We start from the raw sequence: 138,337 nt of genomic DNA on the forward strand, positions 1-138,337 counted from the left end.
ATTTAAAAAAAAATCTGGAGCTTCCTAGCGGGTTAAAGATCCAGCGTAGTCACTGCTGTGGCCCGGGTTCGACCCCTGGCCCGGGAACTTCCACCTGCCCCGGGTGAGGCCAAAAGAAAAAAAAAAAAAAAAATCTGTCCTTTGTTTTTTTTATGTATTCCTTATCCTTGAAAACATTGAAGGCGGGGGGGGGGTGTTTTAGACTGTGATTTGTAGGATAATCACGCGCTTGGCCCAGGATTCCATGCCTCCAAATTAACTTTTAAAAATTATCTCTTGCCGCGGGAGCGGCCCAAGAAATAGCAACAACAACAACAACAAAAGACAAAAAAAAATTATCTCTCATATCGGATTATTCCTTCAACTCTCTGAAGATTATGGACACTACCGGGTGCATTTTGGACTCTAGAGGGCGCTGGTATTTTTCCCAGGAGAAAAGGACGAAGGAAAGACTACACCGCCTCGCGCTTATTGATTTTTGAGTTGGATTAACTGAGAGTAGCAGTCACCTCTATTTATTTCCGTAGAATTGATGATAGAGATATATGGTCTTGTATTTTCATCTCAAACCTGAGACCCGCAAATCACCTGAGCTTACAAATTTACTCCATATTCTATCAGGTTCACGTTGTTTATTACCGCCTGGCGACTACTAAAATTATTTCTATTCATTCTTGTTCCAGAAAGGATTTAGGGTAGCCTTCAAGATACATAGCACGACCAAAGACATCGAATATAACTGAGGAGAATGAGGAACAGGGAGAATAAATTCAGGCAATTATACAGAACCAAAGTTAGTTTAATCACAAAATGTATTCCATTAAATAGTAGACACTGCCAAAAAGGGGCTACAAATCTGGCAGTATGGGAGGAAAGGTAACACGTAAGGGGCTCTCAGCATCTAAAACAGTGTTCCCTGAGCCAGTATTATACAAAATAGTTTTCTTTTTCTTCTTTTTTTTTTTTTTGGCTATGTCTGCGGCATGTAAAAATTCCCAGACAACAGATTAAACCCCCGCCACAGCAGTGACCTGAGCCTCTGTAGTGACAACCCCAGATCCTTAACTCACTGCACCCCAAGGGAACTCCTTTAAAAAAATTTTTGTAGATCCCATGAATTGCCTTATAGTAATATATAGAGATATATGTTCCCTGTGCTGATAGCTCTTAAACAACCATAAAATAACTAATTTGTAGACAAAATGACTTAGAGGCAAAACTATAAAAAATATATCACCATTAAGAACATTAATTAAATGTAACAAATGAGTTTGGCTGAAATTAAATTACTGCTTGCAAGGCAAATATGAAACTAACTGCTTCCATTCTGATACTTTTGAATTTAGCTTGGTTCTTTTACTGGATGTCATGTAATGATTCATTTAGAACATGGGTTTTCTCTCTTTGGTTAATATGGTGTGCCTTGACGTCATTTGTCTTTCATTTGGCCAACAAAAAAATCTGAATATTTTGATATTATCAGATCCCAAATATTGCTGTAAACACAAATAGAAACGTGGGCCATGAAATGTCTGTCAATATTTGGTTATGAGACACTCATCCAGATAACAGGAGACTCCTATGAATACTCTAAGGTATTTGTACTTTCATTTGGATGATCTAAAAAAAAATGAAGTAGAATGAACAGTTCTTTCTACTTCATGGAAATTCAATTCATTGAAATTCATTGGCAAAGAAGATGATGGGAGAGAGAATAACGAAGTGATTTCTGGGATTGGGATCTGGGGGTGCCCATCAACAAAGAAAGCGTTTAGATAGAGTCACGGATCTGGTGGCTGAGATAATGAGTTAATTTTATGGTTTGTGAAGTTTGGGATGTCTGTGCAAGATAGAAAAGTCCAGGAGTTCCTGTCGTGGCGCAGTGGTTAAAGAATCCGACTAGGAACCATGAGGTTGCGGGTTCGGTCCCTGCCCTTGCTCAGTGGGTTAATGATCCGGTGTTGCAGATGCGGGTGGGATCCTGCGTTGCTGTGTCTCTGGCGTAGGCTGGTGGCTATGGCTCTGATTAGACCCCTAGCCTGGGAACCTCCATATGCCGCAGGAGCGGCCCAAAGAAACAGCAAAAAAAAAAAAAAAAAAGATAGAAAAGTCCAGGAGGCAGTTCACCACATCTGTCTAAAGTTCAGGATGGGTGTCTGGGCTGGAGAGAGAAGTCAGAATCTTCAGCGTTGTTATAGTTATTGTGCCCCCTCCCCCAAATTCACCCGTTGAAACTCAAATCCTTGATACCTCAGAATATCACCATATTTGAAGATAGGGCCTTGAAAGAGGTAAGCAAGGTTAAATGAGGTCATATAGACAGACCTTAATCAAAACTGATCAGTATCCTTATAAAAAGAGGAAATTTGTACATTCAAGGACAAACATTGGAAGAGGCAACGAGAGGGTACCCACCTGCAAGGCAAGGGGAGAGGCCCAAGAAAAAATGAACCCTAACTTACTGGCATCTCACTCACAGACTTCTAGCCTCCAGAACTGTGAGAAAATAAATTTCTGTTTTTTTTCTTTGTTTGTTTGTTTTGGGCTGTGCCCACAGTATCTGGAAGTTTCCAGGCCAGGGATTGAACCTACGCCACAGCAGCAACCACTGAGCTGAGCCACTGCAGTAACAACGCCAGTGCCTTAACCTGCTTTGCCACAAGGGAACCCCTACATTTCTGTTGTTTAAGCCAGGCTGTGGCATTTTATGGCAAACTAAATAAAAGCATGTATTGATAGTAGTGGAAGCTATAGCATGTCTGAGATCATCTAGGATTACAGAATGAGAAGAAAAGTCTACCTCCGTAAGAACTCTGGGGAACACTTCACATCTCTAAGAGCTAGGTGGGAGAAAAGGAGTCCCCAAAAGAGAATGAGAAGGACTCTCTGTGGCGTAGGAGAAGAGTCAGCAGAGCCTGATGGGAGCCAAAGGAAGACAAAGTTTCCAAAAGAGAGGAAGTACTGCAAGTGGTTCAGAAAGACGAAGCCTGAAAATAATTTTGGCAAGTAGGGGGACCTCATAAATGCACTTTAAGAAGAATAATTCTATCAGAATGATTCTGATAGAAGCCATACCGTAGATTTTAGTGTGACTGGAGTTGGGGAAAGAGAGCCAAAGAAAACTTTTTCAAGAAGTTCGATTTGAAGAAGCATGCTTTATAAAGTCTCAGAGTAATTTCTGATGACTGCATAATTGTCTGTCATTTGATTGTATTACTTTCATGTTGTCTGTGTTGGTTAGAAATTTATCTCCTTATGTATTTTTTTAATCTATTTATTACTGTTTCAAATAACTGTGACAAAGATATTTAGATATACTTTATTTTATACGCAAATCAGTTCCTTAGGCTAGATTGCTAGATTTAAAATTGTTGAAAAGAGGAGTATAAATATTTTTAAAGTGTTAGTTAGATCCATCAAATTATTATTTAGCAGGAATATACGAATTTTTGTCTTTCATGCAGTGTAAGAGGTGACCAATTTCATTATATCCTAGCTAGAAGTGAATTTTGTGATTTTTGAGAACTTTTTTTTTTTGTTTTTTGGTCTTTTTTTGGTCTTTTTAGGGCTGCTCCTGTGGCATATGGAGGCTCCCAGGCTAAGGGTCTAATCTGAGTTACAGCTGCTGGCCTACATCAGAGTCACAGCAACTCCAGACCCAAGCCATGTCTGCAACCTACACCACAGCTCACAGCAACGCCATATCCTTAACCCATTGAGCAAGGCCAGGGATCGAACCCGCAACCTCATGGTTCCTGGTTGGATTCGTTTCTGCTGTGCCACGATGGAAGCTCCCTGAAAACATTTTTGTTCCCTACAAGAGGGAACCTTGGCTCCTCAGACAACTGGCAGGTTCAAGTTTTGGGAAAAGGAAAGTTCAAGAGGAGCCTGGTATATCTGAGTCAGGAAGTAAGGAAATGTTCAAGAATTGTTGGAGGCGGAGTTCCCGTCGTGGCGCAGTGGTTAACGAATCCGACTGGGAACCATGAGGTTGCTTGAGGGTTCGATCCCTGGCCTTGCTCAGTGGGTTAAGGATCCGGCATTGCCGTGAGCTGTGGTGTAGGTTGCAGACGCGGCTCGGATCCCCCTTTGCTGTGGCTCTGGCGTAGGCTGGCAGCTACAGCTCAGATTGGACCCCAGCCTGGGAACCTCCATATGCCGTGGGTGTGGCCCAAGAAATTAAAAAAAAAAAAGAAAAAAAAATTGTTGGAGTCATATTAAATGGATTCAGGAGCCAGCTGGAAGGGGCTTTCATTGGACAAATTGGGTTCAACTGAGCATGAAAATGAGTGATGAGGAATTCTTGTTGTGACACAGTGGGTTAAGGATCCGGCACTGCTGCAGCTGTGGCAAGGTCACAGCTACAGCTCAGATGTGATCTCTGGGAACTTTCATATGCTGCAGATGCTGCCACAGAGAAAAAAAAAAAAAGAGTGGTGGCAATAAATGACACCACATTGGCCCCCCACCCCACAAGTTCATACTGATACTATTAGAAGATGAACTTAGGGGTATTAAAATTCTTGAGTTTATTTGAGCAAGAATTGCTCATCACCAAATGGGAAATGGTTAGAAGCAGTCCATCGAAAAGGGCCAGGGGAAAAGTCTTTTATAGAGAAGAGGCTGAGGTAAAATAAGGAAATTATTTGATTGGCTATAGCTTGAGCTAATGGCTTATTTGGCTGTTTATGATTGGTTATCTGCTGGCTTCAAATTTCTAAATTTGATGCATGACAAGCTTGGGTTTTGGCTTATTTGCATAGGCTACGAAAGCATCGGAGCCCCCTCTGTCTAATGGCTACCTTATTCAATTAATTTGATAATACTAATCAATATTAAAAAAAGAAAGAGTAAGAAAAGCTATTTACTTTCCTTTTTTTGTGGCTTAAAGAACAGGAATTTATTGTCTCATATTCTGGAGGCTAGAGATCTGAAATCAAGGTATCATCTGATTTCCTTCTGAGGGTGGTGAGGCAAAATTTGTTCCCGCTTCTCTCCTGGCTTCTGGAGGTTGGACCATAATCTCTGGTGTTCCTTGATTGTGGCAACATAATTCCAGTCTTGGCCTGGTGATCTTCCTGTGTCTGTCTCTGGGTCCAGATTTCCCCCCTTTTTAAGGTCCACCAGTCACAATTGATTAGAGGCTCATCCTACTGACCTCATCCTACCTTGATCATCTTCAATAACCCTATTTTCAAATATGTCCACATTCACAGGTACTTCAACATCTTTTTTCTTTTCTTTTCTGGCCCTGATATGTAGCAGCTTGATGTGAGATCTCAGTTTCCATACCGGGTATTGCACTCAGGCTACAGTGCTGAAAGTGTTGAGTCCTAGCCACTCGACCACCAGGGAGCTCCCTAGAACTTCAACATCTTTGAGGAGGACACAATTCAACCCACAGCCATAGTAGAACTGAGATTTGAACATAAAGTGTGGGTTGGAATTGTAAGATTCAAGAGGTTATGGCTGTACCCTGGAATGCGTGGAAGGCTTGAAAAACTACTGCTGCCTGGGACCACTTGCTCCAGAGTAGGACCCAAGCATGATGGATAGTTTTTCAAAAGCTCCCTCAGTTGATTCTAATGTACAACTAGGGTTGAGAACTATTGAAATTATAAAATGCCATCCCTGTTCTGCAGAGGAGTAAGTCAAAGTGACCACTAGCTCGAGATTACAAAACAATTTCAAAGGGGTTCAATTCAGTTTAGTAACTATTTATGGGCCTCTTGACAAGGCTTTGTAATGGGCTCCGACAACACAGATAGAGACATAGGGTGGAAGAAGGTGGCAGTGATTGGAAGGGGGCACGAAGTGGGCACAAAAAGGGCTTCTAGAGTGCTGATAAAGTTCTGTTTCCTTACTGGGTGGTGCTTACAGAGGTTATACAGTTATTGTTTTGTGATAAGTCAGTGAGTGCTCATGATCTGTGCACTTTTCATGAGATAGGCTCTCCTTTCACAAAAAGTTATATTCACGTGAAATAGAGTGATATGATTGTGACCGAAGGTGCCAACATCAAACTGAATTCTATGTGTGTCACATTCTTCCGGCACAGGTCCAGCCACTTGGGAGATGCCAGAAAAGTCATCAGAGAAAGCGAAGGGCCCTGTGTCACCTGGGAGCAGATGAAAGGAGAACATCAGCTGGTCTCAGGACTTACTGAAGTTCAAGTTCTTTGTGTCTCAGTGCAGAAGGAATTCAGCAAGATGCAAAGTGATGGGTAAAAATAGATTTATTGAGAGAGGTAGACAGAATGTGGCGAAAAGCTATTTATTTTCTATACAAATACAATTAATACATATAGCATAGTACTCTCATCACAATAATCAGATCAGCAAGAATCATGTGTACTCTGACAAAAGTTTTTTTTTTTTTTTTTTTCTTTTCCTTTAGGGCTGTACCTGTGGAAGTTCCCAGGCTAGGGGTTGAATCAGAGCTGCAGCTGCCAGCTATAGCCACAGCTACAGCCACAGCAATAGCAGATCCAAGCCTAGTCTGTGACCTAAACTGCAGCTCATGGCAATGCTGGATCCTTAACCCATTGATCGAGGCCAGGATCGAACTTGCATCCTCATGGATACTAGTCAGGTTCTTAACTTGCTGAGCCACAGTGGGAAATCCTGACAAAAGTTTTTGAGGCAGATATTTACATAAAGTATCCTTCTATATTTAAAAAATTCACCTTGAGTTAATTTTGATATCTGGAATGAGGTGAGAATCTAAACTGCTTTTTTTGGAATTGCTGTCTTGGCTCAGCTGTTAGTGAACCCGACTAGCATCCGCGAGGACGTAGGTTTGATCCCTGGCCTTGCTCAGTGGGTTAAGGATCCCCTGTTGCCATGAGCTGTGGCCTAGGTCGCAGCTGTGGCATAGGCTGGGGGCTACAGCTCCAATTGGCCCCCTAGCCTGGGAACCTGCATATGCTGCAGGAACGGCCCAAGAAATGGCAAAAAGACAAAAAAAAAAAAAAGTGTCTGTCAAATGGCCATTTTATCATTGTTATCTTAAATCTGGAGGCCCCTTAGACTGAGGAGGCTCCAATGTTTTAGTAACCTATGTAAGCAAACCAAAACCCAAGCCTGTAATGCCTCAAGGTTAGAAATATGAAACCAAAGATAACCAATCACAAACAGCCACCTAGACTTTCCCAAATAAGCCATCAGCTCAAGCTATAACCAATCAAATAATTTTCTTGAGTTGCTTCAGCCTCTTTGTAAGTCTTTCCCCTAGCTTCTGTCCATGGAGTGCTTCTAACCTCTTTGCATTTGGGGATGCCCGATTTCTTGCTCAGATAAACTCTTAGACATTTTAATATGTTACCTTTTAACACCGTATATGGAGTTTCTTTTTTTAAAAATGATTTTTATTTTTTCCATTATAGCTGGTTTATAGTGTTCTGTCAATTTCTGCTGTACAGCAAAGTGACCCAGTCACACAGATATATACATTCTTTTTCTTGCATTATCCTCCATCGTGCCTCATCAAAAGTGACTAGATATTGTTCCCTGTGCTATACAGCAGGATCTCATTGCTTATCCATTCCAAATGCCATAGTTCACATGAGGTTTCTATATACATTAGTGTATTGACTGGGGTATCCTGTTCATTTGGTCTCTTGATTTAATTTACACTTCATGGTAGGTGTATGAAACATTCATGTCACCAGGCTAATTACAAGGGGTGGGTTTGCTTTTCTTTCTGTTTTTGGAAGGCATAGACTTGAGCATGTTTACAGGCTGAGGAGGAAGAGTTATTGAAAAAAGAGAGGTTGAAGATATGGTGGAAACTCCCACGGGAGATCTGAGAGGGTGGATTGAGAGCTGCGAAGATTGATCGGGGAAAGAAGAGGCTTCTTTCTCCCAGAGATGAGGACAGGAGTCAGGTCAGGGTAGATGTGGATGCAGGTAAATGTCATGGGGGTGGTTAGTTAGGAATCAGACCCAACACTTGGGTTATTTCATTTGTAGATGAAATTCTCTTGTTGAGTATGATAGTGAAGGTCACCAGTGGTGGCGTGGGGTAGCAGTAGTGAGGAATGGAAGAATTTGACTACCAACTCCCCGGCTGATTGCTGAGGGGCCCATCTGAAGATGGTGACCAGGATTTATACTGCTATCAGCCTTCAGGTTTGGATACTACTCTGAGAAGACACAACTCAAGGAAAACTGGGTGCTGATTTGCCAAAATTCTTGTGGGGAAAGGGCCTGCAGAATTAAATTAAAATAGCAAAATGATGGATAAGGCTGGTGAGGACGATAAAGCGAGACAGGGATTGGTGACTTTATTTGCGCCAGTCCTTGCAACAAAAAATTTCAGTGAAAAAATTAGCTGTAGAGCTAACATCACTTATTCTGGATTAGACACTATGCCAAATTCTTTTTTTTTTTTTTTTTTTTTTTGGTCTTTTTGCCTTTTCTAGGGCCGCTCCCGCGGCATATGGAGGTTCCCAGGCTAGAGGTCCAATCGGAGCTGTAGCCACCGGCCTACACCAGAGCCACAGCAACGTGGAATCCGAGACGCGTCTGCAACCTACACCACAGCTCACGGCAACGCCGGATCCTGAACCCACTGAGTGAGGCCAGGGACCGAACCCACAACCTCATGGTTCCTAGTCGGATTCGTTAACCACTGCACCACGACGGGAACTCCTATGCCAAATTCTTTACGTACAATGTTTTATTTAATCTTCAAAAAATTATCTGTGAAATGGGTACTGTCATTAACCCCATTTTACAGATAAGAGGTTTGGAACTTAAAGCAATAAGTAATTTGTTTCAGGTTACAGGGCTCATTGGCAGAATCACTCTAGTCTGACAACAGTTTTTGCTCTAGGTGCTCTATATTACTCAAAGGAACGTCAGTCCATAAGAATGCCGAGCCTGGTAATATATGTGTTCGATGATGTTGGTGCCCACATCATCGAACACATACGGTAACTGCAATCTAGTCAGCACCCATCCGCTGACCCGGCACGCGTGATGCTCACGCGCGCAGTCGCGGTGGCTTCCTCCAGAAAGGCTGAGGCGGCTTTATCTCGGTCAAGGTGTCGAGCACGACTCTATCTGGGCTGGACTCTTTCTGTCTGAGCGTCTGATCCGAACGTCCTGCAGGCGGGGCGGGGAGGGCGGAGCCGGGCCCTGGGAGAGTGGCGGATTGGAGGGGAGGAGGAACAGAGGGCGGAGCCTTGGGGGGGAAGCGAGAAGCCGCAGCAACCATGTAAGCAGCTTTGCTTCCTGCCGCAACCGCCGGCGGCCTGAGTAGCCGGCGCTGTCCTTTCTAGTCGCCTTCCTGCTCCAGAACTGGGTGAAGCCGAGGCTGGGGTGGAGGGAGGCCAGCGGGGCTGGGGCAGGAGGCGCAGGTAAGGGAGGGGGCCTGGCGCGCGGCCGGCTGGGCCTGAGGGTGGGGAGGAAGGCGGGTTTAAGAAGCTCTGGGGCGGAGCGGAGGGGAAATCCGAAGTGAAGGCGAGAGCTGGGGCTTCACTACCGCGGCTGGAGGCCGGGCTGTGGCCGAGGCAGGGCAAAGAAGAGCAGGAGAACCTGTCCCCTCAGTCAGCCGGCTCCTTAATTCCCCAGCTGCCCCTTGCCTGGCGAGTGGGGAAGGGAGCCGGGTGGGGCTGCGCTTTAAGAGGTTTCCTTGGAAACCTCTGAAGTTCCCTTGCTCCTCCTCTTGTCCCGTGCACTTGAGCTGGTTTCTGAGATGCATAGTCCAGTTCCTCCTCCCTCTGATGGATAAGCTCTGAGCCTTTCTTTCAGAGATGTATTCACAGACTGGGCAAGAAAGTTCCTAATTTGCAGAAACGACACTAACAATGGGGTTTCAAATATGTATATACTCCCTGCTTCTGCTATTTGAGGCTTTACCATGTGTACCTATGTTTCAAAGTCTCTTGAGGAGAGGATTTCCCAGTTCGTATTTTCCCCTTGTTTAGAACGTTCCCAACAAAAGGTCGAGAATGGAATATAAAAATGAGGCATCTCCTGTTCAGTACGTAAGTTATTATTAAGACATTCAGGAAATATGAGAAATACTGGAATTCAGTATTAAGTTATTTTTATTTACCTGATGAATATATATATGAAATTATCCTGTACTGATTCAGCGCCTCCTTTTGTAAAATTATTCCTGTACTGACCGCAGAGGTAGTTTCTTGGTATATTGTGCTGTCTTATTTTTGATTTATTTGAATCATATTTCTGAAATATTTGAGTCTTGTTTTCCGGCACTCCCAAACTCCCACTATAAAAATTCCAGCAAAAAATATTCTTAGTTTCTTTGGGTTGGATTCGAGTTTGTGACGAAGATGGGCGGGTGAAGTTTCTTCTGCAGAGAGAGTCTACTCTCCTGTGTCCTCCCTTTTTCTTCTTTCTGGGAAGTCATATGGATCATGTGGTTTTCCTTTAGAAAACCTTGATCTGTTGGTACATCGATCAAAAGTTGAACCAAAAAATCTTTGTAGGTGGAAAATAATGCTTCTAGTATTCAGCTGTCCTGCATTGTTAGGTATGTATTGAGTACTTAAAAAAAGTATTCGGTACTTAGAAATGACTGAGCTGATACTTGGATTTTTCTGTCTGTTAAAATTTTGTTTTGGCTCATGGAGCAGGCTTATTTTCAACATCTGATTAGCTTTTTGATAGTGGGTCTGCATACACTAGTAGGATTCCTCACTAGTGCTGCTGATACACGAGTGGTTTTTGAATGAGTAAGTTAATACTTATAATTACTTCTCGGATAGGAAAGCGTCCTAGTTTATATCGAAGTTTTAAGCTACCAGGTAATAAGGGTGGTAAGGCAGTTTTTTCAGGATCCTGATATCACTATGTAGTTATTGAGATGAACTCTGTGATTATATTTGTTTCAGAAATTACACTTGGTGAGTGTGCTCACGGTAATTTTTATCTTTTATCTTCAAAGCCTAATATGTGGGTGACCCTTAGGCGTGATGCTAAGACTCTGGGGAGGTTGCTGCCTCTGCTTCTCATGTTACTTGTGTCAAAAGTAGGATGTAGGGTGTTCTCCAAGGCCTTCAGGTTGTTTTTGAGGTCACATTATCCTTTCTCCCAAGTGAAGTCTCTGCCCCCCCTTCCCCTTTTTGAGTTTACACTTCATTAATCGCCACCTAATTTCCCAACCCTTTATGCTGGAGTATGGATTGTCCTGACACTTTAGAAGGACATGTCCTTTCCCTCTTTCCTTCCTCCTTTTCTCCCCCTTCCTCTTCTCCTTCCTCTTTTTCCTCCCCCTTCCCTCCGTTCCAATAAATAGTTTTGTTGCCAACATTCTATTCATCAGTGGTTTCATTTTTGCTTTGTTTAATTAATAATGAATTAAATTATTAATCAGGCAACATCTTGAGTAGTTAGAATTCAGATAGACCAGATTTGGAAGCCTGTGAAGAGCTACAAAATTAATTTTGCTCTGAAAAACGTAAACATGGGATCTAGTTATAGCCCTACCACGGAGTAACTTTGTGACGCTCAAGGAAGTTGTTTTAGGTTCAGTGTACCTTGGTTGTCTTAAAGGTAAAATGTAGTAATAAGGCTAGCTCTGTGAGTCTTCCAAGACTTTTGTAAAAATGAAAGGAGATGGGAGATAGGATTTTGAAAGTGAAAAGCATTTTATAAGAGTGTAATGTCCTCTTGGTAAAGTATAAATTAGATTCCAAGCTATAGCTTTTTTTTTTTTTTTTTTTTTTTTTTTTTTGGCTTTTAGGGCTGCACCTGCGGCATGTGGAGGTTCCCAGGCTAGGGGTCAAATCGGAGCTCCAGCCTATGCCACAGCCACAGCAATGCCAGATCTGAGCCATGTCTGCAACCTAGACCAGAGCTCATGGCAATGTCAGATCCTTAACCCACCGAGTGAGGTCAGGGATTGAACCCGCATCCTCATGGATGCTAGTCAGGTTCATTAACCGCTGAGCCATGATGGGAACTCCGAAAGCATTTTAATGTTGAGTTATGCGTTGTTCATGTTTCTCTTTTATTTGAAGTGTTAATCAATGTGGCAGAAAATAGACATCAGTGCTTTTCTGTAACTTCCATCTGGTGATGTGGTTAGCGTCATTGCTTTGGTTGATTAGTGATTTTTGGTGATAGGATACCTAAATGAGTTTAGGCTTCAAAGGAGGGAAACCTGATGCCTATGCCTGGAGGACAGATGAGGGGGATGTGTTCTCATAGGTGATGAGACATAGCTTGGGTAACTTTTGAGGTTTTATAACCTCACCTATGAGAAATATACTTAAGGGGGCACTTACTTCCTTTTCTTGGAAATATTTATTTTTTATATTTTTTTAAAAGAAAACATTGAAATAAGTAAAATAAAACTTTGAGGAATTTGTATGCTTGGGCAAAATCAGCCCCCCCCATAACTTTAAAAAGCTGGGTATCTCTTTTTCCAAAGAAAAAAAATCTTAAAAAATATGTTAGTTATGTGGAAATCTTTTTTTTTTCCTTTTTGCATGCTCACATTTAAGCCTTACCTCCAATTTTTAATAATTTTGGTATATTCTGTATTTGAATAGTAATACCGAAAATGAGGTTGACTGTGTAATCCTAGTTTTAGGTGACTGAGACTCTTGTGATCTAGATTGCAGTGTTTTCAGTCTTAATTTGGACTATATACTTAACTAGATTTATTTACTCTTTGGTTTTCATAGGTCTGACTTTCTGAAGTCAGATTTCTAGACATTTGGTTGCTGTTTGGAATCAACCTTTGGGTTTCCCGAAGAACTTATATGTTTGCTTATTTCTTTTGTTTATTAGACTCATGAAATGGCCACAGATGATAAGACTTCCCCAACATTGGACTCTGCTAATGATTTGCCTCGATCTCCTACTAGTCCTTCGCATCTCACACACTTTAAACCTTTGACTCCTGATCAGGACGAACCTCCTTTTAAATCAGCATATAGTTCTTTTGTAAATCTCTTTCGATTTAACAAAGGTAAGACTCACTCTTAAACATCGGAGACCCTACCATCTTGATACTCTGAAATTCTCCTGTCTGACTTTCATGCAGGGTCTTTGCAAGAAAGTGAAATATTAACAAGGAGGTAGCTTTAATCATAGGTCAGTGGGGTTAACTGCATAAGAGACATGCGAGAATTTTCCCTTTAATCTTTTTAATTATTGGCAACTGAAGATCTGAATTGAAAATTAAATGTTGAAATTGGCACAGCATTGTAAATCAACATACTTTAATAAAAAATAAAGAAAGAAAAGAGCTTTAAAAGGAGGTCCCTTTTTAAAGAGAAGTTAGCATTCTTTTTTTTTCCCTTAATATATTTCAATTTTCTTAAGTTCATAGAGTGGACTTTGCTCTTTTAGGGGTTAATAGCCAAAAGATTTTAACTATAGCAGTGAAACCAAAGGATCAGCACATAGGAGGAAAGCTTTATATTTTTCAAAAATTGAAAGTTTTCATGAAGGCCTATTATTGACTTAAACTTGTTAGGATAAGGTGTACATTTAATGACACCAGGTGAAAAGATATTTTGAAAATGAGCTCTTTTTAAGTAATATATTTTTTATTCATTTGAAGAATTGAAAAAACATGGCCTACATATTTTGCTTTATATTTGGCTGTATTATTTGAAATGTGTTAGAAAGCAATCCCTCCAGTTGTAAGGGATTTGGGGGTTAACAATTTAATTACCTCAGTAGAAATTTTAGTAGTATTAACTTTTATTAGCAGTCATGTTTAAAGCTCTGTAATACCTACTGTTAGTCCATTTTGAAGCAGTGATCTTTAAAAATAAACAGAACTCAACAATCTTATTTTTTAGAATAGTTTGAGTTATGAAAAAAATTGAGCAGAAAATACAGAGAGTTCTCATAAAGCCTTACACCCAGTTCCCCCTGTTATTTTATTTATTTTTTTCTTTTTTCTTTTTTTTCTTTTTAGGGCCACACCAGTGGCATATGGAGGTTCGCAGGCTACGGATCAAATTGGAGCTGTAGCTGCTGGCCTACGCCACAGCCACAGCAACTCGAGATCTGAGCCACATCTTCAACCTATACCTTAGGTCACGGCAACACCAGATCCTTAACCCACTAAATGAGGCCAGGGATGGAACCTACAAACTCATGGTTCCTAGTTGAATTTGTTTCCCCTGCAGCACAATGGGAACTCCCTCCCCCTGTTATTAACACCTTACATTGGTATAGTACATTTATTACAATTAATGAACCATTATTAACACATTTTTTTTTAATTAAAAAAAATTTTTTTTTCTGTTTTTTTTTTTTTTTTTTTAGGACCGCATTTGCGGCATATGGAAGTTCCTAGGCTAGGGGTTGAATCGGAGCTACACAGCAACGTGGGATCTGAGCTGGGTCTTCGACCTACACCACAGCTCACCTCACGGCAATGCTGGATCCCCAACCACTGAGTGAGGCTAGGGATTGAACCAGTATCCTCATGGATCCTAGTTGGGTTCGTCAACTGCTGAGCCAGGAAGGGAGCTCCTGTTAACACATTGTTATTAACTGAAGTATGTATTTTATTTATATCTCTTCAGTTTCTATGTAATGCCTTTATTTTTTGTTCCCTGATTCCATGTTATATCACATTACATTTAGCTATTTTAGGAGAATATTATTTAGCACATATTTATTGAGCACCTAGTATCCACTGGACACCGTTTTAATAGTCCAAGGGAGCCACCCCATAAAACAACAACAAAAATGTGAAGCTTGTATTTTGTTTGCTTTAATATGCCCAAGAAGTTTCTTTTTTTTTTTTTGTCTTTTTGTCTTTTAGGGCCACACCCGCAGCATATGGAGGTTCCCAGGCTAGGGGTCCATTCTGAGCTGTAGCCGCCAGCCTACACCACAGCCACAGCCAACATGGGATCTAAGTCGAGTCTGCGACCTACACCACAGTTCACGGCAATGCCAGATCCTTAACCCATTGAGCGAGGCCAGGGATCGAACCCGTGTCCTCATGGATGCTAGTTGGGTTTGTTAACTGCTAATCCACGACAGGAACTCCAAGAAGTTTCTAATGAAAGTAAAACAAACTGAAGATCACAAATACAAGGATGTAATTATTGGCCTGTAATTTTGTCACCTTTGAATCTCTTTTCATTAAAAAAAAAAAAAAAAAAAAAAGGCCTGGAGTTCCCGTCGTGGCTAATGAATCCGACTAGGAACCATGAGGTCGCGGGTTCCATCCCTGGCCTTGCTCAGTGGGTTAAGGATCTGGCATTGCCATGAGTTGTGGTGTAGGCTGCAGATGCGGCTTGGATCCAGCATTGCTGTGGCTCTGGTGCAGGCTGGCAGCTACAGCTCCGATTCAACCCCTAGCCTGGGAACCTCCAAATGCCGCAGTAGCGGCCCAAGAAAAAAAATGGCAAAAAGACAAAAAAAAAAAAAAAAAAAAAAGCCTAAGTTTTACTTAGTCATGTAATAAAAAGTATACATTCTTTCCTAAAACAACAACAAAAAAAAATGCATCTATTTCCTTTCCTTTGCTGAACTCTGAGTTTTAGTTTTTCTAATAATTCCAAGCTTTCCTTTGCTTCAGAGCGAGCAGAAGGGGGCCAGGGAGAACAGCAGTCTCTGACTGGAAGTTGGACCAGCCCTCAGCTTCCTTCAAGGACACAGTCTGTGAGGTCACCTACACCATATAAAAAGCAGCTCAATGAGGAGCTCCAGCGGCGATCTTCAGTGTTAGGTAAGACTGTTCTTGATTCATCCCTCTCAATGTAGTAGGTTTTCCCAGTCATTGTGTTTCCCAGGTTGTTCACTGACTTAACTTTTTTGCCCTTTGAAATAGTCAGGTACCCTTCAGAATCAATGAATCTGTTAACCTAGAGAGTGAAAGAATTTGTTGATAAAAAGAGTTCTTAGATATTTCATTAAACTTTAATGTAGGCAAGGCAGAGATCTCTTGACTGTGTTTTGATTAATTACTTGCTTGGGTTTCAGCAGAGAACAGTTTGCCACACCCCCAGGAGAACACAGGTTAGTTTCAGCTTTGTGAATGAATGCTGCACAGAGTCTGGGGGCGGCCAGCGTAATGGGATGTGCATGCCTCTGGCTGCAGAAGTCTCTCCACTCCATTAGTGGGCTGCCACTTGCTCTTGGCCTTCTGTCCTTGTCGGGTTGCACACTGTCAGTGTGGCTGGGTAAGCTGAGCTCCTCTCGCCTGTCTATTCTCCATCCTGGTCTACGACGCGGTCACCTCCTTCATTTTCATGCTCTTCTCTTTAGTACAGGCTGGGATCAGTGCGTGAATCGAGAGACTAGAGAAAGTGAGTTCTGTTTTCTTTCTGTTAGATTTTTACCTTGGTGCAGTGGTTTGCCCAACTCAAGGTGACAGGAGAAGGGCAGTGAACGGTGGCATAATGGAGGGGAGGGTTGAGCGTAGGTGTCCAGGAATGTCAGGGCCTGTCTTGCCTGGCCTTCGAGTGAAAATAGGCGGCCCAGGTAACAGTGGTTGGCAGGATATTTTATTGCTAGTTGAGCCTTGCTTCAGGACTTTCTTCTGGTGGGTTGGAGGAGGAGGAGGAACAAGCAGAGGAAGAGTTTCTTCTGAAGGACTGGAGCAGATTGGGTTGCATCACCTTTGCAGGTTTTCCAGGGCAGAGGGCCTCAGCCTGGGGTATGTCAGCCTTTTGGAAGAAAGAATCAGAGGGTAGGAGGGAGAGAGGGAGAAATGAGCTCCTCACTCCAAATGGATGGAAGGAAGCGCCCATCCCCACTTTAACCTTTAACCTTAATGGACTCTTCTTAGCTCTTTAACCTGATATGTGATAGCATTCCTATTTTTGCTAAGGAAGCTCTTATGACTAAATTTTATGCTGAATTAAACGTAGGATTTCTTTGTTTATAAAGTTGAGGAGTTGGACTAGAATCCAATCTTTTAGGGGTTACAGACTGACAGCCCACCAAACCTTGCTCTGGTGTTTTGCTAAACTTTAATTTAAATATCACTGAGTAGACTATAATGTCGAGTTTGCTGCAGTCCCCACCATTCCTTACTGTCTTTTATCAAGTCCACTTGATTCTTTCATTTTTACTTTAGCCGTTGGAGGCATTTGAGCTTCCCAAGTTGGGACTGTTCAACCAATTAATAGCTCCTTTTCCTACTAAAAGGCTATGGTTCCACTATTTATTAACTCTGTGACCTTGAAAAGTCATTTCTTTTTCTAATACTCATTTTATTAGAGAAGCCACTAAGATGATTTGCTTGAGAGCAGAGTGTGCTAGACCAGATTTTCTCTCAGGTCTCTTTCATCTTCATCCACGATCTGTGATTCTTTTGCTTCTAGAAACAGCCTTGCTCTTCCTTATTCAATTATTGCACACTGCTGATGATGCTATTTGTATGCTCTTATACTCCTTAGTGGCTAAATGCAAGTGGCTTCACAGTTAATTGTTGCCTGTGCATGGGAGCACAGCCTTACTCTTTTAACAGCTTCATCTGTCTCCTTTTACAATTCATAAATCATGGTTTAAAATGGAGACTTGAGAACAATTTGGTCATTCTAATACATATACATTTTTATTCTAAGGTATCTCCTGAAATTATTGTTTATAGAAAGAAAATGTTTTCAAAGTTTTCTAGGAATTCCCATTGTGGCTCAGTGGAAACAAATCTGACTAGTATCCATGAGGACACAGGCTTGATCCCTGGCCTCACTCAGTGGTTAAGGATCTGGTGTTTCCGTGAGCTGTGGTGTAGGTCACAGACATGGTTTGGATCTGATGTGGCTGTGGCTGTGGTGTAGGCCAGCGGCTACAGCTCCAGTCTGACCTCCTAGCCTCAGAACCTCCATATGCTGTGGTTGCGGCCCTAAAAAGATAAAAAAAGAAGTTTTCTAACATTGGTGCAGTTTAGATATCATTTCCATAATTATTATCTTGGAAACTTCTTAGCCAATTTAGATTTAGATACCAGCCTTTCATTCCTCTCTAATCCTTTCCTTCCCGTCCAACCAAAACAACACCAAAGGCAAATCTAGCAAATACATGGATTTGGTAAGCGTTTAGAGTGGGCTGTTTTCCATCTTGCTTGGCAGAGATTATTAGGTTAATGAGTTTAAGCTAATAGAGATGCTTATCCTTTTCATCAAGCCACATCTACTTCCTCCTTAGGTTTAATAACTGCTGGAGCCAAGAATAGGTAGACACTTGTGAAGTCATCTTGCTCTAAAAGGGAAATAATAGATGACAGCTTTAGTGGGCACACCCCACTCTGGAATGTAGGTTTGTTTTGTTATTAACAGGATTGGTTTCAGGATTGCTATTTCGAGAGCAAGGGATCCCTTCTAGTTTAGAGCTGCAGGGTGGAGGAGTGGCACTTCTTGGGTGAAGGGAAGTCTGTGGATAAATGGCCATCCTGGATGTTCTGCAGGCTGTCAGACTCTGTGGGGTTGGTTATTAAATTACTCCCTTGCAATTTACCTGGCGAGCCTTTGGGTTTGTGGTTTGCAGACTGAACTGAGCTGTTCAACCCTGTTGCAGACCTGTTTGACTGTAGAGACTGGGCTAGGATAACTCACTGGGATTGCTTTTCCTTCTGCTAAATTTCTAGTAGGTATTTATTATGGCTTAGAACCAAAGCACCCAAGAAAGCATTAGTAAATTAAGTGATGCTCCTGTCCAGGCCTCAGAATCATCAGCAATCTCAGACAGTGCTTGTCTCAGATAGCCCTTATTTGCTTGCGAAGCTGTGTTGTATACGGTAATAAACACTTTGAACAGCCTCTTACTCTTATAAAGACTAGTTTTAACTCTCAATTTGTATCACTGGCCGGGAGAACATAAGCATATGCTGAAAATAAGAGGCACTTTGCATTGTTTGCATTGATACTAGAGACTATTAAGGTTTTCGTTTGTTTATTTTTTTGGTGCAACTGACTTAGACACCAGAAGGAAAGCAGAACCTACCTTTGGAGGTCATGACCCTCGTACAGCTGTTCAGCTTCGAAGCCTCAGCACAGTATTAAAACGCCTCAAGGAGATCATGGAGGGGAAGAGCCAGGTACTCTAGAAGGTTTAGAAGATTACTTATTAAGCACTTATACAGGGATCATGCATTCTTCGCTGAAAATGATACAATGCCACTTGAAAGAAAGTTCAGTTAATGCTAACTCCAACTGTGACTCACCATATTTTTTCACATAAATTCTTCATTTTAATTTATCTTTTTTTTTCTTTTATGGGTTGTGCTTTTGGTGAAGTGTTTTTCTAGCCCAGGGGCAAAATAAATATTCTCCTGTGGTTTCTTTGAGAAGCTTTATTATTTGTATAGGGGTCAAGTCTCATTTTTTTTCCTGCATGGAAGACCAGTTAGACTCGGCACCAATTTTTTTTTTTTAAGACGACCCTTCATTGATTACATTAAGTATCTTGTTATTAATCCATATATATATGTGTGGGGACGTGCCAACACTTCTCTCGTCCACAGCGCCTTTTTTTTCTATCTTTGCACGAGTGCCCTAAAAATATTCTAGCTTTAGAATAAGTCTTAACAACTGACACTGAGTTATTATAAGTTGTAATATGTCCTTCAGCTTATTCTTCTTCAAGATTGTCTTGGTCATTTTGGCCTTTTGTATTCTCGTGCGAATTTTAGAAATAGCTTCATTTGTGCAAAAGAAACCTTCTAGGATTTGATTAGCATTGCCTTTACCATTGCATCCTAATACTCAGTATTTTTAAGAAGGCTTCACACATTTTTATTGTTACAGGACAGTGACCTGAAGCAATACTGGATGCCAGATAGCCAGTGTAAAGAGTGCTATGACTGTAATGAGAAATTTACCACTTTTAGGCGCAGACACCATTGCCGATTGTGTGGGCAAATTTTCTGCAGTCGTTGCTGCAATCAAGAAATCCCTGGAAAATTTATGGGTTATACAGGTAAATGCATATTACTGACCATTTTTTCACTTTTACAGGTCATGACTATAAAATAGTTATAATACAAGACCCAGGTTAAGTCATTTTTTATTTGGACTTTATGTGTGAGCTGGGGCAGGCGGCAGGGGGGAAGGGCACAAACATGCAAGAGACATGGCTTCGCTTTGAAGGACCTTGCTGTTGGATAATAAAATAGATGAAGATGTTCATAAATAATGAGCAAAAGGCCATGTATCATAGATCTAGCAAAAAACCATGGGCATGTTAACATTGATTACACAAGATGGTTAGGGTATTTTACTATGAGAATTTTTATTTTATGAAATAAAGATATCCCTTGAGTTATATGACACTGGACACTGTGCTTTAGCAAATTGCATTTACTCATATTCTTCCCTAAATTTTTTTTTCCTTTTCCTTTTTTTTCTCTTTTTAGGGCCACACCTGTAGCATATGGAAGATCCCAGATGGGGTTCTAAGTGAAGCCACAGCCACATGAGATCCGAGATGCATCTGTGACCTATACCCACACCTTGTGACAATTCTGGATCCTTAATCCACTGAGCGATACCAGAGATCAAACCCATATCCTCATGGATACTTGTAAGGTTCTTAACCTGCTGAGCCACAACGGGAACTCCCTTCCCTAAATTTTAGTAATCCAGACATTTAAAATCATTTGTTGAAGCAGGAGAAACTTAACAATGTGTGTGGGTTGATACAGTGACTAGGAAGTGGAAGGTGGGCAGAAGTTACCAAAAAGGGATGCTCTTAGCATCTCTTTCGTGTTATTTTTATTATCATGCAGAACTCCTTTTTGGCCTTATTCACTTAAAAAAAATTTTTTTTTCATCTTTTTAGGGCTATACCCTCAGGATATAGAAGTTCCCAGGCTAGGGGTCAAATTGGAACTGTAGCCACCAGCCTACACCACAGCCAAGCAATGCAGAATCTGAGCTGTGTCTTTGTTGTACACCACAGCTCCTGGCAACACCGGATCCTTAACCTACTGAGCAAGGCCAGGGATTGAGTCAGGTTCGTTACTGCTGAGCCATGATGGGAACTCCAAAAAGACATTTTTTTTTTTTTTAACTTAAGAATTCAGACCCCAGTTTCATCCAGATTATGGCTATAGCCTTCAAAAGATTTGTTTACTTTTAGTTTTTCCATACCTCTGATTCATTTTTCATACTTGTTAATATCTTGTTAAATGCTAATCTCATCATTTCGAGGTATTGCCTGGCGCAAAACCCTTTCAGAACTCCCATTACCTTTAGGATAAAGTTCTGTCTTGTTCATATGGTTGTTGTATTGGTTCCCTAGGGTTTTCGTAGCAAAATACCACAAACTGGCTTAGAACAGACAGAGATTTTTATTGTCTCTCAGTTCTGGAGGCCAGAACTACAGTAATAACCCCCACTCCACAGGTTAGGGAACAAATGTAGGGCTTCTGTCATTTGCTGAGTACGTCTATTCCAGTTATATATTCTCATACTGGAGGATAACACATGGGTTTGGCAACCCACTGAACCCCTTGTAAGACGGACCTGATCTGAAACTCCACTGATCGCCTGACCTCTGTAAGCCCCTGCTTTGACCTGAAACCACAGTAATGTCTTGGGCCTCTTGGAATTGGTATTAGTGCAGAGCCCAAGTCCAGTAATCCCCCTGAAGTTTGACTGTTAAACCTTTTTCTCAGTGCACAGACTCCCCCGTAAAAGGCTGTCCATCCCTTGGGGAAGCAGTGTACATTTTGGGGCAGTGTATTGGGGGTTCTTCCTCAAGGTGACCCGGCTTTCTGTCATTCAGAGACTTCTGAGTCTGTAAATGGCTCAAGTCTGCGAATTGGTTGAAGGAGCATGACTCTTTTCGATTCCAGTTAGACCTCTATTCGGTGATTTAGAGCTCCTTTTCATATGCAACTCCAGTAAGCATTTAGTGGACTGCCCATTTACTTTTTTAGGACCACCAGGATCAGAGCCATAGATCTCTATATAGATCACTCTCTTCTGATTACTGCTTTGACTTTGCTGTCAGAGTAACACGACCACCTTGTTTTTGGTGATTCAATGCCACCCCGAGTTCCCCATTGCATTTAGGTTTCTCAGTTCAGTGCCAGCAGTTCTGGTTTACTTTTTGACCTACAGAGAAGGATGAAGGCAAAGCTCTGCAAGGATATTATCAGAGCTCTTTTTTTTTTTTTTGTCTTTTTACCTTTTCTAGGGCCGCTCCCGCGGCATATGGAGGTTCCCAGGCTAGGGGTCCAATCAGAGCTGTAGCTGCCAGCCTACGCCACAGCCGCAGCAACGTGGGATCCAAGCCGTGTCTGCAATCTACACCACAGCTCACGGCAACGCTGGATCCTTTAACCCACTGAGCAAGGGCAGGGACCAAACCCGCAGCCTCATGGTTCCTAGTCAAATTGGTTAACCACTGTGCCACGACAGGGACTCCTATCAGGGCTCTTTTTAAATCCAGAATCTCTGCTTAGTGAGCCCCTATCAATGAATTCAGTTTGATCCAACTTCATGTTCTTTCCATTATTATTCTGTACCCTTGATATCCATTCCCACACATATTCCCTGGGTTTCTGTTTGTCTCCATTTGAAATGTCATGTCGTTCTTTTGGCGGGTAGTGAACTTCCTCAGGGGTCCCACTTTACAACTCACCTTTCAGGGCCTGCTGGGACTTGAGTCCTGTTACAGGTCTCTCAAAACAAAGAGGGTATTGGGTGTGGGTCCTGAGGAGAATAAACAGTGTCTTGCAAGGCAGTGAACTCATGGGAGGCCATTGTGAATTTTTCAGGCAAGCCAGGGTTAATGTCAGACAGGGTGGGAAGTCCACACCTACTCGCAAAGAAGATGAGGCAGAAGTTGAGAGTTCAGTGTCCTCAGCTTCATCAAGATCTTCCTTGATATCCCCATTGCAGGGTTCAGGAGCTCATTCCTTTATAACTAGTGCTCCCACTTGAGTAGCCGACCATCGCAAGTTTAAGTGGTCAGTGTGTGTGTGTGTCATGATTCAGTCACTTGCAGGATGAGACTTAGTGTGATTTTCAGCATTCTCAGCTCTGCAGCTATAAATGGTTCCTTTCAGGGAAGAAAGTTCGACTGAAATGTCCTGAGATATGCAGTCCATGGTCACCAGATCTTTGCCCCTTGTAAGTATTTGATTAGGAGTATCCATAGGTGATATTTCGTTGACGCTGTTGCCACATCATGCCATGGACTATCAGTGCTCCCATTACTACTGGGAATGAATCCTTATTGCTTTTAAGTCTAGAGACCATACCTAGAAACCCAAGAACCAATTCAGAAAACTTATCCTTAAAATCTTGTTGCTCTAGAACTACTCTTGGTACTAAAATTTTTAGTAAGGTGCTCCAAAGAAGCAGAACTAATAGAATCTTTACTTTTCTTCCTCTCAAATCCCCAACATTTATATATAGAAAGAGGTTTATTTTAAGGAATTGGCTCAAGTGATTAGGGGAACTGGCTAGTCAGAATTCCTAGGGTAGGCCAGCAGGCTGAAAACTCAGGCAGGATTTTTGTATTAAAGATGTGAGACAGAATTCCCTTTTTTTCCCCCTGGAATCCTCAGTCTTTGATCTTAAGGCCTTCAAACAATTGGATAGGGCCTGCCTTCAAACAGTTGGATAAGGCCCACCCACATTATGGAGGGTAATCTTAAAGTCAACAGATTGTACATTTTTGTTGTATTTTTAAAGAAAACCTTCACAGCAACAACTTGACTATTGTTGGTCTCAGCCAAGTTGACAAGTAGAATTAACCATTGCAAATGGGATAATAGGTTCTGGACACAATTATATATCATAAATAATACATGAATAAATACCTAGAATACCTAGGCACATAGAAAAGGATCAGTGAATGTTAAGCTGTGATTACTAGTGGTAGGAGCAGTGTTATCTCTGCATCTCTTATGCAATTTTTTTTTTTCTTTTTATGGTTGCACCTGCAGCATACGGAGGTTCCTGGGCCAGGGGTTAAATCAGAGCTGCAGCTGTCAGCCTATGCCAACACTCATCTGTGACCCAGTTTCTCATCTGTGACCTAGACCTCAGCTTGCGGCAGTGCTGGATCCTTAACCCACTGAGCGAGGTCAGGGTTCATCCTCACAGAGATGATGTTGGATCCTTAACCTGCTGAGCCACAGGGGGAACTCCTTGTGCAATTTTAAAATTTTGACTGTTGTGTTCAGTGGGTGGAGTTCTTTGAAGGCAGGCTGTGCCTTATCAACCTGTTTACCTCATCATATAATATAGACATGTGCTCATTAGGCCCTTGCTGGTGAGGATTCTTCAGGAAATGAAAACTTTTCTGGTCAGGCTTGGATACCTTTAATTTTTTTGTCTTTTTAGGGCCATACCCAGGCATGTGGAAGCTCCCAGGCTAGGGGTCCAACTGGAGTTGCAGCTGCCGGCCTATGCCACAGCCACAGCAATGCCAAATCTGACCTGCATCTGTGACCTACACCACAGGTCACGGCAATGCCAGATGCTTACCCACTGAGCGAGGCCAGGAATTGAACCCACATCTTCATAGATCCTGATCTGGGTTCGTTACTGCTGAGCCATGGTGGAAACTCCCTTGGCTCCTTTTATTGATCTGATTGTTTTCATTCTAATAGCTGACTGATTAAGGGAGATTTCTTTTGCAGTGTAAGAACCAAGCCTCTGTTTGCAAGACCTTTCTGTAGGAGGTAATTTCATCTCCTTCCTGCAGTTCTGCTTTGGTTGGCCAGTGGTGGTGTGTCCTAGCACTCTTTTATCATGGCCTGGAGTTCATTTTGTTGTTGTTGTTTTTGGTTCCTGATTGGAGGTATTTTTCTCTAGATTCATCTGTTGAATCATGGTGTTAGAAATGAATACAGCAACATACAGTATTTAATTTTGCTTAAAATACATGCATAATTTAATAAAGCTGAGTACTGTGTAATGGTTGTCTTAGAATGAAAAGATCCTTTATTGTACTTGGTAGTAATTACAGTAAAAACACTTGACTTTTAGAGGTCTTTTGTTCCATGTCACTTTAGTTTTCTAATGTTAATGGTCAGAATAATTAAAGTAGACTTGTTGAGTAACATTTATTGGTAAAGTTTAATTATCTTAACTCCTTTTTAAGTGCACTAAAATGTTATAGAAAAACGGTAGAAATGAAAATTTAACATTTAGGCAGAACTGCATCCAAAACCAAAAAAATCCAGCATTTGAAATTATTAAACAACCTTGTTGTTTGTCTTCCCAAGAATATTGTATTTCCATCCTAACATTAACTATAAGAATTTCCTTTATGGTTTTCCCCCTCATATTTCATATCGTTTGTAAGCCAGTTTTGTTTGTTTTTAAAACCATGCCACCTTGTGGACGCCATTCTTCACGGCTTCACATAGAGATCTAAATAACGTTTAACCTCCTTGATACTTAGGGAAAAAGTGTTGTTGCTATTTGTGTTGGTTTATGTGTTCAGTTAAAAAAAATTCTTTTTTCTTGAACCTGTTGTTGCTGATAGATCCCTAACTTCACTTTCAGAACCTTGGGAATTTTTTTTTTTTTTTTTTGCCATGCCCATGGCATGTGGAGGTTCCCAGGCCAGGGATCAAACCGGTGCCACAGCAGTGACCTGAGCTGCTGCAGTGACAGTGCCTGATGCTTAACCCCCTGTACCCAAAGGAACTCCCAAGAAGTGTTCTTTTAAGCAGAGTTTTCTGGTACATTGAGTCAAATTTTCTTGTTATAAATATTTGGGGTAATTTGGATGGATTTATCATAATGATTATTTTTGAAATATATAGCAGAGCTAACTACATTAATTCACTTTTTTTTTGTTGTTGTTTTTTTAGGGCTGCTCCCATGGCATATGGAGGTTCCCAGGCTAGGGGTCGAATTGGAGTTGTAGCCGCTGGCCTTCACCACAGCCACAGCAATGCTGTATCTGAGCTGCGTCTGCGATCTACACCACAGCTCACGGCAACGCCAGATCCTTAACTTACTTAGTGAGGTCAGGGATTGAACCCGTGTCCTCATGTATCATGGTTGGGTTCGTTAACCACTGAGCCACGACAGGAACTCCACTTCACTTTTTAAAAATATCTTTTTTGGTAGTCTTTTACTTTCCCTGTTACTAGATTAACTATTAACCCAAGGACTTAATATGTTCTCTTAAGTAATATATTAGTTACCTTTTCCTTAGTTGTCTTTTTTTTCTTCCTAGGGGACCTCCGAGCCTGTACATACTGTAGAAAAATAGCCTTAAGTTATGCTCATTCCACAGACAGTAATTCCATTGGCGAAGACTTGAATGCTCTTTCAGATTCCACTTCCTCTGTGTCTGTACTTGATCCCAGTGAACCACGAACACCTGTAGGGAGCCGAAAAGCCAGCCGCAACATATTTTTAGAGGATGATTTTGCCTGGCAAAGGTACTGTTACTTAAATATGATTTTATTTATATTTGATAAGTACTGATGGCCTTGTGACCTGTGAGTGCTTTAACATTTAAATTCTTTGAATTATTTCCTGAAGGTACACCATTCCCCCCCCCCCCGGTTTGCCTCAGGAAGAATCAAAGAAGATGTTTATGGATAGTGATAGTATTGACTAGTTCGAAAGTTAGCTCCACAAGAGGAGGGACTTTATCTTTCTTGTCTATTCTTCTGTGCATGGCACCAGTACGGTGTATGACAAGTATGATCTTGATAATATTTGTTGAATAAGCAACAGAAGTTATTTAGATTAATAATTTCTAATATATCTTTCTTTGAAAAGGTAGATGCTCATAAGATTTGTCTTCATAGTATTTGCAAATGAAATTAGATTTTTTTTCCCTTCAACATGTCATGTTTCTTTGTGTGGCTAAGTAAGTATACTGTCTGGGAGTGGAGGCTATTACTAACTCTTTCTTGGAAGTTACCTGGAATTGTTTGAATTCAAATCCTAGAATCATCAGTTTCCCTTTTTTTTTTTGGTCTTTTCTAGGGCCGCACGTCCGGCGTATGGAGGTTCCCAGGCTAGGGGTCTAATTGGAGCTGTAGCTGCCAGCCTACACCATAGCCACAGCAACGCCAGATCCGACCCGCGTCTGCAACCTACACCACAGCTCCCGGCGACACCGGATCCTTAACCCACTGAGCGAGGCCAGGGATGGAACCCGCAACCTCATGGTTCCTAGTTGGATTCGTTAACCACTGAGCCACAACAGGAACTGCTGTTCATCAGTTTCTGATTGTTTTTCTTTACCTAAGTAATTTTCTCATGTGTAATACCAAATCTGGCCATATCAAAGGGCTTGAAGTTTTAATTGGCATCTTTCTGATAAGTTATTTTCTCAGTTACCCCTTAATGGAGTGAAGAATTAGTATGTAACCAATAAATTTAGACAAAAGTTAAAAGTGAATGAATTATAGCTGCATTCAACATGTAAGAATGTGCAGGAGAAAAAGTCACATATCATATATTCATTGGTTATTTATAGAAAGCTCAAAAATATACAAAATGAGTACACTGTCCAGGGATGCAAACATGGTAAATTAAAGGAAGAGAGTGAGGAATATGAGATTTACAACAGTAGTTTCATTGAGGGCCGGGAAGGGAATGGGCTTGACTTGGGGGGGAAACAAGCACTTCAAAGTTGGTGTTAACGTGCTTTTTCTTAAATTCGTCAATGGGTGCAATGGTGTTTGTGGCATCGTAATTCTTTATACCATACATATACTTTATAAATTTTAAAGGTCGATTCTATATTTAAGGAACAACAAAAAAAAGTAGAGGGTAAGCAGTACCATGTGGATGCCTGGCCTTGTTGTGTGAGCCCAGAATTGGAAAGTGCAACTTAATAAAACAAACCAGGTTTGAAAGCTTCCTGAGAGATGCAGGTTAGATGTCAAAGGTAGACTAATTTTAGGTTCTGTGCTAAAGGTTTAATGTTCATTCTCTTTTAGCTCTTGTATCTCTGTGGTAGGTACTCCTTTCTCCTTTTGACAGATGTGGGTGCTGAAGTTTGGAGAGATTAGGTAATATACCCAAGGTCACACGAATAATAAGAGGTAGAGCCTGCACTTGGACCTAGGTTTGTTTGACTCTGCAGTGCAACTCCTTAGTTATGGTGACTGAGAATAAAATATTTCAACTCGGGATTTCTCTCCAAAAGCACTTCAGTCTTGTATATGTGATGTGAGAAGGAGTGCTTGCTATAAGTCACTCATCCAGCCAATTTTATTATTTTATTGGCACCCCATATACTTAATAAACTCTATCTTTTGACATATGATATTTTTAGGACAAAAACCATCCCATTTCTATCTCCACTAAAGGCAGAAAACAAAAATGACCCATAAGGTCATTATTGTAGAGAAATACAATCTGCTTTTAAATTTTAAAGCACTTTATTGAAATTGGATTTGTCTCCACTTTCTTAAACCATTTCAGGATTTTCCTGTTCTCTTTTTAGTTTGATTCATCCAGACTCCTCAAATACTGCTCTTTCAACAAGACTCGTATCTGTTCAAGAGGATGCTGGCAAATCTCCTGCTCGAAATAGGTAAACTGCTAAATGAAAACACTGTATCTGTGTCTGATTTTTCTTTCTTTTTATAGTAATGAGAAAAACAGAAATAAAATGGATGGGATTGATTGTTACACACTTTCTTAGCTCTAGATTTTCTTTTTTTTTTTTTTTTAGGGCCCCACGTGCGGCAAATGGAAGTTCCCAGGCTAGGGCTCTAATCAGAGCTGCAGCTGCTGGCATCCCGACCGCATCTGTGACCTACACCACAGTTACAGCAAAGCCAGATCCTTACCCCGCTAAGCGAGGCCAGGGATCGATACTGGATACTATTTAAGCTTGTTACCATGGAGCCACAGTGGGGACTTCCGACTTTCTTAGCTCTACATGCTGATTTAAAATATTTCCTTTTTGCTGGTCAGCTGTTGCTTGCATTCTCTCAGTGACCCTTTTCCACTTTTCTCTACTGGCTTCAGATTTTGGAACCTTCACCCCCTGTTTCTTCTGGCTTAGCAGGTGATCTCACTTTCTGTTACATAGCAAAGAGGGACGGTAAACAGAAGGGTACTTGTTCAGCAATTAGCACCACTTACCACCTTGATACATTTGGAACTCATTTTTCTCTTCACCTCTGGTGCTTCACTTATGTCCTGGTTGTCATTCCTTACCAATTTTTTAGTAGTTACCTATTAATGTGCCTTATCTTCCACTTCTCCTCGCTGAATCCTTGCTGCCTGAATTTAAACAAACTCAGTTCTTACCTATTAAAAATAAGCCCCTCTGTTTTTTGTTTCGCCTCTAATTATCTATATTCTGAATTTATTTTCCTCTTAGCTAATATCTTTGAAATAGTTGACCATAATTGTTCTATACCTACACACTTTCTCCTTTTTTCTTTTTATGGCTGCATCTGCAGCATATGCAAGTTCCTGGCATAGGGGTTCAATCAGAGCTGCAACTATGACCTGTGGGTCACAGCTTACGGCAAGTCTGGATCCTTAACCCACTGAGTCAGGCCAGGGATCGAACCCGGATCCTCACAGAGACAATATTGGGTCCTTAACCCACTGAACCACAACAGGAACTCCTTCCTTCTTCTCTTTAATCTTACTAACATCCACACTTCCCCACTGCACATACTTTCATTATTACAAAATTAATTGGTAAGTAATTACAAACCCAAAGAACTAGACATCTGACTCACTGTGGTTTAAAATACTTTCAATTTATTCTTTCAAGTAGTTATTAAGTACCTACAAACTAGGTAGTCTGAGTATAGCGTATTCCTCTGAACAAAGAATAGGGGAGGAGGTTGGACTTTTTTTTTTTTTTTTATTACTCAAATGAATTTATCACATCTGTAGTTGTATAATGATCATAACAATCCGATTTCACAGGATTTCCATCCCACAGTCCAAGCACATCCTCCCACCCGCCAAACTGTCTCCTGCAGAGACCATAAGTTTTTCAATGTCTGCGAGTCAGCATCTGTTCTGCAAAGAAGTTCAGTCTGTCCTTTTTTCAGATTCCACATGTCAGTGATAGCATTTGATGTTGGTGTCTCATTGTATGGCTGACTTCACTTAGCATGATAGTTTCTAGGTCCATACATGTTGCAAAAAATGCTGGTATTTTGTTCTTTTTAATAGCTGATTAATATTCCATTGTGTATATGTACCACATATACACTCCTCTGTCGATGGACATTGAGGTTGTTTCCATGTTTTGGTTATTGTAAATAGTGCTGCAATGAATATTGGATTACATGTGTCTTTGTGAGTCATGGTTTTCTCTGGGTAGATGCCCAGGAGTGGGATTGCTGGATCAAATGGTAGTTCTATGTTTAGTTTTCTGAGGATTCTCCATACTGCTTTCCACAGTGGTTGCACCAGCGTACAGTCCCACCAACAGTGTACTAGGGTTCCTTTTTCTCCACACCCTCTCCAGCACTTATTGTTTGTAGACTTTTGGATGATGGCCATTCTGGCTGGTCTAAGGTGGTACCTCATAGTGGTTTTGATTTGCATCTCTCTAATAATGAGTGATGTTGAACATCTTTTCATGTGTGTTTTGGCCATCTGTATGTCTTCTTTGGAGAACTGTCTGTTCAGATCTTCTGCCCATTTTTTTGATGGGGTTGTTTGTTTTTTGGTATGGAGCTGCAGAAGGTGTTTATAAATTTTGGAGATTAATCCCTTGTCAGTCGATTCATTTGCAAAGATTTTCTCCCATTCTGTGGGTTGTCTTTTTGTGTTGTTTAGGGTTTCCTTTGCTGTGCAGAAACTTTGAAGTTTGATTAGGTCCCATTTGTTTATTTTTGTTTTTGTTGTCAATACTCTGAGAGGTGAATCTGAGAAGATGTTGCTGTTGTTTATGTCAGAAAGTGTTTGGCCTGTGTTTTCCTCTAAGAGTTTGATAGTGTCTGGTCTTATATTGGGGTCTTTAATCCATTTGGAGTTTATTTTTGTGTATGGTGTTAGGGAGTGTTCTAATTTCATTCTTTTCCATGTGGCTGTACAGTTTTCCCAGCACCACTTATTGAACAAGCTGTCCTTTCTCCATTGTATAGTCTTGCCTCCTTTGTCATAGATGAGTTGGCTGTAGGTGCGTGGGTTTAATTCTGGGCTTTCTATCCTGTTGCGCTGATCTATATTTCTGTCTTTGTGCCAGTACCATGCAGTTTTGATGATTGTTGCTTTGTAGTAGAGTCTGAAGTCGGGGAGCCTGATTCCTCCAGCTCCATTTTTCTTTTTCAGGATGTCTTTGGCTATTCTGGGTCTTTTGTGCTTCCAAACAAACTTTAAAATATTTTGTTCGAGTTCTGTGAAAAATGTCCCTGGTAATTTGATAGGGATTGCATTGAATCTGTAGATTGCCTTAGGTAGTATAGTCATTTTGATAATATTAACTCTTCCAATCCACGAGCATGGTATATCTTTCCTTCTATTTGTGTCATCTTTGATTTCTTTCATCAGTGGCTTATAGTTTTCAGAGTACAGGTCTTTTGTCTCTTTAGGTAGGTTTACTCCTAGGTACTTTATTCTTTTGGATGCAGTGGTAAATGGGATTGCTTCCCTAATTTCCTTTTCTGCTTTTTCATTGTTAGTATATAGAAATGCTGTCAATTTCGGTGTATTGATTTTGTATCCTACGACTTTGCCAAATTCGTGGATGAGCTCTAAGAGTTTTCTGGTAGAGTCTTTAGGATTCTCTAGGTATAGTATCATGTCATCTGCAAATAGCGATAGTTTTACTTCTTCCTTTCCAATTTGGATTCCTTTTATTTCTTTTACTTCTCTGATTGCTGTGGCTAGGACTTCCAGAACTATGTTGAAGAGTAGTGGCGAGAGCGGACATCCTTGTCTTGTTCCTGAACTCAGTGGGAATTCTTTCAGCTTTTCACCATTGAGAATGATGTTCGCTGTGGGTTTGTCGTATATGGCCTTTATCATGTTGAAGTAGGTTCCCTCTATGCCCACTTTCTGAAGGGTTTTTATCAGAAATGGGTGTTGGATTTTGTCAAAGGCTTTTTCCACGTCTATTGCGAGGATCATATGGTTTTTATTCTTCCATTTGTTAATGTGGTGTATCACACTGATGGATTTGCGGATATTGAAGAACCCTTGCATCCCTGGGATAAATCCCACTTGATCATGATGTACAATCCTTTGAATGTATTGTTGGATGCGGTTTGCTAGTATTTTGTTGAGGATTTTTGCATTGATGTTCATCAGTGAAATTGGCCTGTAGTTTTCTTTTTGTGTGGAATCTTTGTCTGGTTTTGGTACCAGGGTGATGGTGGCCTCATAGAATGAGTTTGGGAGTATCCCTTCCTCTGCAATTTTTTGAAATAGTTTCAGAAGGAGAGGTGTTAGCTCTTTTCTAAATATTTGATAGAATTTGCCTGTGAAGCCATCTGGTCCTGGACTTTTGTTTGTTGGAAGTTTTTTAATCACAGTTTCAATTTCAGTTCTTGTGTTGGGTCCATTCATCTTTTCTATTTCATCTTGGTTTAGTCTTGGAAGATTGTACTTTTCTAAGAATTTGTCCATTTCTTCTAGGTTTTCCATTTTATCGGCATATAGTTGCATATAGTAGTCTCTTATGATCCTTTGTATTTCTGTGATGTCTGTTGTTACTTTTCCTTTTTCATTTCTAATTTTATTGATTTGAGTCCTCTCTCTGTTTTGCTTGATAAGTCTGGCTAGGGGTTTATCAACTTTGTTGATCTTTTCAAAGAACCAGCTTTTGGTTTCATTGATCTTTTTCTATGGTTTTCTTTGTTTCTATTTCATTGATTTCTGCTCTGATCTTTAGGATTTCTTTCCTTCTACTAACTTTAAGTCTTGTCTGTTCTTCTCTCTCGAGCTGCTTTAGATGTAAAGTTAGCTTGTTTAATTTGGGCTTTTTCTTATTTCCTGAGGTGGGCTTGTATTGCTATTAACTTTCCCCTTAGAACGGCTTTTGCTGCGTCCCATAGATTTTGGAGTGTCGTATATTCGTTGTCATTTGCTGCTAGTTATTTTTTAATTTCCTCTTTGATTTCTTCAGTGATCCATTGGTTGTTGGTAGCATGTTGTTTAGTCTCCAGGTGTTTGTGTTTTTTGCAGTTTTTTTCTTATTGTTGATTTCCAGTCATATGGCTTTGTGGTCCGAAAAGATGCTTGATATGATTTCACTTTTCTTAAAGTTACCGAGGATGGATTGGTAGCCCAGGATATGATCAATCCTAGAGAATGTTCCATGTGCACTTGAGAAGAATGTGTATTCTGTTGCTTTTGGATGAAATGTCCTATAAACATCTGTTAAGTCCATCTGGTTTAATGTGTCATTCAGGGCCTGCGTTTCCTTATTGATTTTCTGTCTGGTTGATCTGTCCATTGCTGTAAGTGGGGTGTTAAAGTCCCCCACTATGATTGTGTTATTGTCGATTTCTCCTTTTAAGGTTGTTAGCAGTTGCCTTATATATGGTGGTGAACCTGTGTTGGGTGCATAGATATTTAAAATTGTTATATCATCTTCTTGGATTGATCCTTTGATCATTATGTAATGTCCTTCTTTGTCCCTTAAAATATTCTTCCTTTTAAAGTCTATTTTGTCTGATATGAGTATTGCTACCCCAGCTTTCTTTTGATCCCTGTTTTCATGAAATATTTTCTTCCATCCTCTCACTTTCAATTTGTATGTGTCCCTAGAAGTGAAGTGGGTCTCTTGAAGACAGCATATATATGGGTCTTGTTTTTGTATCCATTCAGCCGGTCTGTGTCTTTTGGTTGGGACGTTTAGTCCATTCACATTTAAGGTAATTATTGATATGTATGTTCTTATTGCCATTTTATTAATTATTTTGGATTTGTTTTTGCTGCTCTTTTTCCTTTCCTTCTTCTCTTGTTCTTTTCTGCCTATAGAAGTTCCTTTAGTATTTGTTGTAAGGCTGGTTTAGGGTTGCTGAATTCTCTCAACTTTTGCTTATCTGTGAAGGTTTTGATTTCTCCTTTAAATCTGAACGAGAGCCTTGCTGGGTAGAGTAATCTTGGTTGGAGTTTTTTTCCTTTCATCACGTTGAGTATATCATGCCACTCCCTTCTGGCCTGCAGAGTTTCTGTTGAAAAATCTGCCGATAACTTTATTGGGGTTCCCTTGTACGTTATTTGTTTCTTTTCCCTAGCTGCTTTCAAGATTTTCTCTTTGTCTTTAATTTTGGTCAGTTTGATTAGTATGTGTCTTGGGGTGTTCCTCCTTGGGTTTATTTTATATGGTATTCATTGTGCTTCCTGGATCTGAGTGAGTGATTCCTTCCCCATGTTAGGGAAGTTTTCGGCTATTATCTCTTGGAATATTTTTTCTGTCTCCTTCTCTCTCTCTTCTCCTTCTGGCACCCCTATGATACGAATGTTGGTGCATTTCACGTTGTTCCAGAGTTCTCTGAGACTCTCTTGATTTGTTTTCAATCTTTTTTCTCTTTTCTGTTCTGCATCCGTAATTTCCACTAATCTGTCCTCCACCTCTCTTATTCGTTCTTCTGCCTCCTGTATTCTGCTGTTAGCTGCTCTAGTGAATTTTTTAATTCAGTTATTGTATTTTGCATCTCTTCTTCTTTCTTTCTTTATTTATTTTTGTCTTTTTGCCATTTCTTGGGCCATTCTCACAGCATATGTAGGTTCCCAGGCTAGGGTCAAATCGGAGCCATAGCCACCAGCCTACGCCAGAGCCACAACAACGCGGGATCTGAGCCGCGTCTGTGACCTACACCACAGCTCATGGCAATGCTTGATCGTTAACCCACTGAGCAAGGGCAGAGATCGAACCTGCAACCTCATGGTTCCTAGTCGGATTCGTTAACCACTGCGCCACGACGGGAACTCCTTGCATCTCTTCTTGTTTAAGTTTTATATCTTGTATCTCTTCGGTCAGTGTTTCCTGTAAGTTATCCATCTTTGCCTGCAGTTTATTTCCAACGTCTTGCATCATCTTCAGTATCAACAGTCTAAAGTCTTTTTCCTGGAAGTTGAGAATCTCCTCATGGCTTAGCTGTTTTTCTGGGGTTTTTCCTTTCTCCCTCATCTGAGTTATAGTTCTCTGTCTTTTCATTTTTATAGGTTTTCGGTGTGGTGATCTTTTTACAGATAATAGAGTTGTAGCCTCTCTTTCTTCCAATGTCTGCCCCCCTGTGGCTGAAGTCGGTATGGGGAGCTTGGTGTAGGCTTCCTGATGGGAGGGACTGATGCCTGCCCCCTGGTAGGAGGAGCTGATTCTACTCCCTCTGGTGGGTGGGGCTTAGTCTCTGGATGGGATTAGAGGCAGCTGTGTGCCTGAGGGGCCTTTAGGTAGCCTGTGTACTGAGGGGTGGGGCTGTGATCCCACCTGGATTGTTGTTTGCCCAGGGGCTTCTCAGCAGCTGACTGAAGGGTGCGGAGTCTGGCCAGATTTTCCCAAGATGGCCACCTCCAGAGACAGGCAAGCTGCTGAATATTCCCGAGAGCTTTGCTTTCAATGTCCTTCCCTCACAACAAGCCACGTTCACCCCTGTTTTCCCAGGATGTCCTCCAAGAACTGCGGTCAGGTTTGACCCAGCTTCCTATGAAGACTTTGCTTTGCCCTGGGACCCAATGCACGTGAAAGTCTGTGTGCGCCTTTTAAGAGTGGGGTCTCCATTTCCCCCAGTCCTGTGGAGCTCCTGTGCACAAGCCCCACTGGCCTTCAATGCCAGATGCTCTGGGGCTCTTTCTCCCTGTGCCAGATCCCCACATGTGAGGGTTTGATGTGGGGCTCAGAACTCTCACTCCTGTAGGTGAGTCTCTGTGAACCAGTTAGTTTCCAGTTTGTGGAGCTTCCCACCCAGGAGGTATGGGGTTGTTTATATCGTGAAATCACCCCTCCTACCTCTTGATGTGGCCTCCTCTTTTTCTTAGGGAGTAGGGTATCTTTTTTAAGGTTTCTGGTCTTTTTGGGTAGAGATTGCTCAGTCTTTAGTTGTGAATTTTGTTGTTTTTAGGAGAGAAGTTGAGCTCCAGTCCTTCTATTCCGTCATCTTAATCCCATCCTGAGGTTGGACTTTTGAATAGTGTCATCAGAAAAGACCTCATGGCACGGTGACATTTGAGCAAAGACTTGGGGATGTGAGGGAGTAAGCCAAGCAGAGGAGTAGAGGAGTGTCCTAAGCAAACAGGGTTGAGCGAATTCCTGAAAGGGAAAGTGGCTGACAGTGAATTGCAAGGCGTCCTGTGTACCAGGAGCAAATCCTGCTTACGGTTCACTGCGAGGACTTTGTCCTTTGCTGAGTGAGGTAGGAAGCTGTTGGGAGTTACACTTTTTATTTATTTTGAAAAAATTTTATACTTGGAGAAAATTTGGAAGAAAGAGACTAAAATAAACTTGCATGTATTTTTCATTGAGGTTCAATAATTTATATTTTGCCCATTTGCTTTGTTACTCATACAATACTTTTTTCCCCTGGATTATTTGAGAGTAAATTGCAGACATCATTGTCCTTTACTTAAAAAAAATTAGAAACTTCACTTTATAGAGCAGTTTTAGGTTCATAGCAGAATTAACTGGGAAGTACAGAGAGTTTCCATAAACCCTTTGCCCCCACAACCTCCCCCACTGTGTATATCCCATAATAGTGTGGCATGTTGTTACAATTGAAAGTATCTTGTTTTAATTTGTAGTTCCCTAATGACAGATGATGTTGAACATCTTTTCATATGCTTCTTTGCCATCTGGATACCTTTTTTTGGTAAGATATCTGTTTAGATTTTTTCTCTTTTTTTTTTTGGCTTCCCTGGAAGTTCCCAGGCCAAGCATTGAACCCGTGCCACAATGGTGACCTGAGCCACAGCAGTTACAATGCTGGATCCTTAACCCACTAGGCCATCAGGGAACTCTTAATCTATTTTTTTTTAATCGAGTTTTGTTTTTTCCTTTTCAGATCATACCTGTGGCATATGGAAGTTTCCGGGCTAGGGGTTGAATCGGAGATGCAGCTGCCAGCCTTTATCACAGCCACAGCTATGCCATGTCTGAGCTGCATCTGTGACCTACACTGTGGTTTGAGGCAACACAGGATCTGTAACCCACTGAGCAAGGCCAGGGATCAAACCTGCATCCTCATGGATACTAGTTAGGTTCTTAACCTGCTAAGCCACAACGGGAACTCCACTGAGTTATTTTCTTTTTTCTTTTCCTTTTTTTTTTTTTTTAATTGGTGCATCTGTGGCACACAGAAGTTCCCAGGCCAGGAATGGAATCGAACTGCAGCTGTGTGAGACCTATGCCACGGCTGTGGCGATGCTGGATCCTTTAACCCATTGCACTGGGCCAGGGATCAAACCCATGCCTCCACAGCAACCCAAGCTCCTGCAGCTGGAATCTTAATCCACTGCGCCACAAGAGGAACTCCCTGAGTTATTTTCTTCTTGTTGAGGTTTTTTTTTTTTTTTTTGTCTTTTTGCCTTTTCTAGGGCCACTCCTGTGGCATATGGAGGTTCCCAGGCTAGGGGTCTAATCAGAGCTGTAGCCACCGGCTTACGCCAGAGTCACAGCAATGCGGGTCCGAGCCATGTCTGTGACCCACACCACAGCTCATGGCAACGCCAGATCCTTAACCCACTGAGAAAGGCCAGGGATTGAACCTGCAACCTCATGGTTCCTAGTCAGATTCATTAACCACTGCGCCACGACGGGAACTCCTTCTTGTTGAGTTTTAAGCATTCTTGTATATTTTGGATAACTGTCCTTTGTCAAAGGAATCTTTTCCAAATATTTTCTCTCAGTATGTGGCTTGTTTTCTGATTCTCTTGATGTTGTTTTTTGCAGAGCAGAATTTTTTAACTTTAATGAAGTCCAGCGTATCAGTTTTTTTTTTTTTCCCCATGATGATGCTTTGGTATTGTATTTAAAATGTCATCTCTGTACTCAGGGTCATCTAGATTTTCTCTTATGTTATTTTCTGAGAGTTGTATACCTTTTCTGTTTTACATTTAGGTCTGTGATTCATTTGTGTGTGTGTGTGTGTGTGTGTGTGTGTGTGTGTGTGTGTGTTTAGGGCCGCACTTGCATCAAATGGAGGTTCTCAGGCTAGGGGTCTGTTTGGAGCTATAGCTGCCAGCTTACACCCCAGCCATAGCAATGCAGGATCTGAGCCGAGTCTGCAACATGTACTACAGCTCACAGCAATGCCGGATCCTTAACTCACTGAGCAAGGCCAGGGATTGAACCTGTGTCTTCATGGATACTAGGCGTTTGTTAACTGCTGAGCCACGATGGGAATTCCTGTGATTCTTTTATTGTTATTATTATTTTTTAATTTTCTAATTGACTTACAGTATTATATTAATTTCAGGTATATAGCAAAGTGAGTCATACATATATATATTCTTTTTTCCACGTGGGTTATTATAAACTATTGAGTGCTATAGAGTAGGTTCTTGTTGATTATCTATTTTACACAGCAGAGTGTATAGGTTATTCCCATCTTCCCAGTTCCTCCTCCTCCCATGATTTTCCCCGTAGTAACCCGAGATTGGTTTTAAGTTGTGAGTTTGTTTCTGTTTTATAAATAAGTTCTTTTGATTTATTTTTTATTAGATTCCACATATAAGTGATATCATATGATATTTGTCTTTTTCTTGTGATTCATTTTGAGTTAATCTTTGTGAAAGGTACAAGGTCTGTGTCTAGATTAATTTTTTTTGCATGTAGATGTCCTGTTGTTCCAGTACCATTTGTTGAAAAGACAGAGTTTGCTCCATTGTATTACCTTTGCTCCTTTATCAAAGAATAGTGACGATATTTATGTGGATCTGTTTCTGGGCTCTCTGTTTTATTTCACTGATCTATTCGTCTGTTTTTTCACCACCATTACATTGTCTTGGGTCCTGTAGCTTTATTGTAAGTCTTAAAATTGGATTGTGTCAGTCCTCTGTCTTTGTTCTTCTTCATTGTTATGTCGGCTCTTCTAGGTCTTTTGCTTCAACACGTAAACTTCAGAATCAGTTTGTCAATATCCAGAGACTAACTTGCTGGGATTTTGATTGAGATTGTGTTGAATCTATGGGTCAAGTGGGGAAGAACCAAAATCTTGACTATACTGAGTTTTCCTATCCATGAACAATGAATATTTCTCCATTTACTGCATTCTTTGATAACCTTTCATTAGAGTTTTATAGTTTTCCTCATTCAGATCTTGTATGTATTTTGCTAGATTTATACCTAATTATTTGTTTTTTTGGATGCTAATGTAGATGGTTAGGTGTTTCAGTTTTTAATTTCACTTGTTGATTGCTGGTATATAGGAAAGTGATTGGCTTTTGTATATTAGCCTTGTATCCTGCAGCCTTACTGTAGTTCCAGGAGGTTTGCTTGATTCCTTTGGATTTTTACATAGATGGTCATGTTACCTGTGAACAAAGGCAGTTTTAATTCTTTCCCATCCTGTATTCCTTTTAGTTCCTTTTCCTGTCTTGTTACATTAGCTAGTACTTCCAGTATGATTTTGAAAAAAAAGTGGTAAGAGAGAGGACATCCTTGCCTTGTTCATGCCTGAGCAGTTGAAAGGACTGAGTTGCTATTTATTGAGATCGGGGAGATTGGAGAGGAGCAGTTTGGTTTGTACGTATTGAATTTGAGATGTCTTTTAGACATCCAACTGATATATCAAATAGCTAGGTGTGTAAATCTAGAGTTCAGGATAGAGGTACAAGCGGGAGATACGAACTTGGGTGTTGAAGTCGTGTGGATGGCATTTAAAGCTTTGAACCCTGTGTGGTGAGCATCCAAAGAGTGAGGTTGGGTGTTCCCTGGTGGCTTAGTCACTGTTGTGGCGTGGGTTTGACCCCTGGCCTGGGAACTTCTGCATGCCACAGGTAGGGCCAAAAAAAAAAAAAAAAAAAAAAAAGTGGAAAATGAAGAAACAAGGAACAAAGACTGAGCTTGGGGAAGTGAAAAGGGACCAAAAAGGAAAGTGAGAAGGAGAGACCAGTGACACGATGAGAGGAGACCAGGAGAGTGTGTTTGTTGTCTTCGTTGGCAAGTAAAGAAAGTAGTCAAGGAAGAGGGAGTTATCCTGATGATGTGTCAAATAAGATGAGGATTAAAAACTGTTGGATTTAACACTAACATGGGTATAGGCAGTTTCACTGGGGTTCTAGAGAGAATGGAAGAGTTGGAGGTAGGAGTTTTGCTATAGTAAAGGAGGGAAATGCAGCAGAAGAATGTGAGGTCAAGACAGTTTTTTTTTAAAACTGGGAGAAAAGATGGGAGAAATTACAGTATTGCTGTTGGCTTGGGTACAAATGTAGAAATAGCTGTGCTCATTGATAGTGCATCGATTTGTTTTGAATTAATGCTAAGATTGATAAATGCCTTTAGCAAAGATGTCATTTAGCCAGTGAGTACTCTCTTTAAGTAAGACTTTAAGTTAGCATTCTTATCACTAGGCTACTTATTTGAATATTTGATAACAAAATTGACTGATTTTCTTTTGTCCTTGTTGTCACTGTATCAGAATATATGTAGGGATGGTGGGGTGTTTGAGAAGCAGAATGCATGGATAATGTACACATTGGACAGGAGACTTTCATTGGTTGAATAAGACATGGTGGCAGCTTTTCACTAAAACAATATGCTAAGAGAAGAATAGCTGGTTACTTAAAAAAAAATCTTATTTTAGACTTTATTTGATATCAGGATTTCTCATTAACCACTGAAAATGATTTTTTGCTAAACCTGTAACAAAGCTGTGACTAATTTCTTAAACTTTAAAAAAAATATCCTTAGGCTTGGAGAGCATAGCTTTTCAATTGAAACTTTGTTTTGGATGGCAGTCCTGTTATTTGCTGAGTTAGACAGATTTCTTAATCTCTGATTCTTGATTTCTTTATCTGTAGAATGGATCTAGTTGTTTCTATTCCATCAGAGGCTATGAGATTAAATGAGGGAAGATACATCCTAAGAGTGAATCTAACAAGTTGTAGATGCTTCTGCCTTTTAGCCTTTATAGAGAAGCTCAAGTTGGGTTTCATTTTTTTTCCTAGGCAGACGCTAACTAAATTTCCAGCTAATTTTTGTTGTTGTTGTTGTTGTTGTTGTTGCTATTTCTTGGGCCACACCCGTGGCATATGGAGGTTCCCAGGCCAGGGGTCGAATCAGAGCTGTAGCCACCGGCCTACGCCAGAGCCACAGCAACTCGGGATCCGAGCCGCGTCTGCACCCTACACCACAGCTCACGGCAACGCCGGATCATTAACCCACTGAGCAAGGGCAGGGACCGAACCCGCAACCTCATGGTTCTCAGTCGGATTTGTTAACCACTGCGCCACAACGGGAACTCCTTTTTTTTTTTAATAAATAAAAACGTGCTTGCTGCTGTCGATATTCCACTTACAAGTCATTTATCTGGTAACTTTGCCAAGAGGCAAAAGTAAGGATATTCTGTAAATACTTATATAACAAGAGAGGAAATAAATTTTCACTAATTTTTTTATTGATCAAATTTAAAATATAATAATAGTGGCAGTATTTTTAATGTAGGTTTACTGATGAGAAGAAAGGAATTCTTTTTGAAGGGCATGATAGTTTGCTTAGTTGGGGTTCAAATTTAGTGTTTCCTGTTATCTGCACATTGTAGATGTTCAACTAAAAAAAATAATTCTTAGTTCACTGGCTCTACAAAAACTCTTTGGCCTGTGAGCCATAGTTTCCCATCCCTGATCTGCAAGATATTTCTTTCTTTTTTTTTTTTTTTTGTCTTTTTGCTATTTCTTGGGCCACTCCCGCGGCATATGGAGGTTCCCAGGCTAGGGGTCGAATTGGAGCTGTAGCCACCGGCCTACACCAGAGCCACAGTAGTGCGGGATCCGAGCTGTGTCTGCAACCTACACCATAGCTCACGGCAACGCTGGATCGTTAACCCACTGAGCAAGCGCAGGGACAGAACCCGAAACCTCATGGTTCCTAGTCAGATTTGTTAACCACTGTGCCACGATGGGAACTCCTGCAAGATTATTTCTGCACATAGACTGTGATGCTTTGTATTTATCAAGTAAAAAAATACCACCCTATTTTTTTTTTTTTTCCTGTCTTTTGTCATTTTAGGGCCACACCCGCGGCATATGGAGGTTCCCAGGCGAGGGGTCGAATCAGAGCTGTTGCCGCCGGCCTACACCACAACTCACGGCAACGCCGGATCCTTAACCCAGTGAGCAAGGTCAGGGATCGAACCCGCAACCTCATGGTTCCTAGTCGGATTTGTTTCACTCTGCCAAGACGGGAACTCCCTTTTTCAGCATTTTAAGATGAGTTTGTATTTGTTTCCTTTGAAGTATTACTGATATATGAACTACATGTCTAATTTTTTTTCTGTAATCCTAGCCTAACGGCTTTCTTTTAAACTTATTTTCGAAGTAATTTTACACTAACATAGACGTTGGAAATACTGTACAGAGAACTTCTGCACACTCTTCTCCGAGCTTCCTTAGTGATGGTATCATATATAACTATCATGACTACTTTTAAAAGTGCCCTTAGCATTGGCAAGTGAGCATTTATTTAAAAATGAACTTTCACTGTCATTGTCTTTATTGAGGAAGAATTTACAACTGTGTTTTCACTTCTGTTTTTATTTCCAGATCAGCCAGCATTACTAACCTGTCCCTGGATCGATCTGGGTCTCCCATGGTTCCATCATATGAGACATCTGTCAGTCCCCAGGCTAACCGGTCATATGTTAGGACAGAGACCACTGAGGATGAACGCAAAATTCTTCTGGTACTGGCCTTGTATCTTTGACCCATTGCTAGTTTTGAGCATAAAAAATGTTTATCTTACTGATTGTTTTAAAAGACGAATACAAATGAAATAGCTCGTTAGCATACAAATTAGAGGAAATAACTAGCTTAAGTTTTTGTTAGGGTCAATTGAATCTGGTCAAGCACTCCATGCTCATATGCTACATTCATGTTTTCTTGACTCCTTTCACCTGGCAATATCAGAATTCAGGTGTCTATATCATACTAGAGCTTAACTTTTAGTTAGGTAGCAGATTGCTGTTTAAACTTGGAACATGTTTCTTCTAAACATGAAATACTTTTCAGACATATAATGTTCTGTGTTTAAGTGGATAATAACTAGTTGTTTATTGAATTTACCTCTGTAAAATACTACATTCAGTCATAAGAGTGACTCAAAGAAAAGAAAGATATGGCTTCTGTCCTCAAGCTTATAGTTCAAAAGATAGAAATGAGATCTATAAGCAGGTCTTTAATAGTAAAATAAGTAATACTTTATTGGTACAAAAAAATAGAAAGATCATTGGTAGGGAGGGAGTCAGGAAAACCTTTAAATTGTGAGGCTTGGGCTGGTCCTTGGAGGATGGCATGGGTCTGGGTGGGCAGTGAAGAAAGCAAATCTTGTTTAAAGGTATGGGGAAAGGGAGAGCGGTGAGAATGAGCATGGCGTTTTCCGTGGACTGAGGTAGGGTTTATTAATTGGGAGAAGTTGGGAGGGATATTAAGTTAGATTCTACAGGCAATGAGAATGGAAAGTTATTTGGGGCTACTTGTTGGAAAGTGGTGGATTCAGTCTGTACTATAAAGTTTCAGATTTGAGTCTGTAGTTTTGAATTTTTTTTTTCAGCAGAGGGTAAGTTCCTGAAGGCCTTTCTTTAGGACATTTCCTCAACAGTTGGGTATAAAAGAGAATGGTGAGAATCCGGTGGGGTGATGGCTGTAGAAACAGTTACTTCAGATTAATGTGGTTAACTGTTCCTTCCTTTTCCTTGTTCCATCTCCAAAGAGAAGTGTGAAATCTTGTGCTTAGGTAGTCAGGAAATTGATAATAGGTGCCACTGACTGAAAGAAATTATTTGGGATAGTTGTTTTTCAAGAGAAAAAAGGTTAAGTTTGGAATTAGATAAGCTGAGTCCAAGCTGTTGCCCGTGCACAGGTCGTCTCTGTTAAATCCTGTGAGTTAGCTATGACAAATCTGAATTGTTTCTTTTTATGAATCTAAAAATCACAGGAAAGAGTCTGAAAAGGTAGGTGGCATCTTTCTTGGGAGTAATTACTTGCTCATAATGTGATTTCAGGACAGTGTTCAGTTAAAAGACCTGTGGAAAAAAATCTGCCATCACAGTAGCGGAATGGAGTTTCAGGATCACCGCTACTGGCTGAGAACACATCCCAACTGCATTGTAGGAAAGGAATTAGTCAACTGGTTAATCCGAAATGGTCACATTGCCACGAGGTAATGGGATCTTAAGAAAAACTTTTGGGTATTATTTATGAATTTATTTTTAATGACATGTCATTGTAAATTTAAGGGGAGCAAATTTTTTTGTGAGCGGGGTGCTGTTTGTTTTCTGGTGTTGAGAGTCTAATTACTCCACACCCCTGCCTTCTGGGCTGTAACCAGGAGAAAATAGATGCAAGGAGCCAGATGGGGTCACAATTTACCTTCTTTATTAAAAGCAGAAGTGTGCAGTCCTTCCCGAAACACAGGGCTCTCTGGTTAAGCAGGATGGACAGTGCAGCTAGAACCTAAGACTGCAGAAGTTTCTCCTGCTGCTGCTGCCTAATCATTCAACCTGTCTTAAGAATTGGGTCCATTAGCCACACATGGAGGGTCCCAGCCTGCCTCACAAGTCATTTGTGGAAAAGAGGCAGTTCCCATTGCCTTTCAGGGTAATGCGTTGCTTACCTTTCCTAATTGTTTAGATGAGCTACTCTTCCTCTCATGGGAAGAAACAAGTACGTAGAAAGAAAAGAAATAGTTAGTAAGCAGTGAAGCTCTGGGTTCCAGTTTGGGTTGCATCTCTCTTTAGCTCTGTACTCTTTGTCAAGTTATTTAATCTCTTTGAAACTTGGCCTCTTGCCTCTAATATAAGGAAAATATGTGATCCTGTGAAGAAGCTGTGAGAATGAAATGAAATAACATGAGCTAAAGTGTTCTATAAATTGTGAGATGCCACATAAATGCAATGTGTTAATGTGTCGATTTCATGTATATATAGAGATATTCCATATCTATCTCTATATAATATTTGGTGTTGTCTTCTCATCAAAGACTGTAAGCTCCTCGAGGACAGGAGCCATGCTGTTCTCAACATATTTTTACTCTTCTAGTAAGTACAGGGGTTTGCATGCATTGAGAGCTTGATAAATGTTTGTGTAATTGGAGTTAGGTTTCCCCGAGACCGCCTTATCCATAGGTTCTCCTTTACTCTGGTACCTGGGAACATCTTTTAATTTAGCTTCAAGTCTCTCTTGTTTTATCCCTCACCTATCCAAGGACCATTTGAAATTCCAACTCTGATCAGAATGGAAAAAAATTCAATTTGTGTCTCATGTAAAATTATTCTGACGGACTTTGAAAAGTTTTCGTTTTTGTTGGTCTTTATTCAGGGCGCAAGCGATAGCAATTGGACAGGCAATGGTCGACGGCCGCTGGCTGGATTGTGTCAGTCATCACGACCAGCTCTTCAGGGATGAGTATGCGCTGTACAGACCGCTGCAGGTAGCTTTGGTGGCACCGCTAATGAGAATGTAGTGAGCTTGGTTGCCAGGTCTTCATCGGTGGGAATAAAAAGTAGTTGAGTTACCCAAAGATAGACTTTTCTTACATATTTTCTCTGCCGTTAAGGAAGGCTAAAACATTTGTACTTGGTGATGAAAAACCTATTTGGAATCAAACACTCTTCACTTGGTTGGCTTTTCTTAAGACGAAGAATACATAATAAAATACATAATAAAATAACAGGAAAAATTTTATGTCGCAGTTGCAATAGATTTTGACTCCTTAGCAGTATTAACTTGTACAGCAATAGTAAAACAATGAATGTTCTATTTTTTAAGAAAGTGGAAATTATTTAAAAGTAGAACTTTTAAAAAAGATATACTTTCATTTTTGACTTACCTTAATTTTTGATATAAATAATAATTCAGTAACACCTTTGTGAACTAAAATTGGAAAGTCAGGGAGTTCCCTTCGTGGCTCAGCAGTTAATGAACCCAACTAGGATCCATGAGGGTGTGGGTTCGATCCCTGACCTCACTCAGTGGGTTAAGAATCCAGTGTTGCCGTGAGCTGTGGTGTAGGTTGCAGATGTGGCTTGCATCCCACGATGCTATAGCTGTGGTGTAGGCCGGTGGTTGTAGTTCTGATTCGACCTCTAGCCTGGGAACTTCCATATGCGCAAGGGCAGCCCTAAAAAGCAAAAATAAATACATAAATAAAAATAAATTAAAAAATAAAAAATAAATTAAAAAAAATAAAATTGTGAAAGTCAATGGTTAGGAAATACAAATGACCTAAAAGACTGGTGTGGTGTTAAAATTTTTTTTTTTTTTTTTTTTTTTTTTTTTTTGTCTTTTTGCTATTTCTTTGGACCGGTCCTGCGGCATATGGAGGTTCCCGGGCTAGGGGTCCAATCGGAGCTGTAGCCACTGGCCTACGCCAGAGCCACAGCAACTCGGGATCCGAGCCGCGTCTGCAACCTACACCACAGCTCACGGCAACGCCGGATTGTTAACCCACTGAACAAGGGCAGGGACCGAACCCGCAACCTCATGGTTCCTAGTTGGATTCGTTAATCACCACTATGCCACGACAGGAACTCCAAATTTAACAGTTGTTTTCTGGGATGTGTCCTACTATTGACACAGGGTTAGGATAAATTCTAAGCCATCTCCACTCTTAGGAATAAAAGATGAAATGACACACTGTAAAATCTGTATATTTTGTTCATTATATGCTGCCTTTAAGCCTACTGATTCATGAATATTTAAGAGTGGAACTGCCAGCATGATGCTGCTTTACAACTTAGTTTCTATTAATTTGCTTCTTTTTACGTAAATTTATTCAGTGGTTAGCCTTGTACAAATATTGGGCTAGAATTTATTTGTAGTGTGACAGCCCCATCATTGTTCCACTGAGGGCCAGTTTTCTTGGACCCTGTCTTAACCTTTCAGAGTACAGAATTTTCCGAGACCCCTTCTCCGGACAGTGACTCAGTGAACTCTGTGGAAGGACACTCGGAGCCGTCCTGGTTTAAAGACATCAAGTTTGACGACAGCGACACAGAACAGATAGCTGAAGAAGGTGATGATAATTTGACCAGTGAGTTTCACTTTCTGACATTTCAGTTTTTATGAATCCTTACTGTGTATGTATGATAAAATGAGTATTTTGTTTTATGTAGTTGAAACAATCCTACTTTTAAGATTTATGGCTCCTGCTAATTGTAAACAATGTCTGATAGCAATCCTTGTCCTAGATACAGTATTTTCTTAAGAAACCAACTTGTTAGGCAACTGGTATTTTCAGTTTTTGCCATAGTCTTTAGTTTGCAGCAGCTTAAAAATAACTCTGAGCTAATAATATCGCCGTAGACAACTTTCTCACCTCTTCGCTGTGGTATCAGACTTTCTCTCTGCAGAACCTCCACTATATTCCTTCATTTCAAAAATTCATTTTATATTTCATTTGTTCAAATTTTACTAAGTCTACACAGAAGTACATGAAAATACTGTATCCATTTTGGTATTGCACATTGGGCTTGTATATTAAAAAAAACCCATTTTTCTCCTTTCCTCCAATACCCTGATGAAACCCATTTTTACTCCCCTCCCCTCCCTGTATCTTTCCCCTCCCCAACACTAAAAGATTCTGCCAGTCCTAGCAAGCGCACATCAGTCAGCAGTTTCCAGTCCACAGTGGACAGTGACTCAGCCGCTTCTATCAGCCTGAACGTGGAGCTGGACAACGTGAACTTCCATATCAAGAAGCCCTCCAAGTACCCACATGTGCCCCCTCACCCTGCTGACCAAAAAGGTAGGAGGTAGTCACCATCTGGAATCCACACACGGCTGGAGAGCTGGGCCATAGACCTCCTGCCAGCCTGTCCTTCTGGCTTCCTCTGTCCCCTATGGCTGAGGGAACTTGGTGGGGATTTTGTTCCACCCTTTCTCATTTTCCCCACACCTCCTCCCCACACTTTTTTTTTTTTTGGTTTATTTTTTAACGGTTTTTTTGGTTTTGGTTGGTTCTGGTTCCTTTTATTTCTTTTTTTCTCCCTCAGTACCACCACACCCTGTTTAAAGCCACTTGTTGTCTTTAAAAGAAACTACATTATCTCTTAGCATAATGTGCAACTTCCAAGGTGGCATATCTTTGCATTTATAACATGGATGTTCTGCTCTATTCATTTCTCTTTCTTCATTTAACATTTGAAAGTCTGTTTGCTTATGCTGTTACACATTAGCATAGTATTTCACTAAACCTTTTCAGATGTTTGAAACAGATTGGGGGAAAAACATTCACATATTCCAAAACATCTTTCTACTATAATTTAAAATGCTTATTGTGTGTGTGCTGTATTTATAAAAAAGTTTTCATCTCTGATTAATACAAAACAAATTCATTATTTTTGGTGGTCTTATTTGAGGATTTAGTCTCCTGACTCAAAAATAATAATGGCCATATTCAAAAGACATTTGGCATAAAAGGAAAAATAAGGTGGACCATTACTAAAATCTAACATAGCAGTACATAGAAGTAAAACGCTTTTTTTTTTTTTTTTTTTTTTAATGGATGATAGGCTTACTGTGTTGGGTATAATTAAAAGCCAATTTACACTTTAGCTCTAAAATGGCATTGGTAAAAGTAAATAAATAAAAAAATACATAAGTAATTTTGGCATTTCATTATGTTATAGTAACTTAAAAATTATTATTTTAAAGATGAAGCAATTTATTCCATGATTTCACCTGGAGTTTGAATTTTTAGTATTTAACTGCTGGGTTTGAATTGTTTCCTTACTTAGATCTGAAATGTTTGCCTAATTTTTCCTGCTCCCTATTTTGAGCCCCAAAATATGATCAAAAGAGAGAAGTTTTGACCTTAAACACCTGTGTTAAAATAATTGGAAACAAATACACACTTCTACACAGATTTTTTCATAATTGTCCATACTAGTCATAATCGTGAAGATGTGATAAAGTGGCGTTTAAGGGTTATAGTAATAAAAAAATGTATCTTACTTAAGAATAGAAGTTTAGAGTGGGTGTGAGAAAGAAGGCCTGACTAGCGTTGAATATGAGTAAGACACACATCTTTATGGGAATCCTCAAAACAGAAACTGGAAAAATGGTGTCAGACATTTGGGTGGGTAGGAAAGGACGGTGAAGCAGACCTGACACTTGTGTGACAATCAGCTGTAGTCTGTGGTCACAAGGAAGACACGGGATTTTTGTAGCATAAATACAGATGTGGGAGTCCTGTTGTAGCTCAGTGGTAACCAACCTGACTAATATCCATGAGGATTTGAGTTCGATCCCTGGCCTCACTCTTGGGTTAAATATCTGGCATTGCTGTGGCTGTGGTGTAGGCTGGCAGCTGCAGTTCCTATTTGACCCCTAGCCTGGGAACTTCCATATGTAGCACATTTGGCCCTAAAAAGCAAAAAACAAAAACAAACAAACAAACAAACAAACCAAAAAAACAGGTGTGGTTTACAGGTGGGATGATCTGTCTTGATGGAGGGTATCTATCTGTTCTCTGGACACATGTGTTTATCATTTCAGCATGCTAAAAGTAGAATGCGAAATACATTTGACTTGCTGATGATTTCATCTTTTGGAAAGTTAGGGAACTTTTGAAAATCATGAAAGTGACCTTTCATCACAGAAACCATAACAGTAAAGGTAGATTGTTGAACAGAGTTAGGCATTTTCTTTAGGAGATCTGATGTCATGATGTTGGGAGAAGAATGGAATAGAAGGCTCTAAGAATGGTACCGTGACAGTACAACCTCAAATTTTATCTTTAAGGAAATTAAAGGGGAAGTACCTGCAGTTGAAAAAACCATCCTGACTTCTCTGGAAACTCTCTGATCTCAACCTTTTAAAAATTTTATCTCCAAAAGTTGTGAGAGGCAACCTTCATATGACGATCATTCTGAAAGAGGGGCCAGCATTTTTAGAAAAGTGGCAGGATAGATAGCAGAAGCCCAGATTGCGCTGAAGATTGGGGGAAATGCCAAGGATATCTTGGAAAAGACTTTTAAAATAGTGATGGAAAGAAAGATTAGACCAGTTATTTGGGGAAGTTGATGTAATATAACTGAAGCTTTTTCTTAAACCTCTGTGAAGATAATCTTATAAGGAAAGAACACTCACTGTTAAGGGAAAGTGAAATCCAAGATAATGAAGAGGTAGAGAATGTCTGGTTCCCGCCCCCCCATTTCTGGCTGCCCCGTAGCATATGGATTTCCCAGGCCAGGGATCAGATCTGAACAGTACTTGTAACCTTTGCCACTGCTGAGGCAATGTGGGATCCTTTAACCCGCTGTGCAGGGCTGGGGATCGAACCTGTGTCTTGGAGCTGCAGAGACACCCCGATCTCATTACACCACAGCAGGAACTCCTGCTTCTAATTTCATTGAGATATAATTGAATTAAACACTGTATAAATTGAAGGTGTACAGCATAAATTTTGTGAACATTCATTATCTCACATAGATACAAAAAGAAGTAGAAAAAATATTTCTTTGTGATGAGAACTCTTAAAATTTATTCTTTTAACAACTTTCATATATGATTAATTAACAACTTTTGTATATGTTTAATTATATTTATCATGTTGTACATTGCATCCTTAGTACTGGAAGTTTGTACCTTTATATATATATAATTTTTTTTTCATTATAGCTGGTTTATAGTGTTCTGTCAATTTTCTCCTGTACAGCATGGTAACCCAGTTACACATACATGTATAGATTCTTTTTTCTCACATTATCGTGCTCCATCATAAGTGACTGGATATAGTTCCCAGTGCTGCATAGCAAGTTTGTACCTTTTGACTGCCTTCATCCAGTTCCCCCTTCCTCCACCCTCTTCCTCTAGTAACCACCCATCTGATCTCTTTTTCTATGAGTTTATTTTTTGTTTTTGAAGTATACTTGATTGGCAACATTGTTAGTTGCCATTACACAATATAGTTGATTCTATATTTCTATGTATTTCAAAATGATTACCAGTTAAGTCTAGTTATAATATGTCAGCATAAAAAGACATTAGTTATTGACTATATTCCCCACATTTTGCATTTCATACCCATGACTTATTTCTTTCTACCATCTACAACTCCCTCTCCTCTAGCAACCACCTGTTGATTCTCTGTGTCTATAACTCTGTTCATTTGTTTTGTTTTTCAGATTCCACATGCAAGTACAGTATTCATTTTCTTCTGACTCATTTCACCTAGCATAATACCCTCTAGTTCCACGCACGTTTTCACAAGTAGCATGATTTCATTCTTTTATTGCAACTGAGTAATATTTCATTGTATATATATGTATATGCACATACACACCAGAAAGAAGGCAATTATAAGATTGACCTCTTAGGTCATTTGTAACCTTGAGAGAGTATAATTTGAGGATTTTATAAATCCCTTAATAAATGTTTCTGGTTTTCATAGTTCTCTCTTGTTAGCTTTTAGTGTGCTAACAAGAATTATTCTTGTTTCTATTTTTCTTGCAAATTTAAACTATGATAAATTATTATTATTATTTTGCATTCTAGTTAAGAGGAACACTGGTTACCAGGAAATAAAGATTGTCAGAGATATCTGTTAGGGAAGTGAAAGAATAATAGACTTCCCCTGCTTCTGGTTTTCATTCCTCTTAAATACAAATGAGAATGGGTGTTTTTTTTTGTTGTTTGTTTGTTTTTTGGACCATATTTGAGGCAGGTCAAAGTTCCTGGGCCCGCCATCAAACCTGTGCCAGAGCAGTGACATTGCCGAATCCTTAACTGCTAGGCCACTGGAAACTCCAAGAATGGGTGCTTTTTATTTTTACATCAAAGTTAAAAGCAATACTTATTCAGTCTTTTCTTAGGGATCATCTATCTTTTTTTTTTTTTTTTTAGGATTGCACCCATGGCATATGGAAGTTCTCAGGCTGGGGGTTGAACCAGAGCTACAGCTGCCGGCTTATCCCACAGCCATAGCAACTTGGGATCCGAACTGTATCTGCGACCTACACCACAGCTCGCAGCAATGCCAGATCCTTAACCCACTGAATGAGGCCAGGGATCGAACCCACATCCTCATGGATAGTGTTCAGGTTTGTTTCTGCTGAGCCATGATGGGAATTCCCTCATCCTCTATCTTTTAAGGTTGAGGAGATTTTAATGTATAAAATTGATCGAAATGTCTGTACTTAAAAATCTGCTCATGTTTTTTATATTACATAAAGCAAATAACTCATTTCTAGAATGTCATAAAACTGAGACAGTGTGAGCTTCTGGTGTGATTAACTTTTCACTATTGGTCCTGAAGAGTTTGCAATTAAAATGTATTTTATTATGTTTTGGAGGCAGGATTCTGAACCATTCTTGGAAAGTTAGCAAGTAGAACCTAGAGAAGAAAGTGAAAATCATGGCTTCCATAAATGTTTAGACCTAATTTCCCATTTATAGGGAAACATGGGGTAGAGGAGCAAGTGAAACAGCACCATGAGGAAACAATTCATCAAATCTAGAATGTGGCATGTTCCCCAGGACATTTGGCCTGGGTTCTTTTAAAATTCAATATCATGAAAAGGAAAAAGGTCAGGGGTCTGCTTTAGATTAAAAGAGAATGAAGAGAATGTAATGTATGACTCTTTAATGGATCCAGGCTTGAGGGAAAACATTTATTACAGCATTTTTGGGACAGTTAGATAAATTTGAATGTGGACTAATTCGATGATATTAAGGAATTGTCAGTTTTATTAAGTATATAACTGGTATTATGGCTATAAAGAAGAATGTCCTTATTTTTTAGAGATTCCCGCTTAAATATTAGTGGTAAAATGTAATGATATGTGTTAATTTCAGATGGTCTGGCAAAACAAATCTATGTAGAGAGAAATTAGGTATGGCAAGGAGTCAATAGTTGTTGAATGTAGGTGGAAGGTATACAGCATTTTCTGTACGTTTGACATTTTTTTCATAGTAAAATGGGGAAATCCACTGCTTTTGGAATTTTATATATATACATATAGATACTTATATCTATATATCTACATATATAGATGCATATACATATGTAGATAGGTAGATATAGGTACATATGCCTGTATCTCTCTGTATAGGTTCATGCATACACACACACATACACACAACTGTATATCTGTATATCTGTATATCCTTTAGAATGAAAGGTAAAGCTTGTAAAGCCACTGCATTAGTTGAATGAAGGGTAGGCATTATTAATTTCTGTAAGGGGGTGTAGAAATAAAGTATAACATCTATTTTCACTTGTCCACATACTTGATTTTATTGTATTTGGCCTGGCACACTTGAATTTTCTAATTTTTTTTCTCTGGTTTCTTGTTTAAAGGAAGATTGGCTTAAAAACACATTGACTTTAAAAACTTTTTTTTTTTTATTATAGTTGATTTACAAAAAACACATTGACTTTTGAAGTCCATTTGTTTCTAAGTGGAATCTACGTGGAAAGAATTTCGTGAAGCACTTTGACCTTAAAATGCATTGTGGTTAAATTTGCGTGGTAGAAAGAACCTCATTTGAGCTATACTTGGTCACAGACCTAGAGAAAGCTTCATGGGGAAGTCAAGAATGTTTCACTTATAAGGAAAATATTTAATAACCTAAAAGTTCTGAAAGAACACATTCAGAGTGTTTTCAGCAGTTACCTTTTGGCAGTGATTTAGAAGTGTTTGAATTTTTGAAAAACTAAATCTCTAATTCAAAAACTGATAAAATCCTGACGAGTTATATCTTTATTCCCTGTCATTGTCACTTTTGTATTAATTTGTTTTCTATCTTACATTCTCAAATTTGAAAGAAAGTTGTTTTAGTGGCCTCTATCTGAACTACCTTGTGCATAGGCGAAGTTATCACTCGCTAAATAATACAGTTACACGTGAGAAAAAGAGTGTGATTTTTTTAGGCTTGTCATGCAAATTAGTGACGATCTCAATTGCCATAAACCAGTTCGGTTTTGATAAGGGAAAAATGATCTGTTAAAGATTATCTGTCATTACTGTTTCAAGGCTCCGTTGAGTTATTAATTTAAATCTCTCAAGGTTAGTGTGAAGTATGCAGAACAAGTTATAAACAGGCATTTTAGCCTAAAGCTTTCATGACTTGGCCAGACCATCATGGGTTTAGTGTGAGTAATACTTTGTGTGTAGGTGTGTTTTCTGTATAATTATGCTGGCGTGTTGTAGTCATAAGCTTCTCCTTTCCTTCTGCCTCTCCCTGTTCTCTCCCTGGTATGCAGAGTATTTGATTTCTGACAATGGAGGACAACAGCTCTCAATAAGTGACGCCTTCATCAAAGGTAATTTTATCAAAGGCTATACGTGGGATGGGATGGTGTCTTTTTTGTTCACGGGGATATACTTGGGGCCTAGCACATTGTTTGGCACAGAGTAGGTACTGACAATATATTTGGTTATTTTAGTAACATGGGAACATGGTTTTTAAATAATGGGTACTAACTTTGAAACTGTTTAGAACCAAAAATATAAACCTGAACTTGGTTTGAGAGAAGGTCTCTGATCTGTAAAGTAATTGTTGAAAAGCTTTTAGGTAGAATTTGAATTTTTCTTATTTAAAGGCATAAGTAGTTTATGCTCTCCTCTATCGTGTATGTAGTATTAAGTATTGGTACACATATCATCGGTGGTTGTCAAGCTTATCAGAAAGCCCACAGGCAGATCTCATCCAGTTGAGGATGCTGCTTGCCCTGTGGAGTTGGGAAGAGAAGTGGACAGAAGGAGGTAAAGAACTGATTTTACTGATCATTTTCTCGGGGACAAAAGGAGGTATGGAAAGATACAGTCCTTTGCTAACCCCTTTCCTACTTAGCTTGCTGTGGAGTAAAGATGTACCTAATTGGTCCATAACCCTCTACAGCTTAGAGCTCAGATAATGGGAGGTTTTCACATAAAAGAGAGAAAGTAGGGCAAGCTGGTATAAGGCAGCCACTTGCAGCTGCTGTCATAACTTAGCAGTGTTTCTAAATTCACCTCCAAGCAACTGGTTCAACTAGATGTTTATAGACCCGGCGTTTACATAATTGAACTGTACAGTTTTTATACCTCACTTGTCACAGCCACTTGCTTTACTGTGTAGTCTGCTGGACTATTTGGTCAAAGGCTTTTTGTTTCTTTGGTTTCCTTTAAGAGGGGAAAGATTAGAGAATTTTTGTACGCACTTCCCACCTCTTTTTTCCATTATTCCATCACATCTTTCAACAGTTATCTAGAGAGCGTCCTTTTTTGCAGAGCATTTAATATTATCTATTATTTTTTTGGTCTCTGATCCCTTTACAAAATTTTATGTAAATTGTTATTTACCATGTTTGAATTTCTTAATAGTTAATTTTTAGGTCTGACTTGCAAAAGTTTTGCCCATTAAAAAGAAAGAAAAAGAAACACTGAAAGAATTGTCTGAGTAGACTTTATATTGTGAACCAGTTCAGTTGTATCAGAGCTGACCTTTTTTTTTCTCCTGCTTAAAGTTCAGCACCCACACTATCACATATTGTCCTGCTAGCATTTTGATTTCCGTTGAATGCAGTTTTCAGTTTGTGGTATTATAGGGAAAATTAACCACCTTATTTTTTTAATGTCTCCAAATAAATAAAAAGACTGTAAAAAAAAAAAAGAATCTCATTTCATTTGCTTTTCAGGAGCTATAATTATTTTCTTAAGAGTTCTCGTTGCTTATGTAAATTTACTTTTCACACCTCTGTCTCTGACTTTGGCTGTTGAGAATACTGATGATCCAACTAAGACTTAATTCTTTTTTTATGTATTTAATTATGTCCTTGCTTTTTTACACCAACAATTTGAATTGGCTAACTTAAAAAAATTAGAAATTTAAGCTGGCAATGTCTACATCTATGAGTAGATAGTATAAAACATGATAATGGTGTATAATTTCTTATTTTCCACTTAGAATCCTTATTTAATCGTCGAGTTGAGGAAAAATCCAAGGAGCTGCCTTTCACACCTTTGGGTTGGCACCATAACAACCTGGAGCTGCTGAGGGAGGAGAATGGAGAGAAACAAGCCATGGAGAGGTTACTGTAAGGCAGCGAGTGTTTCAATTTTAATTTTTCTTTTTTCTAATCTTCAGTGACTCTTTAGGCAGATGCATAGTTACCCCTTATAGAGTCAAAAATACTAAATTTACCTAGAAAGTAAAGCCTATTCTGGTGAAATTTCTTATAAAACAAAAATGTCCTAAATTGTGTCTGTCTATCCATATTTTCATTTATGTGTTAAAATGAAATTGAATTGGGAGCTCCCTTTGTGGCTCAGTGGTTAGTGAACCCGACTAGGATCCATGAGGATATGGCTTCGATCCCTGGCCTCGCTCAGTGGGTTAAGGATCCGGCGTTGCCGTGAGCTGTGGTGTAAGTCGCAGACGCCACTCGGATTCCGAGTTGCTATATCTGTGCCGTAGGCCGGCGGCTACAGCTCCCATTCTACCCCCAGCCTGGGAACTTCTATATGCTGCAGGTGTGGCCCTAAATAGCAAAAAAAAAAAAAAAAAAAAAAAAAAAAAGGTAATTTAATTAATTGGATCATTTTATGGAGATATTCACAGATTTCATTTATGTGCAAAGTCATTAAGGTTCAGATTTGCCGAAAGAATACTTTGACCAAGAAATTCTTACATGTGAGCCATAATTCGTATACTTAATTCTTTGTAGACTGTGTTGCGTCTTCAGAATTATTGTCCCTGACAGTATTAACTATGCAAACTTCTCTCCTGTAACATTTTTGTAGTTCAGCTAATCATAACCACATGATGGCACTACTTCAGCAGTTGCTCCATAATGAGTCACTGTCACCATCTTGGAGGGACATCATTGTATCACTAGTCTGCCAGGTCGTTCAGACAGTCCGACCTGACGTCAAGAACCGGGATGACGACATGGATATCCGTCAGTTTGTCCACATCAAAAAAGTGAGCTCCGCTAATGCTCTCCTCTTGCTCGCAACTGATGAGATGGGCCTGATAGTAATTTGTCTCTTCATGGTAATCTGGAAGGGTCATTAGCACGAAGAGTGTTAGGGCAGGAGGGGGAAATGTTTGTCACTGCTCTGTTAGCAGTGCACCGAAGGGTCATGGAAGCCACTCGTGGGAAGTGAGAAGTGAATGGAGGGGGGATGTGAGATGGGCTTGCAGTGAGTTGGGAACCCAGACTTTCTTGCTTCCTTTTCTTGATATGTCATCTGAGAGAAGTCCTGTTTCCACAGATTATTGTCATTGTTCTGACGAAAAGCAGTGGGTAATTGCTTTAAGACAGTAAGAGTCTCAGAGTTCCCGTTATGACTCACTAGAATCTATGAGGATGAAACTGACTACAGTCTATGAGGGTGTGGGTTCGATCCCTGGCCTCTGTCAGTGGGTTAATGATCCACTGTTGCCGTGAGTTATGGTGTAGGTTGCAGATGTGACTTGGATCTGGCGTTGCTGTGGCTGTGGTGTAGGCTGGCAGCTGCAGCTCCATTTGGACCCCTAGCCTGGGAACTTCCATATGCTGCAAGTACAGCCCTAAAACGGAAAAAAAAAAAAAAAAAAAAAAAAAATTCGGTCAAATGGATATTTTAGAGTATCCGATAGTATGTTAGAAAGTTGATGATTGTGCTAAGATGCCTTTAATTATTGGCTGAAAGACAGAAATACATCCTGGAACTTTTTGTTCTCACTTGGTTACATAATAGTTGAAATAAAAATTGGAAATAAGTAACAGCGTGCATTTGACTGGATTCTAAGGATGTATCATTGAATTTTATTGTTTTCTTAATTGCTCCATAGATCCCAGGTGGAAAGAAGTTTGATTCTGTGGTTGTCAATGGATTTGTTTGTACCAAGAATATTGCACATAAAAAGGTAATGCGATCAGTTCAACAGCAAAGTTCAGCAAACTCTGTGCCACGCTAACAGGTTGAGGGTACCCTAATCATGGGAGAAAAGGAGAATGGTTGTTGAGGGGTGACTAGCAGTGTTTGCCATGGGGTGACATTTTGGAGGTTTAGGGAGAATCTTCCAGAGCCGATGATGATTGGGACTTGGACAGTGGGAATTCATCAGGCAGAAGAAAGCTTCCTAACCACCGGACTGACAGGACACTGCTGTCCTTTCTCCATGACGTCACCACATCTCAGGGAGGTAGCATTTCCTAACAGACTGGAATCCTTCAGAGGCCTGCTACCATTTTAAATTTTTGTTCTTCCTCAAAGGGCTGAGCTCAGTTATCACTGGAACTCTGTTCTCCTTCTTACCTTTTATCTTGACCTTCATCTCCAAGGCTTCTTTCCAGCACTAGCGCAGAGAATAGGGTGAGATAATCTGCCTATTGAGGAGATCCTAAGGTGCAAGATGGGAACCGGTAGGAGAGGAGGCTGGACGAGGCTGGTGGGGGTTTTGTATCTCACAAGTGAGAGGTGGATGAAACTTTATTCTGAAGTTACTGATTCACTCAGTGTAGTGTGCATCGGGGTCACCTGCAGACCTTGTTAAAAGTGTAGATTCCCAAGCTCAAACCTTAGAAATTTTTATTTAGTAGGTTTAGGGGAGTGGGAGTAGGGGGTAGGTAGGGGAAGAGTGGGATTACTTTAAAAAAATTTTTTTTAATGAAGTATAGTTTATTTATGGTTGTATGAGTATCGTATTAGTTGTATTAATTTCTGGTGTGCAGCAGAGTAACTCAGTTATACATGTATATATACACACACATATGTATCTTCTTTTTCATATTCTTTTCCATTATAGTCTATTACAAGATATTGAATACAGTTCCCTGTGCTATATAGTAGGATCTTGTTGTTTATCTATTTTATACACAGTGGCTTGCATCTGCCATTCCCAAACTCCTGATTTATGCTTCCCTCCCCCCGACCCACCACTTTCCCCCTTGGTAACCATAGTTTGTTTTCTGTATCTGGGAGTCTGTTTCTGTTTTGTAAATAAGTTCATGTGTATCATATTTTAGATTTCACATATAAGCGATAATCATGTGATATTTGTCTTTCTCTGTCTGACTTCACTTAGTGGAATAATCTCTGTGTCCGTCCATGTAACTTCAAATGGCATTGTGTCATTCATTTTAATGGCTGAGTAATATTCCATTGTATATAAGTACCACATCTTCTTTATCCATTCATCTGTTGATGGACATTTAGGTTGCTTCCATGTCTTGGCTGTTATAAATAGTGCTGCTGTGAACACTGGGGTGCGTGTATCTTTTCAAATTAAGTTATCTCCAGATATATGCCCAGGAGTAGGATTGCAGGATCACATGGGTAACTTTATTTTTAGGTTTTTTTTTTTCCCCCCTTTTTACTGCCACACCTGCAGCATATGAAAGTTCCTGGTCTAGGGGTCGAATCAGTGCTGCAGCTGAGGCATACACCACAGCCACAGCAACACCGGATCCAAATTGCATATGCCACCTGTGCCACTCCTTGTGGCAATGCTGGATCCTTAACCCACAGAGCGAGGCCAGGAATCGAACCTGCATCCTCACAGAAACAGCGTTGGGTTCTTAACCTGCTGAGCCACAGTGGGAACTATTTTTAGTTTTTTAAGGAATCTGCATGCTACTTTGCATAGGGATTGCACCAATTTACATTCGGGTGGGATTACTTTTAATGGCGGCACACCCGGTGTTTACAGTGTTGTTTCTTGGTTCTCATATTTTGAAAACTGTTGATCTGTAACAGTGTTCTCAAACCTTGTTGTGCTTCAGAATCACTAAGGGGACTTATTAAAAATAGAGATGCCCTGGCCCCACCTCGGGGGATACTGATTTGGTTACAGTGAGAACTTAGGCAAATTTCTAGCCCGAGCAACTAGCTGGATGAACTACAGTCCCGTTTTTACTCTTTTCCAAGCAGAGGCTAATGATTTATTTTTTGTAAGGCATTAAGCCTCCTGAAAGTTATTAGTGACCATAGATAATAAAAGTATGTTTGGATTCGATGGTATTTTATAACAAGGATCCAAAATCTGTATACATAGAATCTTATTGAAAAAGCACTTCAGTTTCAGAGTTTTTAGTTTGGCAACACCATTTTGTTCAAATTAATCAGTGTCTGAGGAGCCCGGTAATTCATATGGCTTAATCTATCTGTTTACTCGGTAATATGTTCTGTTTAGCAAATATGAAATTGCTTTGTTAGTAAGAACCATGAGCAGAATGTATGGGAGAAGCCTTGAAGACTGATCCATCGAAGTAGAACTTTAATGATCTTTGTTGGATTCAGAGATAGATAGGTTGTGCTCTTCTCTGGAACTGAAAACTGTGTGTGGGTGTAGTAGACATCTATGCATGAATGACTGTCTTGCTGCACGGACCATGTTTGGAGATAGTCTTTAATTTGTAGTTGCTTAGAGAGCCCTGACGGTAGTTTCCCAGCTGATGAGTCGTTTTCAGGACCACTTACCGGTTTGGCCCCGATAAGCTTGGTCAGTTAGAAACTTCCACTGCAGGACTCCGTTTCTTCTGTCTGTGGCCTTAGTTGTGTATTTAGGGTGTGTTGTTTGAGTCTCTCCTTCTGGATATGCTTTAATGTTTTCTGTTTTCACTTTTTGTTACACAATTTGACTTGTGAATTTATGACTGCTTGGAAATTTAGTCCCTTAAAAATATATTCTGGAAGTTTTTTTTTTTTTCTTTTCTTCCTCCTCTACCCTCCTTGAATTTCAGAAAAGTTAGATTATGCTTTCAAAGTTTCTGATCTCTGGGAGTTTGTGAAGTAGCCTGTCTTTAGGCCCTTCTCCCTGCTACTCAGGGCTTACTATCTTTTCTTGCAACATTAGAAATGAAAGAAAAGTAGTTAAGAGCATGGAAGATTAGGTAAAAAAGTCAATTTTTGAAGAATTTTGCGTTGCTCTAAAATAATTATTTGCTTTGAAGAAATAGAAGAGAATACTACAAAATAACTAAATGAAAATATTTAATATGACTGTAATGAGGTAATCTAAGAGGAATAATGAACAGTATGAATTTAAATTTGTGATTAAAGGAGTTTTATGAAGTGAAACGTTCAAAATTTTCCTAAACTGTTTGCTTATTTTTTAGATGAATTCTTCTATTAAAAATCCAAAAATTCTTTTGTTGAAGTGTTCCATTGAGTATCTCTACAGAGAAGAAACTAAATTTACTTGCATTGATCCTATTGTGCTTCAGGTAAGAACTTCTTATACTGAACGAGTAATCCGGAGGGATGTTTGTGTACTGTAATGCTTGCAAATTCTTTTTAAAGTAAAAAAAAATTTTTTTATTGATGTATAGTTGGTTTGCAGTGTTGTGTCAATTTATACTGTACAGCAAAGTGATTCAGTTATATACACACACATATTCAGATTCTTTTCCATTATGTTTTATCATAGGATATTGAATATAGTTCCATGTGCTGTACAGGAGGACCTTGTTGTTTATCCATTCCATCTATAATGGTTTGCATCTGTTAATCCCAGGCTCCCAATCCATCCCCACACCCTCCCTCCCCTTTGACAACCACAAGTCTGTTCTCTATGTCTTTTTGAGTCTGTTTCTGTTTCATAGAAAAGTTCATTTGTGTCATACTTTAGATTCCACATATAAGCGATAGCATATATTTGTCTTTCTCTTTTTGGCGTTTTTCACTTGGTGTGATAATCTCTAGATCCATTCATGTTGCTACAAATGACATTATTTCACTCTTTTTATGACTGAGTAGTATTCTGTTGTGTGTGTGTGCGGGTGTATCACTTCTTCTTTATCCATTCAGTTGTCAGTGGACATTTGGATTGTTTCCATGGCTTGGCTATTGTAAATAGTGCTGCTTTGAACACTGGGATGCACCTATCTTTTTGAATTACAGTTTTCTTCAGATACATGCCCAGAAGTGGGATTGCTGGATCATACGGCAACTCTGTTTTTAGTTTTTTAAGGAACCTCCGTACTATTCTTCAAACCCTCTCCAGCGTTTGTTATCTGTAGACTTTTTAATAATGGCCATTCTGACTGATATGAGGTGCTACTTCAGTGTAGTTTTGATTTGCATTTCTCTAATAATTAGTGACATTGAGCATCTTTTCATGTGCCTATTGGCCATCTATCTGTATGTCTTCTTTAGAGAAATGTCTGTTTAGGTTTTATGCCCATTTTTTGATTTTTTTGGGCTGTCATTGTTATTGAAGTGTACGAGCTGTTTGTATAGTTTGGAAATTAAGCCTTTATTGGTTACATCATTTGCAGATTTTTTTTTTTTGTCATTTTAGGGCCGCACTATGGCATATGGAAGTTCCCAGACTAGGGGTCAAATTGGAGTTACAGCTGCTGGTCTACATCACAGCCACAGCAATGTGGGATCCAAGCCATGTTTGCAACCTACGCCATAGCTCATGGCAACGCCAGATCCTTAACCCACTGAGCAAAGCCAGGGATCAAACCTGCAACCTCATGGTTCCTAGTCGGATTCGTTTCTGCTGCACCACGAGGCACGATGGCAATTCCTCATTTGCAGATATTTTCTCCCAGTCTGTAGGTTGCCTTTTCATTTTGTTTGTGGTTTCCTTTGCTATACAAAAGCTTATAAGTTTGATTAGGCCCCATTTTTTTTTTTTTTTTTTTTTTTGTCTTTTTGCCATTTCTTGGGCCGCTCCAGCGGCATATGGAGGTTCCCAGGCCAGGAGTCTAATCGGAGCTGTAGCTGCCAGCCTACGCCAGAGCCACAGCAACGCGGGATCCGAGCCGCATCTGTGACCTACACCACAGCTCACGGCAACACCGGATCGTTAACCCACTGAGCAAGGGCAGGGATCTAACCCGCAACCTCATGGTTCCTAGTCAGATTCGTTAACCACTGTGCCACGACGGGAACTCCAAGGCCCCATTTTTTATTTGTACTTTCATTCTATTGCTTTGGGAGACTTACTTAAGGAAACATTGGTACAGTGCATGTCAGAGACTGCTATGCCAATATTCTTTTCTAGAAGTTTTATGGTGTCATGTCTTATGTCTGAGATTGTAGATGCTTACAAACTCTTATAACTCATTCTAGCTGACTAAATTTGACAGGCAAAGAAACATTATTGTTCTTGTTTAAGTTTAAAAATTTATTATAAAAAACAGGAGTTCCCGTCGTGGCACAGCAGAAACAAATCTGACTAGGAACCATGAGGTTGTGGGTTTGATCCCTGGCCTCATTCAGTGGGTTAAGGATCTGGCATTTCCGTGAGCTGTGGTGTAGGTCGCAGACGTGGCTCGGATCTGGCATTGCTGTGGCTGTGGAGTAGGCCGGCAGCTGTAGCTCTGATTCCATTGCAAGCCTGGGAACCTCCATATGCCCAGGTGCAGCCTTACAAAGCAAAAAAAATTATTATAAAAACATTCATGTATTACACTTTAGGAGCTTACCAAAACCTCTGTCATCCTTATTTTTAGTTTCAAAGTTTTAAAGGCAACAAATGACTTTTTGGGAAGATGAAGAAAAAGTGAAAATCCAGATTCTGTTTTTTCTCCTCATATGTATCATGGATTTACTTTAAGGATTTCTCTAACTTAAACAGGTTCCCAATGGAAATACCTGGTTTTTGATACAGTCTCTGCTATTAAAACACATGTTTCTAGAACACCAAGTAGCTTACACACAGATGGAAGTTGTGTCTGTTTCAGTGTGGTTTTTCTTAAATAAGGAGGCCAAGAATAGCTGCAGTAGGATTATAACCCTCGGTTGGAAAGAGCCTCAGCCTCAACCTCAGCTCTCATCTCCTTGTACAGACTGGAGGAACCCTTTTGGCTCTATTTTAAGAAATAAAAGTGAGCTCCTTCTGGAAGCATTCTCTCCCAGAGAAATCCCTCCCCCGTCCTAGGTGGCTCTTAGGTGCTTACTGCTCAGAGCTCCGTTTCCAGTTGACTGTAGCAGTTGGCTTTTGTACATTTTAAATTTCCCTGGAGGCAGCCTCCAGCTATGCTGAGCTGCCCATCTGGGCTGTCCAAATTCTTGGTCAAGGTACCAATTATTATTCTTGTCAGTGCTCTGGACGTGAAGTTGCATAGGTTTTAAAAGTTGTCTGCCCAACCTCTTTTCTCCCATAAATGTTATTAATTAACTTGCAGTTGTTCAAAATGGGAGGTTCAGGAATGTGTATGTCCTCTTACAGCGGAAACATTTAGGAAAAGCATTACTTGAAAATTCATAGGTGATGAGTACATTTTCCCAAGAGAGGGAGGGGCATTCGTTTTTGTTCTGCATGCATAGACACCATCAAAAAAACTTAATTGTGGTGAAAGGCACGATGGTTTAGGAAACTCTTCTGTTGCTTAAGGAACTCAGTTCCCTGGGACTGTTTCCTTTTTGGACATCAGCTATGTATCAGTCAGAATGAGAGGCTTCAACTACATGTATACCATTCCTTCTGCCTCTGGTTTACCATGACTTTCCAGTGAGAACTGAAACAAGGAGTAAGGGGAAGCACACTTATCATTCATGGAATCTAGGATTCTTTGATGCTGGGAGTTTTCTTGATCTCACTGAAGGTGTCAGTGAAAGACTTTTCTAGGCTCAGATCACAACCACATGGATTACAAGACGCATCTTTATTGCAGTGATGTTAAAATGTGTGAAATTGTATGTCTTGGCACTGATGAACTAGTAATTGAAATCCACAGATACTAAGTTACAAAGAAGTTATATATATGTATATTTGTCTTTTTGTCTTACTAGGGCTGCGCCCACAGCATATGGAGGTTCTCAGGCTAGGGGTCTAATTGGAGCTGCAGCTGCCAGCCTATGCCACAGCCACAGCAATGCCAGATCCGAGCCACGTCTGTGCCCTACACCACAGCTCACGGCAATGCTGGATCCTTAATGCACTGAGTGAGGCCAGGGATCAAACCTACAACCTCATGGTTCCTAGTCAGATTTCGTTTCCACTGTGCCACAATGGGAACTCCCACAAAAAGTTATATTTAAATTTGTCTGCTTTATTGTAACTCCAGTCTAATGGCCAGGTTAACAAACTAAAATCTTCTTGTTAGAGAGGTATGCCCTGGCAAATGTGTGTCAATAAACATGATTTAATTCTTACAACTCAAAGCATCTTATGCATCAGTGTCTTAAAACATAGTTTATTGTTAGTCCTGACTTTAAAGTTTTTAGTTTGAATTGATAGAAAGTATCAACTGATTGACTTTTCTTTCCTCCTCTTTTTTTTTGGTCCACTTAGTGTGGACAAACCAATTAAACAAGAAGCTGAAAGGTGGATAGTTAGAGAAAGGAGGATGAGAAACAAAAGGCAAGGAAATAATTAGCCTGTGGCTTCGTACTCTCTTCACAGGGCTGTCCCTGACGGGTCTGTTGGTCGGCTGCTGTTCTGGCCTACCTCCTCCTTATTCTTTCCTTGCCGAGCCTGGCCTAGGCTCCCTTTTTAACAGGGCGCTTCACGTACAGTCCTAACAGGTGACTGGAACTGGAACTGAGAGGAAATGTAATGGGTATCTTTGTACCAGAGGCCAGAATCTTTAAAAAAAAAAAAAAATCAGCTTATTCTAGTTATTCTCTGTTGGAGCTGCACAAATAAAATCATTTTAGGGAGTTCCCATTGTGGTGCAGTGGAAATGAATCCGACTAGTATACATAAGGATGGGGGTTCGATCGCTGGCCTCACTCAGTGGGTTAAGGATTTTACCTTGCTGTGAGCTGTGATGTAGGTCACAGACACAGCTTGGATCCTTGGCGTTGCTGTGGCCATGGCGTAGGCTGGCAACTGTAGCTCCGATTGGACCCCTAGCTTGGGAACTTCCATATGCTGCATGTGCAGCCCTAAAAAGGAAAAAAAAAAATCGTTTTAAATATTATTAAATTACAGACTAGTAAGCAGACTAGGAAATTAATGCATTTCAGGGGGAAAAAATTCCATTTTGTTCATAATGGGAGAATTTGAAAATATACAGTTTCTATCAATAAAACAGAGAAGGCTGAGAAGAAATATCCTCCCTGACAGGGCAGGTTCACTGCAGGGAATAGGCTTATCCATGGCCGGTGGTTTTCTTCCTCAGAAAACACGGGGCATGTGGAGCAGAGATCGACAGACGTCCTTCCTGCTATTGGTGGTCTCCTGTCTGAGCCCAGAAGGTTTATGAAACAATTAATGAATTACATGGTTTTAACTCTGTTATTTACAATATTCATTTCCTTTGGAAATAAGCTTTTGTCATGAAATTGTGTTAAACATTATGTTTTAATTTTGTTGTTGTTGTTGTTGTTGTTGTTGTTGCTATTTCTTGGGCCGCTCCCGAGGCATATGAAGGTTCCCAGGCTAGGGGTTGAATTGGAGCTGTAGCCACCGGCCTACGCCAGAGCCACAGCAACGCGGGATCCGAGCCGCGTCTGCAACCTACACCCCAGCTCACGGCAACGCCGGATCGTTAACCCACTGAGCAAGGGCAGGGACCGAACCCGCAACCTCGTGGTTCCTAGTCGGATTCGTTAACCACTGCGCCACGACGGGAACTCCATATGTTTTAATTTTTAACTATAGCTGTTCCAGGAGGAAATTATTACCTGTTGGGAGATTGAAATAGGAAATAGCTGAAATAGCATCTGTCAGAGAGTTATTTATTCAGATACCCCAAAGAAGAGATATTTTGGTTAGTTTCAGAGTGTAAAAGGGGGAATCTATAACTATATTAAAAACACTTAGAAATTTCTTTCATTTGGGGAGCTGTGTACCTTTTTTTTTTTTTTTAACCTTTGTGAGCTCGCGAATTGGATTTTTGGCTTTTATATTATAGGTTATTAACTCAGAATCCTTCAAAGTAAAATTGAATGAGTTGGAGAATGAGATTTCCCTTGAAACTCTTTTCAGCATAATCAGCTGTTTAGAATGACAAATAATATTCTTGGTTGTGTTTGAATTAGTTTGCTTATAGCAATAGTAAGTGATCTTTAGTACCGTTTTGCTTGACATTAGGGGGCCTGAGAAATGAGTTAATTCATTGGCACTATAATGTTTACTTAGTGGGACATATTCATAGTAGTTTGTGGATGAAGAAAACTTAGGCTGACTTGGATATTAATAGCTTAACTATCCTGATATCCTACCTAGATCTTGAATTGTACCAGCTGTGGTATTTTTGATTTATTTAGGAAAGGGAATTCTTGAAGAATTATGTTCAGCGAATCGTTGACGTTCGACCCACATTGGTTCTAGTTGAGAAAACAGTATCTCGGATCGCCCAGGATATGTTACTGGAACATGGCATCACTTTGGTCATTAATGTAAAATCAGTGAGTGTTCTTATTTTGCTCTTTTTATATCGTTTTTAAAAATCACAGCTTTCAATGTATATGAATGAATGGTAGATATTCAGGGATCTTTGATTATCTGTTTCTTTGCCACAACATATATATTGGAAGTAGTATGGGCATGGTAGCAATTTTATAAAGACTGGAGAATCTCAGGCTGGAAGAGTATGATTAATGTAGTATTCATACATATGTCATAGCCATTATAGGGTCTATAAGACCTAAGGTGTAACAGACATTAGTTCACAAGTAGTATTTGTGGAGGCTGCATTTTGTTTGGAGTCATGTAAGTAGAAAATGCTCTTTCCCTTGAAAAGGTACCGTCTCCAGATTAGAGGTTAGTTCTGAACGTTCCCCACCTCCTTCCTCGAATCAGTATCTTGTGCCAAAGCATGATGCTTAAATGACTTTTGATAATGTTTTTTGTATGAGTATGGTTTATTTCAGTGGGCATATGTTGATTACTGAGTGTAGACTAATCTGGTAATAAAAGTCATACAGTTATTAAAATCAAGGAAATTCATTGTGAGAGCATTTTTAAATATTCCTATTATTTTCCATATTAATTTACTGAGAATTTTATTCTTCACTGTCTGATTTTGTAATATCACATTGTTCTGTGTTCTAGCAAGTTTTAGAACGAATCAGTCGGATGACCCAAGGTGATCTGGTAATGTCAATGGACCAGCTGCTTACAAAACCCCACCTGGGTACCTGTCACAAATTTTACATGCAGATGTTTCAGTTGCCTAATGGTGAGTGATCTTTAGCCTACATTAACCTGAGCTTGGGGGCCTGAGGAAATGAGTAACGTCGTCAGTATTACAGTGTTGAGCTAGTAGGAAATTCTGTTAGCAGCGGTTGAATGAAGACAGGCAATGGTGATCTTAAGGGTTTTTCTTTGTAAATGTAAAGATGGTGAATTAATTCTGTCTGGACTTCAGGGTTGCCGCCTAAACCTTCTTAACTTTGTGTTTGTTTATTTGTAGAACAAACCAAGACACTGATGTTTTTTGAAGGCTGTCCACAGCACCTGGGCTGTACACTCAAGCTTAGAGGAGGCTCTGATTATGAGCTGGCTCGAGTTAAGGAGATTCTGATATTCATGATCTGTGTAGCTTATCATTCTCAACTAGAAATCTCCTTCCTCATGGATGAATTTGCTATGCCTCCTACATTAACCCAAAACCCTTCCTTCCATTCTCTGATTGAGGGACAGGAGGATGAAGAGGCTACACAGGAGCCGTTCAGTGGAAGCCCCCTCCCCCGGGAGCCGGACTTCCCTCCGGACTTTGTGCCCTCTGATGACAGCAGTTTGTTAGAATCAAGGACTCTATTTGAGAAGGGTGACCAGGACAATAAAAGCAGACCACAAGATGTCACCTCTCTAAAGCAGCAAGAGCCTGCCATGGCAGCTTGCCCGGCAGGTGCCCCCTGTGCCCTCTTTCCATCGGTCCCAGAATCATTGTTGCCTCTCCATCTGGACGACCAACAAGATGTCTTAGGCAGCGAGCAGCCAGAGGCTTTGCAGCCAACGGAGGAGCTGCAGGACTCCAAAAGCCAGATGAGAGCCTTTAGAGACCCTCTACAGGATGACACTGGCCTGTATGTTACCGAGGAAGTTACCTCTTCTGAAGATAAACGAAAGACTTATTCTCTGACCTTTAAACAGGAATTAAAAGATGTGATCCTCTGTATCTCCCCAGTAATCACATTCCGGGAGCCCTTCCTTTTAACTGAGAAGGGGATGAGATGCTCTACTCGAGATTACTTTGCGGAGCAGGTTTACTGGTCTCCTCTCCTCAATAAAGAGTTCAAAGAAATGGAGAGCAGGCGGAAAAAGCAGCTGCTCAGGGACCTCTCCGGCCTTCAGGGCATGAATGGAAGTGTTCAAGCCAAGTCTATTCAAGTCCTGCCCTCCCACGAGCTCGTGAGCACCAGAATCGCTGAGCATCTGGGTGATAGCCAGAGCTTGGGGAGAATGCTGGCCGATTACCGGGCCAGAGGAGGAAGAATTCAGCAAAAAAATTCAGACCCTTTTGCTTATTCGAAGGATGTGTCAGGTGCTTCAAGTGGCAAATCAGGAAGCAAAACTGAGGGTGATGAAGAGAAAGGGTTGATGACAAGTGATGCAGTGTGGTCAACAAAGGTAAGCAAGACCACTTTGCATGCTTGTGTCAGTTTAGAACATAAGGAAAAACGCTGCTATGGCAGGGTGAAAATACCAAATACGACAAATTGCGTGACGATTTATTAAACATTTTCTCTTTTTTGGTCTTGGGTCTTTTGTCTTATGTTTTGCTTTAAGATATGTGAAATAGGAGTTCCTGTTGTGGCTCAGTAGAACCGAACCCAACTAGTATCCATAAGGATGCAGGTTCGATCCCTGGCCTTGCACAGTGGGTTAAGGATCCCGTGTTGCCATGAGCTGTGGTGTAGCTCACAGATGTGGCTCAGATCCTGCGCTGCTATGGCTGTGGTATAGGTCCGCAGCTGCAGCTCTGATTTGAGCCCCAGCCTGGGAGCTTCCATATGCTACAGGGGCGGCCCTAAAAAGAAAAAAAAAAGTGAAATAGAAATATAATGTAATAAAACTGGATTTTCAGAGTTTCAGGCCAGGCTTATAGTAAACTAGGAAAAACTCTGAGGTAGGGGGCAGCATAGCACTGCTTAAAATTTCTGGCAGGATGACTTGGGTGTGGTGTAATATGTCCGTGATCCTTTTAATGGTCCTGAGAGTGAGAGTAAGAGTTGGAAGCTTATTGTAGGAAATGGATGTGTTTTTTAAAAAGTTAGGTTTCTGTATTTTAACTATGACAGTGCCCTTTTACTTTTCATACAGAAATCAAGGGCAAATTAAGGAAGATTTGTTCATGGATCCATTACTATTTCTAGATGAGGAAATACAGTTGTTTAATAAAATTCAAAGATGTTCAATTTCACTGGTATTCAGGGAAAGATTAAATGATAATGGTACAGCAATATTTTTATGTGAAATTGGCAAAAAGGAATCTGATAAAAGCCATGGTTAATGAGGTATGGAAAAATACTTTTAATAGGCTGCATAAATTCATGCATGTTTCTATACATTTATGTAAGTTTATTAAAGATAATAGAGAGGTCTTTTGAACTTACATGAGCACGTTTATATTTCTGATTCAGGATTCTATCTTTTATAACCTATTCCTGCAGAAATAAATAAGCGTTTTGTATAAGGATGCTTATATTTTATAATAATATACATATGAGGATGTTTACTGAAACACTGTTTCTGATTGTTTCTTGTTGAAGGGATGAGTGGGATCTTGTTTAATGACCCACAGAGAGCCCATGATATATTCTCTAATTTTTTTTTTTTTTAATTTTTTGTCTTTTTAGTGCCACATCCATGGCCCATGGAGGTTCCCAGGCTAGGAGTTGAATTGGAGCTATAGCTACTGGCCTGCGCCACAGCCACAGCAATGCTGGATCCTAGCAGAGTCTCTGACCTACATCACAACTCACCAAAACACCGGTTCCTTAACCCACTGAACAAGGCCAGGGATTGAACCTGCGTCCTCTTGGATGCTAGTCAGATTTGTTTCCGCTGGACCATGATGGGAACTCCCCATGATATATTTTCTAGTGTTAAAAAGCAAATTGTGCTTTAAATATGTAGCATTTTTATAAAAAACAGAGTAATCTTTCTATGTTCTTACGGGTTTTTTCACGTATATATATGTGTGAGCTAGCGAAAAAATGTATGGTTTTTAACCATGTAGTCAGATCTGTTAGTTTGGGAGGTGGGGCGGCATCAACAGAGGAGAGGCTTTATGTACTTCGTGAACGTCTTCATAGATTTTGTACTATGTGAATTTCAGCAGAAATAGGTGTTACTTTATGATCAAAAACAGGAATAAAGTACAAATAAACACCTTAGAATTTAGATGTCTGGGTGTCTCAGATTGATGTTATATCCAGCTATCAATACAGACTCACTCTTCCTTCCTTCCTTCCTTCCTTCCTTCCTTCCTTCCTTTCTCTCTCTCTCTCATTTCTTTTCTTTTTAGAGCTGTACCTACAGCATATGACATTTCCCAGGCTAGGGGTCGAATCAGAACTGTAGCTGCCCACCTAAGCCACAGCCACAGCAACGCAGGATCCTGGCTGTCTGTAACCTACACCACAGCTCACGGCAATGCCGGGTCCTTAACCCACTGAGTGAGACCAGGGATCAGACCCGCATCCTCATGGATCCTAGTTGGGTTCTTTACCACTGAGTCATGATGAGAACTCCTAGACTGTTTCTTATTTAATTAATTATTTGCTTCCAGAATAATTTAAGGTGGTTTTGTTTGAAAAAAAGTATTGAAGAAAATAAGGTATTCATACATCTGTTTGTATTTCTAAGTTTAACTCGAACTTTTTGGGTTCTTTTCCCTCAAAAACTTAGTTGTTCTTCTTCCTTATGTCTAGTTTCTTGTGGATGTAAATCTTCACTGGAACCCCGAGTGACCATGGAGTGGAATGTGTCGATGTGGGCGGCGGGCTGTGGGTTGGAGTGCTTCACGACTTCCAGTGCTCGTCCGCATGTTCCTTCTCTTCCAGGTGGACTGTCTGAACCCCGTCAACCACCAGAGACTGTGCGTGCTCTTCAGCAGCTCCTCTGCCCAGTCCAGCAACGCCCCCAATGCCTGTGTCAGTCCTTGGTAAGATTCCATCCTTCTGCACTACTGCACTTAAGGACAGAATTCCAGTCACTTTGAAAACAATTCAGCCTTTAGGCTCTGTGATTAGATGATTGTGATTGGTATGCTGCTGGTCATATGTGAATTGATGGCACTTTTGAACTTGTGAATCAAATATGCAGTTTGCATTGCTTGATGGGTAGAAGTAAATGGAGGTACCTTAAGTAAGAGTGAAAACGGATGTGAGGGGTGGAAGAGAAATTTATAATTATAAAAGTGAGAAAGTTGATAGATAAAGGTTAGTTTTAAGCATTTAGATGATAACAAAGGCATCAGGTTTTCTTTAGGCATCATTTTCATAATCAGTCTGTCTTGCCTTAATTCTTCTAAAAGTTAATTCTGAGTAGATTGGTAGAAACATGTTTTATAGTGATGTGATTTGTTTCCCTTGGTAGTCACAAAAGCCCAGTTATTACATAGTTTACTTTTGGTTTTGCAAAGAACGTATCCTGTAGAATGTAACTGTTTGTTTTTGGAGTACTTTCCATGACAGACTATGTTCTGTATTTTAATTGTGGACACCAGAAACACTTATTTCCACCAGTGAGATCAGGAATTCTTCTAGCATCCTAGCATCTGTATAGCTCTAGCAGGCTGACTTGGGGCTGGGCAAGCCCATAGGAATTTTCTCTGGGAGTTTACGTCAAGGCTTGAATAGGATATGAGTTTATACAGGGTGTGTATAGCCAAACTCTCTTATTCGTGGGCATTTATAAGTTGAGTATAAAATTTGGAATTGGCTCTCCTGGAGGAATATCAGCTGCTGTTCTTCATGTTCAGTCATGGTGTAGACTAGAGAGCAGAGACCAGGTTAAGGCTTTGTAAAGGAAACTTTTACTGCTTCCTACCTCAGATCAGTTTTATTCATTTAATATTATAGTTGATGCATCCTGATTCAGTAGTTCCATAAGATACTGATGGACTAGGAGTGGACACGAAGCTGCAGTGTGGCTAGTCCAAACCTGTTTTATCAGATGAGGTAAAAAAACCTGTTCTGGAACAACAAAAGAATGTCACCTGTTTTGATACTGTATTATAAGCACATCTAACAGGTATCGGTTTGAGACCTCAAGAAATGTCTTTGCTGATTCTATGATATGTTTCTGAGGAATGATCTTTTTTTTTAGGATCGTGACAATGGAATTTTATGGAAAAAATGATCTTACATTAGGAATATTTTTAGAGAGATACTGTTTCAGGTAAGAACATATTTTCTCCTTATGTTCCATTTATGATTTTTTTTCTTTTGTCTTTTTCGGGCTGCACCCATGGCATATGGAAATTCCCAGACTAGGGGTCAAATCCCTAAGTCTTTTTAGGATGTCTCTTTTTACAGTGATTGAAATGTGAGGCAAGAGAAGCTAAGGACCTCGGTTTAAGTCTTCGTGCTATCAACTACCACTTATATGACAAAGAACAAGTGTTTGAATCTTTACCAGCCCCCTTTTTAGGGATTAACAAGCTCTAGAAATGTCGGGAGTTTTACTAGGTAAAGTGAGATGATGTTTTAGAAACACTTGGCAAATAGAAGGTGCTCAACAAGTGGAAACTATCACTGTGATGTGGTTGAGGCAGGATGTTCAGCTGCAGGCTCCAAGCAGAACAAGTGGTACCCTGTGGAGATCATCCCCTGGTCATCCTTGCTCTAGAGAGGATGCTGCACTGTCTCCACAGTGGTCCTGATTAGCCAGTATTCACTGTACATTGCTCCTCAGTTTCGTGGTTAATGTGAGGACTTTCGTTTTGTCAAAGGCCTTCCTATCAGTGTCCTAGCATGTTCTGTGATACCCCCATGGTGCATCACATTCGACGCTTTGTCCATGGCCAAGGCTGTGTGCAGATAATCTTGAAGGAATTGGATTCTCCAGTCCCTGGATATCAGCATACAATTCTCACCTATTCCTGGTGCAGAATCTGCAAACAGGTAAGTGGACCCTGTTGCTGTAATATTTTATATAATATCATTTGTTTCTTTTATTTGTGTAGTTCTTTTTTCTTTTTGGGGAGAAAGTGGCCTCTATTATCTTGGATTTTTTTATTTGTCATTGAGCTCTTAGTTATTTTACCTTCTAGTGCTGTATGTTTCATTTAATGTTTGTTTCTTGAAGATTCCATTTTAGGATCTATCGGACACTGTATAAAATATAGGTACCTTGTTCAGTAAAATATATGGAGATTATATTTTGGCAATTTTTGATTATGTTTGTTTATTCATGCAGTAAATACTCATTTAGCACCGTCAAGGTGCCAGGTATTGTGCTAGGCCTTTGGAATGAAAAAAGAACAATGTATAGCTCCTGTCTTTCGGAGGGAGGAGACATACTTGTAGCACAGCAATTACAGTATGCTGGGTGTTTGTATAACTTTGAGTCTATATCCCAGCATTTCTATTTTGAGGTATAGATGAAACCGTGTTTAATTAATCTCTACTGGTTTTCATATACCTTCTTGAGGAAGGGACCGTGTGTTTTATTTCTTCCGTGTGCTTTTCTAACTCTGGAGGAAATATTAAGTGCCAATATTATGTTTTTATTTTTTTATTTTATTATTTTTATTTTTTTAGAGCTGTACCTGTGGGATATGGAAATTCCCTGGCTAGGGGTCAAATTGATGCTGCAGCCACAGCCACAGCAACACAGGATCTGAGCTCCATCTGCGACCTATACTGCAGCTTGCAGCAACGCCAGATCCTTAACCCAGTGAGTGAGGCCAGGGATCAAACCCACTTCCTCATGGATACTAGTTGGGTTCTTAACCCCCTGAACCATAATGGGAACTCCTATTATGTTTTTAATATATGCTTTTTTAATCCAGAGTGTTTGCAATAAGCAAAGTATCAACTTTAACTTCATTGTTATCTTTTTTTTTTTTTTTGCCATTTCTAGGGTTGCTTCCATGGCATATGTAGGTTCCCAGGCCAGGGGTTGAATCGGAGCTGTTGGTGTTGGCCTACACCACAGACACAGCAATGTGGGATCCGAGCCACGTCTGCAGCCTACACCACAGTTCATGGCAACGCCAGATCCTTAACCCACTGAGCAAGGCCAGGGATCGAACCCACAACCTCATGGTTCCTAGTCGGATTCATTAACCACTTCGCCACGATGGGAACTCCAACTTCTTTGTTATCTTAACTGACGTATTTTGGAGTGTACTTTTGGAAGGCACATATGGTATTTATAGAGTAAAAAAAATGCATGATCTCTGTCAATATCAGTGGTTGAGGAGGGCAAATTTGGTACTTCCTCGCTGCAATTTGAATAAAAGAGTATTAAAAACATAGTATTGGCACCAGATATTTCCTCCTGTGTTAGAAAAGCACACAGAAGCCATAAAATGAATTTTGCAATGATGGGTTTTACTTTTTATACTTATTCCTATATGCCTTTAGTTCCTGTTAGACAGCTGGCAATATTTATTGTAGAATATGTGTCCTTCTGTAGGATGACCAGTGAACTAGATAAATAACTTAGATTTGATCTTTGTATCTTGCATGCTTAGAATATGCACTTTTTTGTATTTTATTTTTTTAATGCCCTTGGGGTTATATTAGAAAGGAAAAGGTAAACATTTTTTGTTAGAGGCAGAAATGAAACTTTTTTTTTTTTTTTTTTAGGGCTACACCTGCAGCATATGGAAGTTTCCAGGCTAGGGGTCGAATTGGAGCTACAGCCCCTGGCCTGTACCACAGCCACAGCAACACCAGATCTGAGCTGTGTCTGCAACCTATGCCACAGCTCATGGCAATACCTGATCCTTAACGTACCGTGTGAGACCAGGGATTGAACCTGCATCCTCATGGATATTAGTCAGATTTGTTTCTGCTGCATCACAGTGGCAACTCCAGAAATGAAAACTTTCATGTGTCAGAAAAAGGTATAATATACATGACCAAACATTACTATACTTACTTATTTAATTACATATCTATAAGCTATGATAATAGAAAAATGGGCAGAGGGCATGACAAAACAGTGGTCCAAATGGCCAGTAGACATGTGCAAATAAATCTTAGTGGTCGAAGAAGTATAAATAAAATAAGTGGAATGTGTTTTTAAAGGACTCACATTTCAGGAATTCCTGTCGTGGTGCAGCGGAAACGAATCTGACTAGGACCCATGAGGTTGTGGGTTCAATCCCTGGCCTCGCTTAGTGGGTTAAGGATCTGGCGTTGCCTTGAGCTGTGGTGGAGGTTGCAGATGTAGCTTGGATCTGGTGTTGCTATGGCTCTGGCATAGGCCGGCAGCTATAGCTCCGATTCGACCCCTAGCCTGGGAACTTCCATATGCTGTGGGTGTAGCCCTAAAAAGACAAAAGACAAAAAAAAAAAAAAAGAAATCACATTTCAAAAATGTGTCGTTCCTGAGATTGGTAAGAAAGTTGGGAAATTGATATTCTCAGATACTTTTAGAGATTGTGTCAACCAGTACACCTGTTTTAGGAGATAATGTAGCAAAAAAATATAAAAGATTGTATAAATGTTCATGCTCTTTGGCCTGTCAATTTCCACTTTTATTAATTTATTCCAAGGAAATAATTATGGATAATTGTAAGTGTATGTTTATATATGTGTGTGTATACAAACACACATACACACGTACACAGACATACACATAGGGAAGTTCATTAAAGAAAGGCTTGGAGGTCCCGTTGTGGCTCAGCAGAAGCGAATCCAACTAGGAACCATGAGGATGTAGGTTTGATCCCTGACCTCGCTTAGTGGGTTATGGATCCAGTGTAGCTGTGAACTGTGATGTAGTGCACAGTCATGGCTTGGATCCCGAATTGCTGTGGCGTAGGCCAGCATCTGTAGCTCTGATTGGACCCCAGCTTGGGAACCTCCATATGCTGCCGGTGCAGCCCTAAAAGGCAAAAAAATAAAAAAGTAAAATAAAGACTTGTAATGTCTTAAATGCATATCAGTAGGATTTGGTTAAATATATGTCCATATAATAGATAGCCATTAAAAATCAAGTTGTACAAGAATATTCTATGTGGGAAAATATTTATGATATATTGCTCAGTAAAACAGAAAAAAAAAGGTTATGAAACTAATAACAGAGAAGAGTTTTTATTTGTAAAACCATGGCTAAGCATATATGTGTTCATGTATAAAAAGAAAGCAGTCATACTAGCATAATGATGGTGATGGGATTACTAGTGATATGGCTCTCCCCTGCCATCCTCGACTTAACCCACCTCTAAACATTTTTTCCCCTGTTTTCTGCAGGCAGATAATATTAGATTTGTACTAGAGAAGAAAATATATTGTTTTTTAAAGAAGAGATTCTCAATATGTAATTAAATAACAAGCAATTTACCCTGAATTTCAGGTAACACCAGTTGTTGCTCTTTCCAACGAGTCCTGGTCCATGTCATTTGCAAAATACCTTGAACTTAGGTTTTATGGGCACCAGTATACCCGTAGAGCCAATGCTGAGCCGTGTGGTCACTCCATCCACCATGATTATCACCAGTATTTCTCCTATAACCAGATGGTGGCGTCTTTCAGGTAAGAAGTCTGAGCAGCCTTGTACACAGGTTACTCCCTGGAAGGCTTGTAATATTTCTGCTGTTATTAGATCGAATTAATTTGTGATGGGTGTTTTCCCCCACCTCCACCCTTGCAAATGCCGAGGGCAACACTCTCTGCAAAAAGCTTTCAGTGTTATTTTATTGAATCCTTCAAGACACAAGTAGTATTATTACCCTCGATTAGAGCATGTTGCTTACAAATAGAGCTAGCAAGTGGTGGAGTCATGAGTCAAAACTAGTAGATTTGCTGCTACGTTGTTTTTGTATCAGAGAGTTTGTTAGAATTTTTGCTAAGCCATCACTTAACATAAGGATAATCAGATATCCTGGATAGAGCTAAAATCACTAGTTCGAAGAATGGGTAGTTACACTGTGGTATTAAATGATTTGAGAAAGCCTTTGGGCTCTGGCTTCAAAATATATCCAGAATCTGGACCTGTCTCACCACCTCCACCATTACTGCTGTGGACTGAGCCTCTTTTATCTTCACTAGATTATTGCAGTAAACCTCAGCCAGTTTCCCTTTGGCCATGCTCCCTGTAGTCTGTTCTTAACAAGGCGGTCAGAGTGGTCCCGTTATGTGAAAATCAGCTCAGGCCCTCCTCTGCTCTAAACCCCACAGTGGGTGTCTGTTTTACCCTGAGTGAAAGAAAGCTAGGTCTCTTCATGGGCCTCTAGGCTCCCCCACTCAGTTATATCAGGTAGGCTCCTACCTGGGAGACCTGCACTTGCTCTTCCTGCTCTGACCTGCCTGCTTTTCCTTGCTTCCTGCAGGTTTTGTTCAAATTTTATCTGCCGTGACTCTCTCTCACCCCTAGCGCTCCTTACTTCCCTTTCCGGCTTTATTTTGCTCTCTAGCACTTACTATCTGGCGTAAACTATGTTTTAAATATTTGTTTTTGTTTATAGCCTGAATCACGAGGGCAGTCATTTTGGCCTTTATTCAGTTCTGTATCTTTAGCACCTAAAACAGCATCTGACACATAGTAAGCCTTCAGGAACTATTTGTAGTGCCCCCCTACCTCCTTTTTGAAGCTAGGACTGTTAACCATGAACCCAGGGCCTAGATGGGGTATAGCATTTCCTAGACAACATAGACTTCAGGTGGAAAGGAAGCTGATGAGGATCCTTGGGAGCTGAGAAGGTAACAAATACCTTTGTTTAAGCTCATTGTAGAAAGGAGTCCCTCTCCTTGTTCATGGAGGCTTATATCCTGGTCATTTTTATTTTTAAAGCACATGAGGGTGGGATTGGGGGACAAATGATGACATCACAGTGTAGAAAAAAACAAAACTTTTTATAACTGGGAGGATATTTATAATGGTTGGCAGTCGTCTTCAATATTGTTATGATTCTTTCAAAATGCCATTTTTTAGAAACTGTATGATCTCTTATGCCTCAGGATTTAGCTGACCATCATGATACACTTCTACTCAAAATCTTAAACTAGTTTTCACTTTTCTATTGTTACTTGTATTTTCTCCTCTCAGTTATTCTCCCATTCGGCTTCTTGAAGTATGTGTTCCACTTCCCAAAATATTCATTAAACGTCAGGTCCCATTAAAAGTGTCCCTTCTTCAGGATTTGAAGGACTTCTTTCAAAAGTAAGTTTTATTTGCTTTGGTCATCTTTTTTTGTTTAGTGCTGTGTGTAATCTAAGCTTTCTTAAGTATCAGGTTTGTTCATTTAGCTTTCTTTGAGAACATAAATAATTATGTTTTTTTTAACTGTATGTTGTATATGCCTGATGCAAAGAAAGGAAAAATTTAGACAAAGAAGGTATTAAAGTATTAGTAAAGTATTTAAAAAGTATTAAAAAAGAAGTCAAACCCCCTCAGGCATAGCAACTATTAAAATTCTGATGTACATCCTTTCTGGTCTTTTTTCTCCAAATTATATATAATTCTTAATTAGATAATTTGTGTATGACACTTTTTTCTATTTATGTGAGATTAGAAAATTTGATTCCAGCTTTTCTAAAGTGTTTAATATTATTTATGTTTATATTGTTAGAGTTTCACAGGTATATCTTGCTGTGGATGAAAGACTCGCATCTTTGAAAACTGATACATTTAGCAAAACAAGAGAGGAAAAAATGGAAGATATCTTTGCACAGAAAGAGGTAATTCCTTTCTCTGACAGAAACCCCAGAGTTAGCTGTGAACTTGTTAGGAGTTCCTTTTAGGGTGTGTCTCAGTTTGCTAGAGTGGTTTCTGTTCCTCGTAGATGGAAGAAAGCGAGTTCAAGAGCTGGACCGAGAAGATGCAAGCTCGGCTCCTATCTTCCTCTGTGGAGACCCCTCAGCAACTGCAGTCAGTCTTCGAGTCACTCATTGCCAAGAAACAAAGCCTCTGTGAAGTGCTGCAAGCTTGGAATAGCAGGTGTGACTTTGCAGTCTAGCGTTTCTTACATATTATTGCCAAATTTGCCCTGCTTAATGTTTTCGATTTAAGTGTCCTTATTAATTATGGATGTTTGCTTTTACTGTCAGGTTGAAGAAACTATTATTTTTATCACCACTATCCCCCCTATACTTCTTTTCATCCTTTAAAGTGTATATGCTCATCATTAGATAGTTTGTGAAGATTAAAACAAAAAATGATGAGACTAGCCTTCAGTGCTATTTCAGATACCTGCCTTATGTGTGATTGCTGAATCCGATTGTATCTGAAACAGTATGTCATGGAGTGATTATTGGTTTTTAGGCCAGGATTTTCAAGAAACTGTTATTTTGTTTATCTTGTACTTCTACTTAAATATTTATTTTGGGGAAATAGTTCCTTTTAATGCTTTTACAAAGTTCAGTAAACTTTTTCCTGAACAGTTTGTTTGTTGTAGCATTTATTGTTAGAGCATTTATTTTTTGAGTGCTTGGATTATGTTAGGCACTAAGTAAGGTACTAGCTGAACATTCACTCTTTTATTCAGTTTTGAGTCCTGCGGTGTATGTATACTGATTCCATTTCACAAAGGAGGAGACTGGCTCTATGAGATGAAGGGATTTGCCCAAGTCATATAGCTATTAATTGTCAGAGCTGGGCCTTGAGTCTGGCCTGTTGGTCTTTAATGCCCATGCTTTTTACATTATGTTATACTGTCATAATAACTTGCTGTTCCTTTATAACTATAGTCATATCAGTAACAACTGATTAGTTGATTAGAAATAAGGCGAAAATTTAGTCTTCATTATGTACAGCTTTCAAATATCACAATCAAAGTAGAAAAATCTAAGTATTGTGGTTTCGAAGCTATACGGAGAAAATGTGTGAACGTTATTCAGGATATTAGAAAGAAAACCACATTCTTCTTTTTTCCCTTTTGTCTTTAACTATAGGTTGCAGGATCTTTTCCAGCAGGAAAAGGGTAGAAAGCGGCCTTCAGTTCCTCCAAGTCCTGGAAGACTGAGACAAGGGGAAGAAAGCAAGGTAATAAAATGTAGCTTTGTCTTTGGGCTTTCCTTGGTATAAATATAATTAATTTCTCTTATGACCCTTAGAAGGGTAGTGTAATACATTATTAATACTATGAAATGGAGTTTTTAATTTTGAAATTGTGAGGTTTCATGGTGATAGGACCTGGGTTAATTGTTTATGTTAGCCTGAAATAAAATAAAATTCCTTTCTTTGAAACATTTATCAAAAGCTGCTGTCTACTGGCATCGCTGAGGATAGCATCCCGGTGGTATTAAGTGCTACAAAGCAGAAGTTGTGGATGCTCTGAGTATACAATGGAGTCCTAATTTATTTTACTGTGCACTTTGGGTGTTCTTAATCTCTATGCCTAAGTGAGAAGCTTTCCTTAATGGCTCTACACCAGGCTGGTTCTACACACTGCTTTAATTAACCTTTCTTAACTGTATGAGTTTTCTCTCGCTGCACAACACATTACCACACACTTAGTGACCTAAAACATAAATTTATTTATTTTAGTATTTTTTTTTATTTTGTTTTTTTTTTTGTCTTTTTAGGGCTGCACCCGAGGCCTATGGAGGGTCCCAGGCCACGGGCCTACGCCACAGCCACGCCGGATCCGAGTTGTGTCTGTGACCTATACCACAGCTCACGGCAGTGCCAGATCCTTAACTCACTGAGCGAGGCCAGGGATCGAACCCGCATCCTTGTGGATACTATTCGGGTTTGTTAACCACTGAGCCGTGATGAGAACTCCTGAAACGTAAATTTATTATCTCGCAGTGGGTTAGGGCCCTGGTACAGTGTGGCTAAGTTTTCTCTGCTTAATCTCACAGCTAAAATGAAGGTTTCAGCTAGAACTGTTATCTGAGGCTCAGGGTCCTCTTCTAAGCTTATCCAGGTTGTTGGCAAAATTTAGTTCCTAGTGGTTATAGGACTGAGGTCTCCTTTAATTGCTGGCAGTTGACTAGAGGTGATTTTCAACTCTTAGAGGCCACCGGATTCCTTGCATGTGGCCCTTTCCACCTTCAAAGCTTACTTCCAGTGTGTTGAATTCTTCTCATGGTTCACATCTTTGCATTTTTCTGTCTCTGACCTCTGGACACAGATTTAAAGGACATGATTAGGTCAGACCTACCTGGTTAACTCCCTAGTTTAAGGTTAACTGATTTGGGACGTACGTACATTGTAAAGTCCCTTCATGGCAGTTATCTGGAATAGTATTTAACTGAATTACTGTGTGTGTGTACCCCAGAGGGCAGGATTCTTGGGGGCCATCATAGAATTCTGCCTGCCAGGCTAACTACGAACAGGTGAATTAATGTCAGTATATCATAAGGGCTTAATATTCTGATATCATGAGGGCTTTTGAGAGAATATCTTCTTTTTTGTTCAAGTGTATAGTATTTGTAGCAGAGTATTTTCCTGGAATGATGGGCCAAGTGCCTTAGATCTTTGTGCTATTTAGTAATACTTTGTAACTGGATTCCTTCTTTTTGTCTCATAAACGCCTGTAGGAATCACTTTTCCTCAAGGTTTAGCTGAGAGTGAGAATAAGAATTACTGAAGATGATTTGTATGTTAGTTTTTTGCCGAGTAGTCTAGGACTATTAATGACTATCACAGACTGCTAGTGGCCTTTCTATTTGCCTGTTGATGAAATTGCAAAACTAGTGGTATAAGATCTTTAATTATAATAAGGGAGACATAGAATCAAAAATATGGAATCAGTCAATAGATGATTATCTTTTTGAAAGATTGAAAGTTTATTTGAAAATCCGTAGCACTGCTTTTTGTTGTTGTTGTTGTTGTTGTTGTTGTTGTTGTTGTTGCTATTTCTTGGGCCGCTCCCGCGGCATATGGAGGTTCCCACGCTAGGGGTTGAATCGGAGCTGTAGCCACCGGCCTATGCCAGAGCCACAGCAACTCGGGATCCGAGCCACGTCTGCAACCTACACCACAGCTCACGGCAACGCCGGATCGTTAACCCACTGAGCAAGGCCAGGGATCGAACCCGCGACCTCATGGTTCCTAGTCGGATTCGTTAACCACTGCGCCACGACGGGAACTCCAGCACTGCTTTTTTATTCACTCATCTGATAAATGGTTCTTGAGTGCTTTGGGGCACTGTTCTGGGTACAAGGCATTCACGTTTGTGACTAAAGGCCATAGTTACTGTCCCCATGGAACGTTTGTCTAATGAGACTGACAATAAACAGATGAATCAATAAGCGTTTACGAAACAAATGGAAATAAGACTATGAAGACAAAAATCAAGAGAGATGGGGAGTATTGCCAAGAAAGTGGGCGATGGTGAGTTATTTTAAGTAGGATGACCAGGAAGGTCTCTCTGGTTTGGTAAACAAAGAACATTTTAAGTAGAGATCTAAGAAGTAACTTTATGGAGTTCCCGTCATGGCTCAGTGGTTAATGAACCCTACTAGTATCCCTGAGGACTCGGGTCCATCCCTGGCCTTGCTCAGTGGGTTGGGGATCGGGTATTGCTGTGAGCTCTGGTGTAGGCCACAGATGCAACTTGGATCCTGTGTTGCTGTGGCTGTGGTGTAGGCCAGCAGCTGTAGCTCTGATTAGACCCCTAGCCTGGGAAGCTCTATATGCGGCAAGTAGGGCCCAAAAAACAAAAAAAGAAAAAAAAAAAAAAAAAAAGAAATGACTTCGTAATGAAATTGTACACAGGGGTGATAGTCATTTTAAATGTATCTTATCTATGGATGATGGGCTTGAGAAAGTTCAGCAGATAATAAAAGATTACTAGGCTTAATGGATAATAATAAGTAGTTCTAGATGCTTTAATACATCTGTGAGCTACTGTTGAGAGCAATAGTCCCAAAGTATAGTTTAAGGACCCCAGGGGTCCAAGACCCTTTCAAAGGCTCTGAGATTTCCCTTTTCAACTACATATCTGTGTGAGACTAGATTTTCTTTATATACTTAAATCATAATCATATAGACTAGCAAATTAAATGCAGAAGAACGTAACTGTACTCTATCTATTAAGCTAAAGTATTTGTAAAAGTATGAAACAGTGTCAGTCTTTTACCAATTTGGGGGGGATATCTATTTTTTAATGAAAATGTGATTTATGTTAACATGTAATAGTTTATTATTGCTTTTAAATGAATTAATGTTCTAAAACTTTTTCAGTTTAATTTTTAATAAGGTAAAAATTGGAAGTTATAACCCACATAAACAAAAGTATTTGAGGTCTTAATAATTCTTAAGATGTTGAAAAGATTCTGGGACCAAAATGTTCAAGATTCGTTGAGTTAAAAAAAATTTTTTTTAATGTGATTTTAGTGTTTCCTTAAAAATGAAATACTTCCTTCTCTGTAGATAAATGCAATGGATGCATCTCCACGGAATGCTTCTCCAGGACTTCAAAATGGAGACAAAGGTTGGTCCTTGAGTCTGGTGATTTATACCTGTCATTGAATTTAAGGGCATTTCTTAGTCTATAAGTTGCTTTTAACTGGTAATTTTGAGAACTTTTGTCTGATGCAATTGATCATAGATTTTTTTCCCCCTTCTTGTAAAGCATTTATAGCACTGTCAGTTTAAGATTATCGTAAAGTACGCTGCATAAGATGAATTAGGATGTAGAAATATACAATATATAGAGAATAGGGAAAGAACAAGAAGATAGAGGAAAACTGAATTTCTGTTTAGCTTGTTCCAAAGTCAGCTCCCAGGTCACATGGCAAAAAGCTTACAAAGGTTTAATTTATATTTTTATATCACTAAAGTCTTTTCTAGACTTTAGCTGTTTTGCCTCAGTATTTTATTGAATAACTTGGTGCTGCCCAAGAAAATTGGGAAGACTAAGTAATAAAATTACTTAGTCTATCTTTGTCGAATAAGAGCTCAACTGAGAAATCTTGGCATTTTTTTTTCTATTATAATTAAGGGAATTTGCCCCCCTCAGAATAAGCCTGTGATTTTTTTCCCCAGTAGTGTCATGACTTCATTCCCTATTAAAGTGAATGAATTAATATTTAGGTAGGCATTATGGTCTAGTGCAAAGAGTATTGGCTAGAAGCCAGACTTGGCTGCCAGTCACTGCAGTCACTAAGATCTGACTGTGGTCAGGTCACAGAACCAGTATGGGTTTTCGTGTCTATTTCTAAAATAGCCACTGAAATGGCCTTCGTAACTTTTGAGATTCTAAAGTTATTTGGCTTATAAAGTAGAAGTATAACTTGGCTTTTTTTTTTTTTTTTTTTTTTTGTCTTTTTAGGGCTGCACCCATGGCATATGGAAGTTCCCAGGCTAGGGGTCAAATTGGAGCTGCAGTTGCTGGCGTACACCACAGTCACAGCAGCTCCAGATCCGAGCTGATCTGTGATGAACACCACAGCTCACGGCAACGCCAGATCCTTAACCCACTGATTGAGGCCAGGGATGGAACCCAAGTCCTCATGGATACCATTTGGGTTCATTACTGCTGAGCCACGATAGGAACTCCTAACTTGGCATTTTAAAAACATGGCAGTTAGGTAGAAATGGACGTAATGTCTTTCAGTGACTCATTTGCGGCTGTGTTTTTCTGTAGAGGACCGTTTCTTAGCCACCCTGTCCAGTCAGAGCTCCACCAGCTCTCCCCACCTCCAGTTGCCCACCCCTCCCGAAGCCGTGCCTGAGCAGGCGGTGGGAGGCCCCCCTGAACTGGATACCACCAGCAGTTCCGAAGGTACAGTTCAAGTCACTTTTATTGCACTTCCTCCAAAAGACATAAGCACTCCGAGTGCTTTGACACAGTGCTTTCTCGTCCCTTAGGATTTAAAAGTTTTATTATCGAAAGTGCTCTTTTAGATACAGCTTCTTTACCAGATCCTTTCTTCAGTTGCACTGCTTGACATGTAAATATCTCAGTAACAGAATGTTACTCAGCTTCCTTTACCTTCTGGGGATATTACTTCCTTAAGTCCCAGAAAGCACATGATTGTTGCCTTGTAAGAAAGAGAAATTGCAGCCATTTCTCTAACAACAAATATTTGTTTCACTAATAGCAAATTTATGCTTTGCTTCTCTCTTGCTTTGCTTTCTGTTTAAGCAGTAGCTACTTAAATTATAGCATAAACTTTAAAAATAACTCCTAAATTGTAATTAAACTCAGACGTAATGGCCACAGTGGGCATAACTGAGTTGAAGTGGCAGTAGGAACAGCTGTGACTAAGTTTATGCATGCTCTGTCCGTAATTACACTGTGGCTACTGCATGGTCTTGGGATGGTAAGAGGCCATTGACTGTAGGATGATCTCAACTTCAAAGATGTTGAAATGTAAAAAAATGAGCCCCTTGGAGGCAGGACTATGCATGCTTCGCTGTTGCTTCTTGTTTCATACCCATTATTCCTAGATCAGAAATTTTACATCGTAATTGGTAATTATGGTGTGCAGATGTCTGTGTTCCAAAAAGGAAAATATAGTTGAAATTTTTCTGCTTTCGTTTACTCTTCATGAATATTAACATATAAGTAGAATATTTTTCATCCTAGATGTATTCGATGGGCATTTGCTGGGGTCCACAGACAGCCAGGTGAAGGAAAAATCAACCATGAAAGCCATTTTTGCAAATTTGCTTCCAGGAAATAGTTATAACCCTATTCCATTTCCTTTGTAAGTATTAGAAAAGCCAGTGGTGGTTGGGTGGTTTTATTTTCACTCATGAAAAGAAATCTCTCTCTGTAGACATTACTCTTATGCATATTTAAATGTGTTTGTTTAACGTGTATGTATATTTCTCAATCCTAAATTACACTTCATTGTAGCAAAAGAGATGTCTTTTGATACAGTGTAATTTGTAGGCCATGTAATCATTATATAGTGAATGAATTTTAAAAGCATTAAATAATATTGCTTGATGCTTAAGATTACTGGTTCTGAGAAGAATTGCATATATGTATATATACGCATACACATACAATATACTGCTACATCTATTGATCTCATAATCAAAAAAGCATACTGCTGATTGTATATGAGGATATTACTGACCCAGTTATTTACTGGGACATGATGCTTTTCTAATAGTATTGCAATGGCACATATGAGTTTTCACGTGATCTCATTTGTACTGAGCTCAGTCAGAGTGGGGAAGAAACATAGGCTGGCTATGAGAGTTTGTTTTCCTTCTGCTAGTTGACCTGTTTGGCTGTCCAATGCTGTACTTGTTACAGTGGTACAAGTGTATTCAAAAGGTGGACGTTTGTTGATGAGAATTTTGTTCTCAGCTGACATATGTATGTATTCATTTGGTCAGTATTTAAATGTATGGAGTGCCGGCTCCAGTGCCTCAGGATGTAGAAGAAGATTAGGAAGGGAATCTCGAGAGCTGCCGTCAGGGAGGAGACAGATAGACTCTCATTACAGCATGTGATGCGTGCTGGGATAGTAGTATGTGAAAGGCCCCTGTTTTCTCTGCTTTAGGCATGAATACCTTAGTTTCTTGACTGGATTTTGGTTCTTTCTGTTTTATGATCTTTGCACATGCCCTTACTTTCTTCTTAGTCATTAACTCCTGTGCATTCCTTCTCAGGAAAACTTAATGAGACCTTCCCCTGGTTCTGTTCCCCAAGCAGATTATGACTCTTAGTTCTATGCCCTCATGATTCCCTCATGGCATTTATCACGGAAGGTGATTATATTTATTTGTAAGATTATTCGTTTCTTTACCTCCCTGTTTAAACTCTGCCATGCCTATTTTTTTCACCATTGTCCTGTTAAACATCTTATACATGTTAGGTGCTTAGTAATAGTTTTTCTTAATACTGTGTGTCCGATATGTTAGGTACTCAGGAAGTGGCTGCTGCAGAAATGAATGAGTGCTTTCACAGAGGGTTTAGGATGGAAGTTGGGAGAGCAAGATTTGGGTTGAAATGGAAACACCATTGAGTTTCCACATGATAATAGCACAGCATCTATTATGTTATTTATTGTTGGACTAGTGGTACATTTCCACAATTTCTAGAAGGCCTTTCTTTCAAGCTTATGGTAGGACAAGATCTTTACCCTTCTGCTGTTCATTTTAGATACTTTTTGAGATGAATGTGGCCCAAAGTCTTGCCAGTGTGAAAAGCTTTGTTTGGAGTGATGATTCCAGAATTCATTTGAAAAATAATTCAGAAAGTTTTCAGTTGTGTTCAAAAACTTTCATTGGTGTATTTTCCTTGGCTGTTTGTTCAAGTTCTGCATACATTTTGGCTTTCATAATCGTATTCTTGTAATTGGTGTGTTATTTGGTTTACTTAAAATTGTCCTGAAATTTACTTGTAATAGTGCTTTAATAGTGTTATTGGTTTGTATATGTGATTTTCTGCTAATTTTCTTCTTATTTATGTATTTAAACATTTTGAACAGTGATCCAGATAAACACTACTTAATGTATGAACATGAACGGGTGCCCATTGCCGTCTGTGAGAAGGAGCCCAGCTCCATCATTGCTTTTGCTCTCAGGTATTATTCGTGGGGCTTTTCCACCTATTGTGGTACCTTTATATTTTATGTGTGTTTATCATTTGCCATACTGTTGAGATCTATCACATAGAGTAGAGCAAAATGCGAGTAAACACAAAGCATTAAATATAAGTAAAAAAATACATTCATTGGGCATGAGTGCTTATTCTCTTCGTATTTGAAAATGTACTCTTTGCTCAAATAATAACAGGATGATTCTTAAGCAAGCTCTTAATAATTATATCAACTAGGTAAGTATCCTCTAACCATTCTATATGTATTCATTTTATCCTTTCCTTTTATTTATTGACATAATACTTGGAACACATCTACCTAATACTGTTCGAATATCTTTTGTGTTCTTTATTCATTTCCTTCCTGCTTCCCACACAAAGCAGGTAAAGTTTCCTTATTCAGAGTAGTGCTGTTCCTATGCCTTAACCCATTTATATGCCCATAGTTATGTGTCTTAAAGAGGGACATCTCTCTCAAAATATTTATATATCACATCTAAAAGAACAAAGCTTTTTAATCTTAATGATATTTTGGCAGTGGTAGAACCTAGCGTAAGTAGAATCTAAGATATTCGATTAAAAACATTTTTTTTCTATTAGAAGATATTGAAATTTAAAATGTTTATTTAATATTAAGTTGTCCATTCAATAAATATTTGAATGTCTACAATATGTGGCATACGAGATGTGGGGTATACATGGGTAAACAAGATAGATTTATAGCTTTAGCATTTATGGAGTTTAAAGTTACTATTTGGATAATGAAAAATTTTTTTCCCTGTAGAAGATTGCATATAATAAATTTTTTATCTTTGCTTTTTGGCCTTTAAGAAGATAGTATTTGCTTTTTACTTGATTGCTTAGTCATACTACATTAATAGATAAGAAAGGCAGGAAAGTCAACCGAGTCAAACATACATTTTTTACTATTAGGAAGCAAGTTTTCTAGTTGAGGTGATCTTTTTCTCATGTCTTAGAAAAGCAATACACCCTAAGACTCTTTTCTTGTTCCCTAAATCCAATTTATCTAAATCAGGGCTCTCAGACTGCTAGTCCAAGAGTTGGATTTTTTTGGTCAATGCAACATAAATATTTTTTCTTAAAGAAAGTTCAGCATCTTTAAGTTGAAAAGCACTCTCAAGTTCCTTTCCTCTCTGTTATACTAGGTTCATGCTTTTAAATTAGTTGTTAAGGCCTTGAAGGCATTTGGTCTAAACATTAGATCACAATTATTATTTAGGGTTTTGAGCCTGGTTGGTGTGTTGGGTCACATTTTTTTTTTTTTTTTCTGTGAAGACATTGGCCTTCTTCATTTTTAAAAAAATTAATGATTTTTATTTTTTTTCCATTATAGCTGGTATACAGTGTTCTGTCAATTTTCTACTGTACAGCAAGGTGACCCAGTCACACATACACATATATATTCCTTTTTCTCACATTATCATGCTGCATCATAAGTGACTAGATATAGTTCCCAGTGCTATACAGCAGAATTTCATTGCTTATCCATTCCGAAGGCAATAGTTTGCATCTATTATCCCCAAATTCCCAGTCCATCCACTACCCCCCCCTCCCTCTTGGCAACCACAAGTCTGTTCTCCATGTCCATGAGTTTCTTTTCTGTGAAAAGGTTCATTTATGCCATATATTAGATTCTAGATATAAGTGATATCATATGGTATTTGTCTTTTTCTTTCTGACTTACTTCATTCAGTATGAGAGTCTCTAGTTCCATCCATGTTGCTGCAAATGGCATTGGGGTTTTTCTTTTTTATAGCTGAGTAGTATTCCATTGTGCATATGTACCACATCTTCTTAATCCATTCATCTGTCGATGGACATTTAGGTTGTTTCCATGTCTTGGCAATTGTGAATAGTGCTGTAATGAACATATGGGTGCATGTGTCTTTTTCAGGGCAAGATTTGTATGGATATATCCCCAAGAGTGGGATTGCTGGGTCATATGGTAGTTCTATATATGATTTTCTAAGGTACCTCCATACTGTTTTCCACAGTGGTTGTACCAATTTACATTCCCACCAACAGTGCAGGAGGGTTCCCTTTTCTCCACACCCTCTCCAGAATTTGTTATTTGTGGATTTTTTTTTTTTTTTTTTGTCTTTTGTCTTTTTGTTGTTGTTGTTGTTGTTGTTGCTATTTCTTGGGCCACTCCCGTGGCATATGGAGGTTCCCAGGCTAGGGGTTGAATCGGAGCTGTAGCCACCGGCCTACGCCAGAGCCACAGCAACGCGGGATCCGAGCTGCGTCTGCAACCTACACCACAGCTCACGGCAACGCCGGATCGTTAACCCACTGAGCAAGGGCAGGGACCGAACCCGCAACCTCATGGTTCCTAGTCGGATTTGTTAACTACTGCGCCACGACGGGAACTCCTGTTTGTGGAATTTTTAATGATGGCTGACCTTCTTCATGAGGCTTCTACTTGATAACTTTTGTTAACGCTAATGTATTTGTTTAATTATGCATGCTTATAATGATTGTGTTTCTGTAATGCAAAGCTTATTATAAAGCATATGATTTATTTTTTAAAAAGACCTTAATATTTAACATTTTTCAACCTATTTCTACTCTAAGTTGTAAAGAATACCGGAATGCCTTAGAGGAATTATCCAAAGTGACTCTGCGAAGCAGTGCTGAGGAAGGGCTTCCAACAAACAGGTGATCTGTGACTGAGTAGAATCTATTTTAATAGATCTATGGCTTCATTTTCTAAATGTTCCTACTTCAGTTTTATTATAGCTTATTGTCAGTATAAAAGTTTCTGGAATATAGTCAGTGGCATTCATGTTTTAGCTAATAAGTGAGGGAATAAAATTCAGGTATAGCAAAAGATCTTTAAAAAATTCTCTTAGGGTACAGTTTTCTGATTATTGTTATAGAAATTCAGTGTATATATTGTTGATTTAAACTTATAACATTTTAAATTCTCTTTATTGTTCTCATTAGAAAAAATAGTAACTTGTGAAATTAGTAAACCACTGCTTAACTTTGTAATTTAAAGTATTTTTGAATTTTCCATAAAAAGATCCTAATAGTTAAAAAACAAAACAGGCCCCCCCCCCCTTTAAGTATGTTCAGCATTTTAGACATTTGAGTCAGAAATATTAATACTGTTTGGACTTATGGGTACTAATGCAGCTCTGATGGACTTGAGAAAAATATTGTAAGAGCCTATACTTTAATATATTTTTGATATACTCTTATCGCTTTAACATTTTGCTTTTGCTTAAGTCCAGTAGACATTTCAAGACTTTTTCTTCCTGCTCATTAGTGTTTATATAACTTATGTATCAGATTTCTGATATTATGGGTGGCTTTAGGTCAGGAGTAGATTAATGTAGGAATTAGAGTACTTACTGTTTTGTGTTTGAATCATGTAAAACCAACCTTTCTTTTGTTCTTCATTTTAGTACTTTAGACAGCAGACCAAAGAGTAGCAGCCCTATTAGATTACCTGAGATCAGTGGAGGACAGACAAACCGTACAGCAGAAGCAGAACCACAACCAAGTAAGCTTATAAATGGAGAAGTAGTTACTAGTTTTGTTTGTAATTGTGGTTTGAGGAAGAAAACACATTAAATAAGAAATGCCATCTGGCAAGGATTTATCACTTCTGGTCTTTGAAGTATAATACGGATATAAGATTTTTTGTGTATCTTCTTTTATACATATTTTGCTTTTCTTTGATTCTTATCTTACATTTATTGAGTTTGAAACTCCTAGAATCTCATTAAGTCTATGCAGAAGGAAGCAGGACCTGCTTTCCTGACTAGAGCTTTCCATTTAAAGCATACAACCTAGGAATTCCCGGCGTGGCACAGCAGAAACGAATCCGACTAGGAACCATGGAGTTGTAGATTCGATCCCTGGCCTTGCTCAGTAGGTTAAGGATATGGCGTTGCTGTGAGCTGTGGTGTAGGTCACAGATGAGGCGCAGATCTGGTGTTGCTGTGGCTGTGGTGTAGGCCGGCAGCTATAGCTCCGATTAAACCCCTAGCCTGGGAACCTCCATATGCCCTGGTATGGCCCTAAAAAGCAAAAAAATAAAAACTTAAAAAAAAAAAACAAAAACAAAGCATACAACCTAAGAAATATAATCGCAACTTTTTTGTTTTTGTGGCATTTATTGTTGGCATTGTGGAAAGAACTTCTCACATATTATCTCCTTTAATCCTTACAATACCCCATAAGAATTGACGTATCAGCATTTTTCAGAAAGTTAAGTTATGATTAAGATTAAGCAATTTGCTCAAGATTATACAGGTAGAGGTGAGCTGGAATTTGAATTTGGGTCTTTTTGTCTTTGTCAGTTAGGAATATTCACTACCCATTGGGTCTTAAACAAATGAGAGTTTATTTTTTTAAAAAAGCAACATCTGCAGGTGGGCAGTTGCTGGCCTTGGTTCAACTACTCAGCATTGTCATGACAACATAGAGATAGTTTCTCTTTGATTCTCTATAAGTTTTACTCACATTCAAAAATGTTCCACTTAGTGTCTGGATTGAAGGCAGAAAGAAGGGAGGCACAAGCTGCAGCTATTCCATTTCATGAGGAAATTTTCTTCCCTCTTCAATCTCACTGATTAGAACTGAGGCTCATGGACACCCTTTCCTGCAAAGGAGACAGAGAAAGTGATGAGCAGCCTTGTCCTGGCTGACTTGTACAAATCATGGTTCATTTCCTGGAACTCTTTACACATTATTGCCCCAAATAAAATTAGAGTTCTGCTTTGCTTGCCTGCTTGCTAAAAAAAAAAAATTAGAGTTCTTTTAGTAAGACAAGGTGGGATTGGACATTAAGGAGGCCTTAATGGTTTCTGCCACCCTAAGTAAGTACTTCATCATTGACTTTTTTTTTTTTTTTTTTTTTGTCTTTTTTTTTGTCCTTTTTAGGGCCATACCCGCGGCATTTGGAGGTTCCCAGGCTAGGGGGCTAATCAGAGCTGTTGTTGCTGGCCTACGCCACAGCCACAGCAATGCCAGATCCGAGCCATGTCTGCAACCTACACCACAGCTCATGGCTGTGATCATCAACCCACTGAGCAAGGCCAAGGAACGAACCTGCAGCCCCATGGTTCCTAGTCAGATTCCTTTCAGCTGCACCACAAAGGGAACTCCCATGATTGACATTTGACATGGATTTTATTATTGGCAAATGTATAAGATTATATGTATTAATGATACTGTGAAGCTCAAAACTAAGGGTAAATGTATAGGGGAAGCTTTAGTAATATTTTTGGTCATCCTGTACCAAAATGTATTTTTTGAAATTATATATTTTGCTGAATTAAAATGTAGGAACACAGATGATATAAATATGTTACCTTTAACTTTCAATCCTTGTGACTTGGAATGCTGTTTGTATTAGTTTAATTAACTGTATGGTAATACCCTGAGAACCCAGCCCTAACATAATCTTGTTGCTTAAGATATGACAGCCTTGGAAGGATATTTTTAAAAGGCTTTCTGTATAATTTCTTACATTTTGATATATACATACATAGCCATTTTGAGCACTGCTCTTTTATGTTTCTGATGATAAGAGTGTTTGCCCCCCCAATAAAACATATGGAATAATAATCTGTGCAGATGAAAGTATCAATGTTACTCACATTTATTACCCTCATGTAATGGTTACTGCTAACAAAGGAATGAGTTCTAAAGTTTTATTTTTCCACTTGCAGTGACCTGTACTGAATATGTTGCCTCTTATTTTTAGCCAAAAAGGCTTCTGGAATGTTGTCCTTCTTCCGAGGGACAGCAGGGAAAAGCCCTGATCTCTCTTCCCAGAAGAGAGAGACCTTGCGTGGAGCAGATAGTGCTTACTACCAGGTGGGGCAGACGGGCAAGGAGGGGACGGAGAGTCAAGGCGTTGAGCCTCAAGGTGTGTTGAAGGAGACCAACCGTGCTCGTTCTAGCCTTTGGCTGACCTGTTCTAGTTGCTTATGTTCCTTATAGCTTTAAGTAGATGCTTCTGCTGCCCAAACCAGGGCATTCCCTCTCTTCTCACACCTCGGTGCGGGGTAGAGTGGGAAGAGCATGGCCCTTGGAGAATCCAACTGGTTTCAGATGTCATGGCTATCACTCACTGTGTGGTGGAGTCAGAAATCCTTACCTTCCGTACCTGAACCAGCGGCAAAAGCAATGTCTTCCAAGGTTTATTGAGGACTAAGTGACATTACCCATGTAAAACATCCATCTCACTGTGTAGCTCACAGTGTGAATTCAAATGTTTTCAGTTCACTGCTCCCCAGACGTTTCCTTTCTTTTCCAGTCTCCATAAGGTTGAGGCTCTTGATAGGCACCTTCTTCCTGATATTGAAAAATTACATCCACCTGATTGTATTTGAATGCAGGGTTAGACCAGGAGTCGGTAAACCGTGCTGACCTGTCTGTACGTAAAGCTGTGTTGGAGCGCAGGCACACCCATTCCTGTACTTACGCTGACTGCTCTCATGTGTTATAGTGGCAAGTTGAGTAGTTGCAACGAAGTACAAAACTTACCATCTATCTCTATACAGAAATAGTTTGGCGACCCCTGGGTGAGATCATGAATTACTATTTGTAAAAATAGGAACTGCATGATAGGTTTTCAGTATTAATTTTAAGATATGTGTTTAGTAGTTTATAGGCTGCTATTGGGCTGTGATCCTTGGAAGGCATTGGTACTTCAAAAAAAATAATTTTGAAATGTGAAACTTAGAGGATGACTTGTTCTTCTAGATGTTAAAATATATTGCAAATCTACAACAATTAAAGTGGATCTGGTAGTGGGTTTGCCAGACAAATCAGTTAATAGAAAAAAAAAAAATAGCGCTGGGTGTTCCCATTATGGCTTAGTGGTTTAAGAACCCGACATAGTATCTGCAAGAATGCGGGTTTAGTCCCTGGACCCACTCAGTGGGTTAAGGATTCGGCATTGCCATGAGCTGTGGTGGAGGTCACAGATGTGGCTCAAATTCAGTGTGGCTGTGGCTGTGGCTTAGTCTGGCAGCTGCTGCTCCGATTCAGCCCCTAGCCTGGGAACTTCCATATGCCACAGGTGTGGCCGTAAAAAGAAAAAAAGATAGCTCTGAAGTAGAAACTAGTATATTTTCTATATTGTACATATATCTTAGTCTATGATAAAGAAAGCATCTCAAACTATTGGGGAAACATTGTTCTATACAAAGGGGAAACTGGTCATAAACTCTGGTAAAGCAGCCACAGAAAGTCATGATGTTAGAGCCGAGTTGGTCTGTTGCTATCATAGGGATTACTTACGTATGAGAAAAATTATTCTTCAATATGAAATCTCTGATTTTTAAGTCTAAAAATTGGTCTTTCAAAAGGTGCCTACATTTTTATTGTAATAGTTTGCACAGTTAATTGTATATGTGATACTTGAGAGTGACTTGACTAGGATAGGAGGAGTTGACTTGATAGATTTATTGTTATATCAGGGAAAAAGAACAGACAAAATGAACTGACAGCTATCTAAAACTTTGGCTTTCCTAATGATGTTAAATATTAAACCTTTTAGATGATGTGGATGGAGGAGATGCACAGAAGAAACAGCTTGCAAATCCTCATGTGGAGCTTCGTAAGTATGAGAGAGATATCTTTGGTTTGGGGACAGGAACTGTAGTTGAGCAAATCCCATTATTTGAAACTTGGAGCTTTACATTAGATAAATATCCTATTTCTTGAAATGAATATTTAGTCTGTGCTGATGAAGGTTGGTTTAATCTAGATTTAGTTTATAAAAAATACATTAATTTAGAAAAAGTTTATAAATTAAAAAATTATAATTTGATTAAGTGTCTGATGTTTATTTATAAAAGCTTTTTTTTTTTTTGTGATTTAGAGTCACAGAGCCTTAAGGCATCTAGAATTGTGTGTGTGCGCGCATGCGAGTGCCAAAAATTTATCACCCAGGATTTTACTATCATGTATAGTAAAATTTATGATGCCAGAGTACAGTGATGATACATAATACAGTAGGCAGCATAAAATTAGAAATGGGTCTTATTTATGTTTAATTTTTCTGTAAATATGTAAGTGTGGTCCTAAGATGCTCTCTAATCCTCCCTGAAGATAACTTTAACAGGATTGTGATAAACAGGGATATAGCAGACTTAATATGAGAAATGCCATCACAGAGAAAATTAAATTAATTCTGTTTGTAGAATTTTCTGATGCCAATGCCAAGTTTTACTGTCGGCTCTACTATGCGGGAGAGTTTCATAAGATGCGAGAAGTGATTCTGGGCAGCAGTGAAGAGGATTTCATTCGTTCCCTTTCTCACTCTTCGCCATGGCAGGCCCGCGGGGGCAAGTCAGGAGCAGCCTTTTATGCAACTGAAGGTAAGTCTCTAATCATGTACTGCTTAAGTCGTATCCATCTTTTTTCCTCGGATAATTTGTGAATCTCTTGAACGGAGGTAATATAATACTGTCAGTGGGCAGAGTTCTTTGTTTTTCTTTGTATGCTTGAGGGGATGAAATAAGAATATTTAAGAGATTATATGGTGTATAATTAGAGTACATTGATCAAATCCTTACTAAATTCTTTCTGATCTGAGCTTCCCAGATGTAAATAGTAACAGAGAACTTCCAGAAAACTCAAAAGGTACCACCAAAGAGCTGATGAGAGAAAGATCAAAATAGAAACATTTAACCTAAAAACTGAAAGGCCAAGTTCTTTTTTTTTTTTTGTCTTTTTGTCTTTTTGCCATTTCTAGGGCTGCTCCCGAGGCATATGGAGGTTCCCAGGCTAGGGGTCTAATCGGAGCTATAGCCACCGGCCTACGCCACAGCCACAGCAACATGGGATCCGAGCCGTGTCTGCAAACTACACCACAGCTCACGGCAACGCTGGATCCTTAACCCCCTGAGCAAGACCAGGGGTCAAACCCACAACCTCATGGTTCCTAGTCGTTAACCACTGAGCCACGACGGGAACTCCCTGAAAGGCCAAGTTCTTAACCTAAACTGAAAGGCCAGGTTCTTGACCTACAAGGGTTTACAGATGATTGTGACCATTTGGATTTCACGTTCCGTTCTCCATACTCATTGGAAGCAAAATTATTTGAGACAGTGCAGCAGGAGAGATGTTACCTGATAAGAACTTTCCTCACTGTTACTTACTGGGTTGTTAACAAAGGAGTTTACAAAATTTTGCTTGATAGTTTTACAAAGTAGATCATCTAGCAGTGAATTTACATGTGGTATTATCAAAAGTAGAGGTTTCTTGACCAATCTCAGAAGCCCTTCCGAACCTTCAATTACTTGAGAGTTATGTTCTGATTGAAATTTTCTTGGTGGTATCAGAGAATGTCCTTTAAAAAATGATGCAGGAGTTCCCGTTGTGGCACAGTGGAAACAAATCCGACTAGTATCCATGTGGATGTGGGTTCAATAACTGCTTCACTCAGTGGGTTAAGAATCCAGGGTTGCTGTGTGTAGGTTGCAAACTTGGCTTGGATCTGGTGTTGCTGTGGCTGTGGTGCAGGCTGGCAGCTGCAGCTCTGATTTGACTGGGAAGCTCCATATTGCTGTGGGTGTGGCCCTAAAAAGCAAAAATAAAGAAAAATAAATTAAATAAAGTGAACAAATCAGTTGGGTTCTTTGGAATGATTTATTATAGATTATCTCACTAAATAGCACCATCGAATAAACATGAAATTCTTGCCTTTTAGATGATAGATTCATTCTGAAGCAAATGCCTCGTCTGGAAGTCCAGTCTTTCCTTGACTTTGCACCACACTACTTCAATTATATTACAAATGCCGTTCAACAAAAGGTAGAAATCCCAAGCCTTTATCTGTAATTAGAGCTTACTGGGCTTTTTTCACCTCCTGGAAAACTGTCCTAATGACAGTTTTCTCCATGGTAATATGTGAACAGGACATAGCTAGGCCTCTGCTATGCTACTGAGGTGTGATAGAATGAAGGAATTTCAAAGTCTTTTTCCTGCCTTTGCCACTGAGGAACCAAGAGATCTTGAGCATGTTGCATTTAATTACTCCTGTGTGTGTTAAAAATATTTAGATGAAAATAACTGCACATGTAGCAGTTTGTAACTTTATAATTTTTGTTGAGAAATGAGGACCTGGATCTCTTAGATAGAGAGGAAGCCAGTGGCCCAGATTTGCCTACTTGTCAATAAGCTGTGCCCCTCCCAGTAAGAGTATGAAGGAGTCACGTGAATAATCCAGACACTGGTATTGCATTGCAAATAATCCCTTTTTAAAATTGAGATATAGTAGATTTACAGTATTATATTAGTTTCAGTGTACAGCATAGTGATTTAGTATTTTTGCAGATTATACTCTATTATGAGTTATTACAAGAGAATAGCTCTGCTTCCCTAGATATACAGTATCTCTTTGTTGCTTATCTATTTTGTAGAGTAGGTTGTTAATCTCATACTCCTAATTGGTCCCTCTCCCATTCCTTCTCTCCTTTGATAACTACAAGTTTGTTTTCTTTGTCTGTTTCTGTTTTGCATATGTACTCATTTGTATTGTTTTTTTAGATTTTCATATATCTGATATTATACAGTGTTTGTCTTTCTCTGACATATTTCACTAAGCATAATTTTCATAAATAATCCTTTCTGATAAGAGTTTACTCACACCTTTTCTTGATTAGAGGCCCACTGCATTGGCCAAGATTCTTGGAGTTTACCGAATTGGTTATAAGAATTCTCAGAACAACACCGAGAAGAAGTTAGATCTCCTTGTCATGGAAAATCTTTTCTATGGGAGGAAGATGGCACAGGTAGGTTATTAGACTATGCAAAGCGTTTAGTTACTGGAACCCTTCGTACTTCAGGTTCCTGAACATAATAAATTTGAAAATAACATGTTATTTGATAGTAAATATTAAACTTTGATTAAAAGATGAAATTTAACTTTTAAGTATTGAACCCTATAGGAAAGAGTAAAGAGGAATATTGTGGGCTGGTCCTAAAATTTAATGTATCCAATATCCTAGAAACACAGAATTATAGAATAAAAAGGCAGGTCCAGTGGATCAGTTTTAAAAATGAAGAATCTGGGGCTCAGAGAAATTGAGTACTTTACCAAAGTCACACACTTATATACCTGGAACTCAGGTTAATCTAGGTTCTAGAATAGTATTTATTCTTCAGTGTGCTTGGTCCTTGAGCTATTTCCAGTCAGGGGTGAGAAAAGGAGCTTGTACCAGAATGTAATTTAATGTACTACTTTCTTCATCGAGAATGTTTTGCTATGGGCAAAACATCTGCTGAATTAAACTGTGTTTAATGATATAGTTGGTTGTCATTCTGGCACTAACCTCTCTGTCAGCAGGAGCCAGAAACAACTGGCTAGACGATAGTCTGTGGAATACACTTCAGGTCGCACTGCTCTAGTACCCAAGTCCCCCGACCTCTGAGTCCCCTGACCCTGACCATTGCTTTTCTTACTGCCCAGAAATTCCTGCAGATATGCTGTTGCTTTTATATTATCCTAAATAATTGTACAGTTTTGGTGTCAAAACATGAAGTTTCTTAAAACTATTTGTATCTGTTTTTTAAACTGCTTTATCATCCAACAACATATTTTTGGAATTACTTGTTAATGTTTCTTCGAGTTAATCAAATGGGTCTCCATATTTCTGAAATGTTTCAGTTATTGAGTCTGTATGCATTAATTCTATATGGTCCAATTAAATCACTGTGTTTTATGTATTATGCAATTATTATGCATGCATTTAGTGATTTAATGTTATATGTTATGATTTTTAAATTTAAGTTTTAAAGTGTTTATAAGGATAATGGCTACAAGGAAGCTTTCTGCCTTTTAAATTTAATAGCATTAATTAACCATTTGTAGTAATGCACATACAAATGACAGAGAATTTTCTTTCTGCTAGGTTTTTGATTTGAAAGGTTCACTTAGGAATCGAAATGTAAAAACTGATACAGGGAAAGAGAGTTGTGATGTAGTCCTGCTGGATGAAAATCTCTTAAAGATGGTTCGAGACAACCCTCTGTATATCCGTTCTCATTCCAAAGCTGTGCTGAGAGCCTCCATCCGTAGTGACTCCCACTTCCTTTCCAGCCACCTCATTATAGATTATTCTCTGCTGGTTGGGCGAGATGATACCAGCAATGAGCTGGTAGTTGGAATTATCGGTAAGTCAATGAGCAGGCCTTATGTGTAGTTCATCATTTGAAGCCAGAGTAAAATTCGAAGACTGTACTGAGCCTGATTTAGTAATAGCTTATTGAAAATTTTCAGACTTTTATTTAAAATTTTAATTTTTTTATTAAATTTTTTTTTTTTTTTTTACTATTTTAGGCTGCACCCATGGCATATGGAGGTTCCCAGGCTAGGGGTTGAATCAGAGCTGCAGCCACCAACCTATGCCACAGCCACAGCCACAGCAACATGGGATCCAAGCCACGTCTGCAAGCTACACCACAGCTCACGGCAACGCCGGATCCTTAACTCACCGAGCAAGGCCAGGGATCGTACCCGCATCCTCAAGGATCCTAGTTGGATTTCTTAACCACTGAGCCATAAAGGGAACTCCTGAAATTTTTAAAATAATAGTTTTTATTTTTATTTATTTATTTATTTTTGGTCTTTTTAGGACCGCACCTGTGGCGTATGGATGTTCCTGGGCTAGGGGTCTAATCGGAGCTATAGCCACCTGCCTATGCCAGAGCCACAGCAAGTCCAGATCCCAGCCAAGTCTGCGACTTACACCACAGCTCACTGCAACGCCAGATCCTTAAGCCACTGAGCGAGGCCAGGGATTGAACCCGCAACCTCATGGTTCCTAGTCAGATTCATTTCCACTGCACCACGACGGGAACTGCAAAATAATAGTTTTCATATTCTGGTACCTTCTCTTCAGGTTCCTCATTTCTGTTTTCATTCTCTTTACCCAAAGTATCTGTATTCAAAAGTCAGTTAAAAGTGAAGCTCTTTGAGATTGTTGTGAGGATTAAGTGGATTAATGTGGTAAAACCCCATTAGGACAGCCTCTGGCATATTGTCAGCATCTGCAATATTGTCAGCACTCAATAAGCTAACTATTGTAAAAGTAGTAATAGTAGTAATAGTGGTTATTATCTGCTTATATTTATTAAGAGAGCTTTTACTGCTACTTTCACCCCTGCAACAGATTATATCCGAACCTTTACTTGGGACAAAAAGCTTGAGATGGTTGTGAAATCAACAGGAATTTTAGGAGGACAAGGTGAGTAGAATTTTTGTTTTGTTTACTCTTTAAACTGTTCTCATGTCTTCCTTATCAGTTAACATACAACAAATGGATACTTAAAAACATTATAAAGCATAAGTGGTTTTCTTTGATTTTTGTCATTTCCAAGATGAACAAATAATAAAGAGATTTGTTTAGGTGGAGAAATAAGGGGTTTTAAATTTGTGTTAAGATGCCAGAGATTCTCAAAATGAAAAGTTAAAAAAGGTGAGAGGTTCTGAACAAGAGGTGGTCCTGAATGAACCCTTGAGATCCTCTAAGTTCTTTGAGCATTGCTAACACCATTTGTGCTTTCAGACACCTCTCATCTCTAGGCAAGAGGGTCTTTTAAGATAAAAACCTCCTACCAAGAAGGACCTGTCCCTTGTCATGTGGCACAGTGAACAAGCCCGCTTTCTGTTTACACGGCGTGGCATTTTACATCCGTTTATAAGGAAGACCATAGCTGTTGAAGTCGATTGTCTGATCAATTCTCTAAGCTTCCTTTTTCCTTTTCCCTTTCCTAATCTTAGGTAAAATGCCTACTGTGGTCTCTCCAGAGTTGTACAGGACTAGATTTTGTGAAGCAATGGACAAGTATTTCCTAATGGTACCAGACCACTGGACAGGCTTGGGTCTGAACTGCTGAAACGAAGCACATACTTTGAATGGACCAGGAAGAAAAGGGGCCTGGACCCCAGGACCAAAAATAAGCTACATGTTGTATTTCTTCATCACATTCACCACTGTATGCAGTGGCTTTTCAGTTCTGCAGCTGTGAGCCATTTGTAGCTGCAGGGTTAAAACTCCATGGATTTGCACTCCAGTTTTAGATAGCCACAGATTAGCTGTCCATAGGCTGGGAAGTTGCATGAAAGTTTTTTTTCACTTCCGCTGGAGTCTAGACACATTTCAAAGGGCTGAGGACAGACGTATGGTTAGCTATGAGGAGATAGGGTGAAAAAGGAGTTGTGGAGACGTCCTATTTGCTAACAATCATGTTAAGAAAACATTGTCTCATAGTTTATGACTCTCCTGGCATCACATTTGATACATTCTTTACCTAGAAAGCATTTGTAGAGCTGGTGAATTTGTTTTGTGTTTCTTATGTAACAATTTAATGTTGCCAAGTATCAGAATTTCTGAAACCTTAAAAAAAATTCTGAATTATTCTATTAATGGCCAGTTAAGCAGCTTGCCACAGTCTGTTCTCGTTTTATTGAGGAATCAGACTTAAATTGGAAATCCTGTCATGTTCTCTTTCTTGCCCTGTTTTTGAGTATGTTTGATGTTTTTCAAGTTCTGGCCCCATTTGTCTGCAGGTAGCAGGAGGCTGCAGGCATTAACTTTAAGCCTTTTTCTGGAGCTGTTTTTTAAGCTTGTTTACAACTTTTGTGCAAGTAATATGCTGAACTGCACTTGTCTGCACATGCTCATATTCTAGATTCTAGATTTTTTCTCCCACTTTCAGGGAAACGTTAGTAAGTGAGTCTACAATGACTAAATCCCCAAAGGGATAATTATTAATGAAGATTGTTTTTCTTTTTTTTAATGTAAAAAATAAATCAGGCCTAATCCAAGAAATTGGGTAAGGGAAGCACTGGCTTGTTTTTTTTGTTGTTGTTGAGGTAAAGTGTCCTTTTCAATATGACTAGCAATTTATGTGGCATCCCTAAAATTAAGTTACCATTAGGGATATCCTTGTTTTCTAACTTTCTGTACCAGTTTCTAGGCTAGTTCTGACTATTGAGAAATGTTAATTGTTCAGATATTCTTTGTAAGAAGCTCCTTATTTAGTAGAGTTTTAAAAAGTGATCAGAAGTACTAAACTATCTTTCTAGAGATAACACAACCCTGAATATTATCTCTTGGCTTCTTTCCATAATAAGGACAGTTTGGGGATTTATAAAGTTTGGAGGGTTCCACCCTTTTTAGGCTTCCTGTGGTAGCAAGTTTCTATTGCAACTTTCACATGATAAGAAAAAAAAAAATGTGGCTACATTCCAGTTACAGAGACTGTGTAACCTAGGAACATCTTGGAATGTTTGCTTGAGAAAAAGAAAGCATTAGTTTAGTGCTTGGTAGCTTATTAGAAAACATGGTTTGTTTGGCACTAGAAGCAAGTTATCCAGGGTCTTACGTCTGATCTGACGATAAACACTTTTTCTTTAAAACATGTGCTGTGCCTTTTGAGAAGATGCAAAACGCTGACAATTTCGGTTTTGATGTCAAAGGGAGTTGTACATGGCTGGAAGATGTGGAATATTATTCACTTCTCAATGTGCCCAGGAACAATGGACTTTGCACCTCATGTTGGATGCAAGCAGGTTTTGCATCTCTGTGTTTTCTGTCAGGAGACTTAGGGTTATTTCCTATTTCCCACACCCCTCGTCAGGACCACTTCCAGGAGCAGGTCTTCCCTTCACTGTGATCAGAGGTTATTTCTTTGTTTTAGTTTCAATACCACATCTAGAGCTTGAACGCTCCATTGGAGTAGGTCTTAACATAATGTGTCATGTTGATTTTGTTTTCCTTGCCCATGACTTGAAGAACCTTTTTTTTTTTTAAGTGCTGCTGCTGCTCAGATAATTTTGTGGCTAAAAAAATTCCAGTACAGCCTAATCTTAAGCAATACTTGTTGCCTTGCAAGGCTGATGTGTCCTTTTAAAACTGTCTTAATGAAGGAGAAGTATAGAATTTAATTTGTTGTGAGTGGTAAAACTATATCCCTGGCCCCTAGCTGCTCCTGTTTAGGCCACTACCAGATATAAAAGGCTTTTCAAATATTGTGTACTCAGTGATAAGCACTGAGTGCCTGTTTACCTCTCTTGAATTCCCCTTTGTGACCTGGAGAACCTTGAGGCTGAAAAGTTAAGAATGAGGAAGAAATCTTACTACTTTCTTCCTTAGACTGAAAAAACAAATTCTGTGGATAATTGAGAGTATAGCATGAGAAAGCTATGTGAACATGTTGCATTGTTTAAAAATCTTATTTAGAATCTGAAGTGTTTTGATGCCATCAAAACTTTATTTAAAAGTGAAAAGGGGGAGTTCCCGTCGTGGCGCAGTGGTTAACGAATCCGACTAGGAACCATGAGGTTGCGGGTTCGGTCCCTGCCCTTGCTCAGTGGATTAATGATCCGGCGTTGCCGTAAGCTGTGGTGTAGGTTGCAGACACAGCTCGGATCCCGCGTTGCTGCGGCTCTGGTGTAGGCCGGCAGCTACAGCTCCGATTCGACCCCTAGTCTGGGAACCTCCATATGCCGTGGGAGCGGCCAAAGAAATAGCAAAAAGACAAAAAAAAAAAAAGTGAAAAGGATTTAATTTTTTCTTACCCAAGCCTAAGAAAAATAAGGGGCATAAGTGGTTGCAAGCCCTTTTGTAGTCTATTGAATATTTTAAATTTATAGATAGTCAAATTTTCCTACGGAGTGTCCTGCTTATAATTTTTTTCCTTGGCCCAGCAGTGAGTGGTTTTCTAGCTTCAGCTTTTATTGGGTATTGTAAATAGTAGGGTTGTATTGGTTTTTGTGGCATTAGCTTCTCCTTGGCTTCTTACCCATTAGTGGTGGGCTTGTATAAAAGTGCTGAGGAAAGTAATCTACCTGCAGGAAGCTTGGTTAGCTGGCAGAGTGAAAACCCTTGTGAATGAGCCTGGTGGTGAAACAGATCAGGTCATTCATGGTTCCTCAAGTGTTAACATACTGACGTAAAGCAGTATTCAAACCATCTAGTGCAATGCCTTTTTTGTTTGTTTTTGTAACACGGGTGCAGTTGTATTATAGAAAAATAAAAATTACAATCATGAGCAGTTTTATTAATGCTGCTGTGCTGGTTTTGTAAAAAAAAATGTACATCATGTCTTTGACAGGTTTAATTTTAACCAGAGAAATGACATTATACGTCAGAATAGCCTCTTTTAATTTAATATGAAAAATTCAATTAACAATATTGAAAATACTTGATGTATCATATTGTATATATTTCTCTACTTTGGTTCCAGCTGTTTTATATGATTGACATGTTATTTAAGAGCTAAAACTGCCTTGATGTTTTGAAAACTCACACTGTAAAAAAGAAGACTTAGAATAAACAGAATCAAATTCACTTTATTTTGAATCTGCTTGAGAAAATTAACAACTAGGGGAGATGGAGTTGGGTGTGGAAGCCTAGCCCCTGGCCCAGCAGTGCTGCCCTCTGTTCATTCTCTCCCCCTTCGTTTTCCTACTGGAGAATTGAGGTCTTGCCCTACTAAATAACCCTTCTCTTTAAGTCTCAGAAAGGAGGTGCTATATCCTTGGCTTCTCTTGGGCCAGTATGGGCCTGGCCTTTCCCGTCCTCCTTGCACCACCCCCAGTTCTGTGTTTCTGCTTTCCTGATGGGACATTCAAGACGCTGGTCCCTTGCCCAGTAGCCCATACCCAGTGGGACTGGCCAAGTTCTCCTTGGGTGGCAGGGAGGGGTAGGGGGGCTCTCTCTATTGTTAGCTGCTCCCACAGGTCCACAGGAGTTTTACCTGAAGCGGATCGGAGTCCGACTGTGTTGCAACCCTAGGCTGTAAGCTCAGCGACTCCCACTCCTCCCGCCTGAACTCAGGGGTGCTTATTGGCAGAGGGGCTGGCCCCTGTGCCCAGGGATGCCGGGTTCATGCCTCTGCTCCTCCACACTGCACAACAGTGGTGGAAAAGGCGCATGCCAGGTACTAGGCACCGAGTTCTGTGTCCCTACTCCCCTTGAGTCTGTTGTGTTGGAAATTAATTACTTATAACATTCCTGGGTTAACACCTAATGAGACTAGGTTTTTAAATCGAATTGTTTTAATTGTGGAAAATATTAAAATTTGTCATCATAATTGTTTTGAAGCGTGTAGTTCAAAAGCGTTAACTGTACTTATACTGCCCAGTACATCTCCAGAACTTTACGTCTGGCAGAAGCTGAAACTTTAAACAATTCTTTATCCCCTGGTCCCAGCTCCTCACAACCAGTAGTCTACTTTCTGTTAACTGTGAATTTGACTACTTTAGATTCTTTGTTATAAGTGGAATTATGCAGTATTTGTCTTTTTGTGACTGGCATATGTCACTTAATGCCTTCGAGGGTCATCCATGTTGTAGAATTTCCTTTTTTTAAAAGATCTAATGATACTCTTGTCTGTATGTACCACCTTTCTTTTCTTTGCTTTTTTTAAATAATGATTTTTATTTTTTCCATTATAGCTGGCTTACAGCGTTCTGTCAATTTTCTGCTGCACAGCAAGGTGACCCGGTCACACACACATATATACATTTTTTTTTTAATCTCACATTATCATGCTCCATCACAAGTGACCATGGTTCCCAGGGCTACACAGCAGGATCCCATCACGTTTCTTTTCTATTCTTTGTCAGTGGACCTTTGGATTGCTTCTACCTCCTAGCTATTATGAATGTTGCTTCTGTGAACATGGGAGTGCAAATAAATCTTCAAGGTCCTTTTAAAAATTCTTTTGGAGTAAATAGAAGTAGGATTGCTGGATCGTGTGGTGGTTCTGTTTTTCAGCATTTTGAGGAAACTCCATACTGTTTTCCATAGCAGCTGAACTATTTTACAATCCCATCAACAGTGCACAAGGGTTCCAATTTCTCCATATCCTTTCCAGTGCACATCTGTTTATTTTGGTAGCCATCCCGGTGAGTGTGATGTAATATTATGGATTTGATTTGCATTTCTCTGATGACTAATGTGATGTTGTCCATATTTTCATATGTTTGTTGATCATTTGTTTGTATACTATCTTTGAAGGAATGTCCATTTATATTTTTTGCCTTTTTTTTTTTTTTCCTAAGGGCCACACCCATGGCATATGGAATTTCCCAGGCTAGGGGTCAAATTGCAGCTATAGCTGCTGGCCACAGCCACAGCAACAGGGGATCCTAACTGTGTCTGTGACCTACACTACAGCTCACGGCAACACCGGATCTCTGACCCACTGAGCAAGGCCAGGGATTGAACCCGCCTCCTCTTGGATACTAATCAGATTCGTTTCCACTGCGCCACAACAGGAGCTCCCTTTTTGGCCATTATGTGATCAAGCTATTTGATTCGTTGTTGTTGAATTGTAAGAGTTCTTTATATATTCTGGATATTAACACCTTATCAGGTATATGATTTGCTGATATTTTCTCTCCATGGGTTGCCTTTTCATTCTGTTGATTCTGTTCTTTTATGCCCAAAAGTTTTTAAGTTTAATATAGTGTCACTGGTCTACTTCTGCTTTTGGTGCCTGTGCATTTGGTGTCATATCCAATGAATCACTGCCAAATCTACTGTCTTAAAGTTTTGCCCCTGTTTTCTTCTAGGAATTTTATAGTTTTAGGTCTTACATTTAGCTCTTTAAACCATTTTGAGCTAATTTTTGTCTATGATGTACAGTAAGGGTCCAACTTCATTCTTTGGTATATGGTTATCCAGTTTTCCTAACATTATATGTTGGGAGATATGATTAAGTTGGCGGAATAGAAGGACTGGAGCTCAAATTCTCTCCTAAAAACAACAAAATTTACAACCAAATGCTGAGCAATCTTCAACCAAATGAGCCAGAAACTTTCAAAAAGATATCCGGAGTTCCCGTCATGGCGCAGTGGTTAATGAATCCGACTAGGAACCATGAGGTTGCGGGTTTGATCCCTGGCCTTGCTCAGTGGGTTAACGATCCAGCGTTGCCGTGAGCTGTGGTGTAGGTTGCAGATTCGGCTTAGATCCCGCGTTGCTGTGGCTCTGGTGTAGGCTGGCAGCTACAGCTTCGATTAGACCCTTAGCCTGGGAACCTCCATATGCCGCAGGAGCGGCCCAAGAAATGCCAAAAAGACAAAAAAAAAAAAAAAACAAAAAAAAAAAAAACAAAGAAACAAAACAAAACAAAACAAAAAAAAACAAGAAGATATCCTACTCCAGAAGACAAACAGGAGGCCACATCAAGAGGTAGGAGGGGCAATTACACGATATAAGCAACCCCATTCCTCCTGGGTGGGAAGCCCCACAGACTGGAAAGTAACTGTTTCACTGAGACTCACCTACAGGAATGAGAATTCTGTGCCCCACATCAAACTCCCATATGTGGGGATCTGGCACTGGGAGAAAGAGCCCCCAGAGCACCTGGCATTGAAAACCAGTGGGGCTTGTGTGCAGGAGCTCCATGGGACTAGGGAAAACGGAGACCCCATCCTTGAAAGGTGCACACAGACTTTCACGTGCGCTGGGTACCAGGGCAAAGCATAACATTATATGTTGAAGATACTGTCCTATCTCAATTGAGTAGCCCTTATCAAAGATCATTTGACCATATAAGCAAAGGTTTATTTCTGGGCTCTATTCTATCCCATTGGCCTATGTGTCTGTCTTTATTCCAGCATCACACTATTTTGATAACTGTAGCTTTATAGTGTTTTAAATAAGGAAGTGTGATGTCTCCAATTTTATTTTTTCTTTTCCAAAATTGTTTTGGCTATTTGGGATCTTTTGAGATTCCAGGGTGAATTTTTCTATTTCTGCCCAAAAAATGCCATTAGCATTTTGAAGGGATTGTGTTGAATCTGTAGTTTACATTGAGTAATATGAACTTCTTAACACTCTAAAATTTTCCAGTCCATGAACACAAGATGTTTTTCCATTTCGTGCCTTCTTTAATTTCTTTGAGCAGTGTTTTTATAGTTTTCAGAGTACAAGTCTTTGACCTTTTGGTTAGGTTAATTCCTAAGAATTTTATTCTTTTTGATGCTATTATAATTTGAATTATTTTGTAAGTTTTCTTTTTGGATTGTTCATTGTTAGTGTTTAGAAGCACAACTGATTTTTTGTGTTGATTGTGTATCCTACAACTTTGCTGAATTTTTACTTCTTAATTTTTGTGTGTACTCTTTAGGGTTTTAAACATACATTTCATTCACAAACAGATCATTTTACTTCTTCCTTTTCAATTTTTATGCCTTTTATTTTGTTTTCTTGCCAAATTGCTCTGGCTAGGACTTGTAATCCTCTTTTGAATGGAAGTAGCAAGTGTGGGTATTCTTGCCTTGTGCCTGAATTTAGAGGGAAAGCTCTATTTTTCACCACTGAGACTGATGTTAGCTGTGGACTTTTATTATGTTGAGGTAGTTTTCTTTGGTCCCAGTTTATTGAGTCTTTTTTTTTTTTTTTTTTTTTTTTTTTGTCTTTTTACCTTTTGAGCTGCTCCAGCGGCATATGGAGGTTCCCAGGCTAGGGGTCCAATCGGAGCTGTAGCCGCCGGCCTACGCCAGAGCCACAGCAACTCGGGATCCGAGCCACATCTGCGACCTACACCACAGCTCATGGCAACGCCGGATCGTTAACTCATTGAGCAAGGCCAGGGATCGAACCTGCAGCCTCATGGTTTCTAGTCAGATTCGTTAATCACTGCACCGCGACAGGAATTCCTACTGAGTCTTTTTATCATGAAGTGGTGTTCAGTATTGTCAGCTGCTTTTTCTGCATTGATTGAGATGATCAAGTGTTTTTTGTCCTTCATTTAGTTAATGTGATGTATTAAAATTGGTTGATTTTCACATTATTATTTCATTCCATCTGCTAACTCTGGGTTTAGTTTGTTCTTTTTCTAGTTCCTTGGGGTTTAAAGTTAGGTCATTGACTTGAGCGTTTTTGTTTTGTTTTTAAAAGCTACACCCACAGCATATGGAAGTTCCTGGGCCAAAGATTGAATCAGGGCCAAAGATTGGCTCGGAGCCACAGCTGCAACCTGAGCTACAGCTGCAGCAATGCTGGATCCACTGTGATGGGCTGGTGATCGAACCTGCACCCCGAGCTGCTGCAGTCAGATTCTTAACCTTAACCCACTGCACCATGGAGGGAACTGCAAGATCTTTCTATCTTTCTTTCTTTTTCTTCTTCTTCTTCATTTGTTTGTTTGTTTGTTTGTTTTTGTCTTTTTTGTCTTAGGGCTGTACTGGTGGCATATGGAGGTTCCCAGGCTAGGGGTTGAATCGGAGCTGTAACTGCCAGCCTATACCATAGCCGCAGCCACAGGGTATCTGAGCTGTGTCTGTGACCTACACCACAGCTCACAGCAATACTGGATCCTTAACCCACTGAGCAAGGCCAGGGATCGAACCCTCATCCTCATGGATACTAGTTGAGTTTGTTAACCAACTGAGCCATAATGGGAACTCCAAGATCTTGCTTTTTTAATGGCACATGTATGCCCATGAACGTCCCTCTGCTTTTACTGCATCTCATAAGTTTTGGTATGAGATGCAGTGACACATCTCAAAAGTGTTGACATTTTCATTTATCTCAAGATTTTTTCCTAATCTCTTGTGATTTCTTCTTTGATCTTTTGGTCTTCAGGAGTGCATTGTTTAATTTTAACAAATTTGTGTAATTTTCCAGTTTTCCTACTGTTACTGATTTGTAGTTTCATTCCATTGTGGTTGGTAAAGATAATTGGTATGACTTCAATCTTAACAATTTATGGCCCAAAGAAAGCTTTTGTTCTAGAACATGTATTCTTATTATGTCTTAGGCTAAAATAAAAGAGAAGATGAGGCAGAGATCCAAGCAAAGTGTTTTGAAATCGATAGTCATAAGTGAGATATATGAGTAAATTGCCAGTTGCTGCCCTAGGAATTTTTTCTGAAATTTTTACCTATTGAAAGAAGTTTAAAATATGTCTTTTCCTGATTTGTTAAATTGAAAATAAAGTCTATGAAAAGATAATTTTATTGTGGTAAATGTCCTTTAGTGCATCTTTGGAATTAGGTGTCTTAAATTTTGCCCTTTTGGTTGTTGTTTGCTGATTTTTACTTGAAAAATTTTCAAGTTTGCCAGAATATATGTGACAGGGCGGACAAATTTTAACCATTTAAATTCTCACCTTTAGGACATTGTTTTCACATAAGGTACCATAAAAGCTGACCCCACCCTTGAGGTTGGTGGAAGAAGGTATTTTCAGGGAGACTGCTAGGATCAAGAATATACCAAAATGAGGTTGCAATGGTGATCAGTGGCCAGTAGAGGGTGCTAAAGTACTTGATCCTAAAATTTCCAGATCTGCTTGGCAGAGCAATATGAAGCCCTAAAGGGACCACTGGGACTAGGGGAACCCAAGTCATCAGAATCTTTGCCAGAGTCTTATATGTCTTCTAAATTATTATTTGACAAGAGATTTTTACATCTTAGAATACATAGTTTTAAGTATTCTTAAATAGGTTTAAGTTGAAAATAGTTTAATATTTTCTCCTCAGAGTGTAACCCTTTTTTTCAGATGAAGGTAGAACTATAAGCATCTCATTTGAAAGAGTACCTGCTTGATGCATTTGCTGTCCATACACTACTGAAATATAGAGTCAAGGCTGTGCAAATAGTGACAGTCAGAAAAAAGACATTAGGGAAAACTAGAGAAATCTCAATAAAGTATGGACTTGAATTAATAATAATGTTTCAACATTGATTCATTGATTGTGACAATCGTACTTTACTAAATGTAAGATATCAATAGTAAGAAAAACAATGTGCTGGACAAATGGAAACAAACAAAATAAGAAGTTCCCTGGCGGCTCAGCAGGTTAAGGATCTGGTGTTGTTCCTGCTCTGGTTGGATCCCTGGCCTTGGGAACTTCCACATGCTTCATGTGTGGCCAATAAACAACAACAACAAAATGAGTGATTATACTGTAGATAGAAATAGCCCCACCTTAAAGATGTTGGTTTTAGTCGGAGATTAAGTTGGAGGGTCTTTTTTGTCCTTACTGTCCTAATCAAAATAGTTTTCTCTTTCCCCAATTCAAAGAACTAACTGGTCTACATTTAGAAGCTAAGCTAGTGAAGGGAGGATACACAGTTGGGTTCTGCATCCATGGATACGGATGGCCAACTGCAGCGGACTTGAGCAGCCATGGATTTTGGTATCTGTAGGGGTCCTGGAACCAGTTTCTCACAGATGAGGTATAACTGTACAGCCACTTCTGAGGGGTCTTTCCCTGGCCGTGCATAGTTTCTCCACATGTCGGATTAGTGCTCTGCAGATCTCTGGGGCTCTCTATGCAGCTCTCTCCTTTCTAGTACTCTGTCTTTGGAACTCAGAGCCTTAACCACCTGGATTCTCAGCTGTCTCCTCACTTCAAGGAGTAGAACAGATCCATCCAGGCCTAACTTGGGACACACAGGACTCACCTGGTTTGTGTCCTGTCTCTCCAGAATTACTATCCTTTCTTAATTGGCTGACAACTTCCTGCTGTCTTTTTTTTTTTTTTTTTTTTTTTTTTTGCTTTTTAGGGCTGCACCTGCACATGTGGACATTCCTAAGCTAGGGGTCCAATCAGCTGCAGCTGCCAGCCTACACCACAGCCACAGCAACGCAGGATCCAAGCTGTGTCTGTGACCTATACCACAGCTCATGGCAACACAGGATCCTTAACCCAGTGATCAAGGCCAGGAATTGAACCCGCATCTTCATGATCACTAGTTGGGTTCGTAACCCACTGACCCATGGGAGCTCCCCACCCCCGCTGTCTTGAAAACTGTTTTGTATATTTTGTCTGGTTTTCTTTTTTTTTCTTTTTTTTTTTTTTTTCAGGCAGGAGGGTAAATCTGGTCCCTATTATCATCCAGAAGCAGAAGGCTAAGTCAAACGAAATTTTATAAACATTATCTCTAAATACCATGTTGGATTATTGATATAATATTTTCTCTATCAAAGTAAAAGGTAGTTCTTTATTCATGACTTTTAAAATGATTTTAAAAAATCTTATCTGTAGCAAATAAGAATAGACAATAGCATAACTAGGGAGAGAATATGTTTAATTAGTTCAATATGAAAAAAATACGCCTTGAGGTACCAAGGCATAGGGCCACCACTAGCTGTGACCTTACACACAGATATGCATCGTCTGTACACAGATATGCAGACACAGAGCACGTGCTGGTCAGATACGAACCCTGAACCAGACTCCTAGTGTTGCCACATTTTTGCCTTTCAGCGTCTCATCTTTAAAAAATCTTTTTAATTTTAATTTTTAATTAAGGTATAGTAGATTTACAATGTTGTGCCCATTTCTGCTGTACAGCAAAGTGACTTGTCATACATACATATTTCCTTTTTTTTAAAATATTGTTTTCCGTCATGGTCTATCCCAGGAGGTTGGATATCATTCCCTGTGCTGTACAGTAGGACCTTATGCATCTACTAACCCCAAACTCCCTATCCATCCCCCTTGGCAACCAGGGCCTGTTCTCTATGTCTGTGAGGCTGTTTCTGTTTGTAGAGAGGTTCATTTGTGCCATGTTTTAGCTTCTTATCAGAATGTCTGGGTAGGAGTTCCCATTGTGGCACAGCGGAAATGAATCCGACTAGGAACCATGATGTTGCGTGTTTGATCCCTGGCCTTGCTCAGTGGGTTAAGGATCCAGCATTGCTGTGAGCTGTGGTGTGAGTCGCAGACACGGCTCATATCCTGAGTTGGTGTGGCTCTGGCGTAGGCCGGTAGCTGTAGCTCCAATTGGACCCCTGGCCTGGGAACCTCCATATGCCGTGGGCATGGCCCTAAAAAGCAAAAACAAAAAACCCCAAAACAGAAAAAAAAAAAGGATGTCTGGATATAATTAGTTGTCCTTTAGCTTATTGACAGCAGAACATTATCGGTGGTCCTTGGTTTTTCCACATAGAATCTGATCATTTCTGCCCCTAACTTGCCACTTTAGGTAGGAGAAACCCATCTGGCAGCTCCAGACCCCTGGATCCTGATGGTTAGCATCCCTTCCAGCGATATCACTTAAGGGCCAAACGACAACATGGTGTCACTAAAGAACTACTCCTTAGGGGAGTGCAGCTCACACGTCTTCCAGAAGTGCACACCTCGGCTCTCTTGAAACGATTCCTTTAGTAACATCTGTTTTTGACCAGTCTCATCTCTATTGTGTAGGCTCCTGTTGTTTCTCTTCTGTGCTCATCTCGAAATGCCCAGAGGTGGAAGTTGCAAGGATTCCTCTTAGGTTCAGAGGATTGCTTTCTCCTTCTATCCATTAAAAGTGGCCAAGGGGGAGGGGGAGGGACTGGGAATTTGGATGAATAGATGCAAAACTATTGCCTCTGGAACGGATAAGCAATGAGATCCTGCTGTATAGTACTGGGAACTATATCTAGTCACGGTGGAGCATGATAATGTGAGAAAAAGGAATGTATATGTGTATGTGTGACTGGGTCACCCTGCTGTACAGTAGAAAATTGACAGAACACTGTAAACCAGTTATAATGGAAAAAAAAAATTTTTAAAAAACTGAATGCCATTGTTGATGACACCGAAGAAAGGGGTTGAGATGACTCCGAGAAATCCAAGCTCTTGGATTATGACGGAAGGTGGACATTGACTTAATCCAAGCTGGGAAGCTGCTATCTGGTACATTCTGTCTGGCTGCCACCGGAGTGGAATTTTTGTCTGCTAGTTCTCATCAACATGGCATGTGCTATTCTTGATACTATACAGCAACACGTTATGTATGCTCTAGTCTGGTGGTAATAAACCACCTAGTGAATAGAGGGTTTCCTTGGAATAAATCAACTCATGACTATTTTGCTTCGTATTATTTTAGTCCTCAATTCTTGTTTGATTTTGCAACATTTTCCCTATTTGCCATGTGTGTATATACTCAGATGCACAAGGAAAATTATCAGCAGCTGGGTGATTCTAAAATACTTTTCTTTTGTTCTGGCTTTGCCTCCAACCAAGTTTAATTAACCAGAGGAAACCTAAGTTGTGTATAGTAGAAGCTTTTTAAAATACATTAACTGATGTAGCAATACATGAATAAACTGATTTTGAAAGTTTATGCTTAAATAATCATAGAAATGAGATTTACACATTTTAATTTTGGTAATTATACTTGCTAAAAAATGGCAAATTGAAAGCTGTTGTTCCAGAAAAATATGTACGTAGGTGTGAGTGAAGAATTTTATTGTTTTCTGGAAGCGACAAAATATCCTTTTTAGAATAAGATGAATCTGGTATCCATGCCAATGTTAGTCTCAGAGTTCATGTGCAGTGTCTTGGCTCCTCAGATCACTCAGTATTACAGCATCATCTGTTTACATTTTTGTTGTTGTTGTTGTTGTTGTTGTTGTTGCTATTTCTTGGGCCGCTCCTGTGGCATATGGAGGTTCCCAGGCTAGGGGTCAAATCGGAGCTGTAGCCACCGGCCTACGCCAGAGCCACAGCAACGCGGGATCCAAGCCGCGTCTGCAACCTACACCACAGCTCATGGCAACGCCGGATCATTAACCCACTGAGCAAGGGCAGGGACCGAACCCGCAACCTCATGGTTCCTAGTCGGATTCGTTAACCACTGCGCCACGACAGGAACTCCTGTTTACATTTTTATCTTAAGTCTGCTGTGTGAATTAGATAAACTCATTTCTCAATTCATCTGTATTACTTTCAACCTCATCCCAAAGAGAAGGAAGAGTGTCTTCTCCTCTCTCCTCTTTTATTATTTTTTTTCTTTTTGGTCTGGGCTTTGATTTTTTTTTAATTAGAAAAGATTTATTATCATTATTATTTTTTAATCGTTATTTCCCCAATACAATTTTTTTTCTACTGTACAACATGGTGACCCAGTTACACATACATGTACACACTGTGCTTTCCCACATTATCCTGCTCCATCATAAGTGACTGACAGAGTTCCCAGTGCTACACAGCAGGATCTCATTGCTAATCCATTCCAAAGGCAATAGTTTGTATCTATTAACCCCAAGCTCCCCAACCACCCCACTCCCTCCCCCTCCCCCTTGGCAAGCACAAGTCTATTCTGCAAGTCCCTGATTTTCTTTTCTGTGGAAAGGTTCATTTGTGCCCTATATTAGATTCCACATATAAGTGATATCATATGGTATTTGTCTTTCTCTTTCTGACTTACTTCACTCAGGATGAGAGTCTCTTGTTCCATCCATGTTGCTGCAAATGGCATTATGTCATTCTTTTTTATGGCTGAGTAGTATTCCATTGTGTGTGTGTGTGTGTGTGTGTGTGTGTGTGTGTGTATGTGTATATATATATATATATATATATATGTACACCACATCTTCCCAATCCAATCATCTGTCGATGGACATTTGGGTTGTTTCCATGTCTTGGCTATTGTGAATAGAGCTGCAATGAATATGAGGGTGCATGTGTCTTTTTTAAGGAAAGTTTTGTCTGGATATATGCCCAAGAGTGGGATTGCTGGGTTTTATTCTTGATCCTTCACTCTCCTCTCTCCTGCTGCAACTTTCACCAAGAGATAGCCCTTTTTCCTGCGGCTTTAGCTTCTTCTGTTGTATTTACTCTTTCTTTTCAATGTGCTGTTCTGTCGAAGTTCCCATCACAATCACAGCCTTCTCTCTCTACCGTCTCTAACGGCTGTAATCCCCTTTCCTCTTCCTTCTATTACAGAATTTGGAACGGTGTAGGCCACACTCATTGATACCTCATACTAACCTCACCTCACCCACTGCAGTCTGCTTGCTCCCCATACCCAGCACTCCTTTGAAGATTGCCTTTGGTTTGGCGTACTTGTCAAATCTGATGACCTAAATGCATGTTGATTACTATTTAGAATTAAAAAGACATTTATTTAAAAGATCCACTAAATCCAGGCAATGGCTTCACTCATTCAATCAACACACATGTCTGGAACATGTACTTTGGCTAGGTCCTGGGGCTGCAGAGATGAAAGATACTACTCCCAGCCTTAAGGAGCTTATAGTTCCATGGAAGCAATGGAGATTAAAAAACCATAAGATGTGAATAAAGGATGATAAATATCTATTTTACTTTTTTTTTTTGTCTTTTTGTCTTTTTCTAGGGCCGCACCCACGGCACACGGAGGTTCCCAGGCTAGGGGTCTAATCGGAGCTGTAGCTGCTGGCCTACACCAGAGCCACAGCAACATGGGATCTGAGCCACATCTGCAACCTACACCACAGCTGGATCCCCAAGCTGCTGGGTGAGGCCAGGGATTGAACCCGCAACCTCATGGTTCCTAGTCGGATTCATTAACCACTGAGCCACGACGGGAACTCCAACATCTATTTTACTGATGGAGGTAAACATTAGTCTCTGAGAACGTTTATTCAATTAGCATCTTGACAAGTTGACCACTTTGACGAATACTGTTTAAGTGAATTTAGAAATTTGTTTTTTACTTTTTTTTTTTAATTTTAGAGAATCAGCTTCCGAAATTCTTTTATTCAGTTTTGGGAAGTAAACTTGATGTAGTCTTTGTAAAGTGACAAATCCCCCCTGTGAACATTAAGAAAGTTTAACTTAAGCAGCTAATTTTAAGCATCTTTCATGGAACATGCTGAATGACTTAGGGAGTTTCTCTGAGTTAAGGCAGAGGAGAACTCAAAACCCTTGTGAGACAATTACCTGAAACCCCACTTTAAAAATATACATATATACTTTAAAAAATATATATAACTACATACATTTTATATGTTTATATATAATTGTATATATACAGGAGTTCCCATCATGATGCAGTGGTTAATGAATCCGACTAGGAACCATGAGGTCATGGGTTCGATCCCTGGCCTTGTTCAGTGGGTTAAGGATCCGGTGTTGTTGTGAGCTGTGATGTAGGTTGCAGACATGGCTCGGATCCCGCGTTGCTGTTGCTGTGGCTCTGGCGTAGGCCGGTGGCTACAGCTCTGATTAGACCCCCAGCCTGGGAACCTCCATATGCCGCAGGAAGCGGCTCTAGAAAAGGCATAAAGACAGAAAGACAAAAAAAAAGTATGTATTTATACATATACATTATATATTACATACAACACATATACAATATGTAAGTATTATACACATATATAATATATGTATATTTATATATAATTGTATATATGTTTTTTTCAGTCATACTTGCGGCATATGGAATTTCCAGGCCAGGGGTCAAATAGGAGCCCCAGCTAGGGCAACACTGGATCTGAGCAGCATCTGTGACCTATGCTGCTGCTCGCAGCAACATCAGATTCTTAACCGACTGAGCAAGGCCAGGGGTCCAACCCTCATCCTCATGGACACTGTCGGGTTCTTAACCTGCTGAGCCACAATGGGGACTCCGTATTTTTGATTTTTATGTTATTATTATTTTCGGCCATGCCCACAGCCTGCTGAAGTCCCTGGGCCAGGGATTGAACGTTCACCAAGCCACAGCAGTGACAATGCTGAATCCTTGACCACTAAGCTACCAGGGAATTCCTAAAACATGTTATTAAGAGTTTGAAACTGCTCTACAAAGGCAGAGACCTCTCCTTACTCACTGTTGTGTCCTCCATAACAATTCTTTGCACAGTTGAACTAGAGACAAGGCCAGGGTACTCTAGGGATAGGGTGCTACTACTTTTGGGTATAGTTTCTTCATTTTTTTTTTTTTTTTTTTTGGTCACGTGGCTTGGTTATCATGACCCTTACTGGTTGCCCAAAGCAACGCTCCACGTAAGTTAGAAGCGTAGAGCCCACCAGCCAAGGAGGACTCAGTACAGGAGATGCTCCATGTTGGATGTGCCTAATGGACCCAGTTGAGTTCTCTTTCTTGGTCATTTTGATGTCCAAGGAAGGCAGTACAAGGTGGGACTACATGTGTCAGCTGAGACAGGAGAGGGAAAAGGAGAGGGAAGCTGAGTCCTGGGTATGATAAGCTCAGTCGTGTAAGGAGAAGAGAGAGCTGGTCTCTGAGGGAATGGTATAAGCCCACCTCTGCAGCTCGGTTTTTGTTTTGTTTTGTTTTTTTGCTTTTTAGCGCCATATATGTGACATATAGATATTCCCAGGAGAGAGGTTGTATCAGAGCTTCAGCTGCCGGCCTACACCACAGCCACAGCAACTTGGAGTCCAAGATGCATCTGCGACCTACAGCACCACTTATGGCAACACCGGATCCTTAACCCACTGAGCAGGGCCAGGGATTGAACCCAGATCCTCATAGATACTAGTCAGATTCATTACTGCTGAGCCACAATGGGAACTCCTCCAGCTCGCCTTTGAGTTGGCTATGATGAAACTTTCTCATGAATAGGAATGACTTCTCCAGCTCTCCATGAAGCCCAAATAGGCCCTAGAGTTTCCTTTCTTTCCTGCACATATATAACGAATGCCCACTGGGTAGCCTGGGGGTAGTTTGACATGATATTTAGGTGCTAATAATTCTAAAATTATTAATGCTTCCATTGCCATATCACACATTGTAACAGCATGCCAGACTCACCTTACTATTAACATTTAGCCTTATGTTGTTAATGTTATTCAGTCAGTAGTGCTTGCATTTTTGCCAAAATCATATAGTGTTAAATGGTATTCCTTGAAATACTCTGGCTTTTAATGCAAACGAGCACTTTAAAAAGTATTGCAAAGAAAGCCAACCAGGGAAGCTTGAGAAGAAATTTTATTATCCATATTATTTTCAAATAGATCTTATTTAAATCAAAATACCTGCTGTTATATTTTAATGTATTTTGCACATACAACTAAAATTAGTTCTGGCCAACAAGATTTTCATCGGATAGGCTTTGACTGAAGACTAAATATTTTTGCAAAATGGGCCCTTGTTCGAAGCTGAAATTTCATGTCCCCACAAGAATTGATCAGCAGAAGCTCATTTACAATCTGTAAATTGATTTGGAAGAGGACGCACGGGGTTTTAGCGAATATTTTTGGACTTGCTCACCAGCCCACACAGGCAATTAAATAAGAAGAAGAAAAAAGAAAGCACTTGATCTGAGTCATCTATTAAAATCTAGGTTCCGCTCAATGACATAGAGTTTTGCTTCTTGATTGATAATACTTCTCACATGCCTTGGTCATATTCCATAAAGATGAGCCCCGTTCTCTGTGCTGCCCGGCCCCCCCTTTCCTTTTTCCCTCTTATGGGCTCCCATTCCCACCCCTTTAATGGAAAATATGCCTCTTTCAGTATCTAAGGTATATTTGATAGATGACTGCCTTCAGCATCTAATACCTCCCCATTTCCTCAGCGGCTTGAGAACGTGTGCTTTTCTTTCTTTCTTTTTTTCTTTTAAATGGGTTTTCTATATGCATAGAACCAGAAATTCAGATTGAAATGGGAGGAAAAAGGAGTAATGCAGACATGTTTGGTCTTACAAACAGAGCTGGTGTCCTTCCTTAGTGCCTAAGGCTGACTGGAGCACTCACAGAATGTGGTTTACTTTAAGTCATCAAGCCAACTCAGTTGCCATGCCATTCAGGAGTTTCCAGGCAGCACTGAATTTACAGGGCATCGGACCATGTGTGTGTTCTCCTAGTTCCCACCACCCTGTGGATTTAAAAAGCATTTAGCAAATATTCTCAAATGATTAACCCAGACCTTGAATATGAATGTTATAACTAGTAAAAAAACTATAAGTATACATGCTAAAAACTCTTCATGAAAATTCAAGGGTTTCATAAGGACATGGAATACAGAAAGGCAAGAAAGTAGTTAAATTATTTAAGGATTGGTGCTGGGTTTATATTAGGCTCCTATGAATTTAATTTAAGCCTGAATTCACAGGCAAGCATTTATTGCTAAATTAAGCTTATGGAAATTCTAAACAGAGCCGGATCTATAATTCTGTAAATTTTGGTAGTTTTCTTCTGTTAGTTTTCTTTTTTGACCCATTTCATTGGCAGAGCTTCACTTACTGAAAATAATGACTCACATAAAAAGAAGACCCTTTATTCAAGTGAAAAGTTATTTCTGTTTCCATAAAATTCAATAATAGCTACTTCCTCTCAAACAGGAGCAATGCCAGCAGTACATTATGGAGACACCTGTTCTCAGCTACGCTCTTTGGATTCTAGTTAAGTTCTTACTACAAAGTATGTACAAGGATGTTCAAAGTTTCTTTGGTGCCGTCCTGATTTTTGTTCTGACAAACTGTCAGCCCTCACAAACCCTGAGTGGTTTCCATCTTAAATTAGAGGTAAAATTCTGGCCCATGTTTATTAATCAAAGCGTGTAATTGTTTTGTTTTCCCCAGAAGGCAATTTTATATTCATTTCCAGTTTGTCTGCTGGCATAATATTTATAGATCCATATTAGGAATTTCTTTATTCTCTAATCAAGTTTATATCTATACCCAGAGAACAGAAAAATTACTAAAGTTCTACAGATCTATAATTCTGTGCCAGTAATCAGATTGGAAATGAATGTAAAATTGATTTCCAGGAAAAAAAAAAAAAGAAAATGTCTTGTTTAACTCCTGACATCTAATCAGGTGGGCATGTTTCCTTCTTTCCCAAACCAGTCTTTTTTTTTTGTCTTTTTGCCTTTTCTAGGGCCGCTCCGGAGGCATATAGAGATTCCCAGGCTAGGGGTCTAATCGGAGCTGTAGCCACCAGCCTACACCAGAGCCACAGCAATGCGGGATCCGAGCCATGTCTGCAACCTACACCACAGCTCACGGCAACGCCTGATCCTTAACCCACTGAGGATCAATTCCTGCAAGGCCAGGAATTGAACCCGCAACCTCATGGTTCCTAGTCAGATTCGTTAACCACCGAGCCATGATGGGAACTCCCCAAACCAGTCTTGAAATAAGAATTTGGTCTCCATCAAAACTCTAGCAAAACATCTGTAGTAATAATCATACAGCCCCATTTTCATGAAGCTAGCACCATAGTGAACTGATTGGACATATTAAATATTCAAATATTGTGATAAAATAAGAAATACATGAAGTTCCCATCGTGGCGCAGTGGTTAACGAATCCAACTAGGAACCATGAGTTGCGGGTTTGATCCCTGCCCTTGCTCAGTGGGTTAAGGATCTGGCATTGCCATGAGCTGTGGTGTAGGTCTCAGACGTGGCTTGGATCTGGCATTGCTGTGGTGTAGGCTGGCAGCTACAGCTCCGACTCGACCCCTAGCCTGGGAACCTCCATATGCTGCGGGAGTGGTCCAAGAAATGGCAAAAAAAAAAAAAAAAAAAGAGAAATACATGAATGGTATTAAAATTACTATGATGAAAGTATTCAGAAAAATATAGTTTTTGTGGTGTTCCTGTTGTAGCTCAGTGAGTTAAGAAGCTGACATAGGGCCCCTGAGGATGTGGGTTTGATCCCTGGCCTCCTCAGTGGGTTCGGGATCAGTGGGTTAAGGATCCAGTGCTGAGGTCATAGATGAGCCTTGGATCCGGTGTTACTGTGGCTTTAGTGTAGGCTGGCAGTTGCAGCTCCAATTTAACCCCTAACCTGGGAACTTCCATATGCCACAGGCGTAACCATAGAAAGAAAAAAAAAGAAAAATACAGTTTTTAAAATAATGAGTTATTTCTTAAAAAAAAAAAGATGTTTCATGTTTTTGAACACTTTTTTTCCAAAGTTCAACTTAGCATGAAATCTTTCTTCCTTTTTTTCGGGAGGATGGAGGGAGAGCAGCATGGTGTGATGGAATGCCAGGTTTGGTAGGAAAGAGGGAACGGGCCCCTAAGTCTCCCTCTCAGCTCCTTACTCACTCCTAATGCTCATTAACTCTGTGACTTTGGGTAAGTCATTTACCGTTCACGGAGCCTTGGTTTACTCATTCATAAAATGGAAGTGATGGAGTTCCCTCATTGCTCAGCAGAAAGGAATCTGACTAGCATCCATGAGGACGCAGGTTCAATCCCGGCCCTTGCTCAGTGGGTTAAGGATCCAGCATTGCTGTGAGTTGTGGTTTAGGTTCCAGTTGCGGCTTGGATCCAGCGTTTCTGTGGCTGTGGTGTAGGCCAGGAGCTACAGCTCCAATTCAACCTGTAGCTTGGGAATTTCCTTGTACCTTGGGTGCAGCCCTAAACAGTCAAAAAAAAAAGAAAAAAAAAAAAAGGAAAAAAAAAAGATAACTAAATACATAGGAGTGGAATTGCTAGGTGCCAAGATAAGCATGTGATTAAAATGATAAGAAATCGCCAAACTGTTTTCCAAAGTGATTTTACCATCCTTGATTTTTAAAAGAAGAAATAGACCAGCTCTCTGGATGCTATATATCCACAAGCTTAGAAGAATCAAATAGCTTCCCCGTCAAGGTAGGACTTGTTCAGATAATACATGGAGAGGGTGGACGGAGCAACTTGGGTTGGAAAATCGCCCTTCCCACCTCACTGCTGAGTCTGATCTACTCTACCCCTCACAAACAGAGGCATTCTTCAGGTTTTAGGCCCCTTTCTGTTCTAGTACTGAACCATCATCAGACAGAGGCGGGAAGAACTTAAGCTATTTCAGGGAAATTTTGATATTACTCCGTACTTATGGATCCCTGGCTGGCCACACAGTTCACTCCGGCTGCCAGCTCAACTTGGGGTTTATCAGCCCAGCACTGACCACACCACTCTGTTATTTTCTGAGTTTCATTTTGTGCTGTTAGTGTGCCCTGGGTCATGAAGCTGGGCCTTCAGCATTGATTCCAGTGCAAGCTCCTTTCTCTGCCTTCCCATTACTGTCCCTTTGGGAGACCTGGGGCTCTGACTTATCATTATTAGTCTATTCTGCCTAAGAACTGCACCTGGGCACTAACCAGTTCATTCTCTCTGTTTCACCCTAATGGGCAGATCCAGGGCTGGCCGAAACCCTCAATTTCTGTGCCAAGCCCTTTAACAGTAAAACTTTTATGTTCTCTAGAAATTCATCAGTGAGAAAACTACTCCAGCGGAGCTATTTAGAGATAGGAAGGTGCTAAGTATTTTTCTTTCAAGTGTCATTTGGATATAAAGGAGGGACGATCTTCCTTAAACCTTGGAAGTTTTTCAAAGAGCATGGATGTGAAATAAGGGTGTATCTGTGTTGGTTCAAAACCTCCGGAGCTCCTCAGGGGCAATATGAAATTGGTCCCTGGACACAGAGGGCAAAGGGAGTATGAAGAAAGAGGCAGAGGACTCCAGATTGGTAGGTGGCTGGTTTAATTTGCAAAGGAATTTACACACGAAGCTTGTCTTGGGCAGCTACAAGACAAGGAAGTCTCGGTACTTGCCTGCCAGAATCTTACAAGCTGATAGAGAAGGTTTACCCGCATTCAGTATCCAGATGGTCTCAACAAGCAATTGCTCTCTCAAGGCTGTGTCCTTGAAAACGGCTCTAGCTATGGGAATGGTAGGCAGAACATATATTCCAAGGACACGGGAGGGAGGGGTGAGCCTCTGATTGTCCAGGTGCAGCTTATGCGTCAAGTGGAAGTCACGTTCTCTCGAGACCTCCTCCAGCAAGCTGGCATCTCTGCTCAACTGCTTTCATGTAGTAGAAGGCAGAGGTGTATAGGAGCCCTGGTATACAAACCAAGCAGAAAGAGTGACATTGTCAGGGACCCCAAGGCACTTTAGAAAATGTAAGAAGTCCTTACATGGTCTAGAAGAATTATTGCAAAAGGTGGAATTGCTTAACTGTTGTAATAACATTCGTGGGAAACCCACACAACTTTCAGTGACAATGCTAAGGATTCTCTCAAGTTCGATGTATTCTGGCCACATTGTGTGGCAGAGAAAAATGTGGTTATTTTTAGCCTCTTTTCTAAATTTCTTTTGCTCTATAAATGAGCCCAAGAAAGTAATCTAGAAATATAACATTGCATTGAAGTCATGAGTGGGGAAAATATCGACCACTAATTGCTAAACATAAAGTCTGGGTGGAAGGGATGCTGGTGATTGATCCCCAGAGAAAGCAGTTTACAATCCCTTTCCTACGGAGACTCGGGATCATCCCCCTCCTGCAGGGAGCGTCAGTGGGGATCTGCCTGGTCTGGTCAAGACAGATCTCCCCCACGCTGAGTGACAGAGTTCTTGCTGTGGCACAAGGGGATTGGCAGCATCTCTTCAGTGCCAGGATGCAGGTTCAATCTCCAGTGGGTTAAAGGAACCAGTGTTGCTGTGGCTGTGGCAAGGTCACGAACATCCCTGGATCCCTGGCCTGGGAACTTCCATATGCCGTGGGGTAGAAAAGAAAAGAAAGAAAGACAGATCTCCTCCATGCTGAATGCCTATTTGCCAAGATAAGATGCTACGTTGGGAAGAGCCACGGAGGGTGGGACAGGTCAGGGTTTTCCCCTCCATGTAAAAGCTAAGAATAGGGGACAAGTGTTTTCCCTTAACCTCTACTATGGAAGAAAAAATACCCTTGCAGAAAAATAACGAAGCACCCAAACAAGAGAGCATGTGATCAAGTGACAGCATGTGTGGCACAGAGGACAAGTGCAACAGCTGTTTAGTGAAGTGGGAAGTCCGTAGACCAGACTGGTTAGAGCAGGTTTCTTGATGACGGCAGGGCTTGATTAGGCCCTTAAGGATTTGAATGGGTAGAAAGAGATGGGTGGATATCTCATGCCCAAAAGAGGCTGTGCCAGTGCTATGAGGAGATTTGAGTCTTTGTATCAGAAAACCCGGAAAGAGCAGGCACGATAACATGGAAACATCCACGATGGCATGGAGGCTAATGATGTCCAGTTTGAGGAATATCAACTGGGGGCTCTGAAGATTTGGGGAAAGATGTAATTAAAGGATGGACGGGTGAACCCAAAACGCCTTACCATTCTATTATCTTTCCTGCAAGAATAGAACCCTGATAAAAATTTGGTGTAAAAGAGAATGTTAATTCAGTACTGCTGCTGAAGGCAAGTTTCTTTAAACACACACACATATTTCTTTTGAGAATTTTTCTATTTGGTAAATGAATTGTAACTCAGACTAAAAAGTTATATAGTTCCACTCAACAATGAGGCATTCAGGTGGTAACCACAAATGGAGAGATTATTGTTGTGTGTTTATAGCAAATCAATTCTATGTCAGTGTTTTGGATTGAAATAAGAGGGCATGAGTAAAAATAGCAGGAAAGTTTGGAAAGCACTTGTCTCTGCCACAACTCCCTTCTTAGAACAGAAATAAAAGCCTGTGATTTAAAATATTGGATAGAGAGATTTATACTTGTTTTCCAAGTTGCAACTGCTAGCTGCTAGTGATAATAACACTTCTGTTCAGTACCTTTCTTAAAAAATACAGGGAAATGATCTGTTCCAAGGGACCATGTCCTTTAATTTAATTGTACATGTGCTATGATTATTTTTAAAATAGCCTATTGAGTAAAGGACATGAACAGTTCATTTAAAAAACAAGCAGCAAAAGCGGTTAATAAACATGTCAAAAATGTTCCCTCAGTAACACTCAAAGAGATGCAAGTTAAAATAACGAGATATGATTTTGCCTCTCAAATTCATACTTTTTAAATTGTTGCATACATTTTATGAATAGGATTGCCAATCCACATCCCCTTTTTGACGGGGAGGGGGTGCTATTGATACACATAATAGAAACTCTATCAGTATTCTTATGTTTTGACCCAGCATTTCCACTTCTAGGCTTTGCTGCATAAAGCTCTGTGGTCACTGGAAGAGACCCTGATGAGGTCTAGAGGTGTCAGAGCAATGCAATGGGAAACACTGCATTTCTCTCCTGGGCTGTAGTCTTTTTTTTTGCAGTGGTTCATTCTCTAATTTTCAACCATGTATATTGCCAGTCAATCCCCTATCTCAAATTTATTTGCAGGGCTCTGAAATGGAATCAGGCTTTCAACCTTGATGTGAATTCTCTCAAATTCATAGTAAAAGACCTATGAAGACCTAGAGCCAGAAGATCAAAAAGCAAATTTGACAGATAACTTATTGCCCAAATTACCAACTAACAGGTCCATAGAGTTAAACTGAGAAAAAATTCTTTAATAAGAACAAGAAAGTTTTTCTTTTTAAACCAAGCAGTGGTTCCCACCTGAAATACATATGAAGAAACTCACCAGCCCTCTGCTGACTCAGAGACCCAGAAATCTGGGCATTCATTTCCACCATATTTGGTGATAATCATTTTAAGAAGCTAGATTACTGTTCCCCACTCTTAATTTTCTATGTCTCTTCAGGTACAGAAAGTCCTGGAAAACATTTGAGTCATCACAGCTTTCATTCGTTCCACATATCTGGCGTGAGAAGGTGTCCCAGTTACCATATTTCAGGGACGGTGAGCTTTAGACTCATGTTTTTCATCAGATTCATCTTCTGAACATCACAGATTAAGCCAAAGATTGATAAATTGTGCTCAAATAACTCACATGGACACAAGTATACATTGTGTATGTGTATCACATTGTGTTTGTGTTGTGACCAATGGCCTTAAGTGAAGATACACACAGATAATGATACAGATGGCTGTAGATCCAGTTACAGAGATACAGATAGCTGTACAGTTACATCTATGTTTCATATACACCTGGACTCTACATCAATGCCTTCTCGAGTTGTGAGGCTTACACAAATTGATACTGTGAAGCTCTTAGCACTTGGCACATTGCCATCAATCAATAATAATTAGTGTGTGTGTGAGAGAGAGAGAAATAGGCAGAAAGAGACACACACAAAGAGAACCTGCTGATAAGAGTAATGATTTCTTTGTCTAATATGTTAGTTCAGGCTGCTGTAACAAAATACCATAGGCTGGGTGGCTTACACAACAGACCTTAATCTTCTTCCACGGTTCTGGAGGCTGGGAAGTTTAAGATTAGGGGGCTGGAAGAGTTGGTTGCTAGGGAAGGTCTTTTTCCTGGTTGGCAGATGACCACCTTCTTGCAGCATCCTTACAGGGCAGAAAAAGAGAGCCAGCTCTCTTGTGTCTCTTCTTCTAAACACTAACCCCATCAAGAGGGCTCCACACTCATGACCTAATTATCTCCTCAAAACTCCACCTCCAAATACCATCACATTGGGGGTTAGGGCTTCAAAATATAAATTTGGAGGGTACACAAACATTCAGCTCATAGAAGGTTAGGTAAAAATTTCCAGAACTTATATTCTATATTTAAGAGATGATTAATAATTGGTAGAATTTTAAGTTAAAATGTTAATTCGACAGGCAGTTCCTGACTTATAACACTACACACCCTCCTAAAAGTCTCCCTGGAACATACTCTCTATGCCTGCTTTCCCAATCACCAGGGCTCCTGACTCTGCTGCTTTGACTCCTATAGGAAAAATTCCTGGGGCTTCAGAAATGAAGAGCCATTTGGAGTTCCCTTCGTGGTTCAGTGGTAACAAATCTGAGTAATATCCCTGGCCTCACTCAGTGGGCTCAAGGACCCAGCATTGCTGTGAACTGTGGTATAGGTTGCAGACACAGCTTGGATCCCATGTTGCTGTGGCTGTGGCTGTGGCTGTGGCAGGCAGCTGCCTAGCCCTACATTGGACCCCTAGCCTGGGAACTTCCATGTGCCACAGGTGCAGCCCTAAAAAAACAAAACAAAACAAAAATTCCATTTAATCATATCAGAATTTTATCCCATCTTAAAACTGTGGCTCTGTTCTTTGCAATGAGATCACTTTCCATAATGAAAATGACTGAGTTGGGACTTTCTACTGTGGCCCAGTGGGTTAAGGACCGAATGTTGTCTCTGTGAGGATGTGGGTTTGATCCCTGGCCTTGCTCAGTGTGTTACAAATCCTGTGTTGCTGCCAACTACCGTGTAGATAACAGATACAGCTCAGATCTGGTGTTGCCATGGCTGTGGTGTAAGCAGAGTTCTGATGCAACCCCTGGCCTGGGAACTTGCATATGCTTCAAAGGCAGCTGTAAAAACAAAACAAAACAAAATGACTGAGTCAAAATAACATTCAGGAGATTTTGCTTTTTTGTTCTATCATCACACCAGTAGACCTAGAGTAATGTACCTAATGTAATCTTTTACTTGACTATTCTCTGAAGGGGAGTGACCACATCTGCCTCTGGTCACTGGTTAAATCACCACAACAAACCTCTGATATGAGTATCTTTCTCCTTGCTTTGCTTTAGCAAAAGCAGGAAACGGCTACCTAAGGGTTAAATAACTTATTCTGGAATCACAGATGATCCTGGAAGTAATAGAACCTGGATTTGCCTGCAGGGCTCTCCCACTCAAAGCCAGATCATAAGCTCAGCATCACACTTCCTGGTGGAGATAGGCTATTTAGTAGTGGATGAGGTCATGATGAACTTTCAATAGCTTAAGACTTTACCATTCAATTGTGTTGGTTCCCACACCACTACAGCTAGAATTCTACACGTACTTTGAAGAAGGTCGCACCTTGGGTGATATTTTATGCCATCACTCACACTGCCTTGAGATCTTTTTCTTCTCTTGTGTCCACTTATGAGTCCCATTCCATCAGGACTTGGGGTAACCTATAGGTCATGTTTATCTCCCTAGCTACATACTTGGTGTTGGTATATAGATATTGGAATTCCTGAAATCCTCTATCTTTGCATTAAATATCTGTTTGTGGATTGTGTGATTTGAGATACCAAGTAAGAGTAACTGCTCTGGAATAGACAACGTATAAGTGGTGAAATAAACATGACTGTTGAAAGAAAACTGTCAAAGACCATGGTCAGATGATTAGGATACGAGACACACCAATTCACTCTCAAAGCCCTGAAGCTCTGCTTCTTCTGGTGTTTGGTTATAATTCTACTCATGCAGGGTCTGGTCCTGGTAAGTATCCATGGATGTAAAGAGTGAATTTCCTATAGACCAGATTCCTTGGAGCATAGCACACACATAATAAGAAAGCAATGAAAGATTACTTGACCCTTTCATGAATATGTTGAATAAAGTAACCTCAGCATCAACGTCTCTGCCCTTTTCATCTTAGAATCAAGAGATTATGATTAACAATAAAAGGGCATTCATAATGTGAAGATGCTTTCATTACATCAGAATTTAAACACAGAGAGTATTATACAAAGTATTGGAAAAGACTGAATTTCTAAAAAAATTACTTTCCACTACTCGGAATGTTAGGAATTTACTGTGTTTTATAGACAATACATTAAAAAGAATCACACACACACACACACACACACACACACACACACACACACACAATTTACTAGGGGAAATCTCCAAATAGACTGTCTGCTTTCTTTGGTACAGTTCTATCACATTATATACTTTTTCATTAAAATTCTTCCTTCACATTATTTTTTAGCTTTTGACAATTGTTTTGCTTAATTAATTCAATCAGTTGTGGATTACTGCCAGTTATATTTGAGGAAACCATGGCAGGTTATTAATTCTCATAAATGCCAAAAGATAACAGAAGCATTGGAGGACTCATAATTAAATGCACCTTTTAATTTCTAGCTTATAAACTGGATTTAGCTCATGTTAGTTTGCAGGTTGCTATGAGGGTGTAGATCTGAAAGAGCACCTTCCTGCCAAGTCTAGGCTGTATGTGACCTAGGGGAAGTCATGGTCATGGTTAAACTGACTCTGCCATTACCTCTAAGGCAGTGTGCCAAACACTGATGTTTTATTACAAATTATCAATGAGCAAAATTTTGGGATCCTTTTTTTTCCCTGATTTTTAAAAAATGATAGCGTTGCCACAACCTAAAAGAGTATCTGGCACATAGTAGGTGTTCCATAATTATTTTTTTGAAAGATAAAGAAGTGGCTTTTAGTTCTGTCTTTGAGAGGGCACTCATATTTTCCTTGGCCTCCAAATGCCACGTATCAGAAAATATTTATTGAAAGTAAACATTTACTATCCAATGAATAATAGAGGTAATAATGCATGTGATTTATTACTAGAAAGCAATTTATCATCAAGCCTAAAAATAAAATCAAACAACAGAAAATGAATATGTTGGATTTTTCATATACTTTGTCACAGAAATCATGGAATACATGGAATTTACTACCATAGGGATTTGGTTCAAAAATATTAATTTATTTTTTTCTCAGAATGAGGTATTTTAAGTCCCAGAGCAGATATGTCTTTATCAACCATAATGAAAAAGTGATTTATCTTAATTTTCCGTATACAGAGTTCATGTCGCAGTTACTACTTCTTGGAATTCTCTTCAAGGATCTGATGTCAGAATGGCTATGAAAGTCAAACACATGTTTTATGCAAGAAATGAAACAACAAACACATAGCGGGTTTATAGAAGTGGTTGGTTGGGAGTGTTTATTTTTTGTAGCAGCTGCCATCCATGGTCCATCGTTTCCAATTACTATGGCGATTTAGTGAATGAGTTAAACGTGTGTCCTTAGACACAGAATCTTATTCAGAGGAAGACGGAGATGAAAGTCACACTCCTGGGTTCAAAAGGAAAAGCTTCTTTAGGGACATTCTATCGTTAGTTAGAGAGTCATTTTAGAGCCTATTTATTGGGTACATGGATGTGGTTTGGGAATGTAGTAACATTCCACTAATCATATTTAAAGGGACTTCTCTCACCCAGTGTTGTTGTATTACTAATTTATTTGCTATCTTGATCTCATGCCATTTGATACACATCTAGAACAATGTGTCTTAGAGAAGTTGTCTCATCGACCTTTGTCCCTTGGGATAACACAACAGAGATTTGAATTGCCAAATTAGACTCTCTTCAGTTCTAGCTCTTAACCAGCACCAAACCTGACTAATGATTCCAAAGATCAGGCAAACACCAGGTACAAATATAATAGTCTTTTCTTGAAGTCTGCTACTGCTCAGATTCCAAAAATGTCCCTGCAGTAGGATAAGCTCTGGCTTCAGATTAAACAGATGCATTTCCTTCTAAGCAACATATGCAGAGATATTGTTCAAACAAAGGGAGCACTTTTGGTTAGGAAATATCTCTTCTGCACACACCATGTTAATTAATAATTTACGTGATCATCTTCATTTTGTAGCAAATAATATCATCCACAAATCTGTAAATTCTATTTATGATAAACAACCTACCTGGTCAGGGTATATCCTCCTAACAACTTTTCTCTGTAAGATTTTAATTTTTTTCTATTATAGTTGATTCACAATATTCTGTCAATTTCTGCCATACAGCTAAGTGACCCAGTTGTATACATACATACGCATTCTTTTTCCTCACATTATCTCCCATCACCTAACAACTTTTTACAGACATAGATCTCTTGTCATCTTTCTACTCATAGTAAATACCATTTGTGTATTCACTGGGAGTCTGGTCATTAATATGTGTGCAGGAAGGGGTTAGCTCAGCAGGTGTTTGTTGTTCATCCTCTGCACATTCCCCCAAAAGGCCGATCATCAGGTTTGGCCCTTGGCTGGCTCTTGGGAGATAAGCTCTGTGTTCTGGCATTATTCTTTTTTTTTTTTGTCTTTTTGCCTTTTCTTGGACCGCTTCTGCGGCTTATGGAGATTCCCAGGCTAGGGGTCTAATCGGAGCTGTAGCTGTCCAGCCTATGCCAGAGCCACGGCAACGCAGGATCCGAGCCTCATCTGCGACCAACACCCCAGCTCACGGCAACGCTGGATCATCAACCCACTGAGCAAGGGCAGGGACCGAACCCGCAACCTCATGGTTCCTAGTCAGATTCATTACCCACTGCGCCACGACGGGAACTCCAGCATTATTCTCCTAAATAAAATGCATGCCTGAAACCTTGCTGACTTGACCAGATAGTTTATGCTAACAAAGGGGTCTATGGTTGAATACCTTTTTGCTTGAGGTGGAGGGGGGTGGGCTGGAGTAGGTGAAGTCAGTAAACCCACCTTGAACACCAGTGCTTGGGTGAGCTGCTGGCATGTACTTCGCATGCGACATTGCTGGGAGAATCAAACACATCTGTGTAACTCCATTGGGAGCAGATACCTTGAAGATTGTATTTGGTTTCTGCTGAATTTTGCCCTATGTGCCTTTTCCTTATGTTGAATTTAAGCTTATCTTTTCATTGTATTGAACCATAACCATGCATATAATAGCTTCTGTGTCCTGGGAATCCTTCTAGCAAATCATTCAGGCTTGGAAACCCCTAATACAGCATGTTCACAAAGAGTTGAGAGTTTTTTTTTCTCTCTGTGATAGAGAAAAGTTTGCAGGCTTGCTGCTTACCTCTTCCTTTCTAGCATCTGGAGTAGAGCTATAAACCTCTATGTTAATGTCCCTCCACCCATTTCATGTTTTCTGTCACTTTAAACCTTCATTAACTATCCCATAGAAAATAAAACTTTATTTCAATAGGTCTTCCATCAAATCACCTGAAAAATTAAATCTTTTTCTAAACCTCAAACTACATTCTTGAGTTATTTGACCTATTTTGTTTTCACAGATAATGCTGCTGTTTATAGCCTACTAAAATAATATTATATTGTAGTGGTTATATGTCTAGAGGCTAGTACAGTACTTGTTTATTGCAAACAAAACAAACAATGAATTCTAACTGGTAAGGTCCAATTCCTCAAAAGCTAAGTGGTAAAATCAACTTTAGTAGACACTTCTTTTTTGTAATATTATAATATCCTGAGAAGCACCTGCCCCCCAAATCTGCCCAGTTATTAAGTTAGTCATCAGTACCTATCCTTGGAGCTTCCTAGAATGAAAGGCTATGTCTATTTACTCTGCAGTGGTATATTCTTCTTCAAGAGTTATTTGCATTTCTCATTAGAGACTTTTTTTTCAAGATGTTTAGTTTAACCTGATAACCTAGTAAAAACAGCAACATTACCCAGATCACTAATGAATAAATTGTATCAGTGGTTACTTTGGTATTAGGTTTATTACATTATCTATAACTTTTTCTACTGATCCCATTAATTTAATTTAGGGGAAATTATTTTAGACCTCCAAAAAATCAGACAATAACTGAATTTTATCTAAAAATGTTCAAATCAGGTCAACAAGAGTTCAATGTATAATTGCTATAGTAAGTTTCTTTAATTTGTAAGGCGTACTTGTGTTTTATTGGAAATACGGTGTGTGTTATATTCAACTCATCAAGATATTCTTTTATCACAAGATATTTGATGTCTAGACAAATATTTCACCAGACATACTTGTTATCTCTTGGGCTGTTCTGTACAAGCCAAAAAGATTTGTGGAGAGAATAAATACAAATTTAGTAGTAGATCTTAATAAATCTTTCACAGGTGCTAACCTCATAGTTCCAGAATAGAAACCAACTAAAAATGATATATGTGTGTCAGTAGATGTAGTTTACCAACGTTATGCTCATGCATTAATTGTACTCTAAATGTCTGAAGGAGGCATAAAATAGGATTCTGCCATATCCTGATATGTTAGATGTATGCCCATGAGTTCTAAAAGAAAATAATTCAAAATTCTCATATACCAAATTCCTTCAAGAAAGTCATCTAAAGATGGTCTCGGCTTCCACCTGTGTCTGGACTATTTCTAAACCTGTCTCTATCACTCATCTTAGCTCCATTCTCCAATTTCACATTCTATTCAATCCCCAAATTCTTCCCCACCTGCCACTTGTACGTTCTGTTACCTGGAACTGAATATAAGGAGGGTTAAAGATCAGCTGCTGTCCCTCCCCAAACAGTACTCTTTCCAGCCTTTCCACTACAGCCAACACTATTCCCATTTGGATCCCCAATACTTGCAAAAGTTAGGACTATTTTTTTTTTTTTGGCCATGCCCATGGCATGGAAGTTCGCTGCCGCTGATAAAACCCATGCCTCAGCAATGGCAACGTGGGGTCCTCAAGCCACTGAGCCGCAAGGGAACTCCAAAACTTGGGACTTAAAAAAACCCCATCATTCCGTTTATCTTCCAATACCAGTCAGTGACCAAGTCCTGTGGATATTTTCTTTCACAGAGTTCCCCTGGTGGCGCAGTGGGTAAACAATCTGATGCCATCACTACCCTGACTCAGGTTGTAGCTGTGGCACAGGTTCCATCCCTGGTCTCAGAATTTCTGCATGCCCCGAGTGCAGCCAAAAAAAATTGTTTTTTCTTTCACATTTTCAATCAGCTCTGCCCTTTCTTGTGCATTTTCCTGCTTATCATTTTCCTCCACAAGATTTGCAGCCTCTTCTCCTTCCTTCTCTTGCTGATGTCTCATCAGCTCTTCCTACCTCTTTCCCTTTGCACAGGCTTTGCTCTCTGCTTTGAATGTCCCCTCTCTCTCTCTTTTAAAAAAAGTTTTATTGATGTATAGTTGATTTACAATGCTGCAATAATTTCTACTGTACAACAAAGTAAGTCCACTATACATATACGAATATGCATTTTTTTTCAGATCCTTTTCCCATCTCGATTATTGCAGAATATTGGGGAGAGTTCCCTGGGCTCTGCAGCAGGTCCCCGTTGGCCAATCATTCCAAATACCTCAGTGTGCATATGCCTATCCCAACTCCCCAGTCCATCCCTTCCCCTGACTGGACCCTTTGGTAACCATAAATTTGTTTTCAAAATCTGTGAGTTTGTTTCTGTTCTGCAAATAAGTTCATTTGTATCCTTTTTCTTCATTCCACATATAAGTGGTCTCAGACGATGTTTGTCTTTCTGTCCGATTTACCTCACTTAGTATGACAATCTCAAACGTCCTCTTTAGCATCCTTAGTCCCTCCTCCATTGTTGACTCACACGGAAGCACTCTTCACACTCTGCTGCCATATTTCCTCTAGAAATCTCCTCTCACCCACGGAGGGTGCAGTGGGCTTCCTCTCTTGGTGTGCCGTCTTTATTACACGTGCTCCTCTTACACAACACCCTGGCTCCTCCTCACTGCTCTACACAGAGCGAACACCACCTTCTCTTGTAAAAACACGTTCATGTCTCAACTTCCCAGTGGTGTATGGCTGGCTACCCCGCCATTCCGAATTCCATATCTTAGCCAGGGGTGAGAGAGACCCAGCCTCTGCTGCTTCTCACCTTCCCAGTCTTACCAACGAGGCAGCATACACCATACAATTATACACCATATAATTATGTTATGTAATACCTGTATAATACATCTAGCTTCTTGGTAAGCTTATGCCACGCAAACAAAACACATAAAATGCCTTCTCCCTCTGTCTTGTCCCTTAAGGAGCTTTGCAAATCTTCCCACCTCCTAGAAACCGTCAAGAAACCTCAGCGCCAAATTGATCATTCCCTTAGTCCAGTAGCCTGTAGCTATTTTTCTAACACATTATGTTGTCTATGTTTATCTTTTGCTTTGTTACATAAATTCTTTAGAGCCCAAACAATATGTTCTCTTTGTTTTTTATCAGTATTTATTTCTTACAGTGAGCTTCTGTGTCTAGAAAGCATTGAGTATAAATTACTAACAAACTGCTATGCTCCCTAAGTATTAAAAATCTTAACCAAATTATCTTTTTCAAGATTTCTTGTACTTTTTTTTAAGAAACAGGGAATCAATTATACCTTAATAAATAAAAAAGAAAGAAATAGAGGAATAACTAGTTTGAAATTTTCAAAGTTCTTTCCTAATCTACCCCCAAGTTAAAGGATCATTCCTTTTCTTACCTATGTTAAATTTCTTTTTTTAGTGTTATTTGGTACATTCTGGGGAGCATGTGGCTCCCTGTGTTGAAGGACTCAAAATAAATCGCACATAGGTATGTCATACTGCCTGAAATGTGACTAGTGCTTTTTCTTTCTTTTTTTTTGGCTGTGCCCGGGGCATGCAGAAGTTCTTGGGTCAGGGATCCAACCCTCTCCACAGTGGTGACAATGCCGGATCCAAAGCTATCAGGGAACTCCCACGACTAGTTCTTTAGTTTAAGAAGACTGTCTTTTAAAAATGTGATTCTAGGAGTTCTCGTCATGGCACAGTGGAAACGAACCCGACTAGGAACCATGAGGTTGCGGGTTCGATCCCTGGCCTCACTCAGTGGTTTAAGGATATGGTGTTGCCATGACCTGTGGTGTAGGTCGCAGATGCGGCTCGGATCCTGTGTTGCTGTGGCTGTGGCATAGGCCAGCAGCTGCAGCTCTGATTAGACCTCTAGCCTGGGAACCTCCATATGCCACAGGCACGGCCCTAAAAAGCAAAATACATACATACATACATACGTACATACATACAAATGTGATTCTACTAGGAAATTATGTTTGTGGGAGAAAGGAGAAAATGAATGAGCGGACACTTAGTAGACTTGTTAATGCTAAAGTGTGTTGTGTAAAGGTAGGATAGGATAGTAGAAAAAGTGATAAATGTGGAGACAGAAGACCCAAGCCGAAGTTTCCACTTATTGCTGTGGATTATTGTGCAAGTCATTTAGTTTCTATGTTGCAGCTTCCACATCTAAATGGGCACCATTGTAAAAATGGGTGACCTAGCTGACCCATCTCTTACGGTTAGTTTGCGGAACCAGGAGATTCTGCTGTCACAAATATTTTGCAAGATAGGAATTGATGAAGGGAATTTGTGAAGTTTGTAAAAACTTTATATAACACTATAAAATATGAGTTATCATTAGTCAGCCACTTGTAGCCATTTAATTCATGGTATTGACGAGTCCAATCAACTGTTTCTCCACTACCTATTAAAGTAGTGAGATTTTCACCACTAGAATTGTTCTTATTGAGGAAATACAGCTCTAGATTTGTAGGGGAAATTTAAATATTGGGAGGAAGTTCAAAGGTTTTTCAAATAATAATATTTTATGGCATTTCCGGAGAAGAATCACATCTCTCAGAAATTCTAGACAGAAAGCATAAGTCAACTCTGAGAAAGCCAGATGATTTCAGAAAGACATAATGGAGGGGTCAGAGGGGTCACCTGTCCAGTCAACATTTGGTCAGGATTGAATTCTAGTCACAAGTGACCTAACGATGAAACCAAATTATCCGCATATCCAGTGCCATCGGCTAAAGAAGATATTTTCCAAGACTTAATTTTTTTGGAGAAGTTTTAGGTTTACAACAATTGCCTCTGCCCCTACACAAGCATAGCCTCAGTTTCGTGCC

At 39.8% G+C, this 138,337-nt stretch overlaps 1 protein-coding gene across 25 annotated transcripts; it reads left to right on the plus strand.

Annotated features, from left to right (window-relative positions):
* The first annotated feature begins 9,181 nt into the window (after nt 1–9,181).
* Nucleotides 9,182–105,736, plus strand: PIKFYVE (phosphoinositide kinase, FYVE-type zinc finger containing). 25 transcript variants are annotated; one of them, XR_014829125.1, is made up of 43 exons: nt 9,182–9,219; nt 12,768–12,948; nt 15,532–15,681; nt 15,936–15,971; nt 18,878–18,996; nt 19,706–19,877; nt 26,112–26,319; nt 28,347–28,436; nt 42,530–42,668; nt 43,987–44,144; nt 45,302–45,413; nt 46,868–47,015; nt 47,562–47,729; nt 54,192–54,251; nt 55,877–56,006; nt 56,713–56,893; nt 57,749–57,823; nt 61,017–61,124; nt 67,072–67,212; nt 67,859–67,985; nt 68,220–69,379; nt 71,818–71,918; nt 73,085–73,156; nt 73,710–73,881; nt 77,291–77,469; nt 78,983–79,096; nt 79,506–79,614; nt 79,719–79,873; nt 80,827–80,917; nt 84,257–84,317; nt 85,473–85,610; nt 86,401–86,538; nt 88,279–88,374; nt 90,984–91,067; nt 91,820–91,917; nt 94,129–94,293; nt 95,932–95,991; nt 96,578–96,754; nt 98,089–98,192; nt 99,044–99,172; nt 100,292–100,553; nt 101,552–101,626; nt 102,163–103,213. XR_014829125.1 is itself a non-coding variant. In XM_013984434.3 (43 exons), exons 2-43 carry the CDS (start codon nt 12,777–12,779, stop codon nt 102,276–102,278), a joined length of 6,333 nt encoding a protein of 2,110 aa, XP_013839888.1. In that variant the 5' UTR covers nt 9,182–9,361; nt 12,768–12,776; the 3' UTR covers nt 102,279–105,736. The 25 variants fall into 25 exon arrangements, 22 of the variants coding, with proteins under 22 accessions (XP_013839888.1, XP_013839890.1, XP_013839889.1 ...); XM_013984434.3 differs by having other exon boundaries at nt 9,182–9,361; nt 86,418–86,538; nt 102,163–105,736; XM_013984436.3 differs by having other exon boundaries at nt 9,182–9,361; nt 15,939–15,971; nt 86,418–86,538; nt 102,163–105,736.
* Nucleotides 105,737–138,337: the final 32,601 nt, after the last annotated feature.

Source organism: Sus scrofa, chromosome 15 (genome assembly GCF_054392235.1).
Source record: "Sus scrofa isolate SSC_HxYL_T2T_F1_AM1 chromosome 15, Sscrofa_HxYL_maternal_Yorkshire_Landrace_v2.0, whole genome shotgun sequence".
Lineage (NCBI taxonomy): Eukaryota > Metazoa > Chordata > Mammalia > Artiodactyla > Suidae > Sus > Sus scrofa.

Excerpts from the sequence above, each read along its gene's own strand:
- PIKFYVE (XM_013984434.3), top strand. The coding sequence starts at position 12,777 with ATGGCCACAGATGATAAGACTTCCCCAACATTGGACTCTGCTAATGAT. Across the intron at positions 80,918-84,256 it reads GACAAGGGGAAGAAAGCAAG|ATAAATGCAATGGATGCATC; the intron begins GTAATAAAATGT and ends CCTTCTCTGTAG. Across the intron at positions 88,375-90,983 it reads ATCATTGCTTTTGCTCTCAG|TTGTAAAGAATACCGGAATG; the intron begins GTATTATTCGTG and ends TTCTACTCTAAG.